Consider the following 121,896-nt stretch of genomic DNA (forward strand, 5'->3'; position numbering starts at 1 on the left):
GCGGCTACCGTCATATGTCAAGGATACACTCGAGTTCTTAAGGATGATCGAAGATATGGTGGTTCCTCCCGACGCCCTGCTCGTGACTTTGGATGTGGAGGCGTTATACTCCAGTATCCCTCACGAGCAGGGCGTCGGGACGATACGCACCTTCTTATATGAGCAAGATCATCACTCCTGGCCATTCTGTGATTTCATACTTGAACTTCTACTTTTTATTTTGAAACATAATTGGTTTACATTCAATGGGTCCCACTACCTCCAGGTGCAGGGCGTGGCCATGGGCACCTGTTGTGCCCCGGCCTACGCTAATCTGTACCTGGGGGGGTGGGAGCGACAAATAACATCTGATGAAAATTTATCTCATTTCTTTTTACATGTAGCTATATGGTTTCGATATATAGACGACATTTTTGTTGTCTGGACAGGTTCAAGATCATTACTAGAGAAATTCATTATTCAATTGAATATTAACAACTTTAATTTAAAGCTAACTTCTACAATTGATAACTCGAGTGTAAATTTCCTTGACTTGACGGTGTCGAAACATACAGATGGACACCTCACGACCAATTTGTACAGAAAAGAGACGTCAGGAAATGTAATACTACATGCGTCCAGTGCACATCCAGGGGCACTCATACGTAGTATTCCATACGCCCAATATATACGCCTACGGTGCAATTGCACATCTGACAGGGACTTTAAAATCCAGGCCAACCTGTTGAGAGAACGCCTAACAGCTCGGGGATACAGTAAACGAGTACTGAGAGCAGCTTTTAATAAAGCTTTTGCTCAAAATAGGAATAGCCTCATTTTTAGAGCCAAACCTCCAAATACACAGCCGACAGTTAAATTCATAACTAAATACTCTGCCCATGAAAATGTTTTGAGAGGGATTCTTGAGCGTAATTGGCACCTCCTTCGTGATGATCCAGTTATCAATAAATATGTGGCTGAATATCCCCAAATTGTATTTAGGAGAACAAGGTCCCTAAGGGACCAGCTAACAACTAGCCATTACCAACCTATTAGGAATAATACAACAACACGTAGGGGTACCTATAAATGCCACCAATGCGCTCTCTGTCCCTGGATAGAGGAGAAAACTCAATATATCTTGCCTAACGGTGAAACTTTTAGTCCTAAATTTCGGGCTGATTGTAGCACTCGAGGAGTTGTATACATAATGCACTGTACCTGTGGTATGTTCTACATAGGTAAAACCATAAGAGAACTCCGCCAGAGAGTGAAGGATCATGTGTATGTATCGGCAGGGGGAAGAATGGTTACGCCCGTGAGCAGGCATCTCGACCTATACCATAGGTTTAATCCAAAAAAGGCAAGATTCTATGTACTCGAGGTTATCCCTCAGGATCCTCGAGGTGGCAATTGGGACAAGATAATTCTCCAGAGAGAAACTCTCTGGATAGAGCGTCTCAGTGCCACATCTAGACCTGGTTTGAATGAGACCCAATCGTACAAACCTTTTTTATGAAGACTGTGTACTCGTCCATTAAAGGTAAGCCCAATATCCAGAGTTGCATGCTCTGGATATAGAATGGACATATGTACGGGGTATCTTGGTCGTGATGTCTGCCCGGTTTCTATGGCGTGATCTTCTTCCTCCTCCCGATGCCTCACTGATCTCAATCTTGATATGAGATATTATTCTGCCTATGTTAGTTTTTGTTATGCAGCTCCTCGATATGCTTAACCATTGGTCTTCTGGTATCCTTCCCATTCCATCATGATGTCCATGACCAGTTATAAATATAAATTTAAATGGCGTAAGAAAATTATATCTTTAAGGAAATATATGTTTGCACCTGTGGTAGCATATATATATTTGTTGTTGAGAGAAAAAATATGAGAGTGTCTCAAGTAGGGGGCAGTTTTGTCCCTGTCCTTTCACTAGGGCAACCGCTATAGAATGCCCCTATCATTCTTCTATATTATGTAACAAACTAATATTGATGAAATACCTTTGAAAAATGATTGATGTATCTATCCTGTTTTTTCAGGAATATTTCGTGTATTGTAATAATATGTGGTTATGTATATGCATTTGTATATGGATGTTATATATGTTTTATTTATTTGTGTTTTCCTTACAGGCATTAGTTCTTTTCCATGTAATTGCTGACAGATCCTGAGGGGGCGTTGTGGGTAAGCGCTGAGGATTTCCCAATACTAGCGAGATATGTGCGGCCAGACGGGCCACAGTGCGGCTCCGCCCATTCGGGCGGAACTTCCTGTGGCACCTGTATGGACTACGGAGGCAGTTCCTGCCTTCATGTGGTCCAGTTACACCTCGGACATGGTGGAGAGCGTTGGCGGGGTGTCCCCGTGCCTGCTCTCTGGCGGTGTCCGGGGGGAGTGGCCGGGGCGGTGACGTCTGCTGACGAACCGCCCGGGATCCACGCCATTTAAGGGCGATGGTTACACACCCCTGTATGGCGGCATTACCCCATCCGGCGAGGACTGTGTGCAAGCTTGGAACAGCGCGGCACAAGGTTAGTGATATAGCTTCACCCCCAGTATGTGGCACTACCGTTTATTTTACTTTAGTTGGGACTCACATACTTACTTTAATCCTATCTTGTTATACAGCGTTTTGATAACCATAAGGGACACGCTACAGGCATTAGGCTCCCGTCCTCTCCAGGTCTGGTGAGCTGTTTTGAATGTCCATATCCGGGGTTCCCTTACCCCAGACGGATCTATTGTATCTTATGATATCCTACTTCCTTTTTTATTTCTTGCTATTTTTAATACAGCATGCATTCTGACTCCAGTATGGAATTATCTGTGCATATGCAATCTGGGTTACACTCACTTGACCATAGAGACGTTTTACTCGGGTACAAACAGGATACCATGTCTAAGATTTAATTCCATCCTATGTATAGGGATTTATATATACATGGATATACATATATACTAAAAATACAAATTAAGATGTTTGATACTCCATGAGTGGCCCACTGCTGCACAGAGAGTTCCCATATATGGATTCGTAACCTTGTTTCAATTATATTTCCAATTACCTATCCCTGTTTACTAAGTCAATATGAATTCTTTAATCACCTTTTTCAGGGACAACTACTGGGCCTCTGTGGATATCTATGCACTCTACTCATATGCATGCAGCATATATATACATATATCAATAATTCTTTTTTCTTTTTCCTTTTTCTTTTGTCACCCGGGAATGCTCCAGCCCTCTTGGCTAGCATATATTCTCTCTCTTGATCTTTCAATAATAATTGTAGAATTAATATACTAATTGGTCCCTTTAAAAAACATCTATTCCTTTTCCTTATCTATCTAGTAAATATGGAGTGATTACCTTCACTACTACGTATTCATATAGGTGCCAAAATACGGTGCTTTCCACAAACGCACAACAGTCCTCTTCGTTAAAAAATCCCCTACGGAATTGAGATTTATGCCTGACTACTATTGTACAGGTATGTATGTCCCTCCTCTGTTTACCATATGCACCACTTTTTTATATCTTGGTGACAATGTAATTACGGGGTGGGTCCCCACATATGCCTCGCTTTTGGTAATCCCCGGCGCTTGTTCTCCCCCAACCGAACACCTCCTTGGATGCTAGATGCAACCTAAGACTCAATGATATATTGTGTTGATATATATATACAAAAAATATAAGGACCTATTTAAATGCAATAGTTTTGTATGTCTATAACTAAGTGGAATAATGGACACGTTATTGTGAAATATCAAAAATTATGTTATCTATATGCAACATGTCTAAACAGTATTGTTCTTTACACAGACAAACGAAATGATATGCTCCAGATGAAGCTTTTCTCCTAAGAAAGCGAAACACGTCGAGCAAAGGTTAAATATTATATGGTGGAAGTTAATTCACACTCTCAGTTGATCCCACGGACCGACACCTTTTCTATTTTGGTGTCCGCCGGTGGTTTTTGTCTGATTGTGAATGAATAGTCCTGAGAATGTTATGACTACTAATTGTTCTGTACTTTAAGATGTATGTAAACCATTGTTCTAAATCTTATGTATTAAGATATACCACAGTATAGACCATTTATGGGTCTGATTTGGTCCTTAACACACAATTATATGCCTGCATTCGTCTTTGGTTTTAAATATGTTTTGAATAAAATAACTTGTTTTTAAAAAAACATTTGTGCCCGAAATCCTTGTTTCCCAGTCCTCTCACTCTGTAACCGTGTGTGACCGTTTGATCTCTGCTGTTACACAAGGTACTTGTGGTGCTTACTGACATGTGTGGGGGGAGGGGACTGTGTGACACAGGCACAGATCGCAGGTTCAGCTATGCTGAATCCTGTAATCTGTCCCTGCCTGTCACATAGGAGATCCGCCCGCTTTGTTTACACAAGCGGGCGGATCTCCTCAATCGATCCCCGCCGATGCTACAGTACGTAGGAGCACTTCAGATCTGGGTCTAATTTTCGGACTAGAACCCTCTTGAACACAATCGCAAGGTGACGTGTCTTGCCAGCTGCAATAATGATGCATCCACCATCGGAGGAGACCGCGGCAGGTTGACCTTTAGCTTTTTCGGGGTATACAGTTTTGACAACCTGTTTATACAGGCCTCTTTCTCTAACCGCTTGAATTCTTCCTGGATTAACTCCTCCAGTTGTTCAGTAAAGGGAAATGGGTAATTTCTAACATTGTGGAGAGTTTCCTCCACTTCACTCCAGGCAATTGCGTCCTTAACTCCCCTTGCAAAAGGCTCTATTGGGTAATCGTCAAAGCCTGTGGCCCCTTTAATGCTTTCTTCTTCCAACAAGCTTTACAATTTGGACACCACCTACTGGCTCTGGTTGGAAGTGCTAGGCAATTCAGCCACCGACTAGGAAGTACAGGCTTCATGTATCAATTCCTTGGCCGATTCTTTATTCAAGACGGCTACGTTCCAGACATCCCTTTCTTTGTCAGTTGTCGATTCTTCCAAGCGGACTTGACATACTAGCTTGTCAGGCAATAACTTTCCACCACAAACGCCGCAACCATTAGGGCTGGTACCTGTGGTGTTTGTAAACGGGGAGCAATAATAATGAAGGGTGAGATGATGACCTTGATTAACGTTGCCTGGATGTCTACGCCTAAATGGTAAATGTTCTGGCTTTTAGAAAGCTCCCTCCATCCTGAGGTCCTTGCAGGGCTGTATCCTGCTTGTTCCAAGCAGACTTGAAATATTAGCTTGGCAGGCAATGACTCTCCACCACAAATGCAGGAACTATTAGAGTTGGTAGCCTGTGATGTTTGTAAATGGGAAGCAATGATAATGTGTGGCGAGATGATGACCTTAATCAACATTGCCTGGATGTCTGCTCTTAGATGGTGACTTGTCTTGACCTTTAGAGGGCTCCCTCCATCTTGAGGTCCTTACAGGGCTGTAATATTGGCTCTTTTTTTCTCAATCTTCACTACTTACCTAATCCCTATACCTTAAAAGCAATGGGTGGTCTGACTGGGCAGCGTTCCCCATAGAAACAGAGCAAAGCAACAGACTGAAATGAAAAACAGCATGACACAGTGATCCCTGAGCAAGCATTGAGAAGGGGATAGGAAGAGCCAAGGTGAAATGCTATAAACAGCACAGTGATCCTAGAGCAACACTGAGAAGGAGAAAGCAGAAGCCCAGGTGAATGCCATAAAAAGCACAGTGATCCCAGAGCAACACTGAGAAGGGGATAGGAAAAGCTCAGGTGAATGAAATTAAAAGGAAAACATACCTGCAAACAATGCTTCACCGTGTGTTGCCCAAAAATGCCTTAAAACCATTTAAAACTATCAAATTTTACGATTAGTGATGATATCAGTGCCTGAGCATGCTCAGATCGCCATCTTGGAAAAGGGCTAGCCAGGAAACAGGCCACAGGAGCCACATCACTTCCTGTCTTTCATGCTCAGAGTATACTTGCACTGCTGCAGCCGTCTTTGAAATGAAAAATGCCCACAAAAAAGAGAAAAGAGGTGAAAATCATATGGAAAGCAAAGGCAAAATGCTATCACTTACGTTAAAGCTTGTTTAAAGCTTTCTTTGACAGGCCTGCTCCGCCAGAATGGAGCTCCAAACATATAGCCCGTGTAGAGGCTGTACAGGAAGGATTTCCTCCCAGGAGAGGCTGAACTATGCCCCCCAGACCACCAGAATGGGGCTCCAACCATATAGCTCATTTAGAGACTGTACAGGAAGGACTTCCACCCAGGAAAGGATAAACCTGGCTGGGGCGACAAACGGTAAGGGATACCTCGCAACTCCAGTCCTGATCAGGTGAGGACAAAAAGAAGAATGCTGCGAGCCAGGTGTGTCTTTGATTTATAGTTAACCAGTCCTATCAGGTTGTGGGGGGGCACAACCCAAGTGTATGCTGCCATGATGCGTCAGGAAATATATAATGTTTGGGGGCTCTAAGTAATTTTCTAGCAAAAAATGTAGATTTTATTGTGTGTGAAAAATGAATATTTTGCCCTGGACAGCAAGTGGTTAAAAACCTCAGCACAATATTTTTTTAAAAATGGAAATCTTCCAATTTTTATTGCACACAGTATATAGAGCTAACATATTGTCGGAGCTTACCTTAAAGCATATGTCAGAGCAAATAATTACAGTATCTCACAAAAGTGAGTACACCCCTCACATTTTTGTAAATATTTTATTATATCTTTTCATGTGAGTACACTGAAGAAATTACACTTTGCAACAATATAAAGTAGTGATTGTACAGGTTGTATAAAAGTGTAAATTTTCTGTCCCCTCACAACAGCTCAACACACAGCCATTAATGTCTAAACTGTTGGCAACCTGTAACGCTCCTGCGTTTTACGTATGATGTGGATTTTCAGCTGCAGAAATATTCCACTTCAGTAGTCATGTAGAGAAACGCTGAGACACCATTCCCAACTCTCAATGACTCATCATGTGTGGATGATCTCAATTCAGCAAGTAAATACACACACTCAATAAGATGTTTCCTAGAGTGACTTATGTATATAGTAACACAGTGATGATAGGCTGAAGAGACAGGTTGGGTAGAGATGGTAGATGACAGACACTTGAAAGGAAATGTTCTTGAAAGTAAGATAGTAGCAGATGGGATGCAGATAGGTTTAGCAATCATGTATGATGACAGAGTAGCAGGTGGACATACAAGAGAGATCAACCCAGTGCAAGAACAGGTGGTAGTAGGCTCAAGAGCTAGCAATCTTAGATAATGCAGATGTAGTAATAGTCCTTAGTAGGCAGAGCTAGATAGTGTAAGCTTTAGTATAAAGGTTATAGAGGTTTCCCCTGTGGGGTACTTATCACTAATAGCAATGTAGCAGAGGAGAGGTTCGGTAAGAGCGGATGATCCGGTAGCGGGATACAGGGATCAGCGCAGCGTGGTTCCGACAGCGAGGTATGCTTGCAAGCATGAGAGCTTCAAGACAGGTTAGCATCAAGGCACAAAGCAGTTTGAACGAACACATGTGAGTGAGAGCCGGCGATCTAAATAGCCATCCAGTCCGGCGCTCAGTGATGACAGCACCAGTCTTAAAGGTGTATGCGCACCTTACCAAAAGAGAATGGTGGGGCGCATACACTTATGAAAGAGTAATTAGGGTACCCAAAGGTACCAGAACATTACAGTACCCCCCCCTTAAGGCCGGCTCCTGAAGGCCTCTGGAGCTGGTTTGTCTGGGTACTTCGCATGAAAATTGCGGATTAATCTAGAGGCATGTATGTCAGAGGTGTTTAGCCAGGTGTCGTCTTAGGGCCCATAGTTCTTCCATCGAACCAAGTACTGAAGTCTTCCTCTGTGGATACGAGAATCCAGAATCTCTTTTATCTCATATTCTTCTCCACATTCAACTTGTACAGGAGGAGGAGGTGGGATAGTAGGCCTTATTTCTTGGTCAGGAACATGGGGCTTCAGTAGCGACACATGGAAAATGGGATGTATTTTGAGGTCTATTGGCAATGTAAGCTGTACTGCAGCTTTTCCAATAAGTTTCTTGATTGGGAAAGGTCCCAAGAACAGAGGTCCAAGCTTTTTGCTAGGGATTTTCAGTCTTAAATTTTTTGGTGAGAGCCAAACGAGGTCCCCGATAGCGTACTGAGGAGAAGGTCTTCTGCGAAGATCATAGTACTTCTTTTGTTGACTATGAGCGTGTGCAATGGTAGTATTAAGCAAACCCAGAGAGTCCTTTATTTGGGTAAGATAGTCTGAGGCTACTGGGTTATTTGAAGGAAGGATGCGTGGTGGAAGAATAGAGGGATGAAACCCATAGTTCAAGTAGAACAGACTCTGCTTGGTCGTACTGTGGGTTGCGTTGTTGTAGGCAAATTCTGCCAGAGGGAGAAGATCCACCTAATCATCCTGTTGGTAAGAAGTGTAACAACGTAAATATTGCTCGATGCATTGGTTGACTCTTTCAGTCTGTCCGTTGGTCTGCGGATGGTAAGGAGAAGTGAGCTTCCGCTCGAACCGTAGTATGTGACATAGTTCTTGCCAGAACTTGGAAATAAATTGTGATCCACGGTCAGACAGAAGAGTTTTTGGGATACCATGTAACTTAAAGACATGTTTCATCAGGAGTTCTGCCGTTTGTTTGGACGAAGGTAGTCTGCGAATAGCAATGAAATGTGCCATTTTTGTCAGATGGTCCACTGACACTAAGATGGTATTAAATCCTTTGGAAGGAGGCAATTCCACTATAAAGTCCAAGGACACAACTTCCCATGGAGTTTGGGGTATTGGTAGACTGCATAGTAGACCGGATGGTCTCGTAGTGTCAATTTTGGACCTGGCACAGACATTTCATGAAGAGACGAATTTTTGTATAGATGTTTTCATGTCAGGCCACCAGAATTGTCTGGTAATCAGATTAAGAGTCTTTGTCATACCCATATGTCCTGCCATAGGCACATCATGCGATAATTCCAAGATCTTGGTGCGTATGGTAGGTGGTATATAAAGTTTGTCGTTGTAGTAGAGGAAGCCTTCTGCATCAGTATTTAGTTGTGGTGGGGGTGAATCCAAACTTATACCATGCAAAACCTCTTCCTTCAAGGAACGGACAACTCCAATAATGCGTTTGTGAGGTATTATAGGAACGGAAGGGATTTCGAAGTAGTTTTCTTCAGTTAGTCGTGATAGTGCATCCGCCTTTTTGTTCTTATCTGCAGGTGTGTAGGTCACTAGGAAGTTAAACCTTAGAAAGAATAGTGACCATCGTACCTGTCGGTGAGAGAGAGTTTTGTTAGTCTGAAGATATTGGAGATTTTTATGGTCCGTGTATATAAGTATTGGTAATTGGGTGCCTTCGAGTAGATGTCGCCAATTCTCCAGAGCCAATTTTATAGCAAGCAGTTCCTTTTCACCCACGGGGTAATTTATCTCTGGACTGCTTAGGGATTTAGAAAAAAAGGCGACTGGATGAAGTGGTGAAGTGTGAGTTGGTCGTTGGGAGAGTATTGCCCCTACTGCCATGTTTGACGCATCTACTTCCAGAATGTATTGGAGGGATGGGTCTGGATGGCGTAATATGGGAGCAGAAGTAAACCTTGTCTTTAACAGGTGAAAAGCTTTATTTGCTTCATCTGACCATTTGAATGGTTTTTTAATGCTAGTGAGCTGTGTGAGGGGTCTCACAATGGCAGAGAAGTTTCTGATGAACTTCCTGTAGAAATTCGAAAATCCAAGGAATCGTTATAGCGCCTTGCGTGTGGTTGGTGTAGGCCAATCCTGAATGCAGGATATCTTACTCATGTCCATCTCGATTCCTGTTTTGGATATGATGTAGCCTAGAAACAGTACCTCTTCTTTATGAAACAAGCATTTTTTCAGTTTCACATAAAGGTTGTGTGCAAGCAATCTCGATAATACTAGTCTTACATGTCTTATGTGTTCAGACAGGGATCGTGAATATATAAGTATATCGTCCAGATATACCACAACACAGACATCTAGTAAGTCTCTGAAAATATCGTTTATAAATCGTTGAAAAACTGCAGGGGCGTTGCATAGCCCGAATGGCATTACAAGATATTCGAACAATCCGTATCTGGTTCTGAATGCAGTCTTCCACTCGTGTCCAGCACGGATTTGAATGAGATTGTATGCTCCTTTCAGATCCAATTTTGAAAAATAGGTAGCTCCACGCACCTGCTCAATGAGCTCAGGGATAAGCGGTAGAGGATAGCGATCTTTTATTGTAATAGCATTCAATTGCCTATAGTCGATGATAGGCCTGAGACTTGAGTCCTTATTGCGGACAAAAAAGAGTCCTGCTGCTGTGGAAGAAGTGGAAGGTCTAATAAAACCTTTCTTCAAATTCTCATCCAAATAGTCTTTGAGATGGGAAAGTTCATCCTCTGAAAGAGGATACAGGACAGGTTAGCATCAAGGCACAAAGCAGTTTGAACGAACACATGCGATCTAAATAGCCATCCAGTCCGGCGCTCAGTGATGACAGCATCAGTCTTAAAGGTGTATGCGCACCTTACCAAAAGAGAATGGTGGGGCGCATACACTTATGAAAGAGTAATTAGGGTACCCAAAGGTACCAGAACATTACACAACCATAGTGAGTACACCCCTAAGTAAAAATGTCTAAATTGGCCCCAAAGTGTCAATATTTTGTGTGACCACCATTACTTTCAAGCACTGTCTTAACCCTCTTGGGCATGGAGTTCACCAGAGCTTCACAGGTTGCTACTGGAGTCCTCTTCCCCTCCTCCATGACGACATCACTGAGCTGGTGTATGTTAGAGACCTTGCGCTTCTCCACCTTCCGTTTGAGGATGCCCCACAGATATAATAGGGTTTAGGTCTGGAGACATGCTTGGCCAGTCCATCACCTTTACCCTCAGCTTCTTTAGCAAGGCAGTGGTCATCTTGGAGGTGTGTTTGGGGTTGTTATCATGTTGGAATACTGCCCTGGGGCCCAGTCTCTGAAGGGAGGGGATCATGCTCTGCTTCAGTATGTCACAGTACATGTTGGCATACATGGTTCCCTCAATGAACTGTAGCTCCCCAGTGGTGGCAACACTCATGCAGCCCCAGACAATGATACTCCCCCCACCATGCTTGACTGAATGCAAGACACACTTGTCTTTGTACTCCTCCCAAGGTTGCCGCCACACACGCTTGACACTACACTTCTGGGACTACATCGATGCAGACCAATTTGATGCAGTATGCGGCGTATGGTCAGAGCACTGACAGGCTGACCCTCCACCCCTTCAATCTCTGCAGCAATGTTGGCATCACTCATACGTCAAATTCCCAAAGATAACCTCTGGATATGATGCTGAGCACTGGCACTCAACTCCTTTGGATGACCATGGCAAGGCCTGTTCCGAGTGGAACCTGTTAAACCCCTGTATTGTCTTGACCACTGTGCTGAAGCTCAGTTTCAGGGTCTTGGTAATCTTCTTATAGCCTAGGTCAGTGATGGCGAACCTTGGCACCCCAGATGTTTTGGAACTACATTTCCCATGATGCTCATGCACTCTGCAGTATAGTTGAGCATCATGGGAAATGTAGTTCCAAAACATCTGCCAAGGTTCGCCATCACTGGCCTAGGCCATCTTTATGTAGAACAACAATTCTTTTTTTCAGATCCTCAGAGAGTTCTTTACCATGAGGTGCCATGTTGAACTTCCAGTGACCAGTATGAGAGAGTGAGAGAGATAACACCAAATTTAACACACCTGCTCCCCATTTACACCTGAGACTTTACCCGTAACACTAACGAGTCACATAACACCAGGGAGGGAAAATTGCTAATTGGGCCCAATTTGGACATTTTCACTTAGGGGTGTACTCACTTTTGTTGCCAGCGGTTTATGAGGGGACAGCAAATTTACACTGATTTACAAGTTGTACACTCACTACTTTACATTGTAGCAAAGTGTCTTTTCTTCAGTGTTGTCACATGAAAAGATATAATAAAATATTTACAAAAATGTGAGGGGTGTACTCACTTTTGTAAAATATTGTAAATATATAACTAAATAACTAACAGATTAATTACCTATATAAATAAATAAATAAATAAATAAATAGGTTCAGTAAATCTCTGAAACATTTGTCCATGTTTATCCCTTTAAAGATTCTGTATGTACATAAAACATCTATAGCTCTGCCAAAATGCACATAGCTTTAAATTTCCTGCTGTGGCCTGACAGCATACAGCATTTTATGGACTGTAATTGACAAAAAATTATGTCAACCCTGCCAAATTGTCTTTTGCTAAAGTACTGTAATCCAAGATAAGAACTGGTAGGGCTGATAAGGCTTCTTGAGATGACACAGAAAGTGTACATAACAGCTCTGAATTTCTGTCAAGATCCACTGGTATTGTTTGCAATTATTGGACTGATATAAAAAAAAAGAGTGGTTCATAGCAACCACCAACTATTGAGACTAAGAATGTAATATACAATAGGAGTTAAAAATGCAGAGGTTAGTGTAACTAATGGTGCAGGAGTCAGCAGTATGTAACATACAAAATACAAGGTGTCGGGATCATATAACGTACAGCGTGCAGGTGTCAGGAATCTGTAGCTTACAGAGAGCAGGGATCAGAAGTATATAATGCAAAGAGTGCAGGAGAACATAATGTAGAGTGCAGGGATCAGGAATATGCAGCCCTGTGTACAGAGATCCAGTGTAAGTACTGCACAGAGTGCAGGGGTCAAGAGTTTGTGACATACAGTGCTTAGGGGTAACGTTTATGTAAGGAATAGCTTATTCCCCAGAGTGCAGGGGTCAAAAAGCATGTAATATACAACCCAGCATACATAGTACGACAGTCAGGAGTATGTAACATAGAGCAAAGCATGCAGAGCTTTGGCACTCAGGATTCCGAAATATACACTGTACAATACATACTCCTGACTGCTGTACTATGTATATTATGCCAAATATTGCATAATCCCAAGTGCTGTACTTCGAGTGTACAGGGGATGGAAGTAGAGGAAATATTGCGTTCAGGGGTCAAGTGTATGTATGGTACAGCTCAGTGCATAAAGCAGGGGCAGGCAACCTTTGAGAGGTGGAGAATTACATGAAATGAGTTGTAAAGGCAGAAGGTTTTTTTTTTTATCTTAATGCATTCTATGCAATAAGAAAAAAAGCCTTCTGTGTGTATCAGCCACCCCAGCACCACCTGATACTTACCTGAGTCCCATCTCTATCCAGCAATGTCCACAAGTCCCTCGGCCGTCCGGGACTCTCCCTCCTGATTGACTGAGACACAGCAGCAGGACCATTGGCTGTAAATTAAAGTCAGTCAGCTCGGCTCTGGTGACCCCATAGCAAGTTGCTTGCTGTGGGGACACTCAACAGGAGGGAAGGGCCAGGAGCCGCAAAGATGGAACCAAGAAGAGAAGGATCCAGGCTGCTCTGTGCAAAACCAACTGCACAGAGGAGGTAAGTATAACATGTTTGTCATTTAAAAAAAAAACAAGACTTTACAATCACTTGAATAACATCAAAGGGTTTAACGATCACCATGGTGCAGCACTAGCAAGACCCCCCTAAAAAATAAAGATGACATGAAGAAAACTTAGAACGATCTAATAAAACTAATATAAAAAAATATGAACTCAGTCTACCTTAAAATTTAGCTTCAGTGAAAAACTCTGTATTTACTTTCATTTACAATTTTTCATGTCTGGGGAGTAATTGGTTACCTCCACAAATCTGAGGCCAGAGTTCATCGTGAATTAGAACCTCTGGTGGGTCTTTTCCCCGGGGGTATCACCACTGGCTCCTCTGGGTGGCTTCCCCTGGTTTTGACCAGGGGAAGATCCCTGTTTTTTTCGCTCCTGGGGGAAGGATGGGAAAACATATTGTGGCAAATTTGCACCTGAGGGGAAACTTCTTTCATTAAATATCCTATGCGCACGATTCAGGGATTTCCCAATGTCAATGTGGCGATATAGACAAATGATGGACTTTGTAACTAAACTTCCAGCCCCCCCTCGATTGATTGATCAACTCTATCCTTTGGAGTCATGGGTGATTAAACCCCCAGAATCTTGGCATTTATTATCTCATATGCACAATCTGGTTTTGGACTGTGGAGACGATAACTTTTTATGTTTGAGAATGGGAAAGAGTGTTGGGAATAAAATTCTCCCCTCCGCAATTAACTAAAATTTTGCAACAAACTCATGTTTCATCTATTAGCACTAGGGTTCAGGAATCTTCTTATAAGTTTATATCGCGTTGGTATAGGACCCCTGCCAAGTTGGCACAGATGTTCCCCATGACCGACCCAAGCTGTTGGCGAGGGTGCGGCCAGGTGGGCTCGTTTTTACATATTTGGTGGGAATGCCCACGTTTTCAATCCTATTGGGATGATATTCATCCCTGGATACAGAAACTGGCCATGGCCCCGTTGGACCGCACCCCCCTACAATACCTCTTCCATGATACGCATTCCTCTGTAAAGAGATACAGGCGGAGTATTATTCCGTTTGTGCTGAATGCTGCTAAGTGTCTGATGTCTGATTCCCAGACACTGGAAGCAGTCTACAACTCATACTCTAGGAGAATGGAAACGAGAGGTTAATGGGATCATGGAGGCGGAGAGGAGGGTGCTGGTCTCCCGGGGGAAGGAGTCTCTTTTTCAAGAAATATGGGCGAGTTGGAGGCTATACTCAGAGGAAATAATTGACATTTAACATGATTGGAAATAGACTATGGACGTGGAGGTGGTATCGTTTATATTCTTATAATTTATACTTGAAGTGCATGCTCAGGATAAAATGGGGGGTCCCTTAGGGGGGTGGTCACTCCTTAGGGGAAACTCTCTTCCCCTTTTTTTTTTCCTTTTTCTCTTCTTCTTTCACTTTGACATGAAATTAGAGGTAATTAAAGGATCAGTTTAAATATAGATTAACAGACGCTCTCAGACATTGAAGAGTGGAGTTTTGTGAGACTAGTATTTGTTTGAGCAATAAGTATAAATTCCTACCCCTTCTTCTTCTTCCTCATTTTTTTTTCTTTCCCTCCCTCCCCCCCCCCCTTTTTTTTTTTTTTTTTTTTTTTCCCACTGTATGTATCACAAATTATGGTATTGGTTGGTTTAGGGGATAATCTCCCACATATGATTTGATATCTGATAATAGAAATAATCACATAGGAGTGTAATTCACGATAATGGGAAAGAAGAAAAAATCAGGGTTCCTTTTTTTTTTCTCTTTTTTTCTTTTCCCCTCAATACAGGGGAATCATGACACTGGGGTGTAGAAAGGTTTTTGAGATGGGAGATATCTCCCCTAATGATTGATAATATGAATTAATCACTTAGGGGTATAATTCACGATAATATGATGGAGGAGGGAGGGAGAATATTTTCTCCAAAGATTGTTAATGAAATTCACTGATGGCTAATATGGAGAACATATGAGGTTGGGGGGGGGGGGGGAGGGAGGAGGAAGAGGCAATGTTTTTATAATTGAAAATGTTAGAAATGAAAGAGAGAAGAATTTTTTGGGTTCTTTCCCCATTTCTTTGTATGTGTTTTGAAAAATTTAATAAGAATATATAATATAAAAAAAAATTATAACCTCTGGTCCTGCAGGATGATTTTCTCAACTAGTTTCAAGCCTGGCTATCTGCTCTTATTTCTGAAAAGTGTGAGTAGTATGTGGGGCAGTGTACAGAAGTCAGTAGGATGTAGGGCAGCGTACAGAGGTTTGTAGTATGTAGGGCAGTGTACAGAGGTCAGTAGGATGTAGGGCAGCATACAGAGGTCCATAGTATGTAGGGCAGTGCAGAGGTTAGTAGGATGTAGGGCAGTGTACAGGGGTCAATAGTATGTATGGCAGCGTACAGAGGTCAGTAATATGTAGGGCAGCATACAGTGGTCAGTAGTATGCAGGGAAGTGTGCAGAGGTCAGTAGCATGTAGGGCAGCGTACAGAGGTCCATAGGATATAGGGCAACGTACAGAGGTCCGAAGAATATAAGGCAGTGTAAAGAGGTCCGTAGTTTATAGGGCAATATACAGAGTTCAGTAGTATGTAGGGCAGCGTACAGAGGTCAGTAGTATGTAGGGCAGCATACAGTAGTCAGTAGTATGCAGGGAAGTGTACAGAGGTCAGTAGCATGTAGGGCAGCGTACAGAGGTCAATAGGATGTAGGGCAGCCTACAGAGGTCGGAGGTATGCAAGACAGCGTACAGAGGTCCGTAGTATATAGGGCAGCATACAGAGGTCTGTAGTATATAGGGCAGCGTACAGAGGTCAGTAGTATGTAGGGCAGCGTACAGAAGTCAGTAGCCTGTAGAGCAGCGTACAGAGGTCAGTAGCATGTAGGGCAGCATACTGAGGTCAGTAGCATGTAGGGCAGCGTACAGAGGTCAGTAGCATGTAGGGAAGTGTAAAAAGGTCAGTAAATTGCAGGGAAGTGTACAGAGGTCAGTAGGTATGTAGTGCAGTGTACAGAGGTCAGTAGATATGTAGGGCAGTGTACAGAGGTCAGTAGGATGTAGGACAGTGTACAGAGGTCAGTAGGATGTAGGACAGTGTACAGAGGTCAGTGGTACGAAGAGCATGTATTTATGTATATGGATCAGTAAGGCAGAGGACAGGGGTAAGCAGATCAGGGGTTAACAGAGAAGAGAACAGGGGGGCCAGGAGAGCATGGTACAGGAGGGTGCTGTGCAAGGGGGTCAGGAGGGTGCGGTGCAGGGGGGTCAGGAGGGTGCTGTCCAGGGGGATCAGGAGAGTGTGCTGCAGAGGGGTCAGGAGGGTGTGGTGCAGGGAGGTCGGGAGGGTATGGTGCAGGGAATCAGGAGGGTGGGGTGCAGAAAGGTACAGTGTGATGAGAGCCTGCGTTAGTGTGACTGATAGGTAGAATTGTCCAATAATCCAGGGACCAATTGGAAAGAAAGAGCTGTTGAGTGCAGAGAAAGAAGGGAGCGATGATCTTCACATCACTTGGGGCGGTCTGCTATCTGTAACTTTGCAGGAACATGGTGGGGCGGAGATCCGAGGGCCGAAGTAAATATAGAGTAAGAGCTAGTCTGGAGGCAGCTCCCGCCCCTTTGCAAACCTGCGACTTGCGGGGTGTGGGCTGCCTCTGCAGCCTAGGATTGGCTAACACTACGTATGCACCGCTTGGCACCTCTGGGGGGAAAGCACTTGGTTGGCAAGGCAGGGATTTATTGGCAATTTACTGGTCACCTACCCCCGGTCAACCAGTAGATCTCGTTCGACGGGATGCCGACCCAGTGTATAAGAAATAGGGATGATCGAACTTTTCAAAAGTTCGGTTCGACCAGAACACCCGAACTTCCCAAAAGTTCGGCCCGGATTTCAGAACCCCATTGAAATCAATGGGACCCGAACTTCGGTAATCAAAAAACACCATTTTGAAGCCCTAAAACCCAATAAATGCCCCTAAAAAGTGCCTAGGGTTCTGGGTCATGCCCCAGAGACTATTAATCACACAAAAAAAAGTTCTTAAAAATTGTCATTTTTGATAGAGAGCCAATTATTGAAAAAATTATTGAAAAAAAAAAATGAGATTTCTTTGGATTTAGTGTCTGGGGGTCTAAAAAGTGTACCTGTGAAGTTTCAGCTCTGTAGCATGTCCAGAACCAGAAAAAAAAAAAAGATTGTTTGTATTAGAACACTTATAGAACAGGGATATGGCTCCGCTATTTTCACACCTTGCCGGTTTTGTAGCAAGATTTTTTTTGGGCATTTTTTGGGGGTTATTGGAGGCAGGCATAACATCAGAACTTCTGTGTAGGGGTATATATACACACACTTATATGTATATATACACCTACACATATATAGGTGTGAAAGTAGCAGAACACTATACTTGCGCTAATGAAATAATTAACACCAATATGTCTCCGCTCCTATCACACCTATATATGTGTATGTGTAAAATACATATAAGTGTGTGTGTGTATATATACCCCTATACAGAAGTTCAGATGTTTTGCCTGCCTCCAAAGACCCCAAAAAAATGCCCAAAAAACGCCTGCACCAAAAAAAAAAACGCCCAGGTGTGTTATTGCAATAACACACCTGGGCGTTTTTTTTTGGCGCAGGCGTTTTTTTTGGGCATTTTTTGTGGGTCTTTGGAGGCAGGCAAAACATCAGAACTTCTGTATAGGGGTATATATACACACACACTTATATGTATTTTACACATATATAGGTGTGATAGGAGCGGAGACATATTGGTGTTAATTATTTCATTAGCGCAAGTATAGTGTTCTGCTATTTTCACACCTATATGTGTGTAGGTGTATATATACATACATGTGTGTGTATATATACCCCTATACAGAAGTTCAGATGTCATGCCTGCCTCCAAAGACCCCAAAAAAATGCCCAAAAAACGCCTGCACCAAAAAAAAAACGCCCAGGTGTGTTATTGCAGGCTTTTTTTTGGGGCCCCCATTTTTTTGGGGTCTTTGGAGGCAGGCAAAACATCTGAACTTCTGTGTAGGGGTATATATACACACACACTTATATGTATATATACACATACACATATATATAGGTGTGATAGGAGCGGAGACATATTGGTGGTAATTATTTCATTAGCGCAAGCATAGTGTTCTGCTATTTTCACACCTATATGTGTGTAGGTGTATATATACATACATGTGTGTGTATATATACCCCTATACAGAAGTTCAGATGTCATGCCTAACTCCAAACATGTCCTCAAAAAATCCCTATGAACACCTGCAGCAAAAAGCAGGCTGACCGGCGAGAAGCCATATCGCTGTTCTGTAAGTGACCTAAGAGAAATGATCTTTTCTCTATAGTGGTCACCCTGACATGGAAGGGTTTTGTCACCCTGCCATAGCAGTCAGAGTCAATTAACCCTACACTACGGTCCCCTTACACTTAACACTTTCCCTACAGAAACTAGATTATTAAAGCTAAAGTGGAAAATAGCACCCTAACTACACTAGATATCCCTTTCCTCACACTAAAAATTACTAAATGACACTTTGTTGCAGAAGTAACAGAACTGCTTCCACTCTCTTCCATGTCCCTGTATTACAATGCTAGGAATTTGGCGGGGGCTATCTTATATTCTGGGGGGTGTATTCACTAATGATTGGCCTCTGGACCCCCTCGTCACTCCAATCACATTCCTAGCATTCTCCTGCCCCCTCAATTGGTTTTTACTGATGGTTCTAGTCCAATCACAGGCTTTTAAAGCCCATTTCCTGTCCCATTGCATTTTGGTCGGTTCTGGTTGCCGAATTCCGAACTTTTTCAGCAAAAAGTTCGTAATTCGGCCGAACCTCGAACAGCCAATGTTCGATCATCCCTAATAAGAAATACCGTATTCAGGTAACCAGAGATAACAGGGTTGGTGGGCTACACTCAGGCAAGCTGAACTTAGATCAAGTATTAAAAATGTAAGATTTATTAATAGTGAAACAAAACCCAATCCAACAACAGCAAACATGAAAATACTTGTGAACAGCAAACTAACTATAAGACTGGGTTCACACTTATGCATGCGTCTTTGGCTCCAATTCAGGAAAAATTTGGACCTAATTCGGACCTATAGCGGTGAACAGGGATGCACCGGACCCCCTGCTGTGAGCCGCGCCGCACAAATCTTGAACCCAGCCTAATACGATATTTACAAAGGGGAAGCTGGTTAAACATTGTAAGACCAGAAGTGCAAGGAACAGTCAGGAAGAGAGAACTAGAAATAGGTTCAGGAACAATCAGGGGTAGATATGATGTAACGGTGTACAGGATGCAGGTAATGGACAGGAACAAGATCACAGCAGGAATTCAAGATAAACCCGCAAGCAGGTATATGGCTAACAGGCAAAACACCGAAGCACTGATGAGAATTGTAATAGAACGTAGGATCACAGATGATGGTGCAAGTACACGACCCCTTCAAGTTAATATTCATTAGATGCACCTTTGGCAGCAAATACAACCTTTGAGTCTGTTTGGACATTTCTCTATCACATACACATATGGATATTTCAGTTTTCCCCATTCCTTTTAAGGCTACATTGGCACAGGCAACTAGCGGCAGTGCAAATGACAGCAGCAGGAATTTTCTGATGCAGCTGTTTCTGCCACCTGGAAAGAGCTACCCATGGCTGCCCACCTAATTTAAAGCAGGACATTACCCATAACAACTTGCTTCTTGTTGGAGGCTGCCATTTTGCTGAAGCCCAGAGCCCCCAAACAGCAGTAAATCATAAAGTGGAACTAAACCCATTGATTAAATGGCTTCAAAAAATGGGTACATTCCTGGAATGCCGGGATTGCCAACTGTCACATTTGCTTGTGTCCTCAACCAAAGTGTCAAACCATCAAATCGCTGGTGTCATCACTGATCATATGTGCAGCACCATGGCAGTTGCAATTTAAACAGAAGCAGTGGCCTTGGTTGGAAAGGATAGGAGGGTTTCATTCTGCTTTAAGGCTCAGCAGTGCCTAAAAATACCTAAAATGGGAGAGCAACTGAGCGTGTGCAGAACAGGGTGAGACAGCGTATTAGTGGATTTTAAACAGTATAGACACTTATTTCCTAATGTTTTACATAGCTATACCTGCAAAAGGAGCCAACCTGAAGTCATCTAGCAGGATTTCATTTTCTGGCTAAAGTTCAATTTTAATGCTGATAAGGCACTAGGTGAGTTTAATTACCACCTTAATCAGCCACAGAACCTGTGTAATTAATATGTGTTTGGTTTTAAAGGGATGAGGTGGCAACCCTAGATTAGCAGACAGCCATGGGTAGCAGTGGCTGCTGCTGACCTTTCATTGAAGTGTACCAGGCTCGGCGCCTGCTTCTAGTCGCTCCCAAGTCTGAAGATTCCTGACGCTGTCATTCGTACCTTATAGACGCTGTGCAAGGGGACTGTCTTGCAGAAAAAGATAAGGGCTTGTTCCCACCAAAGAGGCACACTGAATTCATGCTACTGGTGTGAACTGGGAGACACAGTGCCAATGTGCCCATCTCAGCACATCACATTGTTTACTTTTATTTTTACTGAACTTCATTAAAATGTCATAACTGATATTTCAATTCAGTCCTATTTAGGGATGTAACGATATCGAAGATATCGCGATATCGTATCGTCGTGGTCGTCTCGATATCGTCGTGGTCGTATCGCGATATCGTCGTGGTTGGGTTACAATATTAAAAGGACAGGTGTCCGTCAAAAAGCAAGAGGAGTAAACACAGTCCCGCGGAACAAATCAGTGTTTTATGTTGTCATGGATCCATAAATACAACAATAAATTGCCTGTTGACTGGCAAAAGCAGAATAAATGTCGGTATTTTTTTGCTATTATCATCACAAACACTATCATGAGCTATTTAACAATACCATGAGCTTTTCCACAATATCGCAATAAATATCGTACCGTGAGGTCAATATCGAAATTGTATCGTACCGTGAGATTTTGATATCGTTACATCCCTAGTCCTATTCACTGCATGCAGTATTCTTTTTTTTCACTGAACAGCTTGTGGGCGCATACTTGCCAACTGTCCCGTTTGTGCCGGGACAGTCCCGGCAAATTGGAGCCTGTCCCAGGTAATTTATATTGTCCCGGCAATGTACTTATTTACACTTTGCACTTTATTTATATTTACATATTACATTTTTTGTATGGTCACACCTGAGCACATTTGACACTTTAGAATTGCAGGGAATTGTGGTGAAAATTCTAAACTTTAGGCAGAAGTAGTGCAGCTGAATGGGAGAATTATTCCAACTCTGCTACTTTGTCCTCAAGTATAAAATTCCCTTTTCAATTTCCTGTAATTCTCTCTTTATTGAGTAGACCCTATAATCTGATGATAAGTAGGCGGAGATTAATTATGTGAAGTGGGCGGAGCTTCATGGAAGTGGGTGTGGTAAGTAATTGATAGCTGTGCTGCAAAGTGTCCCTGGAATTTTTTTTCAAATCTTGGCAACTATGTGGGCAGTGTCAATGCCTGAGATCAGACAGGAGCTGCAGTCGTATGAAAAATCGACTCAGAGATGAGCTTTCACTATGTGCAGCACTAAAGTGCAGAGTTCCTCTGAAAAGCGACTTGTCACTAAACACTGTAACTTGTATGCTGCATTAGGAGGGATGTGCTGAGCCTGCGCCCGCTCCACCAGTCTGGTGCACCTCTGTTACCTCACTCACAGTAATAGAATAGGATCCTGCCGAGCACATAGCATGGATCTCATGCATGCTCATTAACGCCTTCACTTTCTATACCTCGTGACTAGGCCTTAAATCTCCTTAATGCTAGTCTGCACCCGATTGCTATGCGAGACAAACTGCTAGGGAGGGAGCCAGAACACCAACCCCCTTGCTACAGAAGGACCTGTTACCTTTCCAGTTGCCACACCTAACGACTGGTTGCTTGTGCTTGCTCTTCCCTTTGGTTACCCATGGCAACTGCCAACTCTTCCTTGTTTTGCTGAGTTAATCCTTTTCAGTAGTGTTGTTACTTTATTTGTGCTTTACAGACCCAGGTTCTTTTGATATACCAAATCCCAACATGCACCCCTTAAAAACCTTCAAACCAGGCTCATAGTGGTTCAAAAGCTTTACTGAAGAAACTCGACATAAAAGAATAACAGGCAAAAGTACTAACTCTAACTGTGGCTGCCCCGGCATACCTGCACAGGAAGAGTCCACCAGTGGCAAGTCCAGAAAGGCAGTAGTCCATAGCAACAGTGTCCCAAAGAGTTGGTGTTCCTTAGAGTGGATTGCAAGTCTTAGCAGCCCCCCCCCCCCACATACTGGCAGTGGTTTCCTGGAGACTTATTAGCGGTTCCTTGAAGACCCTATGGGCCTGCCGGGATGCAGATCCCTCTCCCTTTTTTAACATACAGGACGGGAGGCCAGACCCAGAAAAAGCCTGCAAACTTAGCCTGGGGTGGGGGGGGGGGGTTTAGGTAAAAATATTGACCCCTTCCCCCTTGCTAGGGCAGCCAAGATGTATTAGTGTGCCCGGCTCTCAAGGGAGCTGGTTCACACATCTCTGTGGCGGCTGCGGGGTGGATTGCACTGGGTTCCTGTGCGTCTTTGGCTCCCTTTCAGGTCCGAATTCAGGCAAAAATTCAGGCCTGATTCATCCCCGCAATGGAGAACAGGGACAAACCGCACCCCTGCTGTGAGCCGCATCCCTATTAAGTGTGAAACCAGCCTTAAAGTAGGAGACCTGCCTACAAGCACAGCAATGCTGTGGTGAACTGACACCACTAGAAACAATACAAATGGTCTTATCAATGCTCTGAGGCTGTGCTGGAAATAGCTACAATGTAGCCTTAACGCATGTGGTGTGAACAAGCCCTTACATCTATGTAGGGAGGAGGCTCAATTCCTGGTGAATGAGAGCAATCACAGGAGATTTGTATATCACACAGGGGAGCAGGTGAGAAGAGCAAAGCTAAGTATACATACACAGATTATTTTTGTGCAACCTGTAGCCTGAATGAAAAGAATCTAAGGGCAAGGTAGACACATGCTTTGTTTCATGACTGCAGCATTTTTAACTGGCGGTGCTGGCAGTGCTGCCTGTCAAACTTGTCCATTGAGTTCAATGGTGCAGCACAGCAACTGCAAGCCGAACACTTGGCTCACAATTGTGGCGCGGTCCCCCAGTGTAATATTGTTGTTTTGCAAATTAAATAAAAGTGAAAAACACAAAAGCAGCTGTTCAGAAGGTAGCAGTAATGTCTGACATCCTTTTAGCTGCTGCTATGCCACCTTTTATAAAGTAATCGACTTTCAGAGGGCAGTAAGCAGTACTGTAAGTCTGAAAGAAGAGAGTCCCCCTTGTGTACAGCATAGATGGAGGAATCTCCATACAGCATAGATGGAGGAATCTCCATACAGCATAGATGGAGGAATCTCCATACAGCATTGATGATGGAATCTCCATACAGCATTGATGGAGGAATCTCTGTACAGTATGGATGGAGGAATCTCCATACAGCATAGATGGAGGAATCTCCATACAGCATAGATGGAGGAATCTCCATACAGCATAGATTGAGAAATCTCCATACAGCATAGATGGAGGAATCTCCATACAGCATAGATGGAGGAACCTCCATACAGCATTGATGGAGGAATCTCCATACAGCATTGATGGAGGAATCTCTGTACGGTATGGATGGAGGAACCTCCATGAAGCATTGATGGAGAAATGTCCATACAGCCTGAATGGAGAAATCTCCATACAGCATAGATGGAGGAATCTCCATAAAGCATTGATGGAGGAATCTCCATACAGCATTTATGGAGGAATCTCCATACAGCATTGATGAAGAAATCTCCATACAGCATTGATGGAGGAATCTCCATACAGCATTTATGGAGGAATCTCCATACAGCATAGATGGAGGAATCTCCATACAGCATTTATGGAGAAATCCCCATACAGCATTGATGGAGGAATCTCCATACAGCATTGATGGAGGAACCTCCATACAGCATTGATGGAGGAATCTCCATACAGCATTGATGGAGGAATCTCCATACAGCATAGATGGAGGAATCTCCATACAGCATAGATTGAGAAATCTCCATACAGCATAGATGGAGGAATCTCCATACAGCATAGATGGAGGAACCTCCATACAGCATTGATGGAGGAATCTCTGTACGGTATGGATGGAGGAACCTCCATGAAGCATTGATGGAGAAATGTCCATACAGCCTGAATGGAGAAATCTCCATACAGCATAGATGGAGGAATCTCCATAAAGCATTGATGGAGGATTCTCCATACCACATTGATAGAGGAATCTCCATACAGCATTGATGGAGGAATCTCTGTACAGCATGGATGGAGAAATCTCCGTATAGCATTGATAGAGAAATTTCCATACAGTGTGATTGGAGAAATCTCCATACAGCATGGATGGAGGAATCTCCATACAGCATTGATGGAGGAATCTCCATACAGAATTGATGGAGGAATCTCTCTATACAGCATTGACGGAGGAATCTCCATACAGCATTGATGGAGGAATCCTCATAAAGCATAGATAGAGGAATCTCCATACAGCATTGATGGAGGAATCCTTATACAGTATTGATGGAGGAATCTCCATACAGCGTGGATGGAGGAATCTCCATACAGCATTTTTGGAGGAATCTCCATACAGCATTGATGGAGGAATCTCCATACAGCATTGATGGAGAAATCTCCATACAGCATTGATGAAGAAATCTCCATACAGCATTGATGGAGAAATCTCCATACAGCATTGATGAAGAAATCTCCATACAGCATTGATGGAGGAATCTCCATACAGCATTTATGGAGGAATCTCCATACAGCATTGATGAAGAAATCTCCATACAGCATTGATGGAGGAATCTCCATACAGCATTTATGGAGGAATCTCCATACAGCATTGATGGAGGAATCTCCATACAGCATTTATGGAGAAATCCCCATACAGCATTGATGGAGGAATCTCCATACAGCATTGATGGAGAAATCTCCATACAGCATTGATGGAGGAATCTCCATACAGCATTGATGGAGGAATCTCCATACAGCATAGATGGAGGAATCTCCATACAGCATTCACCTAATAGGATGCAGTCGCTGTTTGACCAACAATTTTCTGAATGGCTTTTTTTGATTTTTAAAATATAAGGATATCAGGCAGAAGGTGGCCGACAGTGAAGTTTACTAGAAACTGATTTTTGGTTTCTCATAAACAGGCCAAAATTGTGTAGTGTGCACCTAGCTAAACTAAAACTAAAGACAGACTTTTTTGTCATTTTGGATAGTGTAATGAAGGGTTATAACCACATCAATTTCTTTTTTGTCATCTGTGTCCCATTAGGGAGATCTTTCTTCACTTCCTGTCCCATAGCCAAAACAGGAAGTGAGAGGAAATCCTTCCATACAGCATTTGGGAATCCCAGGGTGTCACCAGATCTGGTGTTTCCCATGGAATAAGTCCCTTCCATATCTGTTCTGATGACAACCTAAAATTTGGGATTGTCTTTTACGTTTAATGATAGGACCAATAGAGAGGGGGAATTTCTCTCCTGGGGGGTTACAGTCGGCAATAAAACATGACAGGGGCTCTAATCCCTCTCCACTCTCTTCACAACTAGAAAGACTAGTTTTGCCTTTATTGCTGCTGACAGAACAAGCTGAGAAGGTTGTGCCCAGCCTCTGTGCAGAGCATTACAGAGGACAATCCATGGACTGAGATGATTTCTGATGTAAACACAGATTTCTCTCTTTAATGTATGTGTTATTTTATTGATTGGAGATGTATGTCTTTCCTAAAACAAGTAGCACACGTTTTTCTAATGGTTATATACATGGTCCCCCATCTTTTTTCATCCTATTGTTGCCATGGAGATAAGTAGCCGACTCAGACCAAGATGGCAGTGGTTGGGAGTGGGATCACATGGTTCTATTTGAGGCAGCTGGTTAAGAAGGCGCAGGGCGCATGCGCGGGACTCTGCTACAGACTCGGCACTTGCCTGTAGCTGTCGCACTGGCTCCGATCGAGGGTTTGGCTGTATTTTCTTATCACATCAGCTGATCCCACAGCATCCCCGGGCTGTCACCCCCGGATCTCCATCGTCCGATCCGTCATTGCCTATTGTAGTGATCTGTCATCGCTGCCTTGTGTGGTCGGGCACTGTTCATCTGCAGAGAACCTATCCATGTCCTTGAGCAGTGTAGCCATTATCTGATCTGCTCTCTGCTCCTCCATCGGCATCACTACAAGGACATTCGTGCAGGGAAGAGAACGGCTTCGGTATGGAGGGAGGTGCTTATGGAGCTGGTAAGGCTGGTGGAGCCTTTGACCCTCAGACATTTATCAGACAACCTCACACTGTCCTGAGGATGGTGTCCTGGGTAAGTCACACCGATCCCTCATCAGTCTTCTAGAACTCAATACCACCTATTCTCCCCTCACCCCCCCCCTGTGTCCCCCCCCCTACATCCTCACCCCCCCTGTGTCCCCCCCCCCCCTACATCCTCACCCCCCCTGTGTCCCCCCCCCTACATCCTCACCCCCCTGTGTCCCCCCCCTACATCCTCACCCCCCTGTGTCCCCCCCCCCCCTACATCCTCGCCCTCCTGTGTCCCCCCCCTACATCCTCGCCCTCCTGTGTCCCCCCCCCTACATCCTCACCCCCCTGTGTCCCCCCCTACATCCTCCTCCCCCCCTACATCCTCCTCCCCCCCTACATCCTCCTCCCCCCCCTACATCCTCCTCCCCCCCCTACATCCTCCTCCCCCCCCTACATCCTCCTCCCCCCCCTACATCCTCCTCCCCCCCCCCCTACATCCTCCTCCCCCCCTACATCCTCCTCCTCCCCCCTACATCCTCCCCCCTACATCCTCACCCCCCTACATCCTCACCCCGCTGTGTCCCCCCCCTACATCCTCACCCCCCTGTATTCCCCCCCCTACATCCTCACCCCCCTGTGTCCCCCCCCCCCTACGTCCTCACCCCCTATGCCCCCCCCCTACATCCTCACCCCCCCTGTGTCCTCCTACATCCTCACCCCCCTGTGTCCTCCTACATCCTCACCCCCCTGTGTCCCCCCCCTACATCCTCACCCCCCCTGTGTCGTCCCCCCTACATCCTTACCCCCCTGTGCCCCCCCTACATCCTCACTCCCCCGTGCCCCCCCCGTGTCCCCCACATACCCCCCCCCCCCCCCCGTGTCCCCTACATCCCCACCCGCCTGTGTCGTTTTCCCCTACATCCTCACCCCCTCTTGTGTCCCCCACATCATCCTGCATGTAGGAAGGTTTGCTGACAGCGGACACCCATGTCAGCCGTGGTCACAATGTGCCTCTGCCAAAAACCAGAACAGCTGTTCATAGTAACCAATCAAACTCTAGCTTCAGCTTGTTCAGTTAAGCTTTGAAAATGATTGCTAAAATCTGATTGGTTGCCATGCAAAACTACTCCAGTCATAGCAAATCCTCCCCTTGTACTTTCCGTTTCATTCACTAACATTTACTAGATCAAGAAAAAAAAAAAAGATGGGAAGAAGAAAAAAAGTGTTACTTTTGGATCTAAAATCACTATTGGAAATGCTGTCCGCTCCCTTTCACACTTCACTAATACCATTTCAGTTTTCCTTCTAACTTTGAGGTTACTCAGATTCATGTTGCAGGATGTAATGATTTCAGGATACAGAGCAATGTAATCTAATTATTATATATTATATTATAGACGACTATAGATGGATCCCTTGTGTATTTTTTGGCCAGCTAGCTCATGAAAAAAACAAAAAGCAAATGGATTTCTCAATCCACACAATCAAAGGTGGATGGGGGAATTTTCCCCACTGTGCATTATGATAACCGGACTCTTACCCCCCGACTGTCAGAATACAGTGATCAGCGCTGCAGCTCATCAGATGAAAGTATACCAACAGTCCCATTGCTGAGGATTAGATCGACACTTCTTACATGGGAATGGCCATAGATGAGCTGATATTGAGCCAGTCCCCGCTGAATTTCAATCCATCTATGCCCAGTTTTACTTTCCAACATTTCAAGTGTCCTTTATGTAGCCCCTTTAAAGTGTGCCTCCAGGGTGAACCTTTTACTTTAGTTTTGGCAAAGTGGGGAAGGGTTAGACACTCTGTCAGGATTGTGTTGCTGGCAGGGTTCTATTTTTACTGATGACTGATCATCACCAATTAGGAAAACGGGAAATCTAACATTTCAGAGTTGTCCTCGTAACAAAGATGAGAGGAAATCTTCTAATAGTTATAACTCTATCACACGGTTATCACGCAGTTTTACCGACAACACCTCCCAAACTGCAACCTAAAGTCTGCAATACAGCTGGATTGAAACCACAGCAAATTTAACGTGCCATGTCAAGGTGACCGTTGGCATGGGCTGTCAAACCCGGCACTTCACATGGCACATTAGTCCTTTTTGTACATTGTAATTTGGCACTCTGAAAAGCGACAAAGTGTGGTTCGCTTTTCAGAAAATGGGCCAGGGTAACCTTAGACAAGGATTCCTCATACTTATGGAGATTTCCACGAATTTCCGGTTATGTCACTCTCTGGTACAGGAAGTTAAATTGGAATTTCCACTTAAGGGCTCCTGACCCCCCTGACGTGCCACATTTGGCATTTCATTTTTTTTTGGGGGGGGAGGGGGTACCTAGGTTTGACAGGTACCCAGCTCCTACTTCTGCTTGGGCCGCCGCCCTCCCTGCAATCTTCTGGGACACATTACAGGTCCCAGAAGATTGCCCGGCCATTGAGGACGCACAGCGCGACTTGAAGCCGCAAGCTGTCGCTGTCGCTTGCCCACACTTGTGATGCCGGGGAGAGCTGAGGGAAAGAACTGAGACTTCGGACGGCCACATCGCTGGATCATGGGACAGGGGAGTGTGTGTTTTATTAAAAGTCAGCGGCTACACTTTATGTAGCTACTGACTTTTAGTCCCCGTTCACACTGAGGCGACCTGGTCGCCTCACAGGTCACCGTAGGTCGCCTTCCATAGAGAAGCTGCGGACCCGTTCTAATAGGAGCGACACAAGTCGCTCCGACTTAGAAAAAGGGTCCGGAGCTTCTTTGGGGCGACCCGGAGCGACCGTCATAGACTTCAAGGTTATGAAGTCCGTGCCGGCCGCTCCGAGGTCGCGACCCGCTGCTCGCACCGCGACCTCTGAGATCGCCCCAGTGTGAACGGGGGCCTAAATCAACACAAAAACGTTGATTTAAGGAGTTTCCCCAATTGCACACCGACAGCAACATGCAGTGGCAGGGGTTTAACCCTTCTAAATGCAAAAGGGCTAAACATCCATCTATATTCCTTCAGAGTTTACCTTTGACTCCTTTTGTATAGTATGTTTCTGAACTGGTTTGGCTTTTCTATTTCGGGATACATGTGGAAGGGATGCATTCACACCTTTTTTGTTTTGTACAATGCCGGAGGAATAATGATCTTGTCTGTGATTTTGTAATGATGGTTTTGATTAAGGCCTTTTTCAGCCAAGTGGTCTGCCTATTTTCCAAATACAATGGTCATTGGGCTCGGAGTGACAAAAAAACAGGCCAAGGAAACTTGGACGTGTGTATGAGGTGTTCAGATACGTGGAAGGGGACAGAGCCATGTGAATAAGGTCTAAGGCTCCATTCACATGTAGGCGTTTTGGGGCGTTTTTGGGGAGTTTTTCTGCTCTAGGATCAGCTCTCAAAACTCCCAACAAGACAAATCCTATTCATTTCAATGGCCCCTGTTCACCTCTGAGCGTTTTGACGCTGTGAGCAAAACGCCCAACGCTCAAAGTACATGAGCTTCTGTTTGGGCAGATTTTCCATTGGTCTCTATTCAATCTAAAAACGCCTGCACAAAAAACGCCTGTAAATCACAGTAAAAAACGCTACGCTCAGGTGTGAATGTAGCCTGTAAGAAAAGTCGTTTTAAAAATAGACAAAAACAATAGGTGCAGCGCTCATAAACAATGAACAGTTCATATGAAGTCCAACAGTAACAGGGGTGAGATAGTAGATAAGCATTCAGCCAAATCCAACAGAGATGTCAATCCAGGGGCCACCACCAACAATCACACAGGTGTCAAAGCCTCTTACCAGATTTGTCCGACCCCCATTATAAAGGTCAGTCTAGCGTGCACAGTAAAAATCCTGGAGAATCCACACCAGTCCTCATAGCCCAATAACAAATGGTACCAGACCTCAGATCAGAGAGAGGAGACACTCCTTATGGTGCAGTATATTCAACAAGCCTTTATTAAAAGTAAAATTGGCAAATTACAGTGCTCAGTATGCATTTGCTCATCTGGTGGTCAGCAATAGCCCTGATAACCAAAAAGATGGCTGCCGTGTCCTCCTGTGTATCAAGCGTCACGCCAGCCAAGCGCCGCCTACATGTTTCGTCGTAACAAGACGTCATCAGGGGACGTATTAAAAATACACATTGATGTTTTGGAATATATGGCAAAGTAGAATGTATAGAATGCACTATGATCAGCTTGGCAATTGCAATAGTAAAGAATTGAAATTTAATGTATTCAAGACCAACATTTTGATTTTTTTCTCACACTAGTTTTGCTCTCTGATCCATGTTTGGATCAGTCTTAAGAGAGCGCTTAACAGGCAGGGAGGTTACCTCCTTACTGCCTGCTTGGACCCCACACTAGTGTTTGCACTTTCCCCCCTGCAGATGTTTGGGGGGGGGGGGGCTTGCAGAACACCTCAATTCACTTGAATATGCTGCTACGCCTCCTCCAAAATTGAGTATAATTTTTGCTGCTGCCTCAAAAGAGGAAAAAAAAAAACAGCATTGTGGCCGCCGGCATATGTACACGTCCAACCACTAAGGTGGCAATAAAGTGGAGCCTAAAGCTGGATACACACTACACAACTTTTGTTGTTTGATTTCCTTTAGATTTAAGCCCCGTACACGCGTAGCGATCGTCGGCCGAACAATCTGCCGTCTTTTGTCCGGTGCTGTCCTGTCGGTTGAAAACTGCAAAAGACTGCACACGAATTTTGTCGGCCAACAACAGCCGACTGCAAAAGTGATGTCATATGATGGTTTACTTTCCGTGTGTTTTTTCTCTTTTCTGAGCATGCCCAGTCTTGCTCATCTGCTGTTTCTCGGCCGAATTCTGTACTGACTGAGGAACAATCGGCCGTTCTGGTGTTGGCCAACAAAAATTTTAGAGCCTGCACACCCGATTCTGTTCGGCCGAAAATTCCCAGTCGGTTGTCGGAAGCATCATACTAACAAGCCGACAATTGTCCGATCGGTCGGTGGCCGAATATTTACGGCCGACAATCGCTACGTGTGTACGGGGCTTTACTGTCAACTATGTAGTGCAAGGGCCTGTCTGATTGCATACTAATTGAAAGTGTTTAGGTTTGGCCTCATATTATATGCTTTTGGTAAATTGTAAGTAAAAAATCTAATGGTAATTTGTAAAGTGTGTATCCAGCCTAATTTGGTGCCCCCCACCCCCCACTGATATCCCTTTCTTCTTTTTTTTTTTTTTTTTCCTCATTGGGGAGATTTTCCCTAACCTTTCCCCAGAAATAACAGGAGGTGAGAGGGGATCTCTAAAGTAAGCTGAAACTTCTCCGATTTATTTGCATTTTCCTTCAGTTAGTCCCATTAACAATGATCATCAAGACAAATGGAGCAGATTTCCCCATCAAGCAATAATAACTCAACGAACCCTTGTTTATCCTATTCAAAATGAAGCAAATAATTGAAGTTAGATACTTTACCATACAGTATGTACATGTAGTGTATGTGTGAAACTGTGAATACAATACTTGTAATGCATATACATTTTAAACTTGATCTGTTATTTTTTTTTTTCTTTTCTATTACTGGATTCCATCTTTGTTAGCTACATCTTGAAATTCTTTTTGGTCCTGTGCAGCCATGTGTAATTGGCAGAATCATGTGATCTGTTAAATGAAGCCTGTTATTCCAGCAGAACAAAAATACATTCTCATATGACCAATAGACAGTGTGCGCTGTGATGCTAATCACTAATGCATGCTATGTTGCTAATTCATGCTGGCATTGCTGCTGGTTACCATTTCCTATAGGACTGGTTTTTATGGGAACAGAACACTCAAACATTGGTCATCTTAATAATGGTTTGAGGTAACCCTTGATTGAAGAACAATGCTTTTATTTTACTCTTTTTTTTTTTTTTTTTTTTTTTTTTTCTTTCATATTTAGCTATGCTTTCTTGGTATTTAATTATATTATAATATACTGTGTGTATACACAAAATCCCTCCTTATGCACAGAAAATTGTACACTGTTCATTTAAAATGGGAAGTGTGTGTGTATGTGTGTGTATATGTATGTATGTGTGTGTGTGTGTATATATATATATAATATATATATATATATATATATATATATATATATATATATATATATATATATATATATATATATATATATATATATATATATAGTGTGTGTGTGTATATATATATATATATATATATATAATGTGCGTGTGTGTCTGTATATTTCTATATTACATATTATATTTGCAAGGTTTTTATCGTTTTACAGCCAAGCCCAAGTGTATTTTTATATTTTGCATCTGTAATCTGCAAATGACAGCCGTTTTTGTATTATTTAGTTATCCGTGAATCCTTAGTGGCTTTGTTGGCTGCTTACCTGCTTTTCAGGTTCCAGTTAATGTAGATGACCTTACCAGCCTACATTTGTCTGGCAGAAAAGGAGATGTGTGTGTGTGTGTGTGTGTATATATAAGAGAGATGACTTGCTTCTTCTACATAGCTGGAAGGAATATCAGCAGAGAACGTTATTGTAATGACATGTGGTGAGAAGTCAAGGTCACATCCAATGTGAAAAGCATTAGACTGGATTGGAGATGTGCTTCTTTTTATCAACTATTGCTGATGCTGCTATTGAACCCCCCTCCCCCTGATTGTCTTCTTATTTGTTACAGGTACCAGTATAGCACCAACCATTTATGCAGCACTTTACACATTCTCATTAGTTCCTGCCCTCTTGGAGCTTGCAATCTAATGTTCCTATTAAAGTGATACTATACACACACTGTTAATTCCCTTTGTCCTTTCTCTTTCTGTATATGGATGATGGTACTGTAATTTACCTTTTCCCCTAATCGATATACAGCTGTCACATGGCCCAACTCTATCCCAGCCTGTCTGAAGGGAAACCTAAGCAGGATGAGCTTCTAGTCCTCTGCTGCTGGTCACAGCCTTTGGAATAAGGAGTAAAAATAAATAATAAACGCTTTTAAATTGCCATACAAATAATATATTGAAACTGAAAATGTATTTATTTTTTGGCAACAACAGGGTGTGGGAAGATTTCTGCCAGTCTCATGCTGTCGCACCTCTCCAGCCTGTGTCTTAGAATACAGCAAACAATCTCATAGTGACTGAGCGAGTATGGACAACATGTAACGCACCGCTTATTAATCGTTTTGTTTTTTTTTTGTTTTTTTAGCGATGCACCGAAATTTCGGCAACCAAAATTTTCGGCCGAAAATGGGCTTATTCCATTTCAGCCGAAAATGGTTAAAGATGCCGATATTAAAGGTGGCCGCTACGGGCGCAACGCAGCTTTCAAAAGACCTGCCTCTGGCCGGTGGCCCGCCTCCCGGTGATGTCACTACGATCTGTGCTTGAATGAACTAACACACCGGGCGGGCAGGCGAGCGGCCGCTAATAGCTATAACTATGTGAGCGCTTCACTTCCCTATCAGGCGGGTATCTCCTCTGACAGGGAAGTGAAGGGCTCACATAGTTATAGCTATTAGCGGCTGCTCACCCGCCCGCCCGGTGTGTTAGTTCATTCATGCACAGATCGTAGTAATAGTGACATCACAGGGAGGCAGGCCGCCGGCCAGAGGCGCGTCTTTTGAAAGGAAGGACACAGGAGGAGCAGAGTGAGAGTAAGGAGATTGCATCCTTGGGATGGGGAGGGATGCTGAGGCAGGGGGGGAGGGTGTACTGACCGAGAGGGAAGCTGAGGCGGGGGGGGGGGGGGAGCTGAGGCGAGCTTACCAATAGTATTAGTATTATGCAGCATGAGGGGGTTAATGTATTGCCACTGCTGGTCACTGATGCATTAGTGACCAACCAGTGGCAGTTAATTAACCCCTTTGTGCTGCATTAGTGCAACCAGTATCAGTGCAACCAGTGTTAATTAACACTGATACTGGTTGCACTAATGCAGCACAAAGGGGTTAATTAACTGCCACTGGTTGGTCACTAATGCATCAGTGACCAGCAGTGGCAATACATTAACCCCCTCATGCTGCATAATACTAATACCATTGGTAATTAAATTAACCTCTTGCCAACCCATCACAGTACATATACTGTGACAGGGTGGCAGCGACGGGTGTACGTCGCTGCCTGTTTTTCTGTGTATGCCCCTGTTCTATCCATTTTAAAATTATTTGGGGGGAAAAAGTCATTTTCGGTTTCTGTTTTCGGCCAAGGGCATCCTGCATTTTCGGTTTCGGCCCAGAATTTTCATTTCGGTGCATCCCTAGTTTTTTTTTTTATGCTTCGGGTTTAGTGACACTTTAAGTATTTTCTCTTGCGTTACCCATACTGTACTCCTTTTTCTTACATCTGTTGGATTTGCTTTGCTCTACTTTCTACTTTAATTATTAGCCAGTAGATGAGTTGCCTGATCTGCTTATTTCAGGTGAAGGAATGATCCCCTGTGTGTGAGGTCATTGGAAGATTTGGCTGACTGAGGCTTCTTGGGGTAAACTGTGATCAGATGATGGAAAAACTTCTCTAATCACCACTGTTTTGCCTTTCTAGGCGCATCACGCACTAATGTACAGCTGCTCTCCTGACTGTTCTTCCCATTGCACCTCTGGAATAAAAAGTGAAGGGTCTGTCTTAAGCTGCTAAGGCAGTGAAGTGGTGTGGGCTTTACAGGTTTAAAACAGGTGGTGAGGAGGTGACACATCTCCTCACTGCCTGTCAAACACCTCTGAAATGCATGCCACCGTGATTGCTTTTTAGAGGTAAGGCAAAGTCTGCAATAAGTGTAAATTAGCCTAAGTGGCTGTGCGATTTGTTCATATTCTCAGGAATACTTGTGCATTTGTTGGAACACAATTTACCTATATATTCACCACAAAGGACGGATATGTTTGTATTTGAGGTGGGTAAAAAATTGACCGCTTGACTAAAAATGAGGCGTAAGAACACTGCGAGAGATTGAACCCCATCTCAATCATCCGGAATAAAGAGCCGGTTCACACTGGAATGCACAGGATCGCAGTCGGCATTTCTTTTTTTTATTCAGTGTAATTTTTCAGCCCATTCATTTGAATAAGGCCCCTTTCACACTTGTGCGACTTGTCCTGGGACTGCAAGTTTGCATGACAAGTCATACTCCATGATTTCCAATGAATACCGTTCATATCTGTGTGACTTCAAGTTGCAACAACTTCAAAGTAGTCCCTGCACTACTTTGGCCCGAATTTTATGCGTTTTGAGGTCCAGTGACCACAAGACTACACAGCCATCAAGTCTAGTCAAAATCGCAGCAAAATTGCACTACTTTTAGGTCGCACAAGTGTGAAAGAGGCCTAAAGTGAAATCATGCTGGATCGCACTGCAGCAGATCATACAACCATTGTGCATTTTTGAATGTGTTGTTAAAAAACGCACACAGGACAAAGGTTTTCTGCACCGCGCTCTGGTGTGAACGGGCCCTTGCAGTGGAAAAGTGCAAAAGCGGCCTGAACCGTTCGGTTCCATGCAGTGGAAAAGTGCCATAGGTGTTCCTTGAGCTGTGGCTAATTGACCTCCCATTTGATAGTGCCTGTTTAGTTATGTGGCCAACGCCACATGGTAGAGTCAGCGGTTTCACACCAATTCCATTTTTAGCTGTCTGTAAGGTTGGCGTTCTGACCACTATTATATAGGGAAGCCATCTTCCAACTGGCCACCAAGATGAGGGAAATTCTTCCCAATGACCCCAAAGGGGTTGATTCCAGCAGGGGTTCCCCAAGGCATAACATTTTTTTTCAAGGTTTCCTCGGGTAAAAATGTTGGGAGGGGCTGTTTTGCATCAGTAATGAATACTTTACCTTATCCTGACTTCCAATGCTTTTAGGAGGCATGGGCTATGCCAGTGTGCCTCACTGCTGCCCTGCAGGAGAGCAGGTCCATCAAAATCCAGCGCAAAAGAGCCCCAGCTTATTGCAAAAGCATAAGGTTGGCTGCAGTGTTTTTTTTTTTAGGGCTATGAATGGAAGGTCTACTTCCAGAACCTGCCAAACATTGCTTGTAGCATCCTTGTACAGCAACACAAAGAAATGCAAACATTTCTACCAGCACATGTACTTTTATTTGCAGGGCTAAACAAAGCATTTTTCTATATTTTTACCAAATGGCTGCTGTTGTGTGACCAGGCCCAAAGAGACCTCTCCCTGACATAATTTTTGGATGTTCTTCCATGCCTTTTGTGGGTCCTAGCTAGATAGAGGTGCACTGAAATGAAAATTTTGGAACTGAAAATTCAGGATGTGCTTGGCTGACACTGAATTTTTTTATTTTTTTAATCTATAATTGTATAATATTGGCCTTTTTAATTAATATCATTAATTTAAATGAATATGAATTTCTCGGCCATTATTGGCACCTTTTATCGCAAGAAAAGCTCAAGAAAAATGCATCCCTTTAAATTCTGTTTGTCTTCACACTGATCAGTTGCGCTTCTGTTGTGGTGTTAAAAATCTTGCTCCAATTTCGGTCAGTTAAAAAAACTACACCTGAAATGCATTGAAAATGCATCAATAACACATCCATTTTATATTTTTGATGAGTTTTTTTTGAGTCGTATGACCTGTGTCACATGACACCATAAGCACAGTAAAATTATGTGCTTTTTCTGCACTTTTTTTGTTTTCTGTCGGCAAAATGCCAAACACAATTTTTAGGCTGCTGAAATTTCGGTGCATCTCTAGTCTTAGCAATTCTTTTTGCACAAGTTCACAGGGTCCGTACACGAAATTTTAGTGTTTAGTTATTAAGCCTGGAGTTTTTTGTGCGTGCATACAAGCTGGACTTACCTTTCTGCTGGTCTCCGACACCGAGCAGAGACTTGTATGCTGAATTTTCCTTTATTCACCCCCTATCCGGTACCTGAACATTTCCTGTACAGGTCTCCTCTTATGCTCCACACTGTCTCCAGAGCAGCAACGCAGCTGCGTTTTTTGTGTGGTTTTTTTTTTTTTTTTTAATCTGCCTTCTACCAGGAGAAAGGCATTTTGAAGAACTGCAGTGTGCATGAGGTCTTGGACTTAGTTTACACTTGTGGTTGGGGTCAGTAAAAATATGCAGTTGGCCATGTTCCACCTTTTCTTTAAAAGAGACGTTTGGGTTTAAATGTTTTTCCAGTATTCTACTTACCTAGGTGGATGCAGCATCTGTTCCCTACACTGAGAACCGAGCAATTGAAAAGCACCGATTGCTCGTTTCTCACAGCTCCGTGAGCAGAGCGCTGCTGACTGTCCGCTCTCTGCTCTGCCCCATCCTCGCTCATTGGAGTGCTGGGCTGTGAAAGGGGCGGAGCAACCAGCTCAGGCTCACAGCGGCTCGCTAAGAGGCTGAGCTGGGTGTCAGTCCAGGCGCCTGGCGGATCCTGACCCTGTGGTCACGATGACGCAGAGCCTGGGCTGCGGACTTCAGAACAAACTGCACTCCTGTGATCCATAGATGTACAGCCAAACAACCTTTAACCTACAAAGGCGCTCAGACAGGTTTGTACACATTCCCCGGTGATGCCTTGCTTTGTGCCCCAGCCAAATTGATAACCGTTCTGTTTGGAGGGCAGTAGCACTGCTGATCACGATTTATTTAAATAAGGGCTGCGCAGCACTTGTGAGCGAAACACTATTCTTGCAGCACAGTATTCCCATTCAATAAGCCCTTTTGGCTGTGGGGAAAAAATAGCCATTCGGAAGGCAGCCGTATCACCACCTGAATGCCTGTCAGTGGCACATGCACCACTCTCTGAAAAGTAATCTACAATTGATCACTCTTCAGCAGTGCAGGTGTCAGTGAGCCCTAAGAGAGCCTATAGACAGAATGATTCCTCCATCCACACAAACGGTTTGGATGAATGATTTCCTCCCTCTGTTGGGCTATTGTAAGTTGACAGGAGCTTGTGGTGGCTGTCGGTACCCGAACGGTGCCTTTAGCTGATTGGCTGCAGGCTCTGTTTGGCCGACAAATTGACAAAAGTCAATCGAGTATTCATTTATTTTTTTTTTTTTTGGTCAAGTCTGCGGGGGGGGGGGGGGGGTTTGGGGTGGACGTGGCCATTTTTTACATAGACCCCTGATGGATTCATTTGCCAGAGTTCTCTGAGACCTGAAAATCATTTCAAGAATTCCTTTGGGATTAAAAGGTTGAGAGAGGCTTCATTATGGGCTTGTTCATACACAGCGTGGATTATTGTGCATGCGTCCTGCTGTGTGCCACAGTGCACTATTGTGATACTTTTGCATTCTCCCTTTACCCCCCCAATTCCATGCACTGCACTGCAATTACAGTATGTGGGACTGCACTCTGCAAAAAACATGTCCTAGTCCTTTTCAGTGCACAACGCCTTAGAGTCGGTTCACACTATGGCGACACGACTCTGTACTACTTCGGGGGCGACTTGTGAAGTGCCGTGCACCGCGACTTCGGCGCGACTTGCACGAACTTCATATAATGAATGTCTATGCAAGTCGCTCCAAGGTCGCCCCCAAGTAGTACAGGACCCTTTTTCTAAGTCGGAGCGACTTGCGTCGCTCCTATTAGAACGGGTCCTGTAGCAGTCAATGGACTGCGAGGTGCCGTGATTTGTCAGGCTGACAAGTCGCCTGACAAGTCGCGCTGGTGTGAATCGAGTCTTAGTGTATACTAAAGCCATATGGCATACAGTGCATCTGGAAAGTATTCACAGCGCTTCACTTTTTCAACATTTTAGTTATGTTACAGCCTTATTCCAAAATAGATTAAACTCATTATTTCCTCACAATTCTACAAACAATACCCCATAATGACAATGTGAAAGAATTTAGCTTGACATTTTTGCAAATTTATTAAAAATAGAAAAGGAAAAAATACATGAACCTAAGTAGCCTTTGCCATGACACTCAAAATTGAGCTCTGGTGCATCCTGTTACCACTAATCACCCTTGAGATGTTTCTACAACTTGACTGGAGTCCACCTGTGGTAAATTCATTTGATTGGACAAGATTTGCAAAAGGCACATGCCTGTCTCTATAAGGTCCCACAATTAACAATGCATGTTAGAGCACAAACTAAACCGTGAAGTCCAAGGAATTGTCTGTAGACCTCCAAGAAAGGATTGTGTATCGAGGCACAGGCACAGATCTGGGGAAGGGTACAGAAACATTTCTGCAGCATTGAAGGTCCCAATGAGCACAGTGGCCTCCATCATCCGTAAATGGAAGTAGCTTGGAACCACCAGGACTATTCCTAGAGCAGGCCGCCTGGTCAAACTGATCGATCAGGAAAGAAGGGGCTTGGGTGGGGAGGTGACAAAGAACCTGATGGTCACTCTGACAGAGCTCCAGCGTTTCTCTGTGGAGAGAGGAGAACCTTCCAGAAGAACAACCATCTCTGCAGCACTCCACCAATCAAGCCTAGAGGTAGAGTGGCCAGAAGGAAGCCACTCCTTAGTAAAAAGCACATGACCGCCCACCTGGAGTTTTCCACAAGGCACCTGAAGGACTCTACGACCATGAGAAACAAAATTCTCTGGTCTAATGAATCAAAGATTGAACTCTTTGGCCTGAATGTCAAGCGCCCTGTCTCGAGGAAACCGGCGCCACTCATCACCTGTCAATACCATGCCTACAGTGAAGAATTGTGGTAGCAGCATTAATGTTTTTCAACAGCAGGAACTAGGAGACTAGTCAGGATCGAGGGAAAGATGAATGCAGCAATATACCGATCTCCTTGATGAAAACCTGCTCTGGACCTCAGACTGGGGCGAAGGGTCGTGTTCCAACAGGACAACGACCCTAAGTACACAGCCAAGATCACAAACGAGCGGCTATGGGACAACTCTGTGAAAGTCCTGGAGTGGCCTAGCCAGAGCCCTGACTTGAACCCAATTGAAAATCTCTGGAGAGATCTGAAAATGGCTGTGCACCGACGCTCCCTATCCAACCTGATGGAGCTTGGGAGGTCTTGCAAAGAAGAATGGGAGAAACTGCCCAAAAATAGGTGTGCCAAGCTTGTAGCATCATACCTAAAAAGACAAAAGACTTGAGGCTTTATATGGTGCCAAAGGTGCTTCAACAAAGTATTGAGCAAAGGCTGAGGCTGTGAATACTTGTGTGTTGTGTGTGTGTGTTTTTTTTTTTTTTTTTTATAAATTTGCAAAGATTTTAATCAAACATTTTTTTCACACTGTCATTATGGGCTATTGTTTTGTAGAATTTTGAATTTAATCCATTTTGAAATAAGGTTGTTAAATTAACAAAATGTGGAAAAAGTGAAGCGCTGTGAATACTTTCCGGATGCACTGTAAGGGAAATTGCCTTGTTCTTGTGTTGGAACTGGGTAGCACTGGCCAACACAGCCCAATGGTGCTGATATGAACAAGCTCTTAGTGAATAAAGAATAGTGTAAATCTTTCAGACCTTGGCTGTTCTGCACATCCAGTGACACTGAGATTCTTTAAAGTATTCAGCACTTCTAGGATTTCATTTCTTCAAGAGGTTGCTGACGCAGCACCTGCAGTCATACCATCGCTGTGTACTGCATGTGCTATGTCCAGTCTTTTCTAACACTTTGAAAACTGCTAAATTCTGAACATCAGATGGGATGATAGCAGAGTGAAAAGACTGTATATTTGTGTGTTGTGTTTTTTTTTTTTGTTCCTTTTTTATTGTGGAAATTAAGATTGTAATACTTTAAGGGCCAGTTCACACCATGAATTGCACAGGAACACACTATGTGTTCTTGTGCGATCCAAATACAGTGCAATTGTAGCTCATTCATTTGAATCATCTGAATTTGTGCCGGACTGCACCAATAGTGCATATACTACTTTATAAAACTTGCAGGAACTTGATCGCATTATAATACTATACCATGTGATCTAGTGCAGGCAATCACACTGCACCCCCAATGTCAAGTTAACATTGACACCCAACTGCAGTCCATTGAGAACGCGGTGCAGTAAACGTATGCGGAACGCATCATGGTCTAGTGTGAACTGGCCCTAAAGTGTGGCGAAGGATTGGAACTCCTGTCAGGTTTTTCTGCTTTCAGAGGCTCCATTGGATTCCTTTGGATTCCTTCACTACCTATCTAATAAAAAGATTGGCCCCTGGACAGGAAGTCAGGGAAAATCTCTCGGGCTCCATTCATACCTGATCATTTTAAAGTTCAGACCTCCGAAATCCCTTGTATTTCAATGGCCGCTGCTCACAAATGAGCTCTCAGATGGTTGCAGCTTGATGCCTGATGTTCCCTTTTGAGGCAGATTTGGGTGTTTTTGACACAATAGACTTCACTGGGAATGCCGGAAGCAGCTTTAATCAAGCTTTTTTTTTTTTTTTTTTATTCAGAAGTATTTCAGACTTTTTTTTTTTTTGGCTAAAACCAAAATGTCATTCTGCTTCAAGTTGTTGTAAAAGGGTGATGCCTGCCGCTCTGCCTGGGCTCTCTTGTCCCACCTGGAGGTCCAAGTGGCCAGCAAGTCTGCTTCAGGTTTAATGGAGCCTTAAAGGTGTCAGATTAAAAAAAAAAAAAAAAGATCGTATTAACAAAAGCCAAACTTGGCATTTTTGAATGCTTTTCAGTGCAAAGGAGGAATTTGGGGTCTTGCCTCGAAGTGCTCCTCCAGTTTAGCATATGTGTCCATGCACCCATTGGTGTTTACAGGAGTTTAAAGACAGGACTGTTTTTAGCAGCAGTAAAAAGCCCTTCACCTGTGCATTCAAGAAAGGGGTGTTTTTGGCTGAAGGCACCTAGGCATGTTTGGTGCTTGAGTGTCTATTTATTTTAATGGCCAGAATAAATTAATAATCTGGCCAGTGAATGAACTCAAGTGCTTGACGCACCTAATAGCGTGTTTGTTTTGAAGCTTATTTTCTCCTGCCAGCATAAAGGTTATTTAGAAGAGCAAGTACTTTGTCTGCAGCAGCTCTGGCATGTAAACTCCCAGCTGTCCCATAATGATGACATCCAGCTTGATGATACCAAAAACCATTGTGCCGGGTGTCAGGATAGAGAGCGGTGGGAGATCAGAATACATAGTTGATGTTCCCTGTGAGAAATGACCCCAGAAGCGCTTAGCTCTGAGAACTTCCAGGTTCAGAGTTGTCCATCTCTGGCCTCTTTGGCTGGGGAAGAAGCTAGTCTGGGCTTGGTTGGCTTCAACAGAGTGCAGGGGTGACATTTGAGGGTCTAATAGACCCCCTGATGTCTTCCAAAGGAAATCTGTCATGTGCACTGTGCAATAAAGTTGGGTGGGATAAAAGCATTGGCATCAGATTGAAAGCTTTAATTTGTTACTTGTGTGGGGAAATTGAGGACCATGAACATGCATCGGGAGATCACATCAATTAAAAATTCATGGTGGGCATTGAACCAAGAACACTAGCTCTGAGAGGTCAGAATGCCAACCTCAGAACCAGTGGATTTGGCCATACCTGCAAGGTGTACTTTTAGCTGATACTGGTTTTGATGTGGTGAATGAAATGCATATTTGGGCTAGTTTACAACTACCTCACAAAATTGTTTTGGCTTTGAGCTCTTCAAGGTTCAGCACTCCAGAATAGGGGCACAGGGACCAGGTAAAATGCAAATCAAGGACTCTGTCTGTATAGGATGGAACCAGAGGAGGCATCCATAAAGAGAACCTGTACCCACCTTAACCACTTTACCACCGGAGGATTTTGCTGTTTTACGTCCAGGCCACTTTTTGCGATTCGGCACTGTGCAACTTTAACTGACAATTGCGCAGTCATGCAACGCTGTACCCAAAAGAAATTTACATCCTTTTTTTCCCCCACAAATAGAGCTTTCTTTTGGTGGTATTTGATCACCTATGCGATTTTTACTTTTTGCGCTACAAAAAAAAAAAGAGCGACAATTTTGAAAAAATAGCAATATTTTTCACTTTTTTTTTTTTTTTTTATATGAAAATCCCCCCCAAAAAATGTAAAAATCAAAATTTTTTTATCATTTTAGGCCAATTTGTTTTCTGCTACATATTTTTGGTAAAAAAAAATCGCAATAAGCGTATTTTGATTGGTTTGCGCAAAAGTTAATGCGTTTACTAACTAAGGGAAAGATTTCTGTCATTTTTGGTGTGTTTTTTTTTTTTTTTTTGTGGGACTGCGACATTGCGGCTGACCGATCGGACCCTTGACTGACATTTTTGACACTTTTGGGGTTACCAGTGATGCTGAACCCTGCAATCTGACCCTGCCTGTCACTTAGGAGATCCGCCCGCTTTGTTTACACAAGCGGGCGGATCTCCAGACTCGATTCCCCGACGATCGGGGAAGAGCGGCGGTGATCACCGCCGCTCCTCCCCTGGCCCGACTCCCGCTGTGACTCGCGGCCGAGAAGGGGGAGTGTCTGCCGACGTAGGTCTACGTCGTCAGACCTACAAGAGCCACTTTGCCGCAGTAGAGCTCTAGTGAGCAGCGGTAAAGTGGTTAATGGCATCACAAGTGAGCTTGCCACAGTCCTCCTTTTGGTAGTAATGACATGGAGTATAATATAGATTATTATTTTTTTTTTTTAACAAAAAAGGTAAAGGCACCTTTACACCTCTGCATGCTTTGGGGGGAATTCAGTAAAACCCTAACAACCCTTTTCTGCAAGTATGGTTCTTTTTAAAATGGCCTGCTCTAGATTCAGAAATCCCTGCTGCCCATTTTTAGCAGCTATAAGGTCCATTCACACGGGGTGCTTTAATGTGGGCCCCATGCAAGTCGAAGCACAGGTTTTCTGTCTATCGCTGTGCCAGCGTCCCATTCATTTCTATTGGGACATGCGGCTGCATGTATACAGCTGCTGTACCCTAATATGACGTGGGTGAGCGCAGGTGCGCTTCCCCAACTCATACAGGGTGTGTTCGGGGACCTGCATCCACACTCTTGCTTTGCTAAATACAGCGCACATTTTCTTTTGTAGACAGTTGTATGTATGGCCCCATTTGATTGCTATAGTGCTGTACTTAAATGTGTACAAAACTATTTATGCATCTACGCACAGTATTTTAGGTGCCTTTGTTAACTACCTCAATACTGGGCACTTAAACCCCCTTCCTTCCCAGACCAATTTTCAGCTTTTAGCGCTGTTGCATTTTGAATGACAATTGCGCGGTCATGCAACACTGCACCTAAACCAAATTTGTGTAATTATTTTCCCCACAAACCGAGCTTTCTTTTGGTGGTATTTGATCACCGCCAGGTTTTTTCTTTTTTGGTGCACAAATAAAAAAAGACGGAAAAGTTTGAAAAAAAAATAAATGTTTTTTTGTTTAGGTTATACAATTTTGTAAATGGATACGTTTTTCCTGCACTGATGACGCCGCACTGACAGGCACTGATGAGACCCTGATGGGCGGCACTGATCGGCACTGATGGGCGGCACTGGTGGGCAATAATGGGCACTGGTGGGCTGCACTGATAAATGGTAATAATGGGCACTGGTTGGCAGCACTGATAGATGGCATTGGTGGGCAGCACTGATAGGGAGGGCACCACTGGCAGGCTCTCTGAGCCCTGTTTGCCATCCCTGGTGGCCATGGTGGGCATCCCTGGTGGTCATGGGTGGGCACCCCTGGTGGCTCTAGTGGCACCCCCCCCTCCCAGGGCTGCACTGGTATCAATGTTCTGATTACCAGCACAGACCCCCCCCCCCCCCCGGTGATCAGTGAGTAATTAGAAATACTCACTGATTCCCCCCCCACCACCGGCTGCAGTATCGATCCTCTCTTCTTCTCCTCACTGACAGGATCTGTCAGGAGGAGAAGAGATCGAAGCCGTTACAACGGCTGTGTTTACGTTACATGACAGCTGTGATTGGACACAGCCCTCATGTGATCAGGAGGGCCAATCACAGGGCCCTCCTGCCGCATCTTGTTTCTCTGTGTCCGAGGGACACAGGCACATCGAGATCGCGCCGCTGCACGTGCCCACGGCGGCGCGATCTCGCTCTTTCTGAAGGACGTTCCGGAACGTCCGATCAGAAGGACGAGACTCCCACCCGGCCGTATATGTGGGAGGTGGTTAAAGAAACCTCTCATTTTCTAAAACCAAGTTTAAAAACCTGCAGCGGACTGAACTGTGCAAACTCTTGGATATTTTAAGGTAGTTCACTCTACATCTTAAAGCCAGTTGACATTTGTGCTGCTTTATGTGCATTTTAACACAATTTAGGTCATTACCATTTTGAATTCTATACAAAATGTATTTTCAAATAAGTGTAGCAGGACTTTTATTAATGCACGGTACTTACACAAGTGCTTACACTCAGAGCCAGGACAAGGGGTGGGTAGAGGGGGAGGCTGCCCTGGGCTTAATAGTTTATTGTAGGGATGTGGGCACTCTGACCCTAACCCTAAGGGAAGGAGGAGAGCATGGTTTTGGCATCTTTGCCCTGGGCACTGGATAACCTTGTCCCTGCACTGCTTACACTTTGGCCATTACACTGGGTTTTGTACAGGGCAACAGCCCAATCCACTTCTTTCAAACTTCTCCATAGGACCTCTAAATGAGACCCTAGGAGTGTGCAGAAATAAGTACTTTTATGACTTCAGCTCCTCAGCCTATTTCAAACTGGACTCCCATAATGCAGTGGGAACATTTCATCCTCTCTTGAATGTGATATGTTTCCAGCAATCTTGCTGGACGGAAGCCACTCTAACGATCGTCTTCTAACGTGGAGTGCTACACACAGATCGAAATTTGTCTGGTCCCTGCTGAACTGGCAAATTTTGATCCATGTGTACGCAGCTTTAAGCATCCTAAAATAAAATTCTGGCACCAGGCATGTAATGCTTGTACTAATTTGTTTATGAATTTTGTTTCTAACTTGTTAAAATGGAATCTACACTTTACACTTTACAGTTCATGTACATTTCGTGCTTCCAATAGGTAGCTAGGTAGCTTTACCCTCTATATTTGTCTTGGTGACCATTGTGACCGAGAGAGAAAGTGATGGGAAATGCAAAATTTTAGGCCGAATTTAAAGCGGAGTTCCACCCAAAAGTGCTCCCCCCCCCCCCCTCCTCCGGTGTCACATTTTGGCACCTTTTCAGGGGGGAGTGGGGAGCAGGTACCTGTTTTCGAAAGGTCCCCTTCCCCCATTCCGGGAGACAGCACCGTGGCACTGTCCCTCGGAAGTTCGGCCCCCTCCTTTTTCCTCCGCCGCCACGCCAATTACAAAGCGCAGTGTGCTTTGCGCATGTGCAGTAGGGAACTGGATGGCGGCGGCATCAGCACCCAAGAGCCGATACGAAAATCGGCTTCGGGTGCCGACATTGCAGACTCCCTGGACAGGTAAGTTCTACATTTTTAAAGTCAGCAGCTATAGTATTTGTAGCTGCTGATTTTTTATTTTTTCATGGGGGCGGAACCCCGCTTTAAAGAAGTATGGATAAAGCTTTTTTGGCCATACTTCTCCTATGGATCGCCGGAGTGCAGTTCGTTTTGGTTGGGATCTTCCCAGAAGCCTGGACAGAAAGCTGGCTCAGCCTCTCAGCGATCTGCTGAGAGCCTGCCCCTCCACAGTCCAGCAAGTGAGCATAGAAGGGGAGAGCAAGAAAACTAGGACAGTCCTGTCTCTCTGCTTAGGGCGAAGAGGAGAACTGAGCAATCAGCAGTGTTTGATCGCTTCGTTCTCTGACGGGACAGATGCATCCACCTAGGTGAGTGAAAAAAACACATTTATAAAGTCCAAACTTCTCTTTTAAAGGCTTATGCACACAGGGGAGTTGTCCAGGTCTCCTAAATGCCTTTCCTCCTGACAGCAGTGTTTTGGCAGAAAAAAGGCTTGATACATGTAAATGCGTCTAGATGTGTTTAGCGGTGTTAAAACACTCTGCCGTTGATCTAATTGGCCAGAATAATAATTTATTCTGGCCATTGAAATAACGCTCAAGCACTTGACACGCCTAGCGTTAATGCACATTTTTCTGCCAAAATGCTGCTGCTCCTGGGCACCCTTGCCACCCTGGGTGTGTTTTTTTTATTTTTATTTTTCTGCCTCTGGACACGCATACCAGCATGGAGGGGCATTTAGAGTAAAAAAAAATAATAAAACCCAGATGCCCCTACAAGCAGCTCTTGTAACCTTCAGTGTGCATAAGGCCTAAATGAACTGCCATGGCAGTAAAGGTAGCTAAAATGTTAATTGGTTAAGTTTAATGACCTGAACAGCTTCTCGTTTCTAAATAACATTTTAGACTAGACTGGACTGGAGCGTTCAACGTTGGGCTAGATTTTTTATATATTGCAATAAATCTTTCACAGTAGTTTGGATTACACGCGCTTTATGACCTGGCTATATATATATATATATATATATATATATATATATATATATATATATATATATATATATATATATATATATATATATATATATAATGTGCCTTGCGAAAGTATTTGGCCCCCTTGAACTTTTCGAACTTTTGCCACATTTCCGGCTTCAAACATAAAGATATAAAACTGTAATTTTTTGTGAAGAATCAACAACAAGTGGGACACAATCATGAAGTGGAATGAAATTTTTTGGATATTTCAAACTTTATTAACAAATAAAAAACGGAAAAATCGGGCGTGCAAAATTATTCTGCCCCTTTTTTACTTTCAGTGCAGCAAACTCTCTCCAGAAGTTCAGTGAGGATCTCTGAATGATCCAATGTTGACCTAAATGACTAATGATGATAAATAGAATCCACCTGTGTGTAATCAAGTCTCCGTATAAATGCACCTGCACTGTGATAGTCTCCGAGGTTCGTTTAAAGCGCAGAGAGCATCATGAAGAACAAGCAACACACCAGGCAGGTCCGATATACTGTTGTGGAGAAGTTTTAAGCCGGATTTGGATACAAAAAGATTTCCCAAGCTTTAAACATCCCAAGGAGCACTGTGCAAGTGATAATATTGAAATGGAAGGAGTATCAGACCACTGCAAATCTACGAAGACCTGGCCGTTCCTCTAAACTTTCAGCTCATACAAGGAGAAGACTGATCAGAGATGCAGCCAAGAGGCCCATGATCACTCTGGACGAACTGCAGAGATCTACAGCTGAGGTGGGAGACTCTGTCCATAGGACAACAATCAGTTGTATACTGCACAAATCTGGCCTTTATGGAAGAGTGGCAAGAAGAAAGCCATTTCTTAAAGATATCCATAAAAAGTGTTGTTTAACGTTTGCCACAAGCCACCTGGAAGACACATCAAACATGTGGAAGAAGGTGCTCTGATCAGATGAAACCAAAATCCAACTTTTTGGCAACAATGCAAAACGTTATGTTTGGCATAAAAGCAACACAGCTCATCACCCTGAACACACCATCCCCACTGTCAAACATGGTGGTGGCAGCATCATGGTTTGGGCCTGCTTTTCTTCAGCAGGGACAGGGAAGATGGTTAAAATTGATGGGAAGATGGATGGAGCAAAATACAGGACCATTCTGGAAGAAAACCTGATGGAGTCTGCAAAAGACCTGAGACTGGGACGGAGATTTGTCTTCCAACAAGACAATGATTCAAAACATAAAGCAAAATCTACAATGGAATGGTTCACAAATAAACATATCCAGTTGTTAAAATGGCCAAGTCAAAGTCCAGACCTGAATCCAATCGAGAATCTGTGGAAAGAACTGAAAACTGCTGTTCACAAGCGCTCTCCATCCAACCTCACTGAGCTCGAGCTGTTTTGCAAGGAGGAATGGGCAAAAATTTCAGTCTCTCGATGTGCAAAACAGAGACATACCCCAAGCGACTTACAGCTGTAATCGCAGCAAAAAGTGGCGCTACAAAGTTTTAACTTAAGGGGGCTGAATTTTGCACGCCCAATTTTTCAGTTTATTTGTTAAAGTTTGAAATATCCAATACATTTCGTTCCACTTCATGATTGTGTCCAACTTGTTGATTCTTCACAAAAAATTACAGTTTTATATCTGTTTGAAGCTTGAAATGTGGCAAAAGGTCAAAGTTCAATACTTTCGCAAAGGCACTGTCTGTGTGTGTGTGTGTGTGTGTGTGTGTGTGTGTGTGTGTGTGTGTGTATGTGTATGTATGTATGTGTATATATATATATATATATATATATATATATATATATATATATATATATATATATATATATATATATATATATATATATAATATAATCTCTCTCTATACTTTTTGATCTTCTAATACAGCGTGGTCAGAGAATCCTAGAGATGTCAAATGAAGAACAGGATGGAGATTAAGACAAAAGGGTAATGAGAAGGAGGGATTAGCACGGCAGAGTGGAGCAGAGTCCATCTGTCTCTCTCGCCAGCCTGCGGCTGACACGCTGGTGTGGTATTTCCTATGATTCTTAGGTACACAAGGTTTAGTAAGGTTTGGTTTTTTTTTTTTTTTCTTTTTTTTCGTTGAGAGATGTGTGTTTTGGTTTTAGAACGCTAGACTTTTCTTGGAAGCCTGTTCTTTTTTGAGGCTTCACCGTCCAGGAATCCTCTTAGATTTATTCTAGTGTTTTATGGATAAAGTGTTAAAGAAATGACTAAGAAAAATAGTCGTAATTTAAAAAAAAAAAAAAGCTCACAAACCCTCTTTGTGAAATGCTGTTATGTGAGAATGTTTCTATGCATTAGTCTGTTCTCTGGGTCAGTGTCAGGACAAGGTCATCCAGCGCCCAGGTCAAAGATGCAACACCGTGCCCCCCCTCCCCAGTCATGATGTGCAAGCTTGGAGGATTGTACACCCAGCAATAGGTTGGTTGTCCAAATCAATGCTGCTCTCTCTACTCCTGCCAGCCTTGTAACAGGGAAGACACCCCCATCCTAAACCATTGCATTCAGGGCAGCCGCCCCTCCTACCTACCCCTCCCGACCCTGCTCTGGGTTATTAAGGTAATAATAAAGCCTTGTGTGTTTATTAAAAAAACAAAAACGTTATACTTACCTGCTCTGTCCAATGGTTTTGCACAGAGCAGCTCGGACCCTCATCCTCTGGGGTCCAACGCCAGCTCTCCTCTCTCCTGCAGGGTTCCCCCACAGAAAGCAGTTTGCTCTGGGGGAATCCCAGCAGGCGCGCTCCTGAGCTGCGGCTATGTGTCGATTCACACACAGAGCTACGGCTCGGCCACACCCCCTCCGTCTCCTTATTGGCTCAGTGGCTGTAATTTACAGCCAATGGCTCCCGCTGCTGCCAAAAGCCAATCAGGAGTGTGAGTCTCCGAAGAGAGACGAAGCTCTCGTGACCATTACCCCCAAGTATTAGGGGGGTGCTTCCGCACACAGAAGTTTTTTTACCTTCATGCATAGAATGCATAAAGGTAAAAAAACTTTGTGCCTTTTACAGCCATTTTAAAGCTAAATTCCAGGTATGGATTTTGTGGAAGCAGAATTACTGTAGTAGTCACCATTGCTCACAGAAAGCCTTGTATTTTTCTCAATGAATACAAGGTGTTCTCTGGAGAAGGTGAAGATTGTGATTTTTTTTTTTTTTTTTTTTTTACCACCCTACCTCTCCACCTTATCCAATCAGTGAACGCATTCCTTAAGAAAAGATTCTAGAAGACAGGGAGTATTCCTGTAGTAGCAACTCTTACTACAGTGATTCTCAGCTTCAACAGGGATCAGACATGTATGGAATCTGCATACATACAGTGGTCCAACCTGGACCTACCTCTACAGAGGGGAGGCATGTTGGCTGATATTCAAATGGAACTCGGTGCCCTTCACACCACAAAAACATCCTCCAGATTCAAATGCGTTTCTGCATGTGTGTATTTTTTAACGTGTGTTTTTTTTTTTTTTTTTTCTTCCTCTTCTTCTTCTCACTGTACTCGGGACTGGGGCATTTTGTATGCTTTATTGTCTTCCTGTACAGTTCTGTGTAGGAAAAAAGCAGCATATTGTACTTTGTTTTTTTGGATGCACTATACTGTTGTGAACTATGCCATTGGAACCCATATAACCTACTTTCCACTAGGGCTGCGCATCTTCGCTGGTCTCAGGATTTGATTACGATTATCAAGGCTTCGATTCCGCGATGCATCATGATTACTGACCATGCCCAGCCCACTGCCCAATGGTTTTCAAAACTTTATAAAAAAAAAAAACCAAGCAATCAAATTAAAGTATCATTTTTATTTTCATCTGCTCTTAAAAGGACACTTTCCTGGACCCTGGTTGTGGCCTGCATACATATAGGAAAGTCTAAACAATGTACAGACATTATACGTTATACAATACATTATTGACATAACACAGCCAATTTACATTATATAGCACCCTCTCCCGGGACAGTCCTGCCGGCTGCCAGTGCACTCTAAAGTTAAAACAAATTAGTGTCGGGGACCCTTCCTAGTAAGGGTTAATGTAAACTGATGCCTGATTATTACCTTATTATCTCCCGGTCTTTTCATATCCGTCAGTCTCGTGCACTCCGGCTGGCGGGGAGATGAGCCGGCCAGAGGGCACATGACTAACGGCGATGAAAAGACCGGGAGATAATAAGGTAATCAGACATCAGTATACATTAACCCTTACACACTGGAAGGGTCCCTGAAATGGAGTTACTGACATTTTGTTTTAACTTTTGAGTGCACTGGCAGCCGGCAGGGCTGTCCTGGGGGGGAGGGGGGTCGGGATGACGTCGTCCGTTCATCAACGTGGCCGTTCCTCAGCATCGAATTAGAATCGTTTAAGGCCGCTTCGCGATGCAGTGATTATTTTTCAACAACCCTACTTTCCACGTTTTTTTTTTTTTTTTTTGCAGAATAACGCACACACACCACACACACGAGTAACCAATTGCTGCGTATTCTTGAGGGGGGGGGGGAATAGAAAAATTAGCTTTCCTTGTCAGTATTTTGCGCTAGTACACACGAATACGTGCATAAACCCTTTGAACTTGCATAGATAAAAAAAAAAAAAAAAAATTTAAGGAATGTATTGTACAAATGCGCATAAGTGTAAAATGCCTGAAATTACATCCAGTAATGCTGATGGTCAAATTTCAGTACAATGTACAAGAAGCCTTATGATTTTTGGGTTTTAACAGCCATACATGCCTAAAATGAGCCGTGTGTGGTCACCTCTTGTCATTGGCATGTCTCAGCTGAGCAGGTCTGAATTGGAGCAAAAAGTTGGTTTCCATTCCTTTCCTTGGGTTTAGAGGGCTGTAGAAAGCAGTTTTACTTACCCAATCCTCTACTCCTCCCATAGCCAGTGTTCTCTACACCCTAGTGCTCTGGAGGTGGACTCTTCTCAGCATTCTCGTGCACGAAGGCAGCAATCTGAGTAAGATCAGTAAAACTAGTGAACCCTCATGCGCCTGATTGATTTTCCATCTCCCGGTGGTGTGCATGTACCGTGAGGGAAGGATGGGTTGTTCCATGCAGCTTTGACAGTGTCGTGTATTGTATTGACTTATTGCAATATTCAGATTGTATTATTATGTACAAGTTTTGATGCAAAATTCTAAATGAGTTTGGAAGATTCTGTTGATTGGGTAGCATACCAGTTGAGCCAGTGGATGTATAGGGCTTGTTAATCAAAATCTGTTATGTTTCTGGCAATTAGCTGTGTAGCCACGCCCATTTGTGGCAATATCTCCTCCCACATCCCTAAGGGTCATGTGGAGGCCTGGTTTACCATACTCTATTTAAGCCATGGATTTGGTCATGGCCTCCAGGCTCTGAGGAAGAGGCACAGCCTCGAAACGCGTCAGCCCTCTGCTTCTATGAGATATCGGACTCCTGCTATGAGGCGGCTTTATGGAATTGATGTGCTTGATTTTCACGAATGTTTGTGAGTAGCAGATTTTTATCTTAATATCTTTAATAAACTCGCTGAGGATAATGCGCTAGGCTGGTGCGCCCTTTCTTTCTTTTTGTATCTACAGTGTCTGGTCGACCGCCCCGGTCGTAAGGGGCAGCAAAGCCTAGCCATAATGGATGCCAAGTGTGAGTACGAGTTCCGGGATTGAGGCAGCCTGAGGACCGGGTTCTGAGCGCAGGAGTGGGGTGCTGAATAGCACTTATCTTTTTTTTGGCATATCTACAAGTGGCAGTGATGGCTCCCAGGGTGGATCTGTGCAGTCTTTACTCACCGGACGTTTACAATATGTGCCAGTTATTATCCTTCACCATGTGAGGTTTTTTTTTTTTTTTTTTTTTCATTATGTTTGGAATAAATGTTTTAATAGACTACACTCAGAGGCGCTTGCACTTCTTTCTTCCTCCTTTCTTCTTTCTTTGCATGTTTGGATATCACTTTCACTCCTTCCTTCCCCTAAGGCTGGCCCTGAATCGTTGGACTTACTTTCTCCTTTCCATATATTAGAGCTTGTAGCTCTCAAGACTGACAAGATGGACATTGCTTTACTTTAGTAACATTTCCGCTTGGGAAACTCCATATAAATATGATTTTGGCATCCCTGCTACTGATGTAGGTAGGATTTACAGTGTATGTGTGTGTTTAAAAATGACTGTGTAATGTCAGCATATTATTGATGCAACAAGTGTAAAGTCCTATGTCTGAATGCCTCCAGGCCAAGTCTTTGTTTCCTAAATGTTCCATGTGCACTTTAATTGCAGTCTCCTGTACAGGAAAGGAGAAATGATGGTTTGGAAAGACAGGAATGTCAGAGTGACAAGGAGAAGGGCACCATAGGAGACAGAATTCACAAGGTCACCAGTCCAGAGCTTCGCCTTTCCACTTTACCAGAATTCCTGGATGAAATGTATACTCGATCTTCTCAAAACTACATGCAGAACAAACTCAGGCATTTGAAATAGTTTTTAAAAAACTACCTGGCTACAGAGTCCCCTATAGGAATAAAAAAAAAAAAATAGTTACTACCACTGACGTTCAGTAATTGTACACCTAAAGATCTTGTTCACACCATGTTCATAGGACTGCATTTTCTGCCCACCACCGCATGTAGGGGAGGACTGGGGCAAGGGGGGCTCTGATGCCCCGTAAAAAGGCTGCAACGCTTCTGCCACAAGGAAGACCAGGACAGAGCACAGGCCTCTTCCCCCCCCCCCCCCCCGGATGGTGTAAACTGTGTCTGAGCAGAGGCCGGTTCCTCACTGGAGACTCTCCCCGAGTGCGGCCAGTGAGTAGAGTGTACCTGGAATGAGGGGCCAATAAGAGGGAGAGTGGGAGGAGGGCCGAGTTGCTGCCCCATGGGCCTCTGGTTTGTACTTCCCCCCCCCCCCCCCCCCCCTGGGCCGAAGGTTGCCAGTCAGCCCCTGGCTGCACGTTAATGATATGAACAGGAGACAATTGTACCCTGTATTAACAGGGTTCCAAGTACCCTGTTAGCACCATACCTGTGCACTGGTGTGCAGAAAAACTAGGGATGCACCGAAATGAAAATTCTGGGCCGACACAGAAAATGCAGGATGCCCTTGGCCGAAAACCGAAAATAACTTTTTTCCCCCAAATAATTTTAAAATGGATAGAACAGGGGCATACACCAAAAACAGGCAGCGACTTACACTTGTAGCTGCCACCCTGTCACAGTATAGTGGTTAATTTTATTACCAATGGTATTAGTATTATGCAGCATGAGGGGGTTAATGTATTGTCACTGCTGGTCACTGATGAATTAGTGACTGACCAGTGGCAGTTAATTAACTGTGCTGCATTAGTGCAACCAGTATCAGTGTTAATTAACATTGGTTGCACTGCTACTGGTTGCACTAATGCAGCACAAAGGGGTTAATTAACTGCCACTGGTCAGTCACTAATGCATCAGTGACCAGCAGTGACAATACATTAACCCCCTCATGCTGCATAATACAAATATCATTGTAAGCTTACCTCAGCGTCCCTCCCCCCCCCGCCTCAGGGTCCCTCACCATCCCAATGCAATCTCCTTACTTTCACTTGGCTCCTCCTGTGTCCTTCCTTTCAAAAAACCTGCCTCTGGCCGGCGGCCCGCCTCCCGGTGATGTCACTACTACTGCGATCTGTGCATGAATTAATTAACACACAAGGCGGGCAGGCGTGCGGCCGCTAATAGCTGTAACTATGTGAGCACTTCCCTGTCAGTGGGACGATGTGCATGAATGAACTGACACCGGGCGGGAGGGCGGGCGAGCGGCCGCTAATAGCTATAACTATGTGAGTGCTTCACTTCCCTGTCAGCGAAGATACATAACTGACAGGGAGGTGAAGCACTCGCATAGTTATAGCTATTAGCGGCCGCCCGCCCTCCCGCCCGGTGTCAGTTCATTCATGCACATCGTCCCACTGACAGGGAAGTGAAGTGAAGCGCTCGCATAGTTACAGCTATTAGCGGCCGCTCGGCCGTCCGCCCGGTGTGTTAATTCATTCATGCAGAGATCGCAGTAGTAGTGACCTCACCGGGAGGCGGGCCGCCGGCCAGAGGCGGGTTTTTTCGAAACCTGCGCTGCGCCCGCGGCGGCTATCTTTAGTATCGGCATATTTAACCCATTTTCGGCCGAAATGGAATAAGCCCATTTTCGGGCGAAAATTTCGGTGGCCGAAATTTCGGTGCATCACTAAGAAACAAATCGGGGCTGACTGCATAACCAATTTTATTAAGCAGCCGTATATCTGGGGTAAAACCATTTCATTGCTTTAAAAAATATCTTTGTTAGTCAGAGTTCTCCGTCAGACAGGCTGCAGACTGCATACTAAGGCCTGCATTTTTATCTTTAATCGTAAAAAAGGCAAGCTCAATATAGATCAAACACTGCAGTGTCCAGGGGAGAATGAATAGTAATATCTGTACTCTGTTGTAAATTGCTAAAGCATTGCATATCATAACCCAACAATTATGTACACTGATCAGTTATAACATTAAGATATTGTTAAAATGAATAACATTGATTATCTTGTTGCAATGCATCTGAAAGTCAGTGGGATATATAGGGCAGCAAGTAGACATGTTGTCTATGAAGTTGATGTGTTGAAAGCAGAAAATTAGGCATCACAGTTTTGTTGCATAACCAGAGTAGTCATGGTGCCCATGCTGATCTCTGTCCACAGCCAGACGTACCTACAATTGGGCATGTGAATCTAAACTGCACCATGGAGCAATGGAAAAAGGTGGCCTGGTCTATTGAATTCCTTTTTTTTTTTTTTTTTTTTTTTTTTTATTTGCTTTTACATCATGTGGATGGCCGGGTACGTGTACGTTGCTTGCCTAGGGAAGAGATGGCACCAGGATACAGTATGGGAAGAAGGAAAGTCATCACAGACATGGTAAGGCTCCATGTACACGGGACGTTGTTAAAAGTCCCTTTGAATGCTGGAATTTTTAGAACGTTTGAAACGTCCGTTCAGTCGCGTTTAGCGGGCGTTTAGCAGCGTTTGCGGGCGTTTGCGTTTAGAACCGTTCCTAGAGGTCATAAAAATTATTCCCCTTTAAAATGGAAAAACGCAAACGCTAAACGCGGGTCATCGCGTTCAGACGCGTTCGGACGCGTTTGTGCGTTTGAAACGCCGGGAAACACACGTTCGAACGCAAATAATTGCGTTCTAAAAACAGTCCCTGAACGCAACTGCCTGCAAATGACTGTAAACGACCTGTTGTACATGGACAGATAAGATAAAATGTAGATGGGTTCAGGGGCTTCTGAAAAAAACGCCCAACTGCTCCTAAACGGCCATTTCCAGCGTCCCGTGTACATGGAGCCTAATGCTCTGGGCAATGTGCTGGGAAACCTTGGTCCTGCCATTCATGTGGGTGTTACTTTGACATGTACCACCTACCTAAATGTTGCTGACCAAGTACCTACACCCTTTCATGGAAATATTCCCTGGTGGCAGTGACCTCTTTCAGCAGGATAATGTACCCTACCACACTGCAAGAGTGGTTCAAGAATAGTTTGAGAAACACAACAAGTTTAAGGGGGTTGACCTGGCCTCCAAATTCCCAGATTTTAATTCATCGAACATCTGTGGGATGTGCTGGGAAAACCAGTCTGATCCATGGAAGGTTCCACCTTCCAATTTGCAGGACTTAAATCGGTTATAAACCCTTACATAATACGCAGTGAAGTGATTAGGCTCAGGTGATACTGAGATGAAACCAATCCTTCTACATAAATTGTACCTATTTATCTGCAATCTTCTCTTACCTATATCCATTCAGTCCAGAATTTTATAAAGCTTGTCTGAGAGATCAGAAAAAAGGGGACACCCCTCCCTTCATACAGGAACAGAGCTGAGCCTGTCAATCAGCTGAAGCTCCCTCCCTTGCCCCCCCCCCTTCCTTTTTTTTTTTTTTTCTTGGTGTCAGGAAAACTTGTGAGAAGTGATTTGTGCTAATAGCAGAGGAACAAAGCAGCAGACAGAAAGTTACATTTAGTGCTCCTAATTGAGACCAATACACACTATAGCGCAGTGATGGCGAACCTTGGCACCCCAGATGTTTTGGAACTACATTTCCCATGATGCTCAACTACAATGCAGAGTGTAATGCCCCGTACACACGTGCAGATCGTCGGCCGAGCGATCGGCCGTCTTTTGTCCCCGGGCTGTCGTGTCTGTTGAAAAGTGCAATAGACTGCACGAGAATTTTGTCCGCCGACTACAGCCGACTGCAGAAGTGATGTCATGTGATGGTTAACTTTCCCTGTGTGTTTTTTCTTTTCTGAGCATGCCCAGTCTTGCAAATATGCTGTCTGTCGGCCGAATTCTGTATTGACTGGCGAACAATCGGCCGCTCTGGTGTCGGCATACAAAAATTTTAATGCTTGCACGACAGATTCTTTTCGTCCGAAAGTGCGCTGTCGGAAGCATCATACTAACAAGCAGAAAATCGTCCGATCGGTCGTCGGCCGAAGCTTTTCGGACGATGATCTGCACGTGTGTACGGGCCTTAAAACAAGGGCTGAGATGAGCGACAAAACACTTCCCCCCCCCCCCCCCCCCCCCAATCACCCAGCGCTCAAGCACTCCTAGTGTGCAATGTTAGATGAAGGATAAATATCAACTCCTAAAGAAGCTGCTGCCTAAATAAATCCTAAATTAAAAAAGGGTGCATATTACCTCCACAATGTCAGGGATCATATACACAAGCAGCGCTAAAAACATCATGATTAAACATGACAAACGATGGGAAAGAAATATATATTATATAAGAAAAGTCCATATAGAATCCACAGGTAAAATAATGAGGAGAAAAGCCCCGTACACACGTAGCTATTGTTGGCCGAACGATCGGCCGTCTTTTGTCCGGTGCTGTCCTGTCGGCTGAAAAGTGCTAAAGACTGCACACGAATTTTGTCGGCCAACAACAGCCGACTGCAGAAGTGATGTCATGTGATGGTTAACTTTCCGTGTGTTTTTTCTTTTCTGAGCATGCCCAGTCTTGCTAATCTGCTGTTTGTCGGCCGAATTCTGTACTGACTGGCGAACAATCAGCCGTTCTGGTGACTGCCAACAAAAATTTTAACGTCTGCACGCCAGATTCTGTTCGGCCGAAAATTCGCTGTCGGTTGTCGGAAGCATCATACTAACAAGCCGACAATCGGCCGATCGTTCGGCGGCCGAATATTTACGGCCGACAATCGCTACGTGTGTACGGGCCTAAAGTCTCTATGGAGTCCACAGCAAGGATAACCACCAGTGTTGGAGCCAGAAATGAATCAGTCCCTTCACCTCACCGTGTGATCCTCTCCCCAGGGAAAAGCACTTACCAGAATCTGGCATAAGTGAAGCCAAACGGCAGATTCCCAATCCCTAGTGAATCCGGACCATAATCTCTCAGATGTTCACTCTCAGAAAGCATAAAGCTGTTCACCTAGATGCAAGGCGCTCCAACATCGTGCATGGGAGGAAAGATAAAGGAGCACATAGAGCAGTATTGCTATTGCGCACTTTTATTGCAACCCAACTCCCCTCCACCATTGCACTTATAAAACAACCAGGTGAAAACAGCATAAAATCAAGATTTCTCATATGGCAGCGTCAGACGTATTAGGGAGCCTACCGGACTTCTATTGTGCTCGTCAGCATCCGGAAATCCACGGAAACTACCGAGCACTACAATGCAGAGTGCATGAGCATCATGGGAAATGTAGTTCCAAAACATCTGGGGTGCCAAGGTTCGCCATCACTGCGATATGCTTTGTTTATATTTTAATGTATGAGGTTTACAACCACTTTAAGGGATCTGCTACTGATATCTTGGGGCAAGATAAATGGCATACCTTCAGAGGTCTAGTGGCATCCATGTTATGACAGGTCAAGGCTGTTTTAGAGACAAAAGGGGGGGCCTACTCAATATTTGGCAAGTCGTCATAATGTTATGTCTGATCGGGGTGTGTATACAATATTTTTGTTATTACTAGTATTATAATACAGGATTTGTATAGCGTCAACAGTTTGCACAGTGCTTTACTACTTTACAGTTCAATACAGAAGGAGGGCCCTGCTCATAAAGCTTACAATCTAATGTAGCTGGATTCCAAGCCGTTTTGCTGGATGTGGGTCCGCTAGCAACAGCACATTTGAGCATGTTCTCCAAGTGCGAGCACTGAGGCAAAGAACAGTCCAGTATCTTTGTTTGTTTTTTTTTTTTTTTTGGTTTATTGAGAACTTGGATGGGAGAAGGGATGAGTGGGATACTCCGCTGGCTCAACTGTATACAATGCGAGTGGGACAACTAGAAAAATGCCTGCTGACTTGACGCTGGCTTAATGCCGGTCAACGCCGGTTGGCGCTGGTTACAGCTGACTTGCTGTCAACACCGAACTGACTTCTGACACTTTCTTGTGGCACAAAGTCCATGTTAAAGCTTTCTTATCACTTTCCTTTGAGATATCCACTTGTACATCTGCTTCAATGCTTAACTCTTTAGGGCCTGCACCAGCACCCTCTTTACACAAACTTCTCTTAAAGCTGTAGTATCATCGATTTTACAACATTGCAGTATCCTAATGACATTTGTCAGTATTTTATTACGCACCTTTTACCCTGCCTGTCACTGCAGCCGTTCTCCTTCGATTTAGATCGCTGCTGTCATCTACGTCACTCGCGCATGCTCATTGTGATATTTTTTTCCGGCAAGATAATTAGCTTGCCGGAATATTTCACTGTCTATTGCGGGGCTGCGTCATTTCCTCTCCTAGACGTCAGCCCCGTGCTCCCGCGAGACTACGACCTTCCCCCATTAAAAAAATTCTCCACTATGTCCAAATGGTGAATGAAACCAAAACGAGGCTTGGTTTCGGCATTTACTGCGCATGCGCGGGATTTCGGGAATAATACTCGTACTGTGGGCGGAAATAAAGCAGCGTTCTAAAGGAGAAAACCACAGCAAGGATGGCGGCGCTGTACTTTCAAGAAATCCGCACATAAAATATGAAATAATACAGGTTAGCAAAACGTGCAATTGATTGCTTTCACTCAATTGCATTGAAAATGACATGTTACTGGTGTTCATGTTTTTAAATGCTATGCTATGAATGAGTTTACTACCGCTTTAAGGGCTTAGACTCAGGCACCCCCTTTCTAAGCCTCCTACTGGTTAGCTGGCTCCTGGATCCCTCTGACCTTCTGGAGTGGTCCCCTATCCTAGGCAGACCCCTGGGCAGTTTACAGTACTCATGACACTGCTTTCCTGGAAACATCTGCCCCAGCAGCTCCACTCGGTCCTCAGCACTCTGGATCCCTCTCACTGCAGCTCAGCTTAACCTTCTGTCCTCTAGGCCAACTGCCAAGGACCTTTCTAACATGCCCCATCAATGAAATTGGATGATCGCACAAAAATCACTCGTTACTCTGGACCTACTAATGGTCAAAAATTGAACGATTATTCAAAGGTGCGATTTCTTCTTCTTTTTTTTTTTTTTTCCCCAAGTGAAAAATCGTTTGGAATTCGACGTGTATGGCTGGCATTAGTCATTGAGCAGACAGTGTCCATGACCGAAAATCATGAAGGAAGCTGCTGCTTCTCTCCGAAAAGAGAAGAAATAAAATTGCTCCGTGCCTAAAGTTGGCAAAAAGAGCACCTTGGCATACAACAATGCTACTGGGAAAATCTTTTGTGGAAACACAGGTTGTGTTTTTTTTCAGGAAGAATACTCCGTACGATGCATGGCACAAAAAGGGCACAAATTATCAATTATTTGGGCTTGCTTAACTGCCTCAGTGCCTTGACCACTTGCCATCAACAAGGGAAAAATTAATTCCCAAGTTTACCAAAATATCCCACAGGATAATTGGAAAAATAAATAAAATTGGTATCCTCCCAGGTTCTGGGTTGGTTCACTACCAAGACTACCCCTGACTAATTTTATTTATTTATTCCAATTTACCCAGGGATGTGGCTGTAAATGGTCGGTAATGTGAGCCAACATCCTTTCACTTATTTCTCACATCCCATAGGATAATGTCGGGGTGGCTGTCCGTCAACTGAAGCTTAGTAAAAGTTGGGTGACATAGCAGGACAATGACCCTAAGCATCAAAGTAAATCCACCACGACTGGCTTCAGAAAAAGAAAATGCACCTTTTTGGAGTGGCCCAATCAGAGCCCAGATGTTAACCCCATAGAGATGCTGTGGAATCACCTCGAGAGCTGTTTACACCAGACATCCTACAAATGTGTCTGAGCTGAATGTTATGCAGGTCTGATCCAGAGCTAATGAAGTCGATTGCTTGCTATTGCTGCCAAAGGAGGTTTAACTAGCTATTCACTCATAGGGTTCACTTTTTCCTCCAACATTGTGAATGTTTATTGGTTGTGGTCAAAAAAGATGCAAGAAATTAGAATTGTTTGTGTGTTGGCATCTTGGGCGCATTGCGTTTTTGTTGTTGTAACTTAGCTGAGGATCAGATAACATTTTATGGCAAATTACTGCAGAAAACCAGTTAATATCAAGGGGTTTACATACTTCTTTTTTTTTTTTTTTTTTTTGTCGCATATACATGCCCCACTGTTTTTCATCTCCTTGTTACTCCTTTGTTGCATCTCAGTGCTGCAAGTCTCTTGCAGCCTCTTTACAGCAGAGCATGTTAGTAGTAATGGTAACTTAAGTAAAGCCCCGTACACACGTAGCGATATTCGGCCGCCGACCGATCGGCCGATTGTAGGCTTGTTAGTATGATGCTTCCGACAGCCGACAGCGCATTTTCGGCCGAACAGAATCTGTCGTGCAGGCATTAAAATTTTTGTTGGCCAACACCAGAACGGCCGATTGTTCGCCAGTCAGTACAGATTTCGGCCGACAGACAGCAGATTTGCAAGACTGGGCATGCTCAGAAAAGAAAAAAGACAAGGAAAGTTAACCATCACATGACATCACTTCTGCAGTCGGCTGTTGGCCAACAAAATTCGTGTGCAGTCTTTTGCAGTTTTCAACAGACGCGACAGCCCTGGACAAAAGACGGCCGATCGTTCGGCCGACGATCGGTACGTGTGTACGGGGCTTTAATCCAGATAGATGGACTCTGGCCAGGTAAGGCCTTATAGGAGTAATCTGTCTTGTCAATGCCCTTGAGCAAAGTAACAAGCATCGAAGGTAAAGAAAAACTGTTGGAACAGATGCAATCTGTATTTCTTGCTGTAGTAGCAGGATTTGGGTAGTGACTGGCTGTGACGACAGGATTGTTGACCCCTACTGCTCCTGTGATTCATTACTAGCCATCTGCATGAAGTATGAGGTTGGCTAAGCACAGGAGCTGCTCCTGTTCAAACTCCAGTCTTTGCAAGCGTTAAGGCCTGTACACATGTACCGATTGTCGGCCGTAAATATTCGGCCAACGTCGGATCGGCCGATTGTTGGCTTGTTAGTATGATGCTTCCGACAACCGACTGCGACTTTTCAGCCAAACAAAATCTAGTGTGCAGGCTATAAAATTTTTGTAGGCCAACAAAGAACGGCCGATTGTTCGTCAGTCAGTACAGATTTCGGCCGACAAAAAGCAGATGAGCAAGACTGGGCATGCTCAGAGAAGAAAAAACACACGAAAAGTTAACCACCACATGACATCACTTCTGCAGTCGGTTGTTGTTGGCCGACAAAATTCGTGTGCAGTCTTTAGCACTTTTCAACCTACACGACAGCCCTGGACAAAAGACGGCCGAACGGTCGGCCGACAATCGGTGCGTGTGTACGGGGCTTTAGTGCTATAGTTGTTGTTGGTGCATATTGCTCAGTATTGCCTAGCTTTTCCACATCTTAGCCACACAAATTGGTAGTGCAGAAAGACTGAATGTAATAAAAACTCATGGTGATGGGACTGCATGTTCATGATATTCACTATATATTCAAAGATTGGAATTGGCCTTCATTTCAGACTAAAGACTCACTCGTAATGACCACTCACTGCTGGCCACAAATGCAGTTTAGATGCCCCGCTATCCTCCTTTGCGAAAGGAAGTGCCTTTTGTCAATCATTGCTTGCCAAAGTACAAACCATGTGAATGTGGAGTTAAGCAATCAAACCTCGCGCAGACCAGCACTAATGGAACTGTAAAAATTGGATCGAACAGTTGCTACACAATGCAACAAGTGTTAAGTTCAGTTTGCATGAAATCGGTTAGGCATGAAATGGTTGAAACCTTCTAAACTCTAAAGAATGATTCTGAATGCTTTCCAGAAAAGAGGACCTACAATAACTTTGCTGCCTTTGCATTTTTTTTAAGCTTGGGTTTTACTACATACTAATGCCTCGTACACACGCATCGATTATTGGCCAGGAATTTTCGGCCAACGACCGATCTGCCGATTTTTTGCTTGTTGGTATGATGCTTCCGACAACCGACTCCGACTTTTCGGCCGAAAAAAATCTGGTGTGCAGGCTATAAAATTTTTGTTGGCTGTCAACACAACGGCCGATTTTCCGTCAGTCAGTACAGATTTCGGCAGACAAAAATCTGATGAGCAAGACTGGGCATGCTCAGAGAAGAAAAAACACACGGAAAGTAAACCAGCACATGACATCACTTCTGAAGTAGATTTTTGTTGGCCGAGAAAATTCGTGTGCAGTCTAGGCACATTCCAACCAACAAAACACCACTCTGGACAAAAGTTGGACGATCGGTCGGCCGATAATCGTTGCGTGTGTACGAGGCATTCGTGTTGTCATGATATGCCTTTAAACTCCGGAATTTGTTGCAAATTATCTAAAGATGACATTGGATCAGTTATTACAGAGACTAGTTATTTGTATATTTGCTTTCGATGACTGATGCTGGTTGGATGTTCTTTGTATTCTGCAGTTCATAAGTGATTGTTTACCCCAACAATGAAATTTGTATTTAGGTTCGAGCATGGGTCAGCAGCCCCTGGCATGCGACCACACTTGGGATGGCATATGGGAACAATCCTTTGAAACCCACCTCCCACATATAAGTTGGCCAGCGGCTGTGTACAGGGAAAGCACTGCGGCTGGTTAGCGTCCACCTCATTTTAGTTATTCTCCTTTTTTTTTTTTTTCATTTTTTTTTTTTTTTTCCTCCTCTGTGGTGCAGCTTTCTTTGTGCCTGTGCCCCTCATGGCCAGGCTTTCTCTGAGCACTCCTCTCCCTCAGCAGCTCCACGCCTCATTCAGGCTGGTGGGGAAACAAATATAGCCATGAAAAGTGAAGGCTGTGTAAGAAGTATGTAACAGGCTTTTATATATAACTGCCTTTTGTAACGACCACTTTTACATGTATGTCCTCTTATCGTGAATTTTACTTCTTTGGATGTTGGATGATTTTTACAGTATAAAGTACACTGCTCAAAAAATTAAAGTAACACTTTGAAAACAAATCCGCTCTCAATGGGGAAAAATCTCACGCTGGATATCCTATACTGATAACACCCCCCCAAAATCAAAGTGAAAAATGATGCAGCAGGCTAGTCCATTTTGCTAAAATTTTATTGTAGCAACTACCAATAGTACTCAGTAGTTTGTATTGCCCCCATTTGCTTGTATGTATGCCTGACCACGTCGGGGCATGCTCCTTATGAGACTATAGATGGTGTCCTGTGGTATTTCCTCTCAGATCTGGACCAGGGCATCGCTGAGCTCCTGAACAGACTTGAGGTGCAACCCGGCTGCATCAGAAGGACGGAAACCTAATGTCCAAGAGGTGTTCTATTGAATTTAGGTCAGACCAGCGTGGGGGCCATTCAATGTCAATTCCTTCACCCTCCAGGAACTGGCTGCATGCTTTTGCTAAATGAGGCTAAGCATTGTTGTGCACCAGGAGGAACCCAGGACCCACTGCACCAGCATAGGGTCTGACAATGGGTCCAAGGATTTAATATTGATTCCAAATGGCAGTCAGGGTGCTTTTGTCTAGCCTGTGGACAATTGAGCACAGGGCCCACTAGAGGACGTCGGGCCCTCAGGCCCCCGTCATGAAGTCTGTTTCTGATTGTTTGGTCCGACATTCACACCAGTGGCCTGCTAGTGGTCATTTTGTAGGGCTTTGGCAGCGCTCATCCTGTTCCTCCTTGCACAAAGCAGCAGTTACAGATCAAACAGAAGCAGTTTTCTTGGCTGTAAAGGATAGGAGGGTTTAATTCTGCATTTTATTTAAGGCTGTCGGCAGATCGGCCTCTACAAACTAAGCAATGCCTAAAAATGGAGAGCAACTGAGCAGGTGCTGAGCAGGGTGAGACCAGGTATTGGGAAGAAAGAGTGACTTTATTACATAAAAATCATCCAACATACAAAGAACTAAATTCACTATATCATCAGGACATGGAAAAAATACACTTAATTAAAAAAAAAAAAAAATGTAAAGTTTTTTTGTTTTTTTTTTTTTTTTTTTTTTTTAATATTGTGGTGATGTTCTATCGAGTAAATAGATTCCAATCGTATTACTGTAAAAATTGTGCACACTTGTGGAATGGGGACAAACTACGGTACTTTAAAATCTCCATAGGCAACGCTTTAACATTTTTTAATGGTTACCAGTTTAGAGTTACAGAGAGGGCCTTTTGCTAGAATTATTGGTTTCACTCTGCGATCAAGACGATATCTCACACGTGTGATTTGAATACAGTTTACAATTGTCCGTGCAACTTACCGTATGTGTTTTCTTTGATGTGCAAGCACACACAAAAAAAGAAAAAAAATCTGATCACTTTTAATGCTGTCAAAAGGAATGTAAACATCCATTGTGACCAGTACTCTTTATGGAGGGATCTGGGGACCCCAAAACCCCTCCACTGCATTTCAAAGAATTCAAAATGCCAAAATCTGTGTTTTTGAATACCGAGTAGGCCGGAAGTGATGTAGTTTCCAAGATACTACATTGTTACCGGCTTTGTTCGGGACTCCGACCAGTCGGCAGTTGTGCCAGCTGGTCACTTGGGTCTCCAGTGGGACAGGAGACCCAGGCGGAGTGGTGGGAGGGGATGGATGTCCCGCCCTGCTCCTTGTGAGAACGACTGAGCGGCTACTTAGCCGCATCTGTTATCACCTGAAAGCCAACTGTCCCCTCTAAAAGGTACCAACCACGTCCATGCTGCCCCATCAGTGAAGCCTCATCAGGGCACATCAGTGAAGGAGAAAAATGACTTATTTGCAAAATTTTATAATTAAAGGTAGGTTTGTTTTTTAAAAAAAAAAAAAAAAAAAAAGGAATTTCAGTCTTCCTCCTTTCTTTTTTTTTTTCCCCCATTTGTTTAGCAAAAAATTCCTCCAAAAAAAGGTCTATTTGTGTGGGAAGAAAAACTTAATTTGGGTACATTTTTGCATGAATGTGTAATTGTCATTCAAGGTGCGACAGCGTTGAAAGCTGAAAATTGGCCTGGCATGAAGGGGGGGGGGGGGGCGGGTATTGACGTGTTTTAAAGGGTCACACACTATTGGAAACCAGTATTTAAAGGGGCGCTCACCACCAACCACTACAGTAAGTAGGCACTAATCCCTGACCATTTTAAATCTGCGTGCGGTTCTTTACATTACACAGTCCTGACTGCTGTATTTGTATATGCTAAGTCATAAACTATATAAATTTGGGGGTTGTTTAAAGAGGGAGTAAAGTAAAAAAAAAAACCGAGAAAAAAAAAGCCTTGTAAATAGAAAGGCATAATGAGCTAGTATGCATCGCATACTAGCTCATTATGTAGTTCTCTACCTTAAAACGAAGCCCCCGCCGTGCCGCCACCTCAGCGACAGGACGGCGACATGTCCTGCCGTCCCGCTTCCGGGTTCGCGCCCTCCGGCCATCTGATTGGCCGGAGGCGCGATTACATCACTCCCGCGCATGCGCGCGGGAGCCGCCGTTCACGGTGTAACGTGAGAATTACCTACCCCGTGAGAAAAACCTACCCTCGTCACTTCCGGGCATGAACAGCTGAGCAGCGCAGCACTGCGCATGCTCAGAGCCCCGGAGACCTAATGAAAAAGATAAGGAGCTGACTACAGGGCATGCGCAGTAGTAGGAAAGTATTAGGGTGTCCGTGAAAAAAACCTACCCACGCGGCGGTGACATGAAAACAGCTGTACAACAATATGAATCATCTCCGCTCCTTCCCCTGACACTTCACTGATGTCGGCTACTAAATATAAAAGCGGCGGGCGGCTCCGTTATGTATCTTCTCATACACCCGCCGGCGCTTTTATATTTACTAGCCGACATCAGTGAAGTGTCAGGGGAAGGAGCGGAGATGATTCATATTGTAGGGCAGCTGTTTTAATGTAACGGCCGCGTTATACACACTGAGGGTGCACCGGAAGTGACGAAGGTAGGTTTTTCTCACGGGTAGGTAAATTTCACGGAACAACGGCACTGAGCTCTGAAAGAACAACGGCACGGGTGGCCGTTCCCTCAGAGCGCCTGCGCCGATGACGTCACCGGCAGTTTGCGCTGTAAATATCTCCTAAACGGTGCAAGTTTGGGAGATATTTATAGCACCTATAGGTAAGCCTTAATATAGGCTTACCTATAGGTAAAAGTTATACAAGAGGGTTTACAACCTCTTTAAGGGCTTCAGGAAATGCGATAGGTAGTTGTAACATCAGTGCATATTGTGTTGTGTGTTTTTTTTTTTTTGTTTAATCAAATTGTTGGAAGCAGTCCCATAAAAAGAGAGCTCTATTTTGTTTGTCTCAAAGCAAAGAAATATATATTTATTTGGGTAAGTGTGTGTTGTATAGCAGGGTAATTGACAGTCAAACTATCACAGCACTGAAAACTAAAACATGGCTTGTTAATGAGAGACTATATGGTATACAGATATTACTCAAATGGTTAAAAAAAGGAAAGTACAAAACATGTTATAACATAGTAGGACTCCACTTAGTGGCTTGAGGCCCGGTCCACACTAGCGCAACTTGTCAGGCGACTTGTCAGCCTGACAAGTCGCGCTCCCTCGCAGTCCATTGACTGCTACAGGACCCGTTCTAATAGTAGCGACACAAGTCGCTCGGACTTAGAAAAAGGGTTCTGTACTACTTCGGGGCGACTTGCATAGACTTCCATTATGTGAAGTCTATGCAAGTCGCTCCGAAGTTGTGGTGCATGGGAATGCACAAGTCGCCCCCGATGTAGTACAGAGCCATGCCGCCCCAGTGAGAACCGACTCTAAAGAGGAATTAAAGCTTCCTCTGTAACTTGTACCTATAGGTAAGGCTTACCTATATTTGCTTTGCATACACCCAGTGACATCACTGGTGCATGTGCTCTGAAGAAACGGCCGCCCGTGCTGTTCCTTTAGAGCCCTGTGCCGTGAACGGGAGTGACATCACCGCGGCTCTGGCCAATCAGATGGCCGGAGGACGCAAACCCGGGAAGGAAGACGTGAACGTGTCAGCGGTGAGCGGGCGCCATTTGTGGGGGCTTCGTTCTAAGGTATTTCATAATGAGCGATACATACTAGCTCATTATGCCTTTTTGTCTTGTTTTTTTTTATTTTTTGGAGGTTTACAACCTCTCTAAAATAGGTAATCTTAATATGCAGTATTTCATATTTACCTAGTTACAGGTATTGCCATGATGTGTTGAGTGTAGTATTCCACTACCTGCATCAGAAAGTGGCTACCAATGCCCAACTAATAAAGGCTAGTATTAGAATGTTGGTATGCAATACTGCACGTTATCTCATTTTATAGTATTTATTAAGTTAACTGATACTGTCCTTTTTTAAACATCAAGTATTTTCCCATGAAACACTAATTTATCAGATCTTATTTGTTTATGTACATTAAATGGTAGGATATTGCAAATGGATCCAAATGATGAGCGTTCTCGTTTTTCTTTTTTTTTTTTTTAAGTCATGTTATGCTGGAGATAGGCCTAGCGTTCCATCATTTCCTGCTTGCAAAGTCACATGCCAAATTAATGCCGTTCCCCCTCCCTCAATTGAATTACGGCAGTCAATGTGACCAGTGCCTTGTGATACTCAGGGGTTCTTTGCTTCTGGGACAAAAATATTACTTATCCTAGTTAGTTTGAAGATTGTGAGTTTGGCCTGACTTGCAGAGCTGCTAATACTGTATGTATTAGTCATGCTTTATCACTCAGGATTATTAACTGCTTTGGGCAACTTTTATACCCAACCCCCGCCCCCCCCCCCTTCTTTTTTTTTTCTTTCACAACTCTTATGATCGCTGTTAAAGTGCGTGAACATGCCTGGCCCCCTGCCTGATACCCACCCAAACACCTTCGCAGCTCAAAAAAATTGCGGCCCTGTTTTATATGCTCTTCCTAGAATAATGCTGAAAACCAAAATGGACGCTAGGAGCTTTGGAATTATTTTTGAAAAGCCAACCAGCTGTCATTAGAAGAGAGCTTCCATCTTATCCACAGGAATGTGACTGCTACTGTTAATGTTAATAGGTATTACTGCAAATGTATATGCTACATTACTACTACTACTACTACACTGTTGCTCTCACTTGTACTTGATTTAAAGCTTAAAGAATGTGTAATCTCAAATTTCATATTCCTGATACGTGTCTGTTATACGTGATACTATGTACTTGTGGTAAAAAGTATCCTGTTCTCTTTGTATTCTTTCCTTTGTGTGAAATACCTGGTGGTCCTGCTAATCCCCCAGCTTTCCTATTTCAAACTGACCACACTAGGCATGAGAGAACACCCATTCAACTTGATCAGTTTTCTGGCTGTGCTGGGAGAACAGTCTGCCTGTCTTTCAATGGCTAAGATTTGCCATCGCCCCTCCCGCACAGCCATTTACAGGGAAGATGCTTCTCCACCTATGGCTCTCTAAGCGTCCCATACAGTTGAGGACCGAGGTCATGTGGAAAAAAAAAAAATGAAAATGATAGATATACACACATGCACACAAATGATTTGCCCTTCATTTCTATTTTAACCCACCCGCCCACTAAAGCTGCACGATTAATCTTTAAAAAAATCACAATCTCGATTGAACCCCCCCCCCAATTATCTTAATCTGGCATTTCCACAATTCAGTGCAGAGCCATTCTCTGCTCGCTGCTGACAGCTGTCAAAAAAAAAGGCAGCCAGTTTATCACCACATTGCTCAGCACTGAGATAAATAGAAACATTGTATCCTTTGATTCTTTTAGATCAAAGAGATGAACTTCAGTCATGTAAATGAGGTCAGTTTATTATTATTATTATTATTATTATTAAGGATTTCTATAGTGCCAGCAATTTACGCAGTGCTTTACAATAATAGAGGGAGACAGTACATATACAATAAAATACAAAAGGATTTAGAGGACCCTGCTCTGAAGAGCTTACAATCTAATGGGGTGGGGCAGGTGTAACAAGAGGTAAGAGTAGGGAATGAGCTGATGGCAGATTAGTTGGCGGTGTGATAGGCTTCCCTGAAGAGATGAGTTTTCAGGGATCGCCTGAAAGCAGCTAGAGTAGGAGATAGCCATACAGGTTGAGGTAGAGCGTTCCAGAGGATGGGAGAGGCCCTGGAGAAAACCTGGAGATGAGCATGAGAGGAGGAGACAAGGGAGCTTGAGAGTAGGAGGTCTTGAGAGGAGCGGAGAGGACCATTTGGGTGATATTTGGAGACAAGGTTGGTGATGTAGCTCGGGGAAGAGTTGTGAATGGCTTTGTATGTTGTGGTTAGTATTTTGAATTTAATTCGCTGGTCAATCGGGAGCCAGTGTAGGGATTGGCAGAGAGGGTAGGCAGACGCTGAGCGGTTGGTAAGGTGGATAAGCCTGGTAACAGCGTTCATGATAGACTGAAGACGAGATAGCCTATGAAGTGGTAGGCCTATGAGAAGGGAGTTGCTATAGTCGAGGCAAGAAATAACTAGGGAGTGAATGAGTAGCTTGGTGGTTTCAGTTGTTAAAAAGGGGCAAATTTTAGAGATGTTGCGGAGGTGAAGTCTACAAGCTTTTGACAAAGTTTAACCACTTCAAGCGGAGTTCCAGCCTCGGGTCAAATTTAGCTAAAAATACCCCCGGGACAGTCATGGCTAGTACATTCCACAATGGATAGCCTCTGAACTGTCCCGGGTTGCACTTACCTGTAAGAAGAAATACCTACCTTGAAAAGTTCTTCTCCAGCGCTGCCATCTCAGGTGTGGGCAGCTGAAGCCAGCGCATCTTCTTCTGCATCCTTTTAGGTGATGTCTGAGTCCCACAATGCACTGCACCGGCCCCGCTCATCACTTCCGGGGCAAGCGCGGCATCCCTGCACAGCTTCTGGGCATGCCCAGAAGCTGTTAAGTAGGGAATGCCGCGCCTGCACTGGAAGTGACGAGCGGGGCCGGTGCAGGCGCATTGACTACTGGGAGCGATGACATTCAGCTCCCAGGAGTCATTGCAAACCGGAAGTGACGGCGCGGGCTGTGGCCGCAGAGGGAGGAAGTGGCAGGAAGGTGAGTATATTTTCTTCAATATCAAGGTAAGTGACCAAAAAAAAAAATTGGGGGCATCCATTTCTTTTTCAGGTGGCCCTCAGCAAGCGGATGGCCCAAAATTCTTTTTCGATTTTGAGGCTCCGCTTTAAAGGCTAAGCCTTTTTCTGACATTTGTTGCTTATAAGTTTAAATCTGTATCTTTTTGCTAGAAATTTACTTAGACCCCCTAAACATTTATATATCATTTTTTTTTTTTTTTTTTAACAGAGTCTCTGTGACCGTTCTCCCCGCTGAGCTCAGTGAGAGCTGGGGGGGGGGGGGGGGGGGGGAAGCAGGGGAATCTGCAGCCTCTGTGACAGCTCTGTGTGTAAGGGATGATTTTGCTCAAAGAGCACCACTGTCCCATGAACCTCTGTACCAGTGCTAAAAAGATCTGCATTATTGTTCCATGGTGACAGAGAGACAGAGCTGTCAGGTCCCCGCTGTTCTCTATGGGGGAATCGGATGAGAACAGACCGCCTGTCCGTTCTCATCCTATCCCATCCCATCCCATTCGCTGGACGGATGGAAAATAGGGTTTCCATCCGTCCCGATTTGACAGATCGGATCGGATGATGTCCGATGCCTCATAGAGATGCATGGGGCATCCGTTCAGATCCGCCTGAACAGGCTGATCTGAACGGGGTCCGTCTGTGTGAAAGGGGCCTTAGACTAAACATCCAAGATTTCGTGAATTTAATGGGTAAGCAAGGAAGGATGAATATGAAAAACTTACTTAGCCTAGAAAAACAACATTTGGCTTTCATTAAATCATTAAACAAACAAAGTGTAGAATCTCAAAAAAATACACTTGTCAGCTATGCTGTATCAAAGCTGATGGCAGAAAATATGAAGCCTTTCACAGATTTTTTTTTTTTTTTGCTTGATGACCATTGTGGACGTTCTGTGTCATGGGCAAAATAATGTACTCTCTCTCCAAGGATAGTTACACGACGAATAGAAGAAATGTCAGCAGATGTAAAAAAATTTTAAAGGTCTACTGCAAAAATTTCCAGTTCTTCTCTATAGCATTTGATGAGAGTACAGACATCAAAGATACTGCTCAGCTTGCAGTATTTTGTACTGGTTTAAATTCTCATTTTGATATTCTTAGAGTTTGTGCACCTGGTCCCTTTTCAAGGGCACTACCACCGGGGCAGACATCCTTGAGGCATTGCTGAAGTATATCAGACAAGGCGCTGCATCTATCAAACTTGGTATGCATTACAACCGATGGAGCACCGGCAATGGTTGGAGAAAAGAAGGGTTTCATGGCTCTTCTTCAAAGTCACATGGAAGCCTTAGGCCCCTTTCACATAGGGAGTCCGTCAAGCGGACTCCATTTTTCTCAGCGGGGGGATCGATCTGCCGATGCCCCACTTAGCAGACGGATGGCAGCTGTGTCTCCGCTCTGTGTGCGGAGACAGCTGTCAGGTCCCGCTCTTCTCTTTGGGGGAATCGGATGGGAACGGACCGTCTGTCCGTTTTCACCCAATCTGATCTGATCTGATCTGCTGGACGGATGGAAAATAGGGTTTCCATTCGTCCAGATTTGACAGATCGGATGTTAGCGGACATGTCTCCTGTCTCCTCTGACATCCGATGCCCCATAGAGATACATGAGGTATCCATTCAGATCCGCCAAAAAAAACGGAAAGGCAGTCTGCCTGTGTGAAAGGGGCCTTTAGGCATTTAAAAATAAAATACAAAAAATGCACTGCATAATACACCAGGAAGCATTGTGTGCTAAGTCTTCTAATTTGAAGGACGTGATGGATATAGTGGTGAAAGCAGTAAATCTGATCTTGTCTCTGGGGTTAAATCCTAGTCAATTTCAGCAACCTTTGTTGGAAGCTGAGACTGAATATGGGGACCTGCTGTATGCCTGTGATGTTCGCTGGCTTAGTTGAGGTGTTATGCTAGGAAGAGTATGCTCTGCGGAACAAAAGGCACAATTCCTTGAAAGTAAAAATGTGGCTGATATGTGGAGGTGCGCTAATAAAAAAAAGGTGATCAAATACATAAACTATATAGTGACACAAAAATGAATCATAGATTGCTACAAAGCAAAATAAAAATTATATGCACATATGAGAAAATTGTTGCAATGCCAATGTATTTTCAATTAAACCAGAATGATAAAAGAAATAAAGTGCTGAGTGATGTGAAAAAAGTCCAAAGTGAAAATTCTCTTGGAATGAGAAATCTTCAGTTAAGTCCATAGGATTTCAGACTGCAATCAGGGTAAAGGTAATTCACTTATTTATCCCCTTGAGTGCTGCATGCAGATCCCCTGTGTGCACACAATAACGTGGCTGCTTACCAGATAGCGTATCAATGGGCTCATAGAAACATCGCTTCGATAACCAAACTGGGATGTTCAATACAGCAAGTATCACTCCAAACGAAGGACAAAAATGCCACTCTGGCAGTAGCTTCCAGCATCAGCCACAGACTCTCCGCAATAACACCAGGAAAACCAGCTGGCATGCAAATAAGAAACAGATCAGCCGAAGTGCATTACCTTTTAAACATTTATTTAAAACTAACCCCACTCCAATCCCAGTGGACGCCAGTTTTTGGGGAAACGTGTCACACTTCGGGTGGAGGCGTCCACTGGGATTGGAGGACTGACTGCCCATTTAAATGATGTCCTGCATCTGGCCTCAACCACCCTGTCGCCTAATGTTGAGAAACTTTCTAGTAACAGCAGCAAGTTTCACACTACTCCCCTTGTCTAAAATCTAAAAAGCAAAGTTTCCTGTATTTTTCATTTATTACTCCTATTACTGTTCTGTTATTAATGTTTAACCACTTAAGGACGGATCGCCCGCTGCAGATTTACTGCGGCAGACTGGCCATCCTGCGCTAACCGACGTAGCTCTACTTTGATCGCGCGCCTGCAGCTAGGGGGCCCGCCCCGCCCATCATCAGCGATTGCTGCCGGGCACCCACGATCATTCCCTGCTAAGAGAGGACGGTCAGCTGTTGTAAACACAGCTGACCGTTCTTCTCTCTGGAAGGATCAGAGCGCTTGTGATCCTTCTATATAGAAAGTATGAAAAAGTGCGCTGATAAATTAAATTAAGCTGCAACCAAAGATCCAATGTGCTGGAATGTAAATGTGATTGTGAAAAAGTCTGGTGCGCTACAGTGAATAATCGAAACATATGCATATTGAACATATCCTTATATTGCATATAAACTCCAACAAAGGGTGTATACATAGTGAATAAAGTGATGTCCCAATTGGGAATGGTGCCAAAAGTCCAAATACAGTGATGAAATAAATCCCAACACTCAATATCCGGATGTGCTGGGTGTGATGAACGTGAAAAGTAATACAGTAAACTGGTGCTGAAGTAAACAAATTATATTCCAACAGAGAATGTGACAGTTTCCCACCAAAAAAATGTGGTGAATGAACCACCTTTCTCCTGCGCTCAGAGTAACAAGGCTTCCCCAACTGCTTTTCCGATTGGACTCTATAGATGGCGTCTCGGATGGCTTCCATCGGGGCAGTCCAACAGTACTACAAACAAAAAGACAAGAAAAAGGGCGCACCAACCTAGCGCATTATCCTCAATATAGGCTTTATTAATTGAAACAAAAAATGGCTACTCTCAAACGTAAGTGAAAATCAATCACATCAAACTCATGCACTTGAGTATCAGAAGTAGTCCATACAGATGTTTATAGTCTCATTAGGATGACGGCTGACGCGTTTTGAGGCATAAGCCTCTTCCTCAGAGCCACTGTGCCATGATCTACTCACAGGTTTAAATACTACTGGACTACTTCTGATACTCAAGTGCATGAGTTTGATGTGATTGATTTTCACCTACATTTGTGAGTAGCCATTTTTTGTTTCAATTAATAAAGCCTATATTGAGGATAATGCGCTAGGTCGGTGCGCCCTTTTTCTTGTCTTTTTGTTGACCGTTTCCCAAAACCTCACAGGTTTGCTTCTTACCAGAAAAGCAGTGTAAAGGGCATATATAAGCAGAGATCAATCCAGGGAGAACCTCCTGTGACAACACCAGGTATTAGTGAATCAATATCCCACACCTACTATACAAAAGGGCCTCTTACCAGATCCCAGATGTTATGAGGCTTTGGGATGTAGATTTCTTTCTCTCCTGCACGTTGGGTTATATAGGAAGAGGGTCTCCTGGCACATGTGTTCGGTTCAGTATCCAATAATATTCATATATGAAACGAGAACAGAGGGAGGCCAATAGTGCATTATCCCCAAGTATGTTTATTAAAATATGGTAAAGCAATTACATTTAGGACGATTCAAAACTGCCTATTGTAATTGATGTCCGCGGTTGCCTGCAGTGCAAACCGCGATGAAGTGACAGCGCGTTTCCTCCCGATAGGGCTTCCACGGAGATGGGAGCCCCTATAATGAGGCCTCCCCCAAACATAAGGTCTTCCCGATAATAAGGCCCCCCGAAGCTACCGTAACTCTAGACTCTGGACTGTAGCGGCGGGCGCCACCGACGCTGAGCAGGTCAATGTTGGCCACAGCGCAGCTGGAGCAGACAGGCAGTGCAAGGTCTCTTTTAATCAGAGGGCCCGCGCTGCCGCCAGGACAAGCTGCTGCCTGCTGCTGCTCGCTCTGCCCTGACAGTGTCTGGCTGACTCACAAATAGACAGTGAGTCGGGCACATTCTGTGGACACACTGGTGTGACTGAGGTAGGGGGGAAATGTCTGACAAAGGGGTGGGGGGGGGGATGTCTGGTGAAGGTGTCCGCTGGCACAGGGGTAGGGGGAGTGGGATCACTTAAAGTGACACAGGAGGATCGGAGGGGGCAATCAAAATGACACAGAAGGATCAGAAGGGGGGGGGGTATCAAAATGGCACAGGAGGATCAGAAGGGGGGGGAATCAATATGACAGGAGGATCAGAAGGGGTTACTAAAATTAAAATGGTAATTCCCCCCCCCCCTCCGATTCTCCTGTGCCATTTTTATTCCCCCCTCTGATTCCCCCCCCCAGTGTCATTTTAAGTGACCCCCCCCCCACCCTGATACCCCACTTCCACCATACCGTATACAGGTAATACATTTCCTTTTTCAGATTGCAAATTCCAAATTGCAGGGTGCCACGCACAGAAAACAGCCAGTGTGTCCACCAGCGCCTGTCGCTGCAGGGGGAGGTGGTAATGTCATCCTCATCCTGTGGCGCCTGAGTAAGACTCCGAGACATCAGAATAGGCAGGGGTAGGGGGAGAAACATTTTTAGCGCACCTACCACCACCCCCCGGGCCCAAATGCGTCCCGAACTGCCGAAAAGGCATAGACGGACAGTGAAGATCTGGAAGGCCCTGCGGCCTCCGTGAGGGTGTCAGGTGGGAAAAAAGGCCCGCAGGGTCCATACTGACCTGAGGAACCCGCCAGCAACTTTAAAAAAATTACATATTTTTTTAAACGGCCCCACAGCGCTACAGCACCCCCCGGAGGTCAGGCATGCGCTAACGGACCCCCACAGAGAGGGAGAGACCACCCTCAAGACTCACTGTCCTTCAGGCACTCCCTCCGGCCTTCACTGCAAAAAATCTCTAGCAAAGTGGCCGAAAATGTGTGTACCAAGATGGCCGCCTCCATAGAAGCTATAACAAAATGACGGCCCGCCCAAAAATCGCTGTATTCGGGGCCCTTTGAGGGACCCCCCAAACGCCCATCCGCACCATCCACTTCAGAAGAACCCCAGCAAGGCCCCCCCCCGCACGGTCATTGAGCACCGCGGACAGCGCACACTTACCCGGCCCCCCATGTGGCTTGCACACTAGGCCCCAGGCTCAGGTAGGCCCAAACAGTCCCCTACGTGGGGGGGGGGGGTGGACAGGAGGGGGGTCACAATAGGACAGAGGGAAACCCAGGAGTGCGAGGGTCCACCATCCCCAGGAGAGGGCCCGCGTCCACCCCAAAATCCGCCAGGGAAGGGGGGGAACATTTACTCACCATACCGGGAACACAGGCGGGTGCCCTCTCGACAGGACCCCACGCCACTGGAGTAGGGGGGCTGTCGGCCAAATAAGAACGCTGCAAAATCAGCCTAGACCCTGTCATGTGCGTCCTGGTGAGACGTATAACTCGCGGGGCCAGTCCCCCGTCCAGTGGGACTATGTCGTGGCCGACCCAGTGCGGAGCTAAGGCCTGCACGCGTTCGCTGGGCAGACTGGGGTGACCACTGGATATGGGGGTCCAGTCTGCTTGAAGATCTCACAGGAAAAAAAGTTCCGGAGAAAAAAAGGCTAGCTAAAAAAATTCTAAATGAAAAAAAAATACTTTTATATGCCAGGAGCAGAGATCCCAGCAAGGAACTAGGTCCTTACTCCTGACTAGGCAGATTAAAACTGACATCCTATGCAGGAAGAGAGAGGGTGTACCCTCCGGGACTGCCCATAGGCGTAGCGAGAACTTTTTCCTGCCTAGTGTCCTATTCCTGTAGGGGGCAGTATAACCCTACTGATATGAATCAGAGAGAACTGCGTCCATTAATGAACTTGATAGAAAAGGATTTTACGGTAAGTCAAAAATCCTTTTTTTTTTTTTTTTTTGTTCCAACAATATATGTGTACCGTATTCTTCTTCATGGGGGGGAAAAAAAAAAAAAGGCATCCCCTGAAAATAAGACCTAACGCATCTTTGGGAGAAAAAATTAATATAACACTGTCTTATTTTCGGCCAAACTGGCCCATTAAGAAGTGGTACTCTTCTATCCTGGGTCTGGTCCATCATCTTGATTCTATTGCTAGCTTTAAAGTGGAGTTCCACCCATTTTCGTAACTTTAGATCTATGTAATCCCCTTTTTAAAACGACTTTTACCAATGGAAACTTTTTTTTTTTTTTGCTAGTAAATACCTTAATTTCTGCTTTATTCCTCCTCTCCTCACTTCCGGGTCAAATCGGCTGTAACGTCATTCGGCGATTCTCAGTGTGTGCTGGGATGTATTCTATTACAGAAATCTCGCAGTATTACCCAGGACTCAGGAGCTGAGCTGTACTGTGTGTATTCAGGCCGTGACCTGCCCCGCCTCCTCTCAGTGAGTTGTACTGTATGCATTGTATTCAGGCCGTGACCTGCCCCGCCTCCTCTCAGTGAGTTGTACTGTATGCATTGTATTCAGGACGTGCTCTGCCCCGCCTCCGCCCTGTCTCCTCTCAGTGAGCTCAGTGAGGATATAATGCTTTCAGTCCTCGCTCACTGAGAGGAGGCGGGGCGGAGGCGGGGCAGAGAATGGCCTGAATACAATGCATGCAGTACAACTCACTGAGAGGAGGCGGGGCAGGTCACGGCCTGGATACACACAGTACAGCTCAGCTCCTGAGTCCTGGGTAATACTGCAAGATTTCTGGAATAGAATACGTCCCAGCACACACTGAGAATCGCCGAATAGCGTCATCGCCGATCGGACCCGGAAGTGAGGAGAGGAGGAATAAAGCAGAAATTAAGGTATTTACTAGCAAAAAAAAAAAGTTTCCATTGGTAAAAGTTGTTTAAAAGGGGATTACATACATCGATGTTATCCAACCTATTAAAAATGGTGGGAACTCCGCTTTAAAGGCATGGTGTTGAAAGCTCCAGTTCTGAGGGACAGGGGCCTATTGGATTCCGTAATCCTTATACTACTGAAAGCTAGAATCCACTTCCAACAAATTTTATCATAACACCTGGCTGCCCTATTTTTCATGGTACAAGATTAAGAATTTCTATCTCAAATTGCTCTGTAAGGTGTATCCTGTCTTTTCTCCAGTCTGGTTTGGATCAGCCTTTGGAAAAGAATGGCTATAGTTGAAGTTTAACCCCTGATGGTATTTAGGGCCAGAGACCACATGCCTCTTACTCTTTGGTGAAAGCTTTTGTGCAGGGAATGCTCACTTTGTTTCTCTTGTGTGCTCACCAGCAGTGTAGTGTCAACTTAGCTTTGTCAGTTCTTGTGAAACCACCCTTCATCAAGGATACCATCCTGCCCTAACTCACTAACAAGGAAACCTTCCTAGTTGCTATCACCTCTGTGAGCCATGTCTTGGAGTTAGCAGCCTTATCCTATAAGGCAGGGCTCGACAAACCCCGGGCGCCAGGTCGCATTGGCGACTAGAATTAGCGACCTGGGGTGCACTGCAAGAGGTGTCCTGTCCCTTTTGCGCCCCCCCCCCAACCACTCAGAGTGCATGGACTACTGCACCGTCTGAAAATTGAGGCCGCGGCTTTTCGGCCTTCTTCAGTGAGAGAACGGGGAACTGGCGCCGTCTTGTGGTGGCTGGGAGTTTGACAAGCAGTAACTAATGGCTGTTTCCCCTGCCTGTCCTCAATGCCTGTCCATCTCTTTCCCAAGAGGAGATGAGAGGGAAGTTTTTGCAGGCTTCATCTCCCTGTCCACTTACCTTTGCTTAAAAGGTAAGTGGACAGGGAGTGTGGTTATTATTATTAATTATTATTATTTTATTTTTTTAGATTATTATAAAAAAAAATTATATATAATTTTTATTTATTTTTTTCCCTCATCGCCATGCCACAGCCGAAGGCCCCTTTCACACTGGCTGTCTGATCAGGTCCGCCTGTCAGTTTTTCAGGCAGACCTGATTGGACCCTTCAGTCTCCTCTATGGAGCAGTGATCTGCGGCCATCTGATCCTGTCTGCCAAAAACAGACGGATGGTGGTTCTATTTTCTATCCATCCCATGGATCGGATTAGATGGCATCGGATGGAAACAGACAGACAGTTCTAGTCTTCTTTATGTGTAAATTTAGTATGTTATTTTTTTTTTGGAAATAAAGCTTGGTTGTTTAAAAGAAAAAAAAAAAAAAAACTGGCTCCTAACTTTTTTAGCTGGCTCCTAGATTTCAGGAAAATTTGTCAAGCCCTGCTATAAGGAACCCCTCCTAGGGTTACAGGAGCCTATGGCGATTATGGCCTTTTTTTTAATTTTCTGTTTTTCCCAAGACAAGGTGGCTTCTTCTTTTCACCCTAACCAGGACATCACTCCTAGTGTTCTGATCTGAAACAATCCAAGGAGGGTTCTGTCCACACTGTCTGGATGTGATCCACGCTGTGCTATGGCCTCCTTTTTTAGTTGTTTTGATTCTCTTTGGCATTTTGGAGGGTCACTGTAGGAAACCTTTTGCCTCCAATTTTCACTATTGCTAGGTGAATTACATAAGTTATTTTTCCAGCCTGTGTTCTTAAGATTAAGGTTCCTTCATGTTCTTTTTTTTTTTTCCCATTTTTCACTGGCAGCACACACATTACACACTCCCAACTGCTGCATATAAACTGCACAGGCCGACTGTCTTTCAGAGAAAAGTGATCAGATAGCCTCCCGATTTTAGCTTTCATGGATCGGCATGCAGGGTATTGCCGGGTAAAAGGGAGGGAGACTAATGAGCCTCAATTAGTTCTTCAGGTCGTTATGTGATGGCAAATCCTTTAAGAGAGAAAAATTAAAACCCAAGCACCAAAATTCCCTTCCTTCCCCTTTTTGTATTTTGATTTTGAATTAGATGGGCAGCAAGAGATCAGCCTCTGTTGGACTGCCAGAACCCACCACCACCGTCTTCTCCACTATGCTATCAATGTGTGGGAACACCTAATTTTATTTTTGTAGAGAGGAGGAAGCTGTTAGTTTAAGAAATCTTTTGTATTCTCGTGCCTGGTATGTATTGTCTTCTAGTGAACTTCTTTATGGCCTGGTGCTCAGAGGTGCATTATATTTGCATTTGTTGACCTGGGGGTAGTTACCTTTTTATTTACACTACACAGTACACTTTCAGAGGATATTCTTTTGGTTTAGAATCTGTCTCTTGAAATATAAAAAATGGTGAGTTTTAAAGCCCAATTGAACTGTTTAAGATCCTTATCTAAATATGTTGTAGGTGCATTGAAACAAAGCATGTTCATGGTCTAATTGTATTTCTTTCCAAAGCCACTATAACCTCCCTAGAAAAGTTTGTCTCCTGCCAGTATGCTGTAGAGAGGGCCTCTTTGCTTCCTGTGTAGAATCAGTGATCCCTCTGCTGAGGCATGCCAAAGACATGGCACTGCAGTCAACAGAAAGTATGCGCTTCGAGTTTTATAGGTCTGGCACTGGGGGTGGGTGTTGGAAATCTGCAAAGTAACCTCTGCTTCCAAACACAGGTTCCTTTCTCATCAGCATGCTGACAGGGGACAGGCTTTTGTACTCCGACTATAGCTATTTTATATTTAATAAAAAAAAAAAAATTGAGACTTGCACAATGTAAAAGAAAATAAAGTGCAGCGCTATAAAATTACAAATAGTGCATAAAATCATTCACATTAAAATGTATAAAACGCACAATAAAAAGCATGTGGATCATAAATCATAAAGTCCTTAAAAGCTGATTTCCAAAGTGAAAAGCAGGAATAATTAAAAGACACTGCAAACGTGACTCCTCCACCGTTTGCAGTGTCGTTTTAATTATTCCTGCTTGGAAATCAGCTTTTAAGGACTTTATGATTTATGATCCACATGCTTTTTATTGTGCATTTTATACATTTTAATGTGAATGATTTTATGCACTATTTGTAATTTTATAGCGCTGCACTTTATTTTCTTTTACTGCATATTATAGGTTTTGGTAGGTTTGACCTATCCTGGTGTACAGCTGCTTACCCATCCATTTTGATTTAAGCGCTGAATTTTTATTTTTATTGTTTAGACTTGCACAATGGTTGTTTTTTGATGTGCCTAGCATATATTTAGCGGATTTAAAAACTGACTTGAATTGTGTCAATTTCTTATGAAGCTAGACATATTTATTAAAGTGGTTGTAAACCCTCTCCTATAACGAGTGAAGTGAACAGGCTCAGGTGATAGACAGAGATGAAACAAATCCTCCTACATAGGTTTTATTTATCTGCAGTCTTCTCCTCTCTACAACCTTTAACCTCCCTGGCGGTCTGATTATGTCAGGATTTCTGTGCTAAAAGCGGTACATTGTTTTGCATGGAAATCTGTTTTACATTTTAAAACTCGCCCTTCCCCCCTGCCGTCCTTCCCCCACCCTCCCACTGTGTGCTCGGCCGATGCCGGCACCTGTCTTCCGCTTCCCTTCCCTGCGAGGAGGAAAGCACAGGCAGGGCACTGGAAAAGTCACCAGGTGCAATCCTGTGGTGAAATGGCACGATACAGTGTAATCCGTTAGGATCTCAGCTTTGTATCATGTCATTGAGTGTTTTTACACTTTTGAATTTGCCACCGGTTCCACCCCCCTGTGTCGCAACGCTCACAGGCAGGGAACCGGAAGGCAAATGCCGGCAATCGGCTGTGCACAGAGCGGGGAGAGACTGTAAGGAGGACGGGGAGGACAGCGGGGGAGCGCAGGGAATGTGAGTAACATTCTGGGGTGATCCCGAGTGTGGCTCAGGGTTACCGCTTTTGTACTGAAAGTTAACCCCGAGCCACACTCGGGAATACCACATGGTAGGTTAAGAAGTGCAGTTCGTGTTAAAAAAATCTTTATCAGCAGCACCAAGCAGAAGCTGGAGAGACTGCAGTTACACTGTGTGAGAGCTGATTGGAGGAAAGGACCACACCCCCCTCCACACAGCAGAGGGACAGTGTTTTGAATAGACCAGCTCCATTCTGAGCTCTCCATCCCCTCCCAACACAAATGTATCTCCTGTGTCGGGAAAACTTCTCAGAAGTGACTGATAACAGAGGAATGAAGCAGAAGAGAGAGAGCGAGAACACGTAGAGCTTCGGAGAGAGATAAGTAAACACTACAGATATACTGTATGTGCTTAGTTCAAAATCCATGACTGGGGTTTACAACCACTTTAAAGGCTATGTAGAGAATACTTTACATAACTGCTACTTTATTTCTGCATTTTATTTTGTGTGTTGCAGGTTTTCTCCATAGTGGTCTTTGGTTGCATAGTTAATGAGGGATATATTAATCTTTCAACTGAGGAGGAGGAGCATTGCATTTTCAACCGAAACCGAAGTGCCTGCACTTATGGAGTGACCGTAGGGGTGCTGGCGTTCCTTACCTGCATTCTGTATCTGGCAGTTGATGTTCACTTTCCACAAATAAGTAGTGTCAAAGACCGAAAGAAAACCGTGATAGCTGATATTGCTGTGTCAGGTGAGCAGAAAATCTCTTGGCTAAAAATTGTTTTTATTTTTTTATTTTTTATAAAGTAAATCGAACACACCCTGTTTCTACTTTGATAGCCCAAGTAGAAGAATTCACTCCCAATAAAGCCATGAGTACTTGGTGGTGCCGCTCCCAGGATACCAGTGTAAGAAATACTCATTCACTGAGCAATGAACATTATAGCTTGAAACTGCTGCTCACATTAACTGATCCTAGTATGGATGTATACATGTGAAAGCCTCTGCCAATGTTGCTCCACTGGTCATGCCCCCTGACCTGTTTTGCCCCACCATAGGCTTAATCATAAGGGTATGGAGTAAGGCTGGTTTCACACGGGCATTCGCCTTAATCCGCATCCACCTGCTCAGCAGGGGATCTCCTCTTTGAGCAGGCGGATGACAGGTCCATGTCTGCTCCACTGTGCCCCCATTGTTCTCTATTGGGCTGTCAGATGGAAAGGGACCACCTGTCTGTCTCCATCCGACTGTTATCTGATCTGCTGTTTTTGGCAGATCAGATGCTGGCAGGTGTCAGGGAACACGTCCGCTGATATCCGAAGCTCCATAGAGAGCTATGGATGGTCTAATCAAGTCTGCCTGAAAAACTGACAGGCGGACCTGACTGGACAGCCCGTGTGTGCACAGTAACAAAATTTACACATCAGCTGTGAAGAGTGAAGGCGTGACGCATGTGCATGTAATTGCAGTGAGAAATAAAGAAAAGTTGCCTTGCCTGGATGGGGAATAAAGCAGGCAAGATGTGTTCACACTAATGCAGTGCGGGAACCACAGCGATTCCTGTGTGGTTCCCGCTCCACATCAGTCACTGGCAGTTCACACTGTGCTCTGCGAACAGCTGCGGATGTCGATATAAACTTAATGACAGCCTCATATTTGGCAGAAAGCAGTGCGAACTGTGGAATCAGATTGCATGGGTCTGAACACCCATGCAATCCGATTTACAGTGCAGACAAAAAAAGGGTCCTGCAGGTTTTTGGTGCGGGTCCAAAGCAAAATAAGCCATGCATAATGTATGGCTCAAAGTTGCACCGTACTGAATTCATATGTGATTGGTACAAGAATCTGAAAAAAAAAAGATAATCCATTATGCCATTAAAAAAACTCAAAAAGCAGCTCTATTATCCTACTCACTGGATATCATTCAGAATACTTTGTAGAAAAGATTGATTTTTTGATATAGATTTCTTCCTACGTTTCCACTTTGTGTCCAGAATATTAGGTGAAGGAGGGGATTGTGCAATGATTAGCTCTCTGTGCGGTGTTAAAAATGTTGTTTAAATCTTGTGTTACAAATAAATAATGCATAATTCATTTTAAATTTGGGTGTCAGCTGCACTATTTTTTTTCTTTTAGTTTAGGATAGAGTAGGGAAGGGAATGGAACCTTTTGTCTGTTTTTTTTATTTTTTTTTTATTGCTGTCTCAATTGGGAAAATTCAGCCTTGTTTCCCTGGTGGCAGCTGTCACCCACCAGAATAGAAAGTGATTTTAAAATACAAAATTTTATAAAGTTGTCACCAGAGCAAGAGGTGAGCTGAAATCTCCCAACTGGAACACTTGTTCTAAAAAGGGGAATAACTCGCTCTTGGGAGATTCCCTCTCACTTTTGGAGCTGTGTCCTGGGGACAGAAAGTGAAATTTAAATATCCCCCTAAGGAGACACCGGCAGAAAAAAACTGACAGTGGTTTTCATTCATTCAAACCAGAAAAGTTGACTATAAAGTTGTGCTCAAGAGTTTACCCTGGCAGAATTTGATTTCTTGGCCATTTTTCTGAGAATATGAATGATGACACAAAAACTTTTCTTTCACTCATGGTTAGTGTTTGGCTGAGGCCATTTATTATCAACTGTGTTTACTTTTTATTTTTAAATCCGGACAACAGAAACTACCCAAATGACCCTGATCAAAAGTTTACATACCCTGGTGATTTTGGCCTGATAACATGCACACAAGTTGACACAAAGGGGTTTGAATGGCTATTAAAGGTAACCATCCTCCCCGTGATCGGTTTGCTTGTAATTAGTGTGTGTGTATAAAAGTTCAATGAGTTTCTGGACTCCTGACAGACCCTTGCATCTTTCATCCAGTGCTGCACTGACATTTCTGGATTCTGAGTCATGGGGAAAGCAAAAGAATTGTCAAAGGATCTGCGGGAAAAGGTAGTTGAACTGTATAAAATAGAAAAGGGATATAAAAAGATATCCAAAGAATTGAAAATGCCAATCAGCAGTGTTCAAACTCTAATCAAAAAGTAGAAAATGAGGGGTTCCGTTGAAATCAATCCACAGTCAGGTAGATGACCTAAAATTTCAGCTACAACTGCCAGGAAAATTGTTCAGGATGCAAAGAAAAACCCACACATGTCAAGTGAAATACAGGACTCTCTGAAAATATGTGGTGTGGCTGTTTTCAAGATGCACTTGAAAAAAGATTACCTGGATGGTTGAGTCGCCAGAAGAAAGCCATTACTTAGCAAATGCCACAAAGTATTCCACTTACAATATGCCAAACGGCACAGAGGCAAGCCTCAAACCTTCAGGCACAAAGTCATTTGGAGTGATGAGACCAAAATTTAGTTTTTTGGCCACAACCATAAACGCTACATTAGGAGAGGAGTCAACCAGGCCTATGATGGAAGGTACACCATTCCTACTGTGAAGCACTGAGGTGGATCGCTGATGTTTTGGGGACGTGGGAGCTACAAAGGCACAGGAAATTTGGTCAGAATTGATGGCAAGATGAATGCAGTATTTTATCAAAAAATACTGGAGGAAAATTTGCATTCATCAGCCCAAAAGCTGCGCATGGGATGTACTTGGACATTCCAGCATGACAATGATCCTAAACACAAGGCCAAGTCGACCTGTCATTGGCTACGGCAGAATAAAGTGACGGTTCTGGAGTGGCCATCCCAGTCTCCTGACCTCAATATCTTGGAGACATTCTAGGGAGATCTCAAACGTGCAGTTCATGCAAGACAGCACAAGAATTTACAGGAACTGGAGGCTTTTTGCCAGGAAGAATGGGCAGCTTTACCATCTGAGAAAATAAAGAGCCTCATCCATTAATGCCACGAAAAAGACTTCAAGCTGTCATTGATGTTAAAGGGGGTAATGTACGGTATTAAGAACTGGGGTATGTAAACTTTTGATCAGGGTCATTTTGGTAGTTTCTGTTGTCATTATGATTTAAAAAGAGTAAACACAATTGATTGATAATAAATGGCTTCACACAAACGCTAACCATGAGTGAAAGGAACATTTTTTGTGTTCTCATTCATATTCTGGCTAAGAAATCCTAAATTCTGCCAGGGTATGTAAACTTATAAGCACAACTGTACATACTTTAAGGCTGTTGAACACACATGAAGTACATGTTTCTATGTACAACTTTTGTTCCTATTAAAGCCTAATCGAGGATCATCAGCACAAAGAACAGTACATACATTCAGTGAGAAGTTTCCTTTGCTTCGGTGGTTGTTTGTCTTGTTAAAATCTGCACCCCCTCCAAATAACTTTGCAGAGTGAATCTCCCAGTGCTGTGGGGTAATGCAACTACTGGTTCTGCCATAGAGCTTTGTCGAATGCCAACTTTGCCCATACTTTCTACTCATAGAAGCTACACTAGAATGAAAAGCGCTCTATAAATTGAGACCGGGTGAATTAATGAAATGATGTAGTACAGGGAGTGGAAAGGGCAGGCTTAGTTGGCAAGTTTGATGTGTGCCTATGATTAACCCAGTGGCCTTATTAACTCCTGCAGCACTGGAAAAATACTGCTGTGCAGGTTAGATGTGCGCATCTTCACTGGCCTCACGATTCGATTAAGATTATCATATTGACGATTCGATTAGATTCCACAATGCATCACAAAAACTGCCCATGGTTCTTATATAAAAAAAAAAAAAAAAAAAAAAAAAAAGAATTTCAAGCAGTCAGAATAACTCCATATATTTTATTTATTTATTTCATCGGTTCTTAAACAAAAAAAAAAAAGAAAACACTCCCTGCATGTAGCAAAGCCTAACCACAGCAGACAACAACTTAAAGAGGAGCTCTAGGCTCCCCCTGAAATACTGGCGGAGATTAGTCAGAGATTGCAGACCTCATACAAGAGATGGTCAGAGACTACAGACATGGTACATGAAGACAGTCGGAGACTGCAGACATACTACAGGAGACCGCAGATTAGTATAATTTATTTATTTTTTTCTTTTTTGCCTTAATTTCAAAGCAAAAATACCCTTCAGTATAACTAAAACAAATCATTGGTGAGTCTTTTGGCAGCAACTTGGACTGATTGCAGGTAAACATTACTGAAAAAAAAAAGGCATTCTATTTGCAAGTATATAACTTGCAGATAAGTAGGTGTTTCCAGGTGGGAAAGTTTATTGAGAAATCTCAGGAAGACACTAAAAGAAAAGCCCAAATGTAATCGATACACTTCTATACACTCACCCCTCATACATTTAAGCATGACAGGCTGGTCTCTTACCTTCGGCGCACTCCTACCACCCCTCCTCCTGCCCTCGCAGCTCATTTCCTTAAGCAGACTCTGCAGCTCATCCCAGGGATGTGATGACATCTGCAGTGATGTGTGTCCGCGCTAAGCGGCGCCGCACCTGCCCATCGGGGAGGTGACAGAGCTACAAATCCCAAGAAGGGGGAGATCATGGGTGGGGGTGATACGCTCACATGCTGCAGCGCCCGCCTCCTCAGGCTACACCATCCAATGAGGGGGGGGGGGGGTGCTCCGGGCGCAGCCAGGCCACTAGCGCATGTTATTCCAGCAATGACCCTTAATCCGCACACGATCTGGATTAAACCTGATTCTGCATGGATGCAGAATCATTAAAGGGTGCATCGATGCACCGATCATTTTCAACAGAGGATGGAAGATTTCCAAAAGACAAGCAGTCACCAGCACAAGGGACACTTCCTACTGAATGCAAGTACTGTACCTTGTGCGGAATTAGAAAAAAATAATTTAAACTTAGTCTGCATTAAGCAGATATGAAAGCCTATCTGGCAACTGTAGAGCAGGTCAGTAATGCAATATCCCACAGTAAATGCAATGATAATTCTGTGTTATGTCTGTTTTGAAGTGCATTGGAGGTTGACCTTTGTTGTGCATACATGCTAGCTTACATTCCCCAACTGAATAAACTGGAGCTGTTGTATTTGTACCAATCCATGTGGGAGGTAAAGGATTTGGAGGGATGTGCGAGGCATAAAAACGTGACATTCTTTGCCTTTCTTGACCAGTGTCACTTGCAACCCCCATTTCTTGTATGGGTGTCACAAGGACCAAAAGTTAACATCTCCCAGTTGATCACAAAGAACAAAAATTACAGAAATTTCAACTCTTCCTCTATGTAAAACTTTAAAAATAATTGGATTTTGACTTGCCGTAAAATCCATTTCTCTGATGTTCATTGACGGGCACAGTTCCTGATCATCTTCTTGACCATTGGGTTATACTGCCCCTACAGGAGTAGGACACTATGCAGCAAAATAACTTGACTATGCCTAAGGGCAGTCCCAGGTGGTATACTCCGAAGTATTCTAACTCCATAGAGGGGTGGGTGCTGTCAGTCAAGAAATTGGATATTACAGTAAGTCAAAAATCCCATTTTCTCTTTAATTCATTGATGGACACAGCTCCTGATCTTCTTTACCATTGGGAAGTTCCAAAGGAGTGTCAAGCACGAGGGGTGGGAACCGCAAGAAAAAAAATTCCCCAGGCTAAACTGTATCCAACCAGGTAACAGGAGCTCAACCAAAACAACTGGAGCCCATCTGAAAAGCATTACACCCCCAGAGAGGGAACAAGCCCCCTAAACCGCATCCTGCAAAACCTTGTGGCCAAAAGAGGCATCCGCCAATGCCAACACATCCACTTTATAAACTTTTGTGAAAGTGTGCACCGACGACCAATTACCTGATGTGCCTGATGAAAGGCCCAAGAAGCACTGAGCACCCGCTTAGTGTGCCTTCACAGGGAAAGGAGGAACCTGACCTTTTAATTGAATAGGCCTGAGTCACCTTCTGTCTGATTCATCTAGGAATGGTCGCAGAAGAAGTGGACAGTCCTTTTCAAGGCCCATCTGTAAGCACAAATACTGAGTCTGACTTCCTAAAAGACTCTGTAGCTGTCAGGTACACCCAAATAGCCCAAACCACATCCAGGGAATGCAATGCAATTTCCTTAGGATGTTTTGGCTGGGATCCAGTATCCTCATTCAAATGAAAATCGGAGACCACCTTTGGAAGGAATGACGGACGGGGGCGAAGAACCACCTTTGTCTTTGTGGATCACCAAATAAGGGGAGCGACAAGACCACATTGCCAATTCAGACACCCTGCATGCAGAGGTGATGGCCACCTTCTGGGAAAGCGTAAGCAGGGGAATCTCCTAAATATTTTCAAAGGGAGGCTTCCGTAGAGCTGAAAGCACCAAGTTAAGATCTCAAGATGGTAGTGGGGACCGCACTGGTGAAGTCAAATGTCGAACCTTCTAAAAAAGAAAAAAAAAAGTATGCACCAGGGAGTGCATTGCCAAGGGTAGTTGAAAGAAGACTGCCAAGGCTGACACCTGACCCTTAATGGTACTCAAGGCCAATTTCTGCTCTACCCCCTGTTGAAGGAAGGTCAAGACCAGAGCCACCGAAAATGCGAGGGTGAACACCAAGCGACTCACACCACAAAATGTATGCTTTCCACGTACGATGGTAGATCTTCCTAGAAGTAGACTACCTAGCCTTCAGTAGTGTGGGAATCGCCGACCCAGACAAACCTCTATTCCTCAGCACCTGGCTTTCAACAGCCAAGCCATCAAAGCCAGCGACTGTAAAGCAGAATGGAAGATTGGCCTTGGGGACAGCAGATCCTCCCTAAGAGGTAGTCTCCAAGGGGGGTCAACCAGCCGCAGCAGATCAGCGTACCAAGACCGGCGAGGCCAATCCGTGACCACTAGAATGACCAGAATTCCTTCTGCCTCGATCCTGCGCAAGAGTCTCGGCAGCAGCTTGAGAGGAGGGAAGGCGTAAATCAAATGATCCTGGCCCCGCTAGCAGATCGTATGACCGTGCCACAAACCTGTGCACCTTTGTTGAGCTGAGTTGCCTACAGATTCACCTTGGGGATTCCCCACTAAAGACACAGCTGTTCTGCCCACCGAAGAATGCCGGCACCTTCAGAGTTCCAAAGGGTAATGCCACAAACTGATAATGTTCCTCTCCCACGGCAAAGCGGAGGAAGTGTTGGTGACAGACACCTATTGAAATGTGTAAGTAAGCGTCCTTGTTGTCGATAGAGGCAAGGAAATCCCCTTGATACAAGGATGCCACCACCATGCAAACAGATCCAGAATTGAACGCACCTTGCCTTCTTTCTTCTGGACTATTAACAGGTTTGAATAAAACTCCTGAAAACCTTCCTGAGTTGGAACCGGAACAATTACCCCTTGAAGTAACAGGTCTTGCACTGTCCCAAAGAAGGCTTGCAATCAGTGCAGAGACAGACGCACATTGGAGGGTAAGAATGAAACTCGATCTTGTAGCCGGACTGTATCACCTTGTGGACCCGCTTTTTCTTGCACCAAGGTGGTCCTTGTGTCCAGAAACCAGCGAAGACGCCCCCCCAGGCACGGTGGGGGTGCACCTTCGTGCAGAAGGAGCATTGTCTGGAGGTCTGGGGAAACCCACTTTGACCTGCTAGACCAAGTTCACTTGGATCCTGCTGAAGAGGCCTTGAAAGGTTTTAAACCCTTGTCAGCCGACCCTGAGGGGCGAAAAAACTTCCTGTGAGCCCAGAAGGATGGGCCACGTCTGCGACGAGGTTCCTTACCCTTACTAGCCTGCAAAAGAAAGGTGCTCTGCCCCCCATCCCCCCGTAAGACTTTTAATGATGTCATCCAGGGTAGCTTCAAACAGGGAATCTCCTTGAAAAGGAAGATCGGTTGAGGCTTTTTTAGCGGTCTGGTCCGCAGACCAACATTTGAGCCACAAAACATACCTAAGGACCACTGCCGAAACAGACAGTCTAGAAATCAGGGGAGCCACATCCAAAGAGGCATCACAGATAAACTGCAGCCCCTGGACCAAATGGTCCGCTAGCTCCGCAAAGGCAGGGGAAGCTGCTCACCCTCCAGGTCACGGCGTAAAAGCTTATCCCACTCGGTCAAAGTTTGTGACACCAGGGCAATGGTGAAGACCGGTCTGAGTGCCGAGCCAGGCCACAGTGAACATACTGGGGGCCACAAACTCCACCTTTCTGTCAGCCGGATCCTTAAAAGCCGGCGATTTCTTCTACCGGAATCATGGTTGCCTTATTCAACCTGGAAACCCCACTGGTGGAACAGTCCACTTCTTAAATAGGGACTCTTCAAATGGGGTACCTCCTTGCAAAACTTTTAGGACCACAAAGAGATGTTTTGGATGTTCCCACTCTTTTGCGACAAATCCGTCAAAATAGGAAAGAAACAGAAACCCCTTCACCGCTCTAGACGGCTTGTGAGTGCCAAAGGGAAATGGTGCCTACGCTGCAGCTTCAGCTGCGACCTTCTCCTTTTTTAAAGTCTCTCACACACAGACACAATCAGTGCATCCACCAGCGCCTTTTCGTGCGTGGCTACAGAAGTGGATGAATCCTCCTCCCTATCGGAGAACTCCTCAGGGCGGGCTCTGTCCAATGCGGTCAGATCAGAGTCCGAAACTGGGATGACAGATGAAGGCGGGGGCACTTTTTACTACCCTGCCTCTCAAAAGCCACCTTTACCTGGGACACCAGGACCGCTCAGTGCATCAATGGATGGTGGGGACCCAGAGGGCCCCCCAGGCTCTGAGGGGGTCAGGTGGAGAAATGTGCTCCAAGGACTCCATGAGGAATAAGGGTACCCCACAAAAGTGCAAATAAACACTAAGCTACACCACAGTGCTGGCAACACCACCTGGTCGCCAGCCACAGAGCACCCCCCGATTACTGCAGCAGAGAGAGGGAGAGGACCCCACCATACTCTCCCCCGCACCAGGCAGTCACCGACCGCACCAGGATCAAAGCATGATGAAAATGGATGCTTGGAAGGCTCCACTGTAATGCCGGACTAACACAAAATGGCCGCTGTGGCTATATAAACATAGCCACCAGCCTATACAGAAAATAGGCTACAGCAAAACGGCGGCTCCACAAGGCTCCCAGGGACCCAGGAGCGATCCCTGGGCCCAGGCAAGACACAGAGCAAGAAGGGTTAGGGGGGTTGTGGCAGGAGCCCACAACCAGGTACAGCCCCCGTCCCCCACAGCCGGTCGCCCGTGGCGCACCCTTCCGCCCCTATCGCCAATACAGCACCCAGCCCCAGGAGGTAGCCAGACCACCATACAACCCCAGGATAGGTGGAGGGGGGATAGATGACCCACAGGGCCATCAGACTTGAGGGGGGGGCCTAATGGGAAGGAGGGGGTTGGACCGTCCCCAGGGAGGGACCTGCGTCCACCCCAAAACCCTCATGTGGGAGAGGGTTGGTAGTTACTCACCATACCAGGAACCAGGCGGGCACCGCTCGGGGCAGAACCTCCTCGCTATTGATATGGGGGGGGGGGGCTGTTGGCTAGAACAAACACAGCGACGCAGGCCAAGACCCAGTCGTATGCAACCTCATGAGGTGTTTAACTCACAGGCCAGCCCCTGTCTGGTGGGGCTATGTCGTGGCCGACCTAGCACAGAGCTGAGGTCTGCGTGCACTCACTGACCAGACTGGGGTCACCACTGGATCTAGATTCTCCAGCCCATGGCCCAGTCCGCCAATTGATTTTTAGATCTCACAGGGAAAAAACAGGACAAACAAAATCTATCTAAAAGAAAAGAAATTGCCAAGACCAGAGATCCCAGCAAGGAACTAGGTCCTTACTCCTGACTATTCAGAAAAAAACTGAGTACCTATAGGAGAGAGGGGGGTTGGGGATTATACCTCCTGGGACTGCCCATAGGTGTAGTCAAGTTCTTTTTCTGCCAAGTGTCCTAGGGGGCAGTATAACCCAATGGTCAAGAAGATCAGGAGCTGTGTCCGTCAATGAACAAAAGAGAAATTTTAAAAATTAAAATAAAGGATATGTGTTTTAATTTTACATGGTCAAAGAAAAGCCTAATTGTCAACCTAGTCATAATGCATACCTTGTATTACAAATGGCCGTTATTCATTCTTGTGTTTTTTTTGTCAACCCCAAACTGTTATCCTTGCTGTAGGTCTATGGTCCTTCTTCTGGTTTGTTGGTTTCTGCTTTTTAGCCAACCAGTGGCAAGTGTCCAAACAGGAGCACAATCCAATGAATGAAGGTGCAGATGCAGCACGTGCAGCCATTGCTTTCTCGTTCTTCTCCATTTTTACCTGGGTGAGTAGTACTGTATAAAATGTTTTCCTGAATTTCCTTTGCTGCTGAATGAACAGCAGATATTTGCTAATATATTGTCAAAACTTTCATTAGGCTAGGGAGAGTGAAGCTTTCTTCAAGAAGTTGGCCTTGTAGATGATCATGCCACTCCTTGTTTGATTATTTCATGAACATTACTATTGCTGTCATCAGTTGCATCATCTAGTAAAGGCAAACCTAATACAAATCCACGTTTCCTCAACCTTTACACATAGTATGCGAAGGTTTTTCTCTGGCCCTCTTGTGCAGGAAGAGCTTAGTAGAGCTACCGTATATTTTATGTCTTGAAGCACCCTATGTAAGGGACATTCCAAAAACAACTGGAGGAAAGACAATGAGCACAAAGATAGTTTCTCTATCGCTCATTGACAGACGTAGTCTTCTTGATTCTCAAGAGCTGGGTTATGTTGTCTCCGCAGGAGTAGGACTAGGCAGAATGACAAAACGTTCTGGCTCCACCCTAGGGGGCAGTCCCTGAGGGTATATCCTCCCTCTCTCTGCTACAGGGAATCAGTTTTTTTCTGTCTAGTCAGGAGTAAGGACCTAAGTTCCTTGCTGGGATCTTTTGGTCCTGGCAAGACTTTTTTTCTTTAAGAAAAAGACATTTTTTAGGTAGTTTTCTCCAGTGTTTTTTTCCTGTGAGATCTTCAAGCAAAAATGCCGGACTGGGCGACACTTGTGGTCACCCCAGCCGGCCTACGAGCGCGTGCAGACCAGGCATTGCGCTTGGTCGGCCGCGACATATTCAAGTAAGTATGCGGGGCCGGGCGACGGGCTGGATGTGAGATCCAGTGGTCACCCCGGTCTCTGCCTAAAAAGCGCGTGCAGACCAGTGCGCTGAGTCGGCCGCGACGGAGTCCCAGTAAAGGGACTGACTTTGCGAGTTAAAAGCTCGCTTGGACGCCAGAACCAGAGAGTCGAGGCGTCCACAAACCCCCACCTCGGTGGAGAGGGTATTATGAAGAGAGGGTGCCTGTCGGTTCGGTATGGTGAGTAAAACGTTCCCTTTTTTCCTCATTTATGAGGCAGTATATATTATGGGCCCCTCCATATATGGTCAGTATATATCTGACACTTACAAGTCCCCCTTGTAATACAGCATGTGTTTGTGGGAAGTGGACTTGGTTCAAGAGCTAGCACTCTACCCAGCAGACTGTAACATTACAGCAAACATAGGAGGTATAATCCTACCTTATGTGCAGTGTATCTCTGTAGATCCATATGTCACCTCTCAGCAGAGTGCAGGTGGATGTGCTGGGAAGACGATATCGGCGGTCCGCCGCCATTTTGCCGTAGACCGAATGCATGTATGTCCTCAGGTCACGCCGGCCGCCATGTTTTTGGAGTCTTATGTCTCTTCTATGGGGGCGGCCATGTTTTGTGAGCCCAGCTTCCTCGTGGAGGGCTGGGAACGCCGGAAGGCGTACACAGGGGGCGGAGCCACGCCTTCTGCCCGGGAAAAAGCAAACAGCTCCTTCCAGTCTGTGTAAGACAGACGCTGGCTGCAGTTTGTTGGAAACTGCACTGCATCGGTTGGTGAGCCTTGGGGGTCCCTCTCTCTCTCTCTCTCTGGGATCGAGAAGCAGGTACTCTGAGGGGCGCTATTGCGCTAGGGGGAGACACACAAAAAAAAAAAAAAAAAAAAAAAAGAAGTTTTTTGTTTATTGCTGGCAAAAGTGTCCTGTATTAACATGGACCCTGCCACTCATGTATCTCCTCCGGATCCCCTCGAGGGGTCTGCGGGATCCTCCAGCACCCCATTGACAATTGAATCTTTGTCAGCCATTATGGAAACTTTTGTGTCCCGGGTGGAAGTGGCTTGTCAGGGACAGGGCGCAAGAAAGCGACCCCCGCCTAACCCCTTATTATCTGAAACCTCGGATTCAGACTCTGAGCCTATTTCTGCAGTTGCAGGTACTTCATCTGGTATTGGTGTCTCGGGTCCTGTCTCTTCAGACAGTGAGGAGGATGTTTCGGCATCAGCCATAGCCCGAGAGGAAGCGTTGGTAAACGCACTCATTGTATCTGTTCAAGAGACCTTAAGGTTACAGGGTATTCCATCAGAAATAGCTGAAACTGAGATCCCTTTTGGGACTAAAAAGCGCATCAAGGTGGCAAAGGTTTTTCCATTGCCCAAATGTTTTGGCAATCCAATCGATGAAGAATGGCGTCTGCCAAAACGCACTTTTAATATTTCCAAACGCATTGACAGGCGTTATCCGTTTGAGGAAACCCTTATTAAGAAATGGACAGAACCACCTGTGGTGGATTCACCAATTGCTAGATTGAATAAAGCCACGGTTATTCCTTTGGAAGACGCTCCGTCTTTTAAAGATCCAGTGGATCGCAAGATAGAAGCTATGTCTCGCACCATGTTTTCCTTGATTGGATCAGCTTTCAGGCCAATAATTGCTATTGGTCTGGTTTCGCAGGCTGTAACTGAATGGACTAAGTGGTTACGCCGGGACTTAGAAGAAGTCCCTCAGGCGGTATCAGATTTGTTGGAACAAATGATACAGGGGTTACAGTTTGTATGTGATGCGGCGTTAGACGCCACTCCATTAATGGCGCGAGCATCAGTCTCAGCAGTGGTTCTCAGGCGTACACTGTGGCTAAAAGGTTGGATAGCCGACCAAGGTTCCAAAAAAGCATTGGCTAATATCCCCTTTTCAGGAGAACGTCTATTTGGAGCCAACTTAGATGAGATCATTAAGGATCTCACCGGTGGAAAAAGCACCTTTTTACCGCAAAATTTTAAAGGTAGAGGAACTCGTCAAAGACGAGGGCCTTCTTTTTCTGCTCACAAGAGGTTTTTTCGTCCAGCGGGTGAAAAAACTAAGTCCTCCAAGCCTCCTGCAGGAGGCATCAGGGGTCGTTGGTCGGGCAAGCAAAAGCCCGCCCCCTCCAGACCTGAAGATAAACCATCCAAAGCCTGAAGGTGCGCCCCCACCCATAACTGGGGTGGGGGGACGTCTTCGCCGGTTCCCGGATCCATGGCTTTCCAGAATCCCGGACAAATGGGTTTGCGAAGTCATAAAGTCAGGGTACAAGATCGAGTTTCGATCTCTCCCACCGGCGCGATTCTTCCCTTCCAATATCCGACTATCTCCGGATCGTCTAGAAGATCTGCGGAGAGCGGTCACAGATCTACTACAACAAGGAGTGGTAGTCCACGTTCCTTGGACAGAACGGTTTCAAGGGTTTTATTCAAACCTGTTTACAATACCCAGGAAAGAGGGCAAAGTGCGTCCAATTCTGGACTTAAGAGCACTCAATTCTTTCGTCAACATAAGAAGATTCAGAATGGAGTCCATTCGCACGGTAGCAGCCTTCCTGCATCCAGGGGATGTCCTAGCGTCCATAGACATCAAGGACGCCTATCTTCACATTCCCATTTTCGCAGGACATCAGCGTTTTCTACGCTTTTCCGTAGAGGAGAACCACTATCAGTTTGTGGCGTTACCTTTCGGTCTCGCCACGGCTCCGCGGGTCTTCACAAAAGTGTTGGCCCCAATGTTGGCACTTCTGCGCCAAAGAGGTATATCGATTCTAGGTTACCTAGACGATCTTCTGCTTCATGCAGAGTCTCCTCAGACCTTGCTACAAAACATAGAAATTACTATGATTTCTTTACAGGAATTCGGGTGGCTGGTGAACCAGCAAAAGTCCTTTCTGGTTCCCACCCAAAGGCTCGAATATCTGGGTCTAATTCTAGACACAGTCAGGACAAGAGTGTTTCTTCCGGTAGGGAAACTTCGAAAGATTCAATCAGCAGTCCAGTTGTTACTGTCCAACAGCTGGTCTTCCCTTCGGACTTGCATGAGGGTTCTGGGGTTGATGGTGGCTTCATTCGAAGCAGTCCCATTTGCCCAGTCCCATACCCGAATTCTTCAGCAAGAGATTCTCCTCAGATGGAATCGGAATCCGGAATCCCTGGACAATCAGATACAATTGAGCAAACAGACCAGAGAGTCTCTGGTTTGGTGGCTTCGGTCTCCAATGCTCAGCCAGGGAAAGTCATTTCTGCCAATATATTGGACGATAGTGACCACGGATGCCAGTCTATCCGGATGGGGAGGAATTCTCGGGCAATTATCTGCCCAGGGACTTTGGTCCCCGGAAGAATCCAGATTACCGATAAATGTATTGGAACTGAGAGCGATCAGACTTTGTCTGATTCACTGGACCGAGCAGCTCCAGGGCAGCCCGGTTCGGATCCAGTCGGACAATGCCACGGCTGTGGCTTATGTCAATCACCAGGGGGGCACCAAGAGTGTCCGAGCGGCCAAAGAAGTGGCTTGCATTCTTCGCTGGGCGGAACGATTTGTTCCAGCAATCTCTGCGGTGTTCATTCCGGGGGTGGAGAATTGGCAGGCAGATTATCTCAGCCGTCAGACCCTGGATCAGGGGGAATGGTCCCTCCATCCAGACGTTTTCCACCAGTTGTGCCTACGGTGGGGCACCCCGGATGTGGATCTGTTGGCATCACGATTCAACAGGAAAGTTCAGAGATTCGTGGCTCGCTCCCGCGATCCTCTAGCAGAAACCGCAGACGCACTGATCGCCCCGTGGGGGCAATACCAGCTAATATATGCCTTCCCTCCTCTCGCGTTACTGCCAAGACTTCTTCGCAGGGTAGAGGAGGAAGGAATCCCAGTAATCCTGGTAGCTCCGGACTGGCCTCGTCGAGCTTGGTACGCCGACATGGTCAGACTGGTGGCGGACGTCCCGTGGAGACTTCCTCTCAGAGAGGATCTACTGTCTCAGGGACCGATCTTCCATCCTGCTTTACGATCGCTGGCTTTAACGGCCTGGCTATTGAGACCCAGGTGCTGAAGGACAAAGGTTTGTCAGCTTCAGTTATTCCTACTCTAGTTGAAGCAAGGAAAGCGACTTCCAGAAAGATTTATCATCGCACATGGAAGTCCTACATTGCATGGTGTGAACCTTTGGGGTTCCGTCCTCGGTCTTATTCGATTAGTCGAATATTGGCTTTTCTGCAACAAGGGGTTGAGCAGAAACTGGCCTTGAGTACTATCAAGGGTCAGGTCTCAGCATTAGCCATCTTCTTTCAGAAGCCTTTGGCTACTCATTCCTTGGTGCGGAATTTTATCCAGGGGGTGCGACATCTGGCTCCGCCAGTGCACGCGCCGTTGCCCCCCTGGGATCTTAATTTAGTGTTGTCGGTTCTTCAGAAACCTCCCTTTGAAGATATTAGGGAGATTCCTCTACCCACGTTGTCCCAGAAGGTGGCCTTCTTGGTGGCTATTACTTCTGCACGCAGGGTGTCAGAGCTGGCCGCATTATCTTGTCGTTCACCATATCTGGTGGTTCATAGAGATAAGGTGGTTCTTCGTCCGAATCCATCCTTCCTACCAAAAGTGGTTTCAGAATTTCATCTGAATGAAGAAATTGTATTACCTTCCCTGTGTCCTAAGCCCAGTCATCCTCGGGAATTTGCTTTGCACTCCTTGGATGTGGTCCGGGCGATCAGGGTATACTTGAAAACGACAGACTCGTTTCGCAAGACGGATTCACTTTTTGTGATCCCAGATGGACCCAAAAAGGGGTTGCCTGCATCTGCCGCGACCATTTCCAGATGGATCAGACAGACGGTAGTGCAGGCTTATTCTATTAAGGGTCGGGAGCCCCCGTTCCCTGTTAAGGCGCACTCCACTCGGGCACTTAGTGCGTCATGGGCCTTTCGCCATCAGGCGTCAGTGGTCCAGGTGTGCAAGGCGGCTACCTGGTCGTCGGTGCATACCTTCTCTAAACATTATAAAATTGATGTAATGGCATCGTCTGATGCCTCATTTGGCCGCAAGGTTTTGCAGGCCGCAATTTGAGGAGACCAGTGGTCTACCTCGAGGGTTTTTTTCCGTTGGAAAATTTTTTTTCTTTTAGTCTCATTCTTTGTTTATAATGAGCCTTTAAAACTTCTAGTTTTGGCACCGGTTGGGCCTACTAGATTGGATTTGATTTTGTCAATCCCACCCCTCATTTGTGGCACTGCTTCTGGATGTCCCAGCTCTTGAGAATCAAGAAGACTACGTCTGTCAATGAGCGATAGAGAAAAATGGATTTTTGTAAGAACTTACCGTAAAATCCTTTTCTCTTAAGCTCATTGACAGACGTAGTACCCGGCCCTCTATCATTGAGTTGGGTTGGGTTAAATTCTCTGTACTGCTTTAAACAGAACTGATTCCCTGTAGCAGAGAGAGGGAGGATATACCCTCAGGGACTGCCCCCTAGGGTGGAGCCAGAACGTTTTGTCATTCTGCCTAGTCCTACTCCTGCGGAGACAACATAACCCAGCTCTTGAGAATCAAGAAGACTACGTCTGTCAATGAGCTTAAGAGAAAAGGATTTTACGGTAAGTTCTTACAAAAATCCATTTTTTGCAGTGGCAACTAATAGAATTCTTTTTAATGTTTACATAAAATGAAATGTGAAAACTGTTTGGTGTTTTTTTTTTTTTTTTTTTGCCCTGAATCATCCTCTAAAGATATTCCGATCTCTGTGCGGTTCAAGTCTAAGGGTATGTGCACATGGACATATTCATTCAGTCAGTAGTAGGGATAAAGACTAAAAGAAAACTTAATATTCATCATTCTTTCTAAAGTGTGTTAGTTTTCCTAAAATTATGCTTGCATTAATTCTTTAGTCCTAATTCAGGTTGCAAATGTATTGTAAAGAAAAAGGAAACAGACATGGAATTTTTTATAGTAGTTGTAAAGGTAATTTTTTTTTTTTTTTTTATAACGAACATCTCTATACTTGGCTGCTCTGTGCAATGGAATGCACAGAGCAGCCCCAAACCTCCTCTTGTGTCCCCCGCCGGCTGCTCTTGGCCCCTACTCTATATCCAATGCCCCCACAGGTCGCTTCCCATGGGGGCACTTGTGATTGCTCGCTCCCAAGCCCTGCTGCTGCGTCCATTGACAGACAGCGAGACTCTGGCACACTGACTCTCCCTCGTCACTGGCTTTGACAGCAGTGGGATCCCCAGCAAAGCCAGTGAGACCCTGAAGTAATGGGGGAGAAGTGCTGCAAAAGTGCATAGTGCTGGATCGAATGAAGGGCTCAGGCAAGTATTTTGGTAGGGTGAGGGGCCACAATGCCTAAACATTTTTTACCTTTAGTGCAAGGAATGCATGAAGGTAAAAAATGTTCAGCCTTTTTAGAACCACTTTTTAAGCATGTTTGGGTTACTAAAACTGGAGAATGCTAAATCTGGTGCAGCTGTACATGGTAACCAATCGGCTTATAACTTCAGCTTGTTCAGTTAAGCTTTGACAAAAAGAAAACCTGGAAGCTAATTGGTTGCCATGCACAGCTGCACCAGATTCTACACGCACCAGTTTTAGTATATCAATGCCCTTCTGTGTCCGTTTGGTTCTACTTGTAGGCATTTTCATGCCAAAAGGTGTCCCCTAACTTTATTATCACCTGAACCCTAACACCTAAACTCTAAATGAAAACATTTCTAAAGATTATTTTTTTTTTTTTTTTTTTTTTTTAATTGACTAACCTGGTATACTTGCCTGCTCTGTGCAGTGGCATTGCACAGAGTAGCCTCATACCACCTCTTCTGGAGTTCCCCATTGGCACTTTCTGCTGCTTCTCTTCTGTGTCTGCCACCATAGAAAGCCATCTGCTATGGAAGCAGACACTGTAGGCTTGCTCCAGAGCCAGGTTGTGTGTCTGTCTATAGACACACACACACACAGCTGCTTTGCCCGCCTCCCTCTCCCTCACTGAATTTGATTGATAGCAGCAGAAGCCAGAGGCTCTCGCTTCTGCCTTCATGTCCAGTGAGAAGAGAGAGTGAGAACGCAGTGCTTCTGCAGTCAGACACAGTGCTGTATCGAGATCAGGCTCAGGTAAGTATTCAGGGGGCCTGGGGGGAGCTATTTACGTTTTGTTTTGTTTTTTTACCTTAATGCAATTTTTTTTTACCTTAATGCAGAGAAGTAGTAGTCTATTCTCAGCGTTTTTTAGTTTAACCCACTGCATAAAATAACCATTCCCCAGTAAACTATTTTTCTTTATCGCTCATCAACAGAGGCAGCTCTGCTTAATCATAGACTATAGGGTTATGCTCCTCCCACTAGGGATAGGCACTAGGTGGAAAAAAGGCTTGTCCACACCTATAGAAGCTGTCCCAGCCAGCATAACCCCTCAGGCTCTGCTATACTCAAGCAGTTTGTTCTGCCTAGTGACAGGGATACAACCTAGTTCCCTGCTGGGAATTCGGTCTTAGCTGTAACAGGGAAAATTTGTTTCTCTTACGTTCTCCGACAGTCACCGCCACCTCTAAGTCATCACTATTGGGTATTGACTTCCGCTCCGCAGGAGTAGCTAGGCATAAGACTTAGTCAAAAGAACAAAGGCATTTGCATATACACACCCATGGGGGCTGTCCCACTAGGTCAATATCCCCCTGCAGTGACCACTCCCAACTTAGTTTCTTTCTGCCTAGCGTCAGGAGTAGTTGGGCTTCCCTGTGCTGGGGCTACAGTCTCAGCCTATCTAATCTTTTTTATTTGATTTCTTTGAAAATGTCAGTTTTTTCTTTGATTTACTAGCTTTTATTTGTCAGCTTTAGTTTAGTCGGTTCTTCGGATGAAGATGGATTCATGCGGTGCTGGGATTCGGACTGGCCGCCCTGGTTCTCCAGGGCATGAGGGTCAGATGGACCCCCAGCCTGCCAACGAGCGTTCAGCCGTGGTTCGTCCTGGCACTATAAACGACCCATCCCTGCTCGCAGCAGGGATGCAGCCGTGAGGTGGCTACCTCACTGGACTCATCTGCGATACTGCAGTGAAATGTCCCTGGCTAACGGCATTCCCTGTCAGATGAGGACAGCGGCTTTCTGTTATGAGAGGCTCCCCACGCCATCTGGTACAGGTAAGTACTTCTGTGTGGGGTGGCAGTCCTGTGTTGCTGTGTGTCCCCCATGTCTGTGCCGGTGTGGGCCTCCCTGTTTGGTGATCCCTGTGGGATTTTTTTTGCACATACAATGCTGTGTGTTTGTGGGAGCCCCTTTTCCCTGTGTCACTTTTGTCACAGTGTTTTCACTGGGGGTGCAGACTGTGTGTGTGGCGGCCGCAGCGGGGTAAAACCGCGCGGTCCACCATTTTAGGTATGGGCAAGCATGTTGGGCTTCACTATGGGCATCACTACATGCTGTTTTGGCGCCATCCGCCGCCATTTTGCGGTGGCAGAACGATCGGTCCAACCGCATGTTCGGCGGCCATTTAGCCGGAGCCTTTCCATTCAGTCCTATGGGGCAGCCATTTTCCCTGAGTCATTGCAGCCTATAATTCAGCCTGTTTCTGACATCACTTCCTTTTCCTCTGAGGCAGCGACATCGGTGGTAACACTCTGCGGGGCTCTGCAGACTATTCCTCTCACCCTTCTGTGTGTTCATTTCTGGCTCAGTTTTCTTCACCTGTTTGGGGGTCCTGTGTCACTGTACCTGTAGCGGTGGGCTGCGCACTCCGCAGCAGTTTTAAAGGGGCAGTACCTTATTATTTTTGCACTGTTTCTTCATTGGGCGATGGATTCTCAGGACAGTAAATTCCCCCCAGCTTTGGTGGGGGGCCCGGTTCTCCTGTGGCCCCTCTAAAACCTGATTTGGCCACTGTGGTGGCGACCTTAGTGTCCAATATGGAGGTGCTGCTGGCTGAATGTGCTGCTAGAAAGAGGCCCAGATTGTCTCTCTCCTCTGATTCAGATGGTGAAATGGCTGCTGCGGCGAGCGTGCCCTTTTCAGGGTCCCACTCATCCCTAGACCCGCTGGGGTCTGAGGGGGAGGCTGAGGTGGAGGGGGTTGATGCTTCCTCCCCGGGGTCGCCTGAAGAGCGCGCGACCATGGATGAATTGATTGTTTCTGTAAAGGAAACACTACATTTGGAGGATGAGCCCAGTCCTCCGGGCATTGTGTCTTCGTTTGGGACACACAGGACCCGCAAGTCGGCGCAGGTTTTTCCCTGTCCCGCTGAGTTTCATTACACTGTTAATGAACTGTGGCGCACTTGAAAACGCCCATTCCTGGTACCTAGTCAGTTCAAATTGCTTTATCCTTTTGCGCCGGCTACGGAATCACGATGATGTGTGCCTCCGCAGGTGGATCACACTGTGGCAGTCTTAAACAAGGCTACCTTGGTTCCTTCAGAGGATACCCCGGTTTTTCGGGATCCCATGGACCGGCGGTTGGAGTCTCTAGCCCACCATTCCTATACGGTGGCGGGCGCGTTGCTGAAACCCATTTTCGCGTCCGTTTTTGGTGGCTCAGGTGGTGGCTGATTGGACTAAGGTGCTTAGGAGCAACCTCGTGTCTGATGCTGTTTCACCTGCCCGGCTGGATATGGTGGATCAAATTCACCAAGGAATCATGTATTTGTGTGATGCGGCCTTAAATGAGGCCCCTTTGGCAGCGCGCCTGTCTAGTGTCTCGGTACTTAACCGTCGACTAATCTGGCTGAAGAGCTGGTCGGCTGACCAGTCCTCGTGGAAAACAGTTGCTGATTTTCCCTATGCTGGTTCTCGCCTTTCTGGCGAGGCATTGGATACCCTGGTAAAAGGCGTCACAGGGGGCAAGAGCACTATGCTGCCCCAGAACCTGAAGAACAAGTCCTTTCGTGGCAAGCGGGGTTCGGCGTCTCGATCCAATCAGGGGTCCTTTCGTGCCTTTCGGATCAGGTATACAAGATCGAATTCCTATCCTGGCCAGAGAACAGATTTTTTGCCTCAAATCTTCATTTGCCTCCTGGGCGTCTGCAGGATCTGCACCAAGCGGTGCGGGACCTTCTTGCTCAGGGGGTGATTGTTCCGGTGCCTCATCGGGACAAGTTTCAAGGATTTTATTCAAATCTGTTCACTGTGCCCAGGAAGGAGGGCAAAGTACATCCTATTCTGGACCTGAAATCGCTGAACCGCTTTGTGCGAGTTCGGATGTTTCGGATGGAGTCTCTCCGTTCGGTGGTGGCCTCCCTGAGTCCAATGGAATTCCTGGCCTCGATGGATCTGAAGGATGCTTATCTGCACATCCCCATTTTCGAGGGTCACCAGAGGTGCCTTCGGTTTGCTATCGCAGAGGACCACTATCAGTTTGTGGCATTACCTTTCGGTCTCGCTTCGGCTCCAAGGGTTTTTACCAAAGTGCTGGCGCCGGTTCTGGGCCTGTTGAGGGCACAGGGCTTTGCGGTCTTGGGGTACCTAGACGATCTTCTTCTGAGATCGAGTGTCAGCCAAGACCTTCTGCGTGATCTGTCCATTACGGTGCAGACGCTATAAGAGTTTGGTTGGACTATCAACGTTCAGAAGTCGACGTTGTCTCCCATCGGTTCGTCTTCCCTATCCGGTAATGATCCTGGACTCTGCTCAGACGAAGGTGTTCTTGCCGGAGTACAAGCTCCGGACCTTACAGGCCGAGGTCAGGTCCCTCAGGGACAATCCGTCCTCGTCACTCAGGACCTGTATGCGAGGCCTGGGGTTGATGGTTTCGGCCTTCGAGGTGATACCCTTTGCTCAATTTCACATGCGGGCTCTCCAAGCGGAGATCCTGGCCAGCTGGGACAGACTCCCTCAGTCCCTGGATCTGAGTGTCTCATTGAGTCGTCAGACCAGATTGGCTCTTCTGTGGTGGCTCCAGTCCCCGACGGTGTTGGAGGGCAAGTCCTTCCGTCCGTTGTTGTGGACGGTGATTACCACAGATGCCAGCCTCTCGGGCTGGAGTGGAGTCCTGGGCAACCTGTCTGCCCAGGGCACTTGGTCGGAGGAGTCGTCCTCCCTTCCGATAAATGTGCTGGAATTGAGAGCGATAAAACTCTTTCCCTTCCAATGGTTGGGCCGTCCTGTTCGGGTACAGACGGACAATGCTACCGCGGTGGCTTACATCAACCACCAAGGGGGCACCAGGAGTGCCTGGGCGGCTCGGGAGGTGACCGACATTTTGTCTTGGGCCGAGACTCATGTCCCGGCAATTTCAGCAGTTCACATTCCGGGTGTGAAGAATTGGCAGGCCGACTATCTGAGCCGCCAGACCCTGGACCAGGGGGAATGGTCCCTACACCCGGAGGTCTTCCAAATGCTGTGTGCGAAGTGGGGATCCCCTGACGTGGATCTGTTCGCATCTCGTCTAAACCAAAAGGTGGAAAGGTTCTTGGCAAGAACGCGCGATCCTCTGGCAGACGCCTCGGATGCGTTGGTGGCCCCTTGGCATCAGTATCGTCTGATGTATGCCTTTCCTCCGATTCAGTTGCTGTCCAGGTTCCTCCGCAGGTTGGCCTCGGAACCGCGCCCGGTGATTCTGGTGGCGCCGGACTGGCCACGCTGGTCCTGGTACGCCGACGTTGTTCACCTGGCAGTGGCGGCTACCACTGCGGGAAGTTCTCCTGTCACAGGGTCCGATCTTCCATCCTGCTTTACATTCGCTGGCTTTAATGGCCTGGCTGTTGAGACCCAGGTCTTAAGAGATAGGGGTCTCTCCCCTGAGGTCATCCCTACCCTTGTTAAGGCTAGGAAATCCTCTTCTGGTAAGATCTATTCCCGTACCTGGAAGGCTTATTTCGCCTGGTGTGAATCCAGGGGGTTTTCCTCTCCCTTGTACTCGGTGTCACGAGTGTTGGCCTTCCTCCAGTCTGGGGTGGACCAGCGCCTGGCGCTGGCCACTTTCAAGGGCCAGGTGTCCGCACTGGCTATTCTTTTCCAACGCTCTGTGGCGTCTCATTCCCTGGTTCGCACCTTCATTCAAGGTGTGCGACATTTGGCCTCCATGGGACTTGAATTTGGTTCTGTCCGTATTACAACGTTCTCCCTTTGAAAACATCCGGGAGATATCGTTGCCTCTGCTGTCTAAGAAGGTTGCCTTTTTAGTAGCGATCACTTCGGCTCGCAGAGTATCGGAGTTGGCGGCATTGTCTTGCCGCTCTCCTTACTTGGTTATTCACAAGGATAAGGTGGTCTTGCGACCACACCCGTCTTTTCTTCCTAAGGTGGTCTCTTGAGTTACACCTTAATGAGGACATTGTCCTGCCTTCGCTTTGTACGAAGCCTAAGCATCCCAAGGAGGTTGCATTGCATTCCTTGGATGTTGTCCGGGCGATCAGGGTTTACCTGTCTACGGAATCAGAAGACGGATTCCCTCTTTGTCCTTCCTGAGGGACCTCGGAAGGGCATGGCTGCATCCGCAGCGACAATTGCCAAATGGATCAGACAGACCATTGAACAGGCTTATGCCTTGAAGGAACAGGTTCCACCCTTCCCTGTTAAGGTGCACTCTACCAGATCTGTGAGTGCGTCTTGGGCCTATTGGCATCGTGCCTCGGTGGCACAGGTGTGCAAAGCTGCGGTCGTCGGTGCACACTTTTTCCAAATTCTACAAGGTAGACGTTCTGGCATCAGCTGATGCCTCCTTTGGCCGCAAGGTTCTCAGTGCGGCAGTGCCATGAAGGACCCTTGTTTTTTCTCTGGGTCCCTGGCTGTTGGTGTTTGCTTTCCTGGGCTGTTGCTCCTGTTGAGCATTGTTTTCTGTTGCCCAGAAGGTTCTCTTACTGTGCGTGTAAGATTCCTTTCACTGATGGGGTACTGCGTTGCCTTTTCTACGGTTGCGTCTCCCACCCCTCATGTCTACACTGCTTTGGGACATCCCAATAGTGATGACTTGGAGGTGGCGGCGACTGTCGGAAGACGTAAGAGAAAACTGAATTTTTGTAAAATCTTACCTGTAAAATTCCTTTCTCTGAGTCCTCCAACAGTCGCCGCCCCTCTTTTGGGGTTGTTGTCTATTACCTACTGCTATGCTACCAAACTGAGTTGGGAGTGGTCACTGCAGGGGGGTATTGACCTAGTGGGACAGCCCCCATGAGTGTGTATATGCAAATGCCTTTGTTCTTTTGACTAAGTCTTATGCCTAGCTACTCCTGCGGAGCGGAAGTCAATACCCAATAGTGATGACTTAGAGGTGACGGCGACTGTCGGAGGACTCAGAGAAAGGAATTTTACAGGTAAGATTTTACAAAATTCAGTTTTTTTTTTTTTTTTTCTTCTAGTTTGTTTCTTAGGACCAAGATCCAGAGGAACTACAAGCAACAGCCGACTGTAGTTTTTGCACTGGATAATATAGATCCTTAAGGTGTCCCAGCCTGGCCTGCGAGCGTGAGCAGGTTTTGATCCAGTACTAGGCCTCTCCATGACAGTGCCCTGATGGTGCTGCTAGCCGCAGACGTCCTCTCCTCCATCTGCAGGATCTTCGGATTCTGACACAGATATGGTTGCCGCAGATGCAGACCACCCTGAGGGGGTCAGTGTCTTCACATTCTGACAGTGAAGAGGATCTGTCCTCCTCCGCTGTCGCGCGAGAACGCGCGTTGGTGGAAAATTTAGTAATTTCTGTGTGGGAAACTCTTAAAATGGCTGATGAACCCACAGTGTCAGGTACGCAGGTGTCTTTTGGCTCCCACAAATATTGCAAATCAGGTAAAGTATTCCCTTTGTCCTGACTTGTGTCACTTTATTGTGGATGAACAATGGCGATGCATTAAGCACATGCTGGTGGTGCCCAAGCGTTTTGCACGCCGTTATCCCTTTGCGGAGGTGGTCGATACCAGGTGGACTGTACCACCGAAGGTGGATTCCCCAGTGGCCAGGTTGACTAAAGCGACTCTGGTGGCGGTGGAAGAGTCGCCAACCTTTTCGGATCCCGTGGCTAGACGGGTGGAATCCTTATCCCGCCATGTACATGTGGTGATGGGTCACATGTTAAAAGCTAACTTTGTGAACGTTCTCGTAGCACAGACTGCTACTGAATGGGTAAAGTTGCTGAAGAGTAACTTGAAAACTACACAGCTTACCCCTGCGGTTCTGGAACTGTTGGACCAGTTGTTCCAAACCCTGGTGTTCATGTGTGATACCTCCCTGGACTTGGCCTTACTGGTGGCCAGGACGTCAGCAGTGGGGGTTGCGATTAGACGCCTGATATGGCTGAAATGCTGGTCGGCTGACCAGGCTACTTCGATTCTTCCGGGAACCCTGGACTTCCTTGATTCAGGACAAATGGGTTCACAAATTGATCCGTTTCGGATACTAAATCAAATTCCGGTCACGTCCACGAGACAGACTCTTCCCGTCCAATCTTCTATTGTCCCCAGCCAGGTTAAGGGACTTGAAAGGAGCAGTACACGACTTGCTGTCACAAGGGTTGATTGTGCCAATTCCAGCTTCGGAACGCTTTCAAGGGTTTTATTCAAACCTGTTCACTGTGCCCAGAAAAGGCAAGGTGCGCCCCATCCTAGATCTCAAAGCCCTGAACCGCTTTGTCGGGTAAAGAGTTTTCGGATGGAGTCCATCAGTACAGTAGTGAACATCCCTATCTACCCTAGACACCAGTGGTTTCTTCACTTTGCGGTAGCGGAGCAGCATTACCAATTTGTGGCAGTTTGTACAACAGTTTGTATATGTGCCTCCCACTTTTTAAGGGACCAAAAGTAATGGGACAGATAAACAATCATAAATAACTTTCACTTTTTAATACTTGGTTGCAAATCATTTGCAGTCAATTACAGCCTGAAGTCTGGAACGCATAGACATCACCAGACGCTGGGTTTCATCCCTGGTGATGCTCTGCCAGGCCTCTACTGCAACGGTCTTCAGTTCCTGCTTGTTCTTGGGGCATTTTCCCTTCAGTTTTGTCTTCAGCAAGTGAAATGCATGCTCAATCGGATTCAGGTCAGATGATTGACTTAGCCATTGCATAACATTCCACTTCTTTCCCTTAGTTGCTTTCGCAGTATGCTTTGGGTCATTGTCCATCTGCACTGTGAAGCACCATCCAATGAGTTCTGAAGCATTTGGCTGAATATGAGCAGATAATATTGCCCGAAACACTTCAGAATTCATCCTGCTGCTTTTGTCAGCAGTCACATCCTCAATAAATACAAGAGAACCAGTTCCATTGGCAGCCATACATGCCCATGCCATGACACTACCACCACCAGGCTTCACTGATGAGGTGGTATGCATTGGATCATGAACAGTTCCTTTCCTTCTTCATACTCTTCCCATCACTCTGGTACAAGTTGATCTTGGTCTCATCTCTTCATAGGATGTTGTTCCAGAACTGTGAAGGCTTTTTTAGATGTTGTTTGGCAAACTCTAATCTGGCCTTCCTGTTTTTTGAGGCTCACCAATGGTTTACATCTTGTGGTGAACCCTCTGTATTCACTCTGGTGAAGTCTTCTTTTGATTGTTGACTTTGACACACATACACCTACCTCCTGGAGAGTGTTCTTGATCTGGCCAACTGTTGGTGTTGCTGAGCTCACCGATGCATTCTTTCTTTTTAAGGATGTTCCAAACAGCAAAAACATTAGGTGTTGCCAAATCAACTATCTCTGATGGGTTTGTTTTGTTTTTCAGCCTAATGATGGCTTGCTTCACTGATAGTGATAGCTCTTTGGATCTCATATTGAGAGTTGACCAGATTCTAAATACAAATAGCACACGTGAAATGAACTCTGGACCTTTTATCTGCTCCTTGTAAATAGGATAATGAGGGAATAACGCACACCTGGCCATTAAACAGCTGAGCAGCCAATTGTCCCATTACTTTTGGTCCCTTAAAAAGTGGGAGGCACATATACAAACTGTTGTAATTCCTACACCTTTCACCTGATTTATATATAAATACCCTCAAATTAAAGCTGAAAGTCTGCAATTAAAGCACATCTTGTTTGTTTCATTTCAAATCCATTTATAGAGCCAAAAATATTAGAATTGTGTCGATGTCCCAATATTTATGGACCTGACTGTATATGGTGCGATTCTGATCCGGTCAAAAAAGGGTCCTGTGCAAGTTAAGTGTGGGTTCGGTGCAAATTTAACTCCAGGTATGCCAAATACCCTCAGAAATTGCATTTATTCACATTAGAATCACAGATGTCACATCAGAAAGTGCATTGTGAAATCTTCTGATACGCACTGCATCAGTGTGAACCAAGACTTGAGCCTAACCAAACGCTTAATTAAACACCAAAATGGAGCCCTCACTTTTACCCTTAACCTGTCGTACACTTATAAAGTCTAACATGGGTCAAAAACACTTTTTTTTTTTTTTTTTCATTATTTCAAATAGATTGTTGAAGAGTTTACATTTCTGTCAGTTTTATATTTTAGTCTGTGCCCCCATAGGGGAGGTTTTCTTCCCTTACCAACCCTGTGACAACCACATAAATGGGAGACTCTGTTGCCTCTAGGACAGGAAGGCTCAAACTGCTATAAAAATACTTTCTGATGTTCTAGGCTTTTGTCACTGTTCTGTAAATGACTTTATTTTGTACCATCCTGAGGTGAAGTGAGATGGCAATAAAACCAGACCGAGGTTGTACACTTTCCAAGTGCTGTCAAATATATATATCTATATACCTTCCAGAAATATGAAGGCTGTTATTGCTGAGCTCTCCTTTTTAAAAAGTGGTCACTGTCTTGCCTAACTAGTTTGAGGGCACATTCACACTTTATGCATTGGGCTGCATTAGATAGCCTTGCTCACATAGTCCAAACATATACAGAAGGCAATATGCCTTATGTTCTATTAGTTCAGTTCAGACACAATGGTGTGTGCTTAAAAAAAAAAAAGTGTAACGTGCTGTACTTTTTTCAGCGCAGCATATTGAAGCACAGTATACTGATCGCAACCTACTGCAGTGACAAAAAGACAAATGAAATGTCACTTTGTGACATTTCAGTAAAGTTGGGAAAAAAAAGGAGTGTGATGGCAATGGCCATGTTTTTGTCAATATCCTCAGCCAGCATCCCTACCCTTTTTTTTTTTTTATACGATCACCTGTCAGCTGGGGAATCTTCTGGCAAGTAGCTGTATGGGGCCAGGGATGTGTCACTGGTTTCTATGACGCCATTGGATGCATAGCTGACAGCATCCTAGCAACCAGTGTCGCTTGTGGTGCAGGCCAGGGCTGACTTTTTCTCTTAAGACAGAAGTGTCCAATATTTACACTCTGGCATCTATGCCTTCCTCCTGTATAGTGACAGTTTCATTAACTGGTTTCAGCAGGTGCATGACTATAATGCGAATTGTAACATTTTGTCACACAAACTGATGCCAGAAAAGTGTCATTCTGGTGACTTTTAAAACACTACCCAGTACTTATGTGGTTAAAAATGGGGGGATGGGGGAGGGGGGGGCTAAAGTTAAAAAAAACTCATGTGCACAAACCCTTAAGTCATTCTTTGAACTAGTGCAGTGAACACCAGACATGTTTTTAATGTTTCATTTCTAAGGAATTAATTGTCAAAAGCAGAACATTTACAATATGCTGTCTTGATTATGGTAGATAAAAGTTACTTGTAGACTTTTTTTTTTTTCATTTATACAAAAGTGAAAAACTGATTTGAAACTATCTTAGCCTGATTTCATCCATTTTCTACTAGCCTGGCGTTGATTTAATGGTTTGAGGCACCTGCAGACACTGGCATCCTAGATCTGGGGCAGAGTCAGATTAGACTGCTTTGTAGTCTTTATTTGTAGTATTTCTGTCCTGTTTACTTTTTTTTATCAGCTTTCAAGGCCTTGGAACTGATGTCAATCAAAGAAATCCCATCTAATAATGTCATCTTGCTTGCTTCTAGATGCACCCTAGGAGGCTCAATGTATTATATGTATTTGCATAAGCTGAAAGGCTATTTGGGTTATTGGACACGCACACGTGAAAAGACTGCACTAAGATGACAATTTAGCATGGTTCTTTCACAAATTTACTGTTAAATGTCAGAGTTAATGTGATCCTACAGAAGTATAACTTTCTGTGCTTAGACTGATCATTTGATCATATTTCCCACTTAGTAGTGGGACCCTGCTGTGCGGTAAACAGAGGAATCTCACATTATGATAACTTTATCCCTTTCACAGGCCATCCTAGCAGTGTTGAGGCTCCAGCATCTGAAGGAAATTACATTCCAGGAAGAATACAGCAGACTTTTCCCTTCTAACCCCCAGCCCTTTCCTTAACATTTCATTAACATACTAAAGATCACTTTGCCTTAAACTGCTCCGTCCAAATGTATTTCAGTGCTTTCAGACAGGGTCATTTGTGTCAACATCATTGTGCTTGGTGCCTTAAGGTTTGTTCACACATGTAGGTGCTAAAGACAAGAAAACTTGTGTCTTTAATGAGCACATTCAGCATATTTTTGTTTATTTAAAGTACGAGGTGTCTAAAACGTTTGGTGAATGGTATCAGAAAAGGAAACGGAAGATACAAACAAATTACATTTTGCTGGCCTACAAAATAAATGCCATCCTTCACAATAAACCTTTGGCAACGTTCATGAAGCTTCTGGGTACTGTCCACCTAGGCCTCTTTAGCAATTGATTGCAGAACTGCTGTCACACATTCTTGAATTGCCGCTACATCGGCAAAGCGTGTACCTTTGACGTACTGCAGGCAGGGAAACAGTAGTCCTCAGGTGCCAGATCAGGGGGGGTTTGGCGGATGATCGAGAACAGGTACGCTGGACTGAGCCAAGAATTGGTGCACATGAATATGGCACGTTATCATGCAGGAACATCCACTGTCCAGCCCTGTGCAACATTTCATGCATCTCAATTGCCCTTTTCCCCAATTTGTAGCAGAATTTGATGTTCACTCATTGCTCCATTGCATTGTGACCCTACCTCTCACACTGACTATGTTCGACTGCCCGCAGGGGGTTTACCCTGACAGTCACATGTACTCCAAGCTAGGTGGCGCTTTTCGACTTGTTTCTAGATAGCCATGTGCATGCTTGCGCACCTGGCCCATGTTGCTGTTGTGATACCAGGCCATTCACCAAACTTTTTAGACACACTTCATCTAACTTAGGCCTTTTTCAGACTGGCAGACCCGCCCCAGTGGGTGACGGGTCCGTGTCCACTCCACTGATGCAGAGTGGACACAGGCAGTGATGGTGAACCTTGGCACCCCAGATGTTTTGGAACTACATTTCTCATGATTCTCATCTACACTGCAAAGTGCATGAGGATCATGGGAAATGTAGTTCCAAAACATCTGGGGTGCCAAGGTTCGCCATCACTCTCCTGTCCACTGTGAGGTGGACCTAATCGGTCTGCTTGTGTGGAAAGGGCCTTTTTTATTTAGATCTGGTGAAGAGGGATTAGGTTTTTTTTTTTTTTTACCCTCTCCAAATTTTGAGGTGTCAAGAGAACAGAATTAGATGGAAACTCTTACAATGTTGGTTACCCTAAAAACAAGGGATTTCCTAAGTTTTGAAAGGATTTCATCTTGCTATTTGGAGTATGGGACAGGAAGTGAAGGAATTCACGCCCCCCCCCCCTCCTTTCCCAGTGAGCCACAGATGGCAAAAACAAAGCAGACCAGTTAGAATTCTCCCTTGTTCTATCCAAAATGGAAAAACCTGCAAATTCCTCCAATTGCATGCTTTTCAATTTACAAATGCATTTGCTCCTTTAGGAGCAGGTACTGCTCTGGCCTACGGCAGTGTGCTGATTGCACTATATTTTTAATAAGTCTTAATGACGTTACTGGTTTCCTTCCTATTTTTTAAGGAAACCTCTAGATAAGTCTCATCGCTGACCTCCTGGAACAAATAAGCTCTAATTTGAGTCCTAATTTTCCTGATCCGTGAACCTATTTAAAATCTGTGGCTTGGAAAGTTCTGAAACCTGGCAGAGCCAGTTAATAAATATTCTCATGGAGGTCAGCATTGGCAGCCTACATATGTGCTTTAGCACAGGTTTCATTTCAAAATGTTCCGAAAGCTGTTTTCTAAAGCAGATATACTCTAAACCTCTAACTGGTTTCCCACTTCTTGAACACTGGTACACCTCCATACCATTTCATAGTGTTAAGCCCCGTACACACGCGTCGAAAATTGGCAGGGAATTTTCGTCCGGCGACCGATCTGCCGATTTTCGGCTTGTTAGTATGATGCTTCCGACAACCAACTCCAGATTTTTTTTGTCCGAAAAGTCGGTGTGCAGACTATAACATTTTTGTTGGCTGTCAACACAACGGCCGATTTTCGTGCAGTCAGTACAGATTTCGACAGGGAAAAATCTGATGAGCAAGTCTGGGCATGCTCAGAGAAGAAAGAACACAAAGAAAGCAACCCAACACATGACATCACTTCTGAAGTAGAATTTTTTTGGGCGAGAAAATAAGTGTGCAGTCTATGCCCATTCCAACCAACAAAACACAACTCTGTACAAAAGACGGACGATTGGTCGGCCGATAATCGTTGCGTGTGTACGGGGCTTTAGTCTGAAGGAGTTCAATCTCTGACCTCCCCTACTCCGTCAGCTCAGGGTAATGCAGCAAAAATTCAATTTTCATTATCAAAGGAATATCTTCAACAGCTGAAATTGCCTTCTCTGGCTTTGTCTTGTATGTTACAGAATTGGTATAATGGTTCTTTTTCTAAAACTAGGATCAACATCTCTGGCCACAAATTGCTTTATTTTGAAATTAAAAGACCGATTTTAATGTTAAGGACTTCTAACACCCAAGGAGAAAAAAAAATGTAATTTTAACCTGCTATGGCTACTGCTTAGTCTTTAGGCCACTGTAAAGGCAGTAAAAAAGAAGGAAACCCCCCAGCTAGACAGTCCACCTAGGAGCAAACAAGCATGTCAGTAACTTTAACAGAGCTGATCTGCATACTTGTTCAGGTCAGTGATGAAGAAAGTAATTATGTCCGAGGGATCAGCACAACTGTCAGTAAATGAGCATTTCCAAAAGCATTTCTCATATCCAAGGTACTTATTCAAGCTAAATTCTAGCTTTTTTTTTTGGGGGGGGGGGGGTAAAGTAGATTAAGGTTACAGCCATGTCCATGTTTCCCCTGCCATCTTTGTTCCTAATGGAGAGATTTCCTGTGTTTCTTGCTCTGTAGACACTGTTCATAGGGACAGGAACTGAGAAGGGATCTCTTCACTCACTGGTCTCCCAACCCCAAAATAAGATCATTTCCAGCCTTCTCCACACTATCCAGAAAAAAAAATTATGTCTGGAGTTTTTCCTAACAATTACCAGATAATTTTGTTGTTCCTCGAAATAGACATTTTTACATGCAGAATATTTTGGGGGCTTTTGGATAACCTTTAAGGAAGAGAGCTGCCTGAATCACATGTGTAAATGAGCCATTACATTTCTTTGTAGCCGGAGTGCCAGGTTCTGTGTTGCCAAACTGTTACATCTGCCAAATGAATGTGCCTTTCTATATAGTCAGGTCCCATTGTCATACACTGTCTGCTGCTTGCCAAATCCTTTAAAGGTCACTAATATGACATGGATAGGTGTGTGCTTTGCAGAGTATCGTTTACTAATGTGTTATACTAATACCATTTCAGTTTTTTATCATTTACTGGTATGTTTTTTTGAATTGCATATTTATACTTGGTGACCAAATGTTTGATTGCAAGTTTATATACAAAAGTCAGTACACTGTAATAAAAATGTTAATCCAAAAAAAACTATTGGACAATCTTAGATATTTTGAGTGTGTGTTTTTTTTTTTTTTTTTTTTCAGTTTTTCCAACTTAAAATATACTAGTATTATACGGGTTAGTAAAGGATTAGTACTTGCTCATGTTCTAGAAATCAAGTTTCAGGGCTCATTTACATCTCTGCAGAAAAACAGCAGGTCAAAAGACCTGTGACTTTTAAAGTAGTTTAGGTGAAGTAAGGAGATGGTTTTTGAAGGACTATCCATGCACCCTATGTTATGCACACCCAAACTACTACATGTAGGAATATAGGAGGACCCTACTTTGATTTAAACTGAACCATTATATAAAAGGGTTTCATTCTCATTCGTGGGCATGTATTGCTCTGCTCAACTGCTCAGATGTGAAAGAGCATAATTTTGTGCTGCAATGAAGGTTAAAATGCCTTGTGTTGGCAGCATGCTATAAATCCAGGCTGCTGCCCAACAGAGTGGACTGAGTTTCCAGTGGTCCAATATGCAACCTGCACAAGATTGAAATCAACAGCAGGGGGGGGGGGGGCATATTGGACCGCTGCATTTTCTGTTGAGCAGCAGACTGGATCTCCAGCATGCTGCCAGTACAGGGCATTTTGGCCTTTACTGCAGCACACCAGTACAGTAAAAAAAAAAAAAAAATATATACAGTGGGTACGGAAAGTATTCAGACCCCCTTAAATTTTTCACTCTTTGTTATATTGCAGCCATTTGCTAAAATCATTTAAGTTCATTCTTCTTCCTCATGAATGTACACATAGCACCCCATACTGACAGAAAAACACAGAATTGTTGACATTGTTGCAGATTTATTAAAAAAGAAAAACTGAAATATCACATGGTCCTAAGTATTCAGACCCTTTGCTGTGACACTCATATATTTTACTCGGGTGCTTTCCATTTCTTCTGATCATCCTTGAGATGGTTCTACACCTTCATTTGAGTCCAGCTGTGTTTGATTATACTGATTGGACTTGATTAGGAAAGCCACACACCTGTCTATATAAGACCTTCCAGATCACAATGCATGTCAGAGCAAATGAGAATCATGAGGTCAAAGGAACTGCCTGAAGAGCTCAGAGACAGAATTGTGGCAAGGCACAGATCTGGCCAAGGTTACAAAAAGATTTCTGCTACACTTAAGGTTCCTAAGAGCACAGTGGCCTCCATAATCCTCAAATGGAAGACGTTTAGGACGACCAGAACCCTTCCTAGAGCTGGCCGTCCAGCCAAACTGAGCTATCGGGGGAGAAGAGCCTTGGTGAGAGAGGTAAAGAAGGAACCCAAAGATCACTGTGGCTGAGCTCCAGAGATGCAGTCAGGAGATGGGAGAAAGTTGTAGAAAGTCAACCATCACTGCAGCCCTCCACCAGTCGGGGCTTTATGGCAGAGTGGCCCGACGGAAGCCTCTCCTCAGTGTAAGACACATGAAAGCCCGCATGGAGTTTGCTAAAAAACACCTGAAGGACTCCAAGATGGTGAGAAATAAGATTCTCTGGTCTGATGAGACCAAAATAGAACTTTTTGGCCTTAATTCTAAGCGGTATGTGTGGAGAAAACCAGGCACTGCTCATCACCTGTCCAATACAGTCCCAACAGTGAAGCATGGTGGTGGCAGCATCATGCTGTGGGGTGTTTTTCAGCTGCAGGGACAGGACGACTGGTTGCAATCGAGGGAAAGATGAATGCGGCCAAGTACAGGGATATCCTGGACAAAAACCTTCTCCAGAGTGCTCTGGACCTCAGACTGGGCCGAAGGTTTACCTTCCAACAAGACAATGACCCTAAGCACACAGCTAAAATAACGAAGGAGTGGCTTCACAACAACTCCGTGACTGTTCTTGAATTGCCCAGCCAGAGCCCTGACTTAAACCCAATTGAGCATCTCTGGAGAGACCTAAAAATGGCTGTCCACCAACGTTTACCATCCAACCTGACAGAACTGGAGAGGATCTGCAAGGAGGAATGGCAGAGGATCCCCAAATCCAGGTGTGAAAAACTTGTTGCATCTTTCCCAAAAAGACTCCAGGCTGTATTAGATCAAAAGGGGGCTTCTACTAAATACTGAGCAAAGGGTCTGAATACTTAGGACCATGTGATATTTCAGTTTTTCTTTTTTAATAAATCTGCAACAATGTCAACAATTCTGTGTTTTTCTGTCAGTATGGGGTGCTATGTGTACATTCATGAGGAAGAAGAATGAACTTAAATGATTTTAGCAAATGGCTGCAATATAACAAAGAGTGAAAAATTTAAGGGGGTCTGAATACTTTCCGTACCCACTGTGTGTGTGTGTGTGTGTGTGTGTGTGTGTGTGTATATGTATGTATGTATGTATGTATGTATGTATGTATGTATGTATATATATATATATATATATATATATATATATATATATATATATATATATATATATATAATCTATAATATATATATATTTTTTTTTTTAAAGTTCTTGGAGCCTGACTGCATTACTTTAGTAAAGTGCAACTGAAGATATGTTTATTTTAAGCTATTCAGGTAAACCTTAGCAATTGATTTAATGTAAAGCTCAAGAGTTGTGGTATCAAATGCAATGGAGTCCAGTCATTAAAAGTATAGGATTCTAGAGACTGCTGCTTTTAACACTTACTAACCATGGTGATGGGTGTCTGTCTTCTCTCCTTTTTTTTTTTTTTCTTCCTTTCCCTTCCATCTTTCCCTTCCATCTTTCCCTTTGTTTGTTTATTTATTATTTTTTTGGGCCAAATCTTATGGTGTTCCTGTTCCTTAACCCCTTAACCCTTTACATGTCTTTCATCATTGATCCAAGGCGGGACAAGCTGTGCTGGCCTACCAACGCTACAGTCTGGGTTCAGATTCGGCATTGTTCTCTCAGGACTACATGGACCCAAGCCAAGATCAAGGACCTCCTTATCCCCCTTATGCCAGCAATGAGGATCTTGACCCTTCTACTGGCTATCAACAGCCTCCTATGGATGCTTATGAGGCTGGATCACAGGGCTATCAGTCCCAGGATTATTAAAACTCCTCCATGATGGACCTTTCATTGCCCGACAGGCCAGCAACCCCTTTCCTTGCAACTTGTTGCGGCCTTTCTGATAGTGAAAGAGGTAAAACAGTATGTCCTTATTTTTTTATAACACTGTCAAGGAAGGATCTGCTTTTATTTTTACATTTGTTAATACAGTCTTGTCCTTTTTTTTTTTTTTTTTTCCTCTTTATGTGCTGTTTTCGGTTTTGCCAGTTTTAGTACCATGCCATTTCTAGGGTTCTTGCAATGTACATTTGTTGATTTGATGTGTGGCAGTTGTAGGCAATGACTACCTCTCCAGTCATTTGTAAATTGCAAAACAAATTGCCAATACCTGGCTGAGAATTTTTTTGAGGTTTTAAGGTAAACTAGCACAAATCTGGGAATCCTAACTGAGCTTACGATAAAATAGAGCCTAAAGAAGAACTAAACGCTCCTATTCTTTACAGCACTGGAAACTGCCATCTATAGACTGTTACACCTGCAGTTGCCATGGTGCTGCACATGTGATCAGTTATGACACCAGCCATTTGATGGTTTGACAGATTTGTTGGAACACAAGCAAATGTGACAGTAATCATGCATGCCTTGATTATAACCGTTTTGAGAAACTGTTAAATTGGCTGGTTTAATTCTCTTTTAAGCCAAAGTTACCTTTTAGTCAAAACAGCAGATCTAAGGAGATATAAACAGGCTCCATTATATCAAAATCTTGAATTTTTCTGTGAAGCTGGGCCTTGTTCCTCTAGCCATCTATGCCTTTAAATTGATTAGTGGTACTACCTATCGCATTAAAGGGCCAATAAAAAGCTTTACATGGTCAAACATTTTATCCACTTATCCAAACATATAAATATTATTGATATTCTTAGATATTTATAAATCCTATTCCCTGTATGAATTGCCCAGGCTTGTGGCAGGTTGACCTTGAGTACCTAGGTGGATGGGTATATTCCAGCAATAGTGTTAAATATTTTGAATTTCCTAGTTCCCAGTGTGCAGGTAATTACTTGCTTACAAGTGACTGGCCAACCTATTTCACAGCCTACTTCTTCAAGGCTGCTTACTGCATTACAAATTTTAAAGCAAATGTACGAAAATAGCAGCAAGATGAATAGTCTATAAAATTACAAGCAAACTTTGCATCCTTTTGAAACAGTTACTTAGCATCATTGCAAGCAAAGTCCATT

At 44.7% G+C, this 121,896-nt stretch overlaps 1 protein-coding gene across 2 annotated transcripts; it reads left to right on the forward strand.

The window, feature by feature from the left end:
• The first annotated feature begins 26,473 nt into the window (after nucleotides 1-26,473).
• SYNGR1 (synaptogyrin 1) lies at nucleotides 26,474-120,889 on the forward strand. Of its 2 annotated transcripts, none has more exons than XM_082266599.1 (4): nucleotides 26,474-26,905; nucleotides 84,455-84,692; nucleotides 94,967-95,112; nucleotides 120,485-120,889. In XM_082266599.1, the coding sequence occupies exons 1-4, from the start codon at nucleotides 26,807-26,809 to the stop codon at nucleotides 120,695-120,697; spliced, it is 696 nt and encodes a 231-aa protein (XP_082122725.1). In that variant the 5' UTR covers nucleotides 26,474-26,806; the 3' UTR covers nucleotides 120,698-120,889. The 2 variants fall into 2 exon arrangements, with proteins under 2 accessions (XP_082122725.1, XP_082122726.1); XM_082266600.1 differs by lacking the exon at nucleotides 120,485-120,889 and adding an exon at nucleotides 114,083-114,429.
• Nucleotides 120,890-121,896: the final 1,007 nt, after the last annotated feature.

The sequence above is a fragment of the Pelophylax lessonae genome (genome assembly GCF_965119305.1).
Source record: "Pelophylax lessonae genome assembly, chromosome: 8".
NCBI lineage: Eukaryota > Metazoa > Chordata > Amphibia > Anura > Ranidae > Pelophylax > Pelophylax lessonae.

What these genes read in the sequence shown, in the direction of transcription:
- SYNGR1 (XM_082266599.1), top strand. Translation starts at nt 26,807, where the DNA reads ATGGAGGGAGGTGCTTATGGAGCTGGTAAGGCTGGTGGAGCCTTTGAC. An exon ending in TCCTGAGGATGGTGTCCTGG is followed by an intron (nt 26,906 to 84,454) that starts GTAAGTCACACC and finishes TGTGTGTTGCAG; the next exon opens with GTTTTCTCCATAGTGGTCTT. An exon ending in TCTTCTCCATTTTTACCTGG is followed by an intron (nt 95,113 to 120,484) that starts GTGAGTAGTACT and finishes CATTGATCCAAG; the next exon opens with GCGGGACAAGCTGTGCTGGC.